The sequence below is a fragment of the Hoplias malabaricus genome, chromosome 2 (genome assembly GCF_029633855.1).
Source record: "Hoplias malabaricus isolate fHopMal1 chromosome 2, fHopMal1.hap1, whole genome shotgun sequence".
NCBI lineage: Eukaryota > Metazoa > Chordata > Actinopteri > Characiformes > Erythrinidae > Hoplias > Hoplias malabaricus.
In genome coordinates, this window is record NC_089801.1 from 5,950,252 (window position 1) to 6,094,430 (window position 144,179).

A 144,179-nucleotide genomic window follows, 5' to 3' on the forward strand; every position below is an offset into this window, starting at 1 on the left:
CATATAAAGTTGCATATCGTGTTGCAAAAGAAAAAGTGCCCCATTCAGCCGCAGAAAAATTAATACTACCTGCTGCACTTGACATATATGATGCAGGTGACTACCCACTGCTCAGCAGAACAAGTGTTTTATTACTACTGCCTTTCACAACAACATATTTGTGCGAAGTGGGATTCTCCGTTCTAACTCAGATGAAGACAAAGCTGAGAAACCGACTGAAAGCTAGTGTTGATATGCGCGTTGCCCTCTCCTCTTGTCAACCACAATGGGACCAGATCATACATAGCAAACAGGCCCATCCTTCTCATTAAGAAAGTTAATTTTGTTTTGTGTTTTAGTAAACATTTAAATAAATAAATATATATATATATATATATATATATATATATATATATATATATATATATATATATATATATATATATATATATATATATGTTGCCTGGGTGGGTCACCAGGAAAGAAGTTTGAAAAACACTGATGTAGTGAATAGTGAATATGGGGTATTTCGGACGCAGCAAGAAAATGATAAGGACGTACACCTAATTATTTAATTCACTTTCTATTCAATTTCTCTCAAAGTTGTTGGCAGTGATGGTATTTCGAAACTTTTCAAAGCATTAGCTAAAAGCATTGAACCAAATGTTTTGGAAAATGGTTCTGTTTTGAAATATTTTAAAGGTGACTCTGTGCTGCTCTCTAGTGTTCTGTTTAATTTCCTACAACGACTGCTTTTCTGATTGTCTTTGCCTGTTAAATGTTGGAAGGAAAATTCATTATGGTTTGTGGGACATACTATTTTTATTAATTTATTTGGTTCTCTACAAGAAAGCTCCCATACGAGACCTGGTTTTAATTCTGTCTTTGAGGATTCAATGATAAACGTTTTTTAATGAAACGATCACTGGAATGTTTTCTGTCCAACACACACCCTTCGCTCTCGAGGAAACCCTAGATTTGGAGGTTGAGAAAGAGAGAGAGAGAAAGAGAGAGAGAGACCGTGTTTTAAATAAGAACATCACATCGAACAGTTGCATTAATGTGCCACAGGAGGGCAGTGTTTGTTCGTAGAGAAAATGACAGTGTCCCGAATGGCTCCGTATTCATTTTTGACTACAATTCACTATTTAGCGAAGAAACTGAGTCAAGTTTACGAGTTCATATGAACGTACATTTGCTCCGGCGTCAAGCAAATGTATCAGTTTTCTTCGGAGGGTTAGCCTAGCATGGATTAGCATTTGTGCTAAGTTTGTGTTTGTGTTTAAGTGGTGCTACCTTTTCTAAAATTGATCGACAGGTATTTTCTAAGTAGTCAGTTAGTACATCTAGGTCCATTGGGTCTGATGGAGTTGGAACTGGGGTTGATATTTCTGGGAGGTTTTCTATAAATTGTAGGGCGGTAGATTTTATTAGGTTTTATTATACGCCTTGTAGAATAGCGAGGGTTCTTACATATATTATGGCTAAGACATAGCTCATTCGAAATTAGGTAATGGTTGGAGATTGCTGAGGATTGCGGTAAGATATTAATTTTGTCAATGTTAGGAAATAGTGTCAGAACTAAGTCTAAAGTGTGACTGCAGTAGTGTGTAGGCCCTATTACATTTTGAGTAATACCAATAGAGTCTAAGATTGAGGTAAATGCCTTTTTTAGTGGGTCACTTTCCTTCTCAAAATGGATATTGAAATCTCCTACAATTATAACTTTATGACTGCAAACCGCTAGGTTTGTAGCAAAATCACTGAATTCTTTCAGAAATTCTAAGTAAGGCCCTGGTGGTCTGTTAATGTTGCATAATAAAAATGCATCCTTTTTTGTGACCGGATTTGTAATAATGGTGGAGAGAACCTCGAAAGAAGTGAAGGTGTCACATTGTTTAAGACTAATTTCTAGGGTATTTTGGTAAATTACACATACTCCACCTCCTTTGCCTGATATTCTTGGGCTATGTGCATAATTATAGCCTAGGGGGGTGGCTTCATTTAGTGCTGAATATTCATTTGGTCTAACCCATGTTTCCGTGAGACAGAAAACATTGAATTTATGATCACTTATGATATCATTTTGGATGAATGCTTTTGAGTTTAGTGACCTTATGTTGAGTAACCCAAATTTTAGTTCTTAGGTGTTGCTGCTAGGTGTTGTGTATGATTTAATATTGATTAGGTTGCTGAAACAGGCTGATTTTGTTTTTCTACTTTTACATTTAGTTCGGGGGAAAAACACAGTCTCAATACAGTTGAACCTAGGTGACGCCTCAAGGCAGTTCACAGACGGTCGGTTTAGCCCGTCTGTCTGCGGCCTGGTCCCGGCTCTGGATTGTCAGCAGCTGTCTACACTACTCTGCTGACTAACTAAACGACTATGTGCTATGCTGCAAGAAAGTAAGGCAGCACCCTCCCGCGTGGGGTGGATACCATCCCTACCTATAAGACCAGGCTTGCCCTCGAAATGTAACCAATTGTCTATAAAGCCCACTTGGACATCCAGCAGTTTAACGCCGAAAGTCTGCTGTAGGCTTCAGTGCCACGCCCGCGTTGGTATGGGACCAGAGCAGATTACGGCATCGGACATCGTCTGGGCCAGTTTAATCAGCTCTCTAATATTACCCTTAGTTACCTCAGACTGCCGCAGACGAATATCATTGGCCCCTACATGAATGACTACCCTCGAATATCTCCTATTAGCTAACAGTCTAAGGTTGCCACTAATATCCGGCGCTCTAAAGGAGTAACAGCTAACTGTTACTGCCGGCGCCCCTAAAGGAGTAGCTAATTTCACGTGTCGAACAATAGAGTCTCCTATAACCAGAGCACTCTTAACAGGCTCCTCAGCGGGTGCTTCGCTGAGTGGGGCAAACCTGTTTGACACGCGAATCGGAGGAGTGTGTTGTCCCGGTGGGCTAGCTTTGGCCTCAGCGTTAGCATCAGCCTTAGCTTTCTGGCTATGACGCCGAGACATCACCCATTCACCCCGCTGTGAGGGCTCTAACACCGGAGTCGAGGGGGTGCTAACTCTCCCTAAGGCACCCGGAGTTGCTAGCACTGAATCTTGCTGTTTATCCCTTAACAATAATAAGCTCCGGATGCGCACTTCTACCTGGTCCACTTTATCCACCAGAGAGCTAACTAGCTGACACTTAGCACAAACACCACCACTGTCATTGTCGCTAGAGTTGGGAAAGGGGGTTAAACTAAACATGCCACACTCTGAGCAGGCAAAACAGCCAGTAGTAGCCATGGAATTGCAGGTACTTACCGCTTTTAGTTGATTTTAGTAACTTACACCAAAAACGTTACTCCAGGGTCTGGTGGCAATTTTAGTGCCTCTGTAATAAATATTCCTGTGGAGACAATCTATAAGATAGATCTATGGATGGTTATTAGGTTATAAAAACAGAAATAAGTACATAAATAACAGTAGAAACGAGTAACAGGAAAACCAGAGCTATCAAAACAGCTTCTTTTAAACGGGTACAGGAACAGCCAAACTGTTTGCCAGATCCCAGAAGGCCCACAAGATCGGGATTTCTAAGATTGATATGGCCGTAAGCTCCTGACAATGTCTCTGACGGTTCACAAAGCTTGCCAATTCAACAATATGCTATTGAGCTGGGAGTGTGAGACAATATTGAAATGAGCACAACACCCATGTAGATGAGAGTGCAAACAGCGGAGAACTGTTTTGCCAGAAATGACTTCTTTAGATAAGTAAATGGATACAACGAAAAAATCTTACTTCACTGACTCTTCAGCTTGAAACGCTGTGTGTTCAGTGCTGAGATCTGAGGAGGTGTGTGTTTCTTCCTGTCTGCAGACCAGCACACACAGCAGTGGGTCTATGACCACTCTCAAACTCAGCAGACATTCACTCATTGTTAACGGGGTCTGACTCTGTATAAAGATGTACAAAGAGAGAGAAATAAAATATAGGATCATTATAATTGTCGTAAATATGAACAGTGTCCAGTCTTGTTTCTTGGTTTTACATGCCACTATCCATGAGGTGATGGTTAAAGTTAACATAGGAAACAGACTGAAGAGGAGAAGCTTATACACCATAAAAAATTCACACAGGAAAAAATAAATGAATGCAATGATGGAGAGTAAAATGGAGCAGAGAAGATTGAAAACATGAGCAGAGCAGTGTAGATGTCTCACAGTCAGAACGCTGTCCAACACCAGCAACTGCAACTGTTAAGTACAATGTTTTGGTGTAATGTAATGGTACTTTGCTAGTTATAATTAGGATAACATTTTTGAAAATGTGTTGCATATCAAATACTTTATATATGAAGCTATATGATTTTCAAATAGCGAAGACATTGAAAGGGGATCATTTGTTAATGTGTTTTTATAAAATTATAAATTATGAAATTGTAACTGAAAACTGTATAAATAAAATGTTGAATGAAACTGAAGGCATACTTTTGTTTCTCAATTCCTGCAAAGCACCATAAGCTAGAAAACAACATAACCACTGGCCCTAGACTGCCCCCCTACCCGCCCCCTCCACCCCCAGTTGAAATGGACTAGGACCGTCACTGGGGGGCAGAGAGAGTGTCTTCCTGTGTGCTCTGTCAGTACAACATCCTGCTCTTTCAGAATAACAGACAGCGGCTGAGGAGCAGGTAAGAGCCCAGATTCAGGTTTGTTCTCTGTGGAGGATGTGCACATTTGTTTTCACAAAGGAACTGTGACTTGAATAAGAGCGTTTACAAGCATCTGTTGTTGTTTCACTGTTTACAGGAAGAGTTATAGCTGAACCTTTTCACAAACATAAGGAAATAAAGTATTACCAATAATCATTTTTATTTAGAATGTATATTAACCTGCAGTGATGACATAATAGATCAGTGGTGGCTCCTGTGGTTCTCCAGATTTGAAAACTGAAGTGTGTGAGCGATTGATGGACAGAAATAATTTCTGTGGCTGGATGGTTTAACTGTTGTGGGGTTTGTTGTTGTCTTCGTCTGGTTGCTCATCTCTGAAGCTGTGTACATCTCTGAAGCTGGTGTTAAAATGTGATAAGTAATTAAGTTCTAACACATGGGCAAGTGGTCCCTGGTCTCAGCGTTGGGGGTATCAGTGCGTCAGACAACATTTGTCTTTTATTGTATAACTTCAATGGTTTAAATGCCTTTTATGTTTTAACTAACACACTGACATTTAAAAGTATGAATTCTTTACATTAAATGGTGCCTATTTTGTTTTTCCTCGAGGAGAGATCCCAAACAAAGCACAGCAGAGTGATCACACCATGCTCAATTTCTTCTCTGATCCTATTCCCTTTGGTCACCCTGATACTGAGCATGAAGACTTCACCAGGTGGTCCATCTTCCTCATCGTTGCTGAGTGTGTGGGTTTACCGGCTCTGGTTTGGGCTCTTACTGTTCTACACCATCATCATAAACACAAGGGCAGAGTTTCAGGCTTCATCGTTCTCCTCCTCCTCTGTGATCTGATGGAGCTAATTTTAAATGCATACATAGCAACAAAACTCATCAAAAAGGATTTCTGTTGGTTCCAAAACATGACCTGCCATACACTGTTATCATTAAGATCCTATTTAAGACACTTTGGTGTTTGCCTGCAGCAGCTGATGGTATTAGAGAATGTTTGGACTCTGGTCCCTCCAAACTCTTTTGCTCGTGTTCTCTATCCTCCCTTTTCCATTATATTCTCCACCACTGCGTTCATTTGTTTCATCCTATTTGATTTTTTTCATACATATATGTTTCTCCTGGGTCTGTTTCCTCTTTGTGTTGTGACAGTCATCTTATGGACACTTACCTGTAGAACTCCACCCTTGAAAAATCCCAGCTCTAACGAACCCAAGAAGCAAGACTGGACAGTGTTAGTTTACGCCACAATCACAGTAACCCTGTATTTAATGTCTCTCACTCTGTACTCTATGGTACATATTTGGACCCTGTTTATAATGAATGAATGTCTGCTGAGTTTGAGAGTGGCCATAGACCCACTGCTGTGTGTGCTGGTCTGCAGACAGGAACAAACACACACCTTCTCAGATCTCAGTACTGAACACACAGCGGTTCAAGCTGAAGAATGTGTAACCAGTGTTTATTCCTAATTTCATTCAATCTATATCACAAACAAAACTGAAAATATATTTATAATCTGTCCTCGAAGATAAATTCTGTATACATGAGGTTTATTTACTGCTGTTTTTATGCTGTCTTCTCATTGTTTATCTTAATACAGAAGGTAAATACATGTAAATTAATAAAGTCTTGTATTTTTGATTTACCGTCCATTTAATAAAAGCTTTGAGCTCTAGGGGCAGTTTCCTCTGTGGTCTGCTACTTCTGTAAAACACAGATGATCGTGAAGATAAACCAAAGTCAAATTGAGATATGGGCTCAGTGTGGTGTGTATTTTCAGCTCTCAGCGGTCTGCTGCTACAGTAAATATAATACACATAGATGTCCAACACTTTGTCACATACACCATCTATACACACTGCTGAGAAAAATAAAGGGAACACTGAATCATCACAGTAAACAAGTCAGTTCAGCGTCAGCAGAACATTTCCCCTTTCTCATGAATGTTCATTTCCCTTTATGTCCAAAGGGAGGGGACAGAAACACATTTCTCCAGCAATTAATAGTTACTGTAGTGAATACAAAATTATTTAGGATAAATTATTACTTTCTACAGAACATTTACAGAGACTAGGATGGTTCTTGGTGTTGTTAAATAACACATGGAAAGCACTGATACAAATATGTGTCTATATTGTGCACTATTTTGGGGTTCTGCCATTTTCTAGTGGTGTCAGAACATAGCGGACAATTTTCAGTGCATTAAAAAAATCCCACAATGCACTGCAACAAGTAGGAGCCATGTACACGAGTGGATAGGGATTTTCAGAAACCATTCACTAGCCTCTTTAATTCAGTTCCCTGTGTGAGTAATGTAGTGAATAGTGAATAGGGGGTATTTCAGACACAGCAAGAAAATGTTAAGGACATACACCTAGTTCTCCCCATAATTATTTAATTCACTTTCTATTCAGTCTCTCTCAAAGTTGTTGGCAGTGATGGCATTTCGAAACTTTTCAGAGCATTAGCTAAAAGCGTTGAACCAAATGTTTTGGAAAATGGTTTTGTTTTGAAATATTTTAAAGGTGACTCTGTGCTGCCCTCTAGTGTTCTGTTTCATTTCCTACAACGACTGTTTTTCTGATTGTCTTTGCCTGTTAAATGTTCCCTTCCTGGATCAGGGCCTTGTCGTGGCGGAAGGGCTTGTGTGGTCTCATGACCTCCAGGGCTATGTCGTCGGGAGCTGTTAGCTCCCAGTAGGGTCTCCCATGGCAAACAGGTCTGGAGTGAAGATCCAGACAAACATGATCCAAAAGCATTCCTTTGAGTTCACTCATTAAAATTCAGTGTACCCTGCCCAGGAAAGGGTTACCGGGACCTACCCCTGGAGCCAAGCCTGGGGGTAGTGTCCGACGGCGAGCGCCTGGTGGCCAGGCAACCCACATAACTCGGCTGGGCTCAGCCCGAAATGGCAACGTGGGAAGATCAAGTGGGCTCACCACCCGCAAGATCCAGAGTAGGGGTGCGGTGCAATGCCCATCGGGCACAGAGCGGGGGCGAAGGGGCCCCTGGCGTCGTGGAACTTGTCAGCGGAAACTGGTTCTTGGTACGTGGAACATAACCTCACTGGGGGGGAAAGAGCCAGAGCTGGTGCGTGAGGTTGAGAGATACCAGCTAGATATAGTTGGGCTCACCTCTACATACAGTGTAGGCTCTGGAACCAAACTCCTCGATAGGGGTTGGTCTCTCTCCTACTCAGGAGTTGCACAGAGTGAGAGGCGCCGGGCGGGTGTGGGGATACTCACAAGTCCCCGGCTGGCGCCTGTACAGCTGGAATTTGTCCCAGTAAACGAGAGGGTCGCCTCAATGCGGCTCCGGCTTGCAGAGAGGAAAACTTTGTCTGTTGTGTGTGCATATGTACCGAACAGCAGCTCAGAGTATTCGGCCTTCTTGGAGGCAGTGACTGGAGTTCTAGAGGGGATTCCATGCACTGACTCTATTGTTTTACTGGGGGACTTCAATGCTCACGTTGGCAATGACTGGGAAACCTGGAGAGGAGTGATTGGGAGGAACGGACTGCCTGATCTAAACCCGAGTGGTGTGATGTTGTTGGACTTCTGTGCTAGCCATGGTTTGTCCATAACGAACACCATGTTCGAACATAAGATTGCTCATAAGTGTACTTGGTACCAGAGCACTCTGGGCCAAAGGTCAATGATCGACTTTGTGGTTGTGTCGTCTGACCTGAAGCCGTATGTTTTGGACACTCAGGTAAAGAGAGGGGCTGAGCTGTCAACCAATCACCGATTCATATTATCACTGTTCTGTATTAACCCTGTCATATCACCATAGCTACAGCATTTTTAGTTAGCTTTCTAGTAACCGCCAACACGCTGTCTGTCGCTGGGTTCTCTTGCCTGACCCGTGGAAGCTTTTTTCGCTGGACAAATTTGCCCGTTCTTTACCATGACCCTATTAACCTCTGTATTTTTATTTGTTCCCTTTGTCTGGTTTTCTTTCTCCCGTCTCTCTCATGCTTTGAGATGTCCTCCTGCTCTCCAGGTGTTGCCCTGATCCAGCCCCTGGGTATCCTGTACAAGATCCTGGCCTTGTCTCATCTATAATATCATGCTTGGCCATGCTGTTTTATCTCAGATTAACTCTGCACCTAATTTTAACTCACACAGAATCACTGACCACCTCCTCCTTCATCAGACTCATACATCACTAATATCATCATCATCATCATTTTCTTTTCCGCTTCTCCATCATGACTAATATACTACATTTATATTACTATAACCCCTTCATCTGTCATCATTTCACTTTTACTTCTGTTCTCTGTTGTGCCTCCAGTGTCGACCTGAGGAGGATGGGTTCCCCGTATGAGTCTTGGTTCCTTCCAAGGTTTCTTCCTCGTGTGCTGAGGGAGTTTTTCCTTGCCAATGTTGCCCCTGGCTTGCTCATAGGAGGCTTGGACCCGGATCTCTGTAAAGCTCCTTTGTGATGACTTTTTGTTGTGAAAAGCGCTATATAAATAAAATTTGATTGATTGATTGATTGATACTGTGGGGCTGTCTTGGATGACACGCCTATACAATATCGCATGGACCTCGGGAACGGTGCCTTTGGATTGGCAAACCGGGGTGGTGGTTCCTATTTTCAAAAAAGGGGACCGGAGAAAGTTTGCCAATTATCGTGGCATTACACTTCTCAGCCTCCCGGGGAAAGTCTATGCCAAGGTGCTGGAAAAGAAAATCCGTCCGATAGTCGAACCTAGGATTTTGGAGGAAATATGCAGATTTCGTCCTGGCCGTGAAACTATGGACCAACTCTTTACTTTTGCACAGATGATTGAGGGGGCGTGGGAATTTGCTTCTCCACTCTACACATGCTTTGTGGATTTGGAGAAGGCATATGACCATGTTCCCCGAGAGATTCTGTGGGAGGTGCTCTGGGAGTATGGGGTGCCAGGGTCACTCCGGCGAGCCGTACGGTCCTTGTACTCTCAGAGTTTCAGTTGTGTTCGCATCCTTGGTAGTAAGTCAGGCTTGTTCAGTGTGGGCATTGGACTCCATCAGGGCTATGCCTTATCTTCACTCCTATTCCTGATATTCATGGACAGGGTGGCGCGGCGTAGCCTGGGGCAGGAGGGCTTCCGTCGAGGAGCTCAGGAGGTGGCATCTCTGCTTTTTGCGGACGATGTTGTTCTTCTGGCTTCTTCGCACGGAGGCCTCCAGTGTTCACTTGAGCAGTTTGCAGCCGAGTGTGAAGCGGTCAGTATGCGGATCAGCACCTCCAAGTCTGAGGCCATGGTTATCTCCCAGAAACAGATGGCATGCTCCCTTCAGGTAAGGGGTGAGAACCTTCCCCAAGTGAAGGAGTTCAAGTATCTCGGGTTCTTGTTCACGAGTGATGGGAAGAGGGATGGTGAGATTGACCGTAGGATAGGTGCAGCGTCTGCAGTAATGCGGTCACTGTATCGCACCGTTGTGGTGAAGAGAGAGCTGAGCCATAAAGCAAAGCTCTCAATTTATCGGTCAGTCTACGTTCCCACCCTCACCTATGGTCATGAGCTCTGTGTAATGACCGAAAGAACAAGATCGCGGATACAAGCAGCCGAAATGAGCTTTCTCCGACTGGTCGCTGGGCGTACTCTCCGTGATCGGGTGAGGAGCTCAGTGACTAGGGAGGAGCTCGGAGTAGAGTCACTGCTCCTTCGCATTGAGAGAAGTCAGTTGAGGTGGTTTGGGCATTTGATCAGGATGCCTTCTGGACGGCTCCCACTGGAGGTATACCAGGCACGTCCAACTGGAAAGAGGCCCCGGGCTAGACCCAGGACACGCTGGAGGGATTATATCTCCCGGCTGTCCTGGGAACGCCTTGGGATCCCCCAGGAGGAATTGGAGGGTGTTGCAAGGGACAGAGACGTCTGGGCTTCTTTGCTCGCCCTGTTGCCACCGCGACCCTGAAATGGAGAAGCGGAAAAGCAAATGAATGAATGAATGAATGAATGTTAAATGTTGGAAGGAAAATTCATAATGGTTTGTGGGACATACTATTTATATTAATTTATTTGGCTCTCTACAAGAAAGCTCCCATACGAGACCTGGTTTTAATTCTGTCTTTGAGGATTCAATGATAAACGTTTATTTAATGAAACAATCACTGGAATGTTTTCTGTCCAACACACACCCTTCGCTCTCGAGGAAACGATTTGGAGGTTGAGAGAGAGAGAGCGGGAGAGAGAGAGAGAGAGAGAGAGAGAGAGAGAGAGAGCGGGAGAGAGAGAGAGAGAGAGAGAGAGCGTTTTAAATAAGAACATCACATCGAACTGTTGCGTTAATGTGCCACAGGAGGGCAGTGTGTGTTCGTAGAGAAAATGACAGTGTCCCGAATGGCTCCGTATTCATTTTTGACTACAATTCACTATTTTAGGGAAGTGAACTCAGGAGGGTAGGGAATTATTTCGGACACAGCCTCATACGGTTTTTATTAAATAATGTCACTTTCAACGAATGTACATTTTTAGCAGTGCTAAACATATTCGGACACAGTGGTAGTGTAGGAAATCATTACTCTCCTGAATAAAGTTCCCTCAAATGCATTTTATAGTGAGTAATAAAGGGGAAATGAATAGGGAGCCATTTGGAACACTGTCATTTTCTCTGCGCGCACACTGCCCTCCTGTGGAACATCAACGCGGCTGTTCGAAATGGTGTTCTTATTTGAAACACAGGCTATCTCTCTAAATACGTTTGCTAGTACATAAGATAATTAAGAAAACTGTATAAGTCAAAACAGCTTTTGAGTTTTCAATTTTACAATTTTACGAGTTCATATGAACGTACATTTGCTCCGGCGTCAAGCAAATGTATCAGTTTTCTTCGGAGGGTTAGCGTAGCATGGATTAGCATTTGTGCTAACACTAGCTGCAAAGATTTGTTAAAACACAACACAGGTGCTGTATTCGCTTTAACATAATTTTGTTTTTTATATCAATTTTATCATATCTATTATTTAGCAAGGTGTGCACCTGTCATTATTCTGAAAAATCAAATTAAAATCTACATATAAAGCATAAAATAACATTAAAAAATTTTTATTGCTAGGCAGAATTCATAAATTGCTATTATAAATTAGCAATAATCCTAAATTTAACGTAAGGGACATTTATAGGCCTAAAATAATTTTCCAAGTAGTTTTGGGGCATTTCTATTGGTCCGTTCAACATAAATTTTCACAGTGTGAAGGACAGCTGTAAATAGCTGTAAAATTAATATATTTATGATTTTCTTGTGCTTCTCAGGACAGTGATATGGAGTTTAACAACTGGGTGGCACTGTGGTGCTGCAGCTGGTGTCGGTGCCAGCTTCAGGGTCTCAGTCCTGGATGAGATCTCCTCACCATCTGTGAAGAGTGTGGTGTGTTCTCCCCGTGTCGGTGTGGGTTTCCTCAGGGTCACACGGTTTCCTCACACAATTCACACAGTTGAGAAATATTTCCAAATCCTCTCTGCCAATGCCAAGTCATTTCATACAGTCCACAGGAGAACAGTGACAACAGCATTTTCAAAAATAACAACTTTGGTGAGCGTTTTCAAAAACCTTAGTTTTCAGTGACCCACAATACAGCTTTTATTTGGACTTGTAGGAAAAAACACAGACAGAAACCTCAGTTTTTAAAAATAAATGAATCTGTGAGGACAAGTGTGTCCACCTGAGTGTCTCTGACAATGTCTCTGACGGTTCACAAAGCTTGCAAATTCAACAATATGCTATTGAGCTGGGAGTGTGAGACAATATTGAAATGAACACAACACCCGTGTAGAGCAGAGTGCAAACTGCGGAGAACTGTTTTGCCAGAAATTACTTCTTTAGATAAGTAAATGGATACAACGACAAAATCATACTACACTGACTCTTCAGCTTGAACCGCTGTGTGTTCAGTACTAAGATCTGAGGAGGTGTGTGTTTGTTCCTGTCTGCAGACCAGCACACACAGCAGTGGGTCTATGACCACTCTCAAACTCAACAGACATTCACTCATTGTTAACAGGGTCTGACTCTGTATAAAGGTGTACAGATAGAGAGAAATAAAATATAGGATCATTATAATTGTCGTAAATATGAACAGTGTCCAGTCTTGTTTCTTGGTTTTACATGCCACTGTCCATGAGGTGATGTTTGAAGTTAACATAGGAAACGGACTGAAGAGGAGAAGGTTATACGTCATAAAAAATTCACACAGGAAAAAATAAATGAATGCAAGGATGGAGAGTAAAATGGAGCAGGGAAGATTGAAAACATGAGCAGAGCAGTGTGGATGCCTCACAGTCAGAACGCTGTCCAACACCAGCAACTGCTGCAGGAAAACTGCACAGCGTCTCGACCCAAACCATAAAGAAAATGATGCCCTACACGCCTTGGTGTCCCAACAGAAGTCATTTTCCAGCAGCTTAGTTGCTATGTACAGATTTAAAAGCACCTCTAGTAGATCACAGGTGAAGAGGAGAAAGATGAAGGCTGAAACCCTGCCCTTGCGTTTACGATGACGGTGTACATCATTAAGAGCCCAAACCAGAGCCGGTACAACCACACACTCAGCCAAGACGAGGAAAAACGACAGTCTGGTGAAGTCTCCATTCTCAATATGAAGACGACTAAATAGAAACTCTTGAGAGAGGAAATAGGACATGGTGTGACCACTCCGTTGTGCTTTGTTTGGGATTTTTCCTAAAGGAAAAAACAAAATTAGACTGCATTTAATTTGTAAGAATAATACTTTTTTTTTAGAAAAATACTAATACTGTAATTATTTTTACCTTAAAATGACAGTTTAAAAATAACTGTGAAGCTTCTCTGAGCTGAAACATGGAGAATAGAGCCTCTGTCATTGCCATTCTGGGCTCAGCACTGGAGAAACTGCAATATGTATGTTTTGGGGGAGGGCAGGAAACCACCTCCTCCCCCTCCACCTCTCCGTTGATTTCAGTACAGTGCAGTAAAGAAGAATTACACTAGGGGGAGCCCCAGGAGCAAAAAACCCAAATCTTATCTAGTGTTCCTTTAATTTTCTCCCCAGTTCCACAGGCTAAGACCCTCCAACCACACAATACCATCAACCCGGGATGGTGAGGGCAAGCTTACTCTGAGATGTTTGAATCCAAATGGACATCCACAGACATGGAGATACGTGTTTTTAACTGGACAGCGACGACACTGAGCTGTTACTGTCCCTCATATCTCTACTAGGGAAAACCAAAGGTTGTATGTAATAGCGCCTTAGATCCTCACACCAGCAGGGGGCAGTGTGTCGCTCCACAGCAAAGGCAGCATTAAAGCGCTCCCAGGACCCCAAAAAGACCTAGATTCATCAGCGGATGCAGCATTAGACGCTAACATTTTTAAGTGTTTCAGCGTTGATTAACAGCTACAATCACTGCATTAGGACAATTTGAAATTCATTCCACACCCGTCATTGTTTTTCCAAAATAACACGAAGAATACGTGCTACAATTACAAACCGGATTCCAAAAAAGTTGGGACACTAAACAAATTGTGAATAAAAACTGAATGCAATGATGTGGAGATGGCAAATGTCAATATTTTATTCGTAATAGAACATAGATGACAGATCAAAAATTTAATCTGAGTAAATGTAACCTTTTAAAGGAAAAATATGTTGATTCAAAATTTCACAGTGTCAACAAATCCCAAAAAAGTTGGGACAATAGCAATAAGTGGCTGGAAAAAGGAAACTGAGCATATAACGAACAGCTGGAAGACCAATTAACACTAATTAGGTAAATTGACAACATGATTGTGTATAAAAAGAGCTTCTCAGAGTGTCAGTGTCTCTCTGAAGCCAAGATGGTAAGAGGATCACCAATTCCACCATTGTTGCGCAGAAAGATAGTGCAGCGATACCAGAATGGTGTTACCCAGCGTAAAATAGCAAAGACCTTTAAATTATCATCATCAACCGTGCATAACATCATCAAAAGATTCAGAGAATCTGGAACAATTGCTGTGCGTAAGGGTCAAGGCCGTAAAACTCTACTGGATGCTCGTGATCTCCGGGACCTTAAACGTCACTGCGCCTCAAACAGGAATGCCACTGTCGAGGAAATAACAGAATGGGCTCAGGAATACTTCCAGAAATCATTGTCAGTGAACACAATCCACTGTGCCGTTGCCAGCTGAAAGTCTACAGTGCAAAGAGGAAGCCATTTCTAAGCAAGCTCCACAAGCTCAGATGTTTGCACTGGTCCAGGGGTCTTTTAAAATGGAGTGTGGCAAAATGGAAGACTGTTCTGTGGTCAGATGAGTCACGATTTGAAGTTCTTTATGGAACACTGGGACGCCATGTCATCCGGACCAGAGAGGACAAGGATAACCCAAGTTGTTATCAACGCTCCGTTCAGAAGCCTGCATCACTGATGGTATGGGGCTGCATGAGTGCTTGTGGCATGGGCAGCTTGCATGTCTGGAAAGGCACCATTAATGCAGAGAACTATGTTCAGGCTCTAGAACAACATATCTAGACATCATCTCTTTCAGGGAAGACCCTGCATTTTTCAACAAGATAATGCCAGACCACATTCTGCAGCAATCACAACATCATGGCTACGTAGGAGAAGGATCCGGGGACTGAAATGGCAGCCTGCAGTCCAGATCTTTCACCTGTAGAGAACATTTGGTGCATCATAAAGAGGAAGGTGCGACAAAGAAGCCCAAGACGATTGAACAGTTAGAGGCCTGTATTAGACATGAATGGGAGAGCATTCCTATTTCTAAACTTGAGAAACTGGTCTCCTCTGTTCCCAGACGTCTGTTGAGTGTTGTAAGAAGAAGGGGGGATGCCATACAGTGGTAAAAAAAGGCCTTGTCCCAACTTTTTTGGGATTTGTTGATGCCATGAAATTTTGAAACAACATATTTTTCCCTTAATGATACATTCTCTCAGTTTAAACTTTTGATGTGTGATTTGTGTTCTATTCTGAATAAATTATTAGATGTTGGCACCTCCACATCATTGCATTCAGTTTTTATTCACAATTTGTTTAGTGTCCCAACTTTTTTGGAATCTGGTTTGTAAAAGCAAAACAGCTATTTACAGAAAAACATTACACGAGGATTTGCTTTTTGAAAATTACATGCTGAATTAGTGTCTAAATTGAATACAGTCACCTCCAAATGTAAGCAGTTCACAACTGTATTGCTTTAAACTGTGAGGCACTTCAAAAATAAACGTCTTACTGTAATGGAATACACGTGAAAACGTGACATAATGAAAAACAAATATTCATTACATTGATTAACGTCTCTTTGTCTCTCACCAGAAAAACACAACCCGTGTCCGTTTCCATTTAAAGAATACAATGCTGAATTTGTGTCAGAATTAAAAACACCAGGAAACCATGGGAAGGGGGTTGGGATGTGGAAATACAATTGGGCTCTACACTGAAATCCCATCACTACATCCTTCAGCCTTCGTTTAGGCACCTGTTCAAATATAAATCTGCTCTAATCATCAGCTTCACCTCCGCTTCACTGTCAGGGTCTGGTTTATAAAGTTAGTGTCGTCGGTGACAAGAGCAAAACAGAGAACAGACGGATAATTACAGTTATAAAAGAGGCTTGTATTTAACTGTCAGTGTAACACCGGAGGATCTGAGAGTTAGTGAATGATAATAATAGCTGTGTTCAGGTCGTGAGAAAGCGCTCCTAACATGCAACATGTTAACGTTCCTCCATCTACTGAAGAGGACAAACACTTTGCCTTTGTGGACTTTCACTTTCTCCAATTCCAGTTGTGTAACATGCCCTATCATTAGGCTGCGATGGAGTCCAGCCAAAGACTCCCGCAACTGACATTAGGACCATGTGATATGTTGTTATTACTATGTTTGTTTTTGGTAAATTGACATTTACGTAAACACACCTATAGATGTAAGTTGTCTATAATGACTTCTTTTTTTGTAATTCCACAAATGCGGTTCCACATCGTTATAGATGCAGAATTTTACTGCCTTATCTACATAGGGATCCGCTTATAGCTATTACTTGGGTATGGGGTGTGACTGACTCAGCAAATATGACCCCACCCGAATATTAAACTCACCCCTACGTTCTTGTGTTTAATGCTCTTATCAAATCATGTTTCCTTAATTTGTGAAAATAAAAAAGCATATCCTCCACAGAGAACAAACCTGATTCTGGGCTCTTACCTGCTCCTCAGCCGCCGTCTGTTATTCTGAAAGAGCAGGATGTTGTACTGAGAGACCACAGACGAAAACCACCTCTCTGCTCAGAAGTGAGAACAGTTTCATGACACAAACACCACTGAAATGTCAGGCTCAGTTAATGAGCTCATATTTTCTCACTGATGATTATCGCAGGATAATATCGTAATACACAGTGACACATGGCCACGCTTTTCCTTTTACAGTTTGCTTATAAAATTAAAGACAGATTTTCTGACATGGGAATAATTGGATTATCTTTGTAATGTGACACACTGGCCCTCTCCAACTTTGTAAGTTTATGGGAGACATCACAATGTGACGAAGTATTGCACACATTTGTGAACTCTTCTATATTCTGCTTAATGCAGCAGCGGACGACTGAGGGCTAAAAATAACCACCACATCACACTTTAACCGTAGATGTTTTTCTGCATGATCTTCTCTGTTTATTTCCAGAAGTCGCTGACTACTGAGAAAAACATCCTCCAAAATGAGATCAAAAACTGATAAATGGACGGCAGATTCAAAATGTTACTTTTATTTACTTTTATTTTCCTTCGGTCTTAAAATAAACTAGAAGTAGACAGAATAAATACAGCAGTGAGCGCTTCATAATTTAAAGTGCATAGCTTTAAATGTGTGTGAGTGGTTGGGTGAGTGTGTGTGTGTGTGTGTAGCTGAACGTGATGGAGTGGTTACAGAAAACTTATAAATGAATGAATGCTTGAAAATGTCCTTGAAACACTGTTTTAAAAATCAGAATGTGGTTTTATTTACAGCATTTCAGTTTGAAGAAAACATGTCAAGGCCCAGATGCTGTGATGTTGTGTTCTGATAAACCAGCCTTTCACCTGCCATTAGGTTTCGGTTTAAATTTATCAAGCAGTTGTCTCTATCGAGGGTGAAAGTGGTGGCACATCATACGTCTCGTTCTATTCTGGATTTCTACTTGAAATCTCCCATGTTAAAGAAATGGGTTTTATTCCCTGATAAATGTTTTATGAAAATGAACGCTGTATTGTTTTCAGTCTTTGCCCTGTGTGTTATTGAAGAAACTTTCAATTTTGGGGTTGTTACACACTTTTGAACTAATGAAATGGGCGTAAATGTATTTAGAAAACTAGATACATGTGTGTTATTATTTCATTATAAAAATATCCCATACCAACCCATTAGAGCTCCACATAAGGTCCACCCCACTCTCTTCCAACCTGCAGCCACAACATCACCATCGTTTAAATCCTACACCTAACCACTAAAGGTGCTGTGGCCGTTTATGGTCCAATCAGGAACCAGCGACTCTCAATTATTATTCTTTTTTAAAGCTATAACAAAGCATGATGGGAGAAATGTGTTTTCCTCATATTTTCCTTTGGACCTAATGGAAATGAACGTCCATTAGACAGGTCAGAGAGCTGCTAGCGTTAGCTAGAGTAAGAAACAATGAGAATAGCAGACCACCGTGGGCTGAAAATACAAACCACACTGAGCTCAACTTTGACTGTGTGGTTTGTCCTCAAGCTCTTCTCTGTGTTATTTACAGAAGCAGCAGCAGACCACAGAGGAACACAGCCCCACAGTGAGCCCAAGCCCTGATAAATAGATGGCAAATTGGAAATACAACACAACATTGGTATCTACATTTATTTACGTTCTGACTTAAGATAAATAAGAACAAAGTAGAAGAAGATCAAACTACAGGACACAAGACATTTTGTCTTTAGTGAGACTTTCAGATTTTTGAGACACTTTGAAAATAAACAGAGAAAATAAAGAGTTTAGCTTCAGCGGAAAGAAGCTAAACGTGTCGTTTTTCCACAGTGTAGAAGTTGTGTTCGTATTTCGCCATCAGCCATTCAGTGCTACAAATTCAAAGGTGGTGATATTTCAAAGTCTGATGAGACAGATTTGCTTCCATAGAGAAACAAATGAAAAAGAATATATTTGAATATTTCATCATTTCAGTTATATTCCCTCTGACAAACATTTTAAATTGAGAAGTAGTAAACACAGCCCCTGAAACTAACCTTATATGAAACTGAATGTGAAAATCCTAATGCAGTTACTGTTTTATATCATTAAAAGCTAAATCAGTTCATTAATGGATGCAGAATCATCAGATTCTGCAAAGGCATTTTTGTAGCAAGCTGCATTTCAGAGTGGGTTTCCTCCGGGTGACTGTCTGTATGGAGTGTGGTGTGTTCTCCCTGTGTCTGCATGGGTTTCCTCCGGGTGATTGTCTGTGAGGAGTGTGGTGTGTTCTCTCTGTGTCTGTGTGGGTTTCCTGCGGGTGACTGTCTGTGAGGAGTGTGGTGTGTTCTCCGTGTCTGCGTGGGTTTCCTCCGGGTGATTGTCTGTGAGGAGTGTGCTGTATTCTCCCTGTGTCTGTGTGGGTTTCCTGCGGGTGACTGTCTGTGAGGAGTGTGGTGTGTTCTCCCTGTGTCTGCGTGGGTTTCCTCCGGGTGACTGTCTGTGACGAGTGTGGTGTGTTCTCCCTGTGTCTGCGTGGGTTTCCTCCGGGTGACTTTCTGTGAGGAGTGTGGTGTGTTCTCCCTGTGTCTGTGTGGGTTTCCTCCGGGTGATTGTCTGTGAGGAGTGTGGTGTGTTCTCCCTGTGTCTGCGTGGGTTTCCTCCGGGTGACTGTCTGTGAGGAGTGTGGTGTGTTCTCCCTGTGTCTGCGTGGGTTTCCTCCGGGTGACTGTCTGTGAGGAGTGTGGTATGTTCTCTGTGTCTGCGTGGGTTTCCTCTGGGTGCTCAGGTTTCTTCCCACAGTCCAAAAACATACGTTGGTAGGTGGATTGGAGACTCAAAAGTGTCCGTAGGTGTGAGTGTGTGTTGCCCTGTGAAGGACTGGTGTCCCCTCCAGGTTGTGTTCCCGCCTTGTGCTAAGTGATTCTGGGTAGGTTCCTAACCCACCGCCTGGAATTGGATAAAGGTTACTGACAATGAATGAATGAATGAATGAAAGAATTAATAAAATGATTAAAAATTAACTTGTTGAGAGTGATGACTTGGAGACACAAAAAACGAGTCAGAACATCTGATGTGAATACAGTAACAGGAAGACATGATCTTTAAAAAGCTCTCTCTCATTTAATGAATTAAAACACTCTTAAAACACTCTTTCCCTCTTCACTCTAATAAAAGGACAGTCTCAGTTTTCAGATCACACTGAGTGTTCAGCTTGAACCGCTGTGTGTTCAGTACTGAGATCTGAGGAGGTGTATGTTTGTTCCTGTCTGCAGACCAGCACACACAGCAGAGGGTCTATAGCCACTCTCAAACTCAGCAGACATTCACTCATTATAAACAAGTTACAAATATTTATCACAGAGTACAGAGAGAGAGACATTAAATACAGCATCACCGTGATTGTGGCGTAAACTAACAGTGTCCAGTCTTGCTTGGTGGTTTGGTTAGGCCTGTGTTCTTTCATGGATGTGGTTCTACAGGGAACTAACCATGACGCGACTGTCACAGAAAGAAGAAAAGACAGACTAAAAAGGAGAAACACATATGATTTAAAAAATTCACACAAGAAAAAATAAATTAATGCAGTGGTAGAGAGTGTAATGGAACAGGGCAGAAATAAAACATGAGCAGAGCAGCGCGGACGTCTCAGAGTCAGAACACTCTCCAACACCATCATCTGCTGCAGGTAAACCCCACAGTGTCGGAACCCGTACCATAACGATAACACTGTCCAACATGCCCTGTTTGTGTTCCAGTCGCAGTCTCCGTGGATCAGATTTGTTGCTATGAATGGATTTAAAAGTAGCTCCATTATACCACAGAGGAGGAGGAGAATGACGGAGACTGAAACTCTGCCATTGTGTTTATGATGATGGTCTAGAACAGTAAGAGCCCAGACCAGAACCGGTAAACCCATACACTCAGCAACGATGAGGAAGATGGCCAGTCTGTGGAGGTAGTTTTTACTGTCACCAAACTCAGTATCAGGGGAATAAGATGTAAGATGGGGAGACAGGTCAAAGGGCATGGTGTGATGACTCTGTTGAGCTTTGTTTGTGATGATCTAGAGGGGACACAAAATTAAACTCTGTTTAATCAAAAGGAAAAATACATATGAAGGTATATTTGGTGCAAAAAATAATAATAAATTGGCTGCATTGTGGAGTAGAGCCTGTGGACTCCTGGCCTCTGACTGCCACCAGCGACCGAAACAGTGACGTCCTGGTGACAGAGCCAACACTTAGACCACTGACCACTAAACCATGAGGTTGAATTACTTACCAAAATATCGCACCAGCCGCAGAGATGCAAACTGCCTCAGCATGGAGTGTACCAGCTGAAAAGACACGCAGGTTAATACAGATTCTAAATGAGTACTGTTACTTAGTTCTTATTATTAATAGAGTTCTTATTACTCTATTATCATTATTAATACTTACTTCTTCATTAAAAATGTGATAAATGTTAGCTTCCAGCAAATGTGTATTCACATCAAAAATATATCAATAATCTTTCTAGCTGTAAACAGATAAATAAAAGCAGCAGCTCTTTTTCAAATCAGAATTCCTCCGTTTGTGAAAATAAATCAGCACGTCCTCCACAGAAAACACACCTGATTATGGGCTCTTACCTTTACATTTACATTTATGCATTTGGCAGATGCTTTTATCTAAAGTGACTTACAAAAGAGGAACATTCAAACTACAGCACAATTTATACAATACACCTTACACTGAGTGCAATATGCAGGAGGTAATAAGTGCATTAAAGAAAGACTTTCTCTCTTACCTGCTCCTCAGCCGCTGTCTTTTATTGTGAAAGAGCAGGGTGTTGTACTGAGACCATACAGGAAGTCCACCTCTCCACCACAGTCTATGGAGAGAGATTTGTCTCAAAATACTTTACAAATGCGTAAATGTTAATCCATAAATTAAACACAGTTTAAGTCACAGTTAAGTCACAAATATATTTCACTGTTCACAAATGAACACATCCCACTCTGTGTCTCACCGTCTGCAGTTTGTACAAATACAGTTACATACATAAACACGTTTGTTTTTCAGAGATATATCACAATTTTATGCGAAAATAAATACATTTGTTTAAATTTAAATTGGAAATATTTGTAAAGTCAAATTTGCAAATTTTGAGACTTTCCTCTCGCATTTCACCCGCTCCAAATACAAATGCAGCCTGATCCACAAATGTGGCCCGCAGGCGAACAAGGCACCGCTAGGGGGCACTGTTGTTTTAGGACGTGGGGGACAACTTTAAACGGAGACGCATTTGCGCAACATTTAATGTGGAAGTTCGGACAAAATGCCGCCCAAGCCGCTGAATTCAGCTTCATATCACAGACCGTTAGGAGGGGGATCACTGGGGAACTCTTTTGGAAGTGCCCTAAACTTAACGACGTTAAAGTCCAGCGGAACCTCCCTAATTTCGCTGCAGACTAGGGTTATCAAATATAATACGTTAAAATCATCCCGTATTTGGACTAAAACTGTGTTGATTATTGGACTGATATGGGACTGATGTGTTTCGTATTTTTGAGATTGGACTGTTAAAACGGGTGGTTTGTTACAGACAAATGCTCTTCCTCAGACAGAGGGAGGGGCAGAGACCCCACGGCTCCAGAACAGAATATGCGATTCTCATTGGTCATCACTTTTATTTAGCCAATTAACAGCCAGAGTTAGCGGTCTATATTTACTGCGGCAGCCAATGGAGTCATAGTCCCGCCTACAGGTTTTTTTTTTCTGCGGCCCTGAACAGGTCAGTCCTGAGACACCGGGGGAAACAACAGTGCCCCCTAGCGGTGGCTTGTTCTCCTGTTGGCCACATTTGTGGATCAGCCTGCATTTGTATTTGGAGCGGGTGAAATGCGAAAGGAAAGTCTCAAAATCCAAAAATTCGCGAGAGGAAATGAACAAATGCACGTCACGAAAAACGTGAGTGACTCGCAGATTCACAAACGAGACTTCGACTTTACAAATATTTACAATGTAAATTTAAACAAATGTATTTATTTTCGCATAAAATTGTGATATATCAATGAAAACCAAAATAACGTGTTTATGTAACTATTTGTGCAAATTACAGACTGAGACAAATTGGGATATGTTTTTGAGAACAGTGAAGGATAAGTGACTTGTGTTTAATTTGTGGATTAACATTTACGCATTTGTAAAGTATTTTGAGACTGATCTCTCTCCATACTATACCGCGACGCAGCCCGAGCCTCTGGAGAGTTTATTTGAAGAGGACGGTTTACAAATGTAAAGCGGATAAACAGGACAGAGTTTCTCAGTTATTTGTCATTTTAACGCATAAAAGGAGTCTTTTGATATAAACTATAAGAATTGTAAACGAGTTATATTCGTGAAAAAAACTTAAAATGGCGCTTACCATTGACGTCCCATAAAACGCAACTTAGCCGCCATTTTGGTGCGTAACCAAGAAACCTCAATACTAGGATATAAAAACAGTTTGGCTTCATTCAGAACCGAGTTTATCATTTAGACTTCGGTGTTGAGGAAATAAAACTAGAAAAAAACCGTTTAAATAGGGCCCATAACTCAGAGGAACGGAGCTCTGATCTCTTCCAAGTAGCACCCAGTTCCAGAACTTAAACACTATTTATATTGTACAAGTAAAATGTTACCGGGAGTTAGACTTTATTAACACTACTTTGAGTGGAGAAGTTTTAATAACCTACGTTTTACTTTATAAGCAACATTCGAGAGTGAGCCAGTTTGTGGACCACACTTCAGACAGTTGTTTTTTTAATGTCAAAGTCATGCTAAAAGATGTTTAATAACCTAACCTGAGGGTCAGCATAATGAAACTTATCCTTTTAAAAGTGTGAAGAGAACCAGACTGTTACTTAAAGCCTGCATGAAGTAATGAACTAGGCACTCCGTTAGATGAACCATGCATTTGGCTATTTTTAAGTGCTGTGACGCAAAGCCAATATACATTTAAAAAACCCACAACTCCTATTTGAAAGGCCAGGTGTAGATTGAAGCTTTTGCTCAAATATGTATCCCCCCCACTTTTGGCAACACCAAATGTTTACAGGATACATGAAAGAAATGCATAGCCAAGTTCATTTTCCACATATGAATTTATTACATGCACATTTCCAACAATGTAACAAACACCTGGAAGACTCCATCCACACACTAACACCAGCTACGATTTGTTTATTGGCAGACATTTCAGCGTTGTCAGTCTCATTGTGTGCTGCCAGGGGATGTCATACACCACAAAGATACAGTGCAGAGTCTAGAAAAGCAAACAAAAAAGACATGAGAACTGGATCCAAGTGATGGAACAGAGTCTGAAGCAGGCTTCTACAGGAGGAAGGGCAAAAAAAAAAACATCCTACATCTCACTCTACACTAGGCAAGTGATAAATGAATGCCAAATGAATTCAAGAAGTTACCTTCTGACTGCCATCTAGTGGACAGGACTGGAGAAGCCACCCAGGGACAGTTTTCCTGCACCGTGTCCTCACAAGTTCCACATCAAGATAATAGTTGATACCTGCCACCACCTGTAGGTAGCAATGTGGCCACATTAATTCAATTTAGCAAAGTGCTTTGTATAAGTAGTGTTTCTCAACTCTGGTCCTGACGCACCCTGCCCATATGTTCCAATTAACTCAGTACTGGTGGCTTTGGTTTGTTAAAGCAGGGAAATCATTAAAATGCCAGGCCAATACTGTTCTATATATTTAGCTGCTTTAACAAGTGAACAAAAGGCTATTATTTTTGACTAAAGCCAAGAGGTAGCACGTTAGAAATGGGTTTAGAATGTGAAACCCTGCTCCCCACCCCAGTCTTCATCACTGACATTTAACTAAGGATTCTAATGTACCAAAGTAAACACTAATTTCATAAAATTGCTCAATGAATTTGACGTGCCACCATTTTTTTTTAAATATACTTCAGTACTTTGTTTTCCTCACTGTCTGCTGTCCAAAACATAACTAAACCTCAGTTTGTTAAAGAGTGCAGCATCACACTGCATCATTAAGATAATATCCACCCTGCAGCTCAGCCATAGCCCTAAAAAAAAAAACAACTACCTGCTCCTGAAGTTAAAGATAGATCTTTGTGGAAAGGCATTTTGAGAGCTGTGAAATTGTTAGGTCTAACAAGGGCCTAAATGCTATAGGTTATTTAATAATAATAAATACATGTTCTAGTAAATAGCTATAACCAACTAAACAGTTTGTTTATTAAAATCACACATTCAACACCAAATATTAAAAAGAAAAACACCAATGTGGAGTTGCCAGTTATTAACTTTAAGCTTCTTTAGGGTTGTACCTGAGTTTGTGCAGAGAGGATTTTGAGGATTTTGTAGGCATTGGCTTCTCTGGAGATATAACCATTGAAGACTTGTGTTGCAAAAAAGGCAGGTTGAACTACTTGAAAGGAGTTAGTTGGAGCTTTAGTCAGACCTCCAGGCAAAGAACTGCTCATAACACTGAAAGAAATAAACTTGTTTATAGCACAAATAACAAGGACCTGTGCGAGGAATGCTCTTCCAAAAGCCATTTTTGCACAATGTGGATTCAACAAAAGCTGCAGATCAACAACCTTCACCCTAGTGCCGACTTTTAAGGCTGCGACAACAGCTGTTTTGAGTTGTGCAGTAATTAGCTCAGTATCCATTATCCCTTAATTAACCTCGCTTTATCACCTGTGTCTTTACTCACGGGAAATATGGCTAATGCAGATAAGCAGCAGACAATGTTGTAATATTATGAACATCTCCACTGACCACACAGATCACTTTATAGTTCCACACTTACAGACTGTAGCCAATCTGTTGCTCTGCATACGTTGTCAGCCCCCTTTTGCCCTATTCTTCAATCATCAGGACCCTCACGGAGCAGGTACGATTTCAGTGGTGGGTTATTCTCAGCACTGCAGTGACTCTGATGTTGCGCTTGTGTGAGTGGATCAGACACACTAGTGTCACTGCTGGACCAAAAACATCCAGCCGACAGTGTCCTGTGTCACTGATGAAGGACTAGAGGACGAGCGACACACACTGTGCAGCGACAGATGAGCTACTGTCTCTGACTTTACATCTACAAGGTGGGCCAACGAGGGAGGAGTGTCTCACAGAGTGGACAGAGAGTGGACACAGGGTTTAAAAACTCCAGCAGCACTGCTGTGTCTGATCCACTCTACACCAGCACAACACACACTAACACCACCTCCACCACGTCAGTGTCACTGCAGCGCTGAGAATGATCCACCACCACATCACACCTGCTCTGTGGGGGTCCTGAGCGCTGAGGAACCGTTTAAAAATGTTTGCAGAGAAATAGAAGAGTTTGTCACTAATTGTAAAACTAATAAAGCTGTGGAGTTGATAAAAATGGAAAGTGAGTAGATACAGTAGAAATTCCTACTCAAGTTATCATTCAGTTGTTCCACTTTGTAATGTGCTGTTAGTCCTCATTTCACCTTGTTCTTTAATGACTGATGTACTAGATGTGCCATAATTATTGGCACCCCTGGTTAAGAAGTGTTCTTTGGCTTCTTATAAATAATTAAAAAATAATAATAATATTTGACAACAATGCAAAAAAGAGAGAGAGAAATCCAAGCTTTAATTCAAGTGTCTTTATTTGGTGGGAAAAAATCACATTAAAAATCTTTTGAATATAATCATGTGTGCCACATTTATCGGCGCCCCCTGGCGTTAGTACGTTGTACAACCTCCTTTTGCCAACAAGACAGCACTTAATCTTCTACTATAAATCTTCACAAGGCTGATTACGATGGATCTTCGACCATTCCTCTTTACACAACCTCTCTAAATCGACCAGAGTCCTGGGTCTTCTGCTGTGCACTCTCCTCTTCAGCTCACCACAGGTTTCTATTGGGTTGAGGTCTGGGGACTGAGATGGCCATGAGAGGAGCTTGATTCTGTGCCTTGTGAATCATTTTTGTGTAGATTTGGTCACACGTTTAGGGTCATTATCTTGCTGAAAGACCCAGTGACGACTCATCTTCAGCTTTCGGGCCGAGGCCACCAGATTCTGATTCAAAATGTCCTGATATTTCAAAAGGTTTCATTATCCCATCCTTACAAGGTTCCCAGGTCCTCTGGAGGAGAAACAGGCCCACAGTATCACCGATCGTCCCCCATATTTAACAGTGGGCATGAGGTGTTTGTTGCTTTGGAGAACTTTTTACTTCTCTTTCCATCCTTCTCACTGTGTGTGGTGCAGGATACACTTGCGTCCTCTTCCAGGTTTTGTCACAGTTTGTCACAGTTCCAGATGTTTTGAACTTTTTGATGATTGCTCTGACTGTAGATGAGGGCAGGTGAGTGGCTATTTTCTTGTAGCCATTGCCTGATTTATGAAGGTCGACACACATCTGCTTTACTTTAACATTGTGTTCTCTTGTCTTTCCCTTTGTAACATCATATTTATACCCCAGGGAAACAGGAAGTGATGAATTACTAATTAAAGGTTCCTATTTACTTTGATCCACTTTATACACTGCAGTAGAAATGACAAACGGTTCAAATACATTTATTTCCAAGAAATTAAGGGTTAGGATTTTTTCTTTATTTTATTTTTTAACTTGAGCTGAAGGTTGCTTTTTTCAATTTTTTTTTCAGAGTGAGATTATGCTTCTGAAATAAAAAAAAGCATTTATTTTAAGGCTTTTAACACATTTTAACTCGGGGTGCCAATAATTATGGAGGGTGCTGTATATATAAAGAGAGAGAGAGTGTACAAAGTGGATCAGACACAGCAGTGTTGCTGCACTTTTGGCTTACACATTTCCCTCTGAAGAACAATTTCACCATGGAACATATAAAATTCAAAACAATCACCAAATCCTTCGATGACCACTGAGTCTACATTTATTAAAAACAGCAAAATATAAACAACACAGCACTTTTTTTTACATAGTCTCCTGTACACAAACAATTCATTGGTGTTAGTGTTTAGATGAAAATGATGTTTAATAAAAAAATAACTAATGACAAACCCGCTAAGTGAATGGTAGAGATGGAATGTAGTGCTGCGTCTTCTGTGAACGTCCGGGATGCATTTTACAAAATTCCTCTGAGCTTAACTTCTGTTGTGATTTAGCTTTTGTTTTTCCTCTTCATTTTGTCTCTACTCCTCCTCAGATATCCATTCTTCATCTCAGCGGCTCAACAAAATGGCACAAAAAAACTAAATCTAAAAGAAATGTACACTGTAGCAAGGAATAATAAAAAAATTATCCACTATTAGGAGCATATGCTGTTTGTTTCAGACTGGGCCACTTGTAATACCACGTTAGTCTTCACTGATACTGAAGTTAGTCTTCATTACGTCAGTCGTCATGATCAGTGGTGAACAGATTGGCCAAACCAACATCCTCGTTGACAACGTCTTTCCAAGGCTTCACCTTCTTAAAGAGGGAAGGAAGGTTCCGGATGTGGACTTCTTTCTTAAACTGCTGCCCCAGGGGTTTCTATCGAGACAAAAACATTGCAGTGTCACAGAGTAGAAAAACATGAATGAACACACAGGGCCAAGACAATTATAAAGCAATGCTGATAAAGAGAGACATACACCCCCTCTCCTCCACAGTGGAACACAGTTCTGTTTCTTAATGAACCGTCTGTGACCTGCTTTGGTCCAAACCCTACGAGCCCCACAGCAGTGTTCTCCCCCTGTGTAAACAGCCCTGTTCAGAACGCCCGCTTTCAGCACCTGTTCCTTTAAATGATAAATTAAATGATAATGAGCCGCTCGCTGTTCACCCCGACCCCGAGCGCACAGCAGTGAGGAGCGAGGAGATGCTATTTTTTTTTTTTAAGTCTTAGCAGCGGTTCTTTAATTCTTTACTCGGTTCTCTGAATAATTTCTTTGAATAATTTCCCAGGACGCTGAGGAAAAGGTGAAACAGAACCTGAAGGCCCTCGACTGCTGCTTCTGCTCTGTTTGCTGTTTACATCAGGTCCAAAACACAGCCTCCACATGTCCAGCCCAGTTTCACAGTTCTGTTCTGAGATACCAGTGCTAGAACAGGGTGTGGATAAATCTGAGAACAGATTACAAACAGAAATGTGCCACACTACACTGACCATTAGTGTCCATTTCTGTCAGAGAAGAGTTAAAAAACCTGAAAGGAAGAGGGTCAAAAAGCGCTTGAAACAACACAAATGGACACTTCAACATTAGTGAATGGTGTTATTTATTAAAAAGAGCTTTCCTTACCCCCACAGCGCCTGCGATGAGCTTCTTAAACTGGTCTTTCCTCTTCTTCTCCCCTACTTTCTGCAGTCCTGGGTTTACCGTCCTTTGATCAAACTGTTCCAGCTGCTCCAGGTTAATGTTGGGGATTTGGTCCATGATGGCGCGCAGCTCAGTGTATCGGGGCCGCTGCGGAGAGCACAGAGGACATTCAGGTATGTCACGTTTCAGAGTTCGATGGGTTGAACAACGATTTGAGCGACGAGATGCAAAAACTCCCTGCTGGTGTGAATGCACAGTAAAAAAAGGACCAGCGCTGTAGTCCCACGGTCCATTAGAGGCTTACCAGGGCGTCGTAGATGAGCAAGGCGAGCTGGGTGAGGGCCGCGTTACAGCCGTCATGCTGACCGTGCATCTGTAGAGCCTTCAGCACGCTGGTGTAGATCCAGGTTACGGCTTCTGGAAGCAAGTTTCCCCCAACAACCTGCAAACACCAATGGAGCAATGAGCTACACCACAACAGAGCAGTACATTTACACAGTGAAGAAGGGCATTGATGAAAGCTATTTTCCATTAGTTACCTGTCTCAGCAGAGCCCAGCACACCTGTGTAACACGCTGACAGTTGTTAGTGTCCCTCCAGGACAGGGAGTTATAAGAGAGGGCCAGTAGATTCATATAAGTGTCCTAAATGCAAACAGATCAAATGTGCTCAGAACTCATTCAGAGAATGCAAATGGTCAAAGCAACATCCTGGCCATTAACCATAGGCTTATCGCTACCTCTTTTTTGAGAAGCCGTTTGCCCAGTTCAGTGAGCTCTTCTGCATTTTGTGAGGAGCTTAACTGGGTGGAATCCGTCGCCATCATCTCCTCGTCTCCTAAACAAAGAGAAAACATCAACACGGCTACAAATGCGTTCTTTATATTTACATTTATGCATTTTACATTTATGCATTTGGCAGATGCTTTTATCCAAAGCGACTTATATTTATGACTATTCTTTGTGATATCACAGGGAATATTTTGTAACAAAAAAAGCAGAAGGCAAAGATATGAAGCTTTAAAAATGCAAAAAAAGCTTAGTTTTCTTTGTATTATTTTGTATTAATATTAAAACTGAAATATTTATTAATGATCATCTCAATTTGAAAGTGTTGTGTCACTTCACAGCAGTACAATGAAATTGCACATTTAACCTATCCATGGCAGTGAACAGACACACACACACACACTTTATGGAATATTGGAAATACAGGGGGTCCTCAACTTACGATGTTGATCCATTCCTACGTCGCATCGTAAACCGATTTTCGGTGTAAGTCGGAACATACGTATATACCAGAGGCGATTGCTCTAAGACTGCAAGGGAAGCTAAGCTTCCCCTAAAATGTAAAAAAAATAAGTGATCAAATATATACTGTTGTGTGTACATGTCATTGAATAAATATGCACTACAACGCGCTCAACTTTTGTTCAGAATCAGCTTCTTATCACTGGTAAAGACGCGGCTTTCCTCTCAATCATTCCCACAGCTTCACAGTGCTTTAAATAGCGAGGACGCTGAGCGTCCACAGAGTTCAATAGCGAAGTGCAGCGAAACGAGACGAGTCATTGGATAAATGCTGGGCTTTGTCCCGCCCATAGGACGCTGAGCGTCTCTGGGGGTCTATGGGGCAGTGGGCTGGCCTCGGCTGGCCCGGACGCTCAGCTTCTGCATGATGATTGGATGATCTGTCTGAGGCTGAATCCCTTTTTGAGTGACAGCGAAATGAGCGAATCAGCGATCCTTTGGTGTAAAGATCCGTGGGAGCATTACATTTTCATTCTGTTCTGAGTTGAACCGGAGACTTTCTTAATCCTCTTACGGCATTTTCTTTGTTAAAGACGACTACCGACATCTATCTCTCTTTCTGACTTCTATCGCAGTTTCTGTCCAACGGGTGCTGCTGAGCCCCTCCACCATCACAAAGCACTCACAGGCGGACACACTTCACATGGGCCAAGGCCGTTTAAGCAGCCTAGCTCTGCTGGCCATTGAGAGGACACTAGTCAAGTCCCTGGAAAAGACGCCTTGTTGGTACGACAGGGTCACAGATCATTTTCTTAAAAAGGAACGGAGGGTAGAATTTACGTATAAATAAACCGACACATTTTATGATGTAGGCCGAAATTGAGCTTCCCCTCCTTGAAAGACCAGCATCCGCCACTGGTACATACTGTGCGTAAATATCATGCTTTAAGCACTTATCCTATCCTAACACCTATCCTCCTCGGTCCTGAGCCGCGTAACCGTGTATTCTTCCGCCGAGCCCACCAAACACGAATTTCGCGTTATGACGTTTACGACGCAAAACCACTTAAGTCAAAACAAGGCTTTATACAGTAAATGAGAGATGTGTCGTAACCACGAAACATCGTAACTGATGTAACCCGAGGACCTCCTGTATTTGTTGAAACCCCACACATTAGTGTATGGCTTTGCTCTGAAACATAAATCATTTTCTTCCATTTCCTCCTCAACCTCAAGCTCTAAAACAAGGCTGCAACCGAAGGATGGAACGTCACGTTCCATTAACAATGATCCTGTCCGTCTCTGTTACTTAATGATGTCATGAACTCACCATCTGCATCCTCCTTGTTTCCCGCTGGTTCCGGCATCTTTCTGGACATACAGGACAAAGCTGCACGAAGAGCAGTCATCAAATCAGGAATTAGGAACAGTCAAATGACCCAGAGGACTCAGAACTAAAAGATAGGAAACTCACAGAGCAGATCCATGACCTCGCGTGTGAGTAGTCGCACCAGCCTGTCCTCCAGCATCTCTTGGGTCATCTGGTTCTCCTCACATCCCTCGTCATCATCGGGATCACTGACATAGAAGAAACCGCTTTATGCTCCAACATTCTTAGAAACCCCTCCAGAAAAAAACAATCACCAAGGAATCCTCTCAGTTTACACAGGGGAATAGTTCACTCACCACACATTGGTTCTTTGGTTGATGACCTGCCATCGAAGACTGAGTCTCTGTGGAAGAGTAGAAATCAATATTAGACGTCTGAGGTGGAGTTTCTGAAAGATTTATGTCGTCTTCAGGCATGCAACATCATTTAATTGTGGTGAGACGAGGGAGTCAGGTGCTGGAAGAACATCACTGCCAATGCAGAGCTTAATTTGTATTAGATGAACATCCTACTGTCAAAGAAACGTACATTCAGTGGAGTCCAACAATCTGAGCACTAGTGCAGTAACAGATTCAGACAGCCAGGGTTTCATACATCACACACCTAAAGAGCCAATCCCGTCACAAGGGAGGGGCTTTCCAGGTGTAGAGCTACAACGTTTTTCCCCAGTTTATTTACATTTTACCCTGTATTCAGTTTTTTCTTCCTGTGCCTGTGTGGTCAGTGTGACACATGGTGTGTTGTAAATCATGAGCTTTACCTGCAGTAGGTGAGTAAACAGAAGGCCCAACAGGGGGCAGAGTAGGCTGTCATAGTAATCCGGTGGACAGGACATGACCAGAGATCTCATGAAGAGCCGTGAAAAAACTCTGTTAAGGTGAACACCACTGCCATGAAAACTGAACTACAGTATTGTTTTTCTTTTTTTCTGTTTGCAGGATGATATTTATAAAAGGATATTGAGTATGGGGCGGAGCCTATGGTCAGGAATATGTTCCAAGTGGATAAAGGCAGAGCCTACCAGCTGCTCAGCTAGTCCATCTATCCTATAGAAGTCCTGCTGCAGGGCTGGCCCGGCGTGCCCGATAACGTGGTAACTACACAAGGTGGAGAAAGCACACGTTTGAGGCAAAACCTGTGGCATATTAAGTACCACCTCCCCATAACAAAAACCAAGCCTTACCAGTTGTCGTACAGTGTACAGAAGAAGCCTTGCATGCGTTCTAGTGAGCTTTTGTACACAGGAGAGTCATAAACGTCCATGGTTGGCTGGGCAATAGCTGTGGAGATCATTCACACAGAACTGATGTCATTGTAATAGAGGAGACTCAGTACTTCTTTTCCAAGAAAGGATACTCAAACCCTACAATTAGCTAATAGCCTGGTACCAACACAGATCTAAACAGGTGCACCATCTCTGCCTAGAAATATGAAACTCATCATTTACCTAAAATAAGATTCTTCTCCACATCCATTACGTCATACGCTCGGCTAAACGTCTCGCTGAGTCGAGCCAGATTCTCCGGTAGGAATAAACTGTTGTGGGTCCTGAAGTAAGAACGAATAAAGTCAAACAAAAGCTTATAAATTTCTCTAATCACATTTAAAAAAAAAAACCCACCAAATTCTGGCACAACAATATCCTGAAAGTTCTTCAAATTCCAGGCTTTGGATCCGTGCTCTTGGCCAGGATTTTAAAATGACACTGTATCTGTATCAGTCAAGTACATTAGCAGTTGCAGGTATAGTGCAATTCTGACCGGACAGTTTAAAATCCAGGCCTGGAATCTGGATCCAAGGTTCAGATTTGAAGACCTCTAGGGCCTGGAAAGATGCTGGTTTGATTCTCAGAAAGCCTCTGCTGCTTTTACTCAGATCAAATCAATAATCTGGATTATATAAAACCTAAGAAACTCACATTTCTTCTCAGATAAATCAAACCATGTACGTGTAGTCTAATGATCTAGTTTCATCTTCTTGATTTGAACTGTTACTGATAACTAAAACGCTCTAGATTAGTTGGTTAGTTCTTATCAGCTCTAACCAGGACCAGCGCCGTACCTGATAAAGTTGAGCAGGTTTGGCAGCAGGGCGAGCACTGGCTCTGCACAGGGATTCCTGTAGATTGGGGTTCCAACTGGAGTGTATCCCACCAAGAAGCCTCCGGCCTTGGCTTCCTCTAAGTCAGCAGGCCAGCGGGCTCGCTTCACCACTCCGAGGATGGTGTACACGCAAAAACTAATCTGCCAGTAAAAGATAAAAGGATTAGAGCTTCATTCTGATGCAAGAGCAATCACTATCATGTGCGCGGATAAAAGCCTAGTAGCTCTAAGAAGTTTGTAAATATTTTTTTAAGTATTTAAAAATGATTATATCCTTTAATTCTGTGACAGAAAAAAGACAAGTGGATGTTAGAATAGCACCAAAATTCACCCTCGACTTGTTTATTCCGAACTGGTCCTCAGCAGCAGCCTCGCTGACAACCTGATCAGCACCGATGAAGGTCAGGAAATTGGCCGGATCCCAGAGCACGCTGCAACAAATACATCACACAGAATAGTCAACTTCTCTCTGGTTGGACTAATGTCCTGGGTCTGTGTACAGGCCAGGGCTCTAAAACAGATCTGTACTGACCACAGTTGAACTAAACGCTGAGTTTATGCCTGAACAGAGCTTCAAAATGTGAAGTACAGTTATCACTTTCCCCATCGCAGATCGGCGTAAGAAATTGAGAGTTTTGGGGAAGCCTTTGACGACACAGATACCTCCAATTGACCTCCGTCCAAATACGTAACCACGGAGGGACACTTGTATATCATATTCACCTCTCTACTCTGGCCTCTGTTCCTGCAGCCAGGCTGATGTTGAGCTGATGTCTGCAGAATGCTGAAATATACGTCTCACAACATGACGCTAAGCAGACACACTGAAACGCGTGAGTCGCTGAAAAGGCCTGGATTTTTGTTGCCGTCATTTACGGGTTTATGAATAAAACGAGCTGTGTCACAGCGTACACTCCATCTCTGGTGAACTCCTTAAGCAAGGCATGAACAATGGCTTCTTCAGTGGTGTTCCAGAGGGCGCTGTAAGGTCATTCTGCTATTGGAACGCCTGAGTACTTAATGATTTACCGTCTAAGTTGAGAAAAAGCTCAGGTCTCCTGCTCATGCTGTCTATTGATGTACTCTCGATTAAGCCTCTCAGCCACTGTCAGGTCCAGTCTGAGTGTTACCTGCGCATTTCCTCCGAGAACCAGCGCTCTGTCACAGGGGCCATGAGCTCCTCCAAAAAGGCCTTCTGCTTGTTGTAGTCTTTGAACTGGTTACTGAGCAGCACTAGCGCCTCCATGAGGGCACACTTCTCCATCTGGGTCAGCTGCAGCTCATTGGCAAACAGCTCCTTCACTTGGGTGTAGAGCATGTCAAAGCAGGGCTAAAACAGACGAGAAAAAATAAATCAATTAACTGTTTTCCCATTCACTTTTATTGATTATAAATCAATTTCTGCTCTGTCTTCTTTCAGAACGGTATCGCCGCTTATCTTTCTTTCATGGACACCAGGCATAAGAGGACATCCTATCAGAGTAAAGTGGACATAAATAGAGAGGTTCAGGAGCCTCACAGAGCAGGTAAAAACTCCAGCAGCACTGCTGTGTCTGATCCACTCTACACCAGCACAACACACACTAACACACCACCACCACGTCAGTGTCACTGCAGCCCTGAGAATAATCCACCACCACATCACACCTGCTCTGTGGGGGTCCTGAGCCCTGAAGAACAGGGGGAAGGAGGGGCTACAGAGTACAGTTTTGGGGTGTATTCTTTTAGCTCTGTGTGGTGTTTGACTTCAATACGTACTAGTATAAAATCAGGGTAATCTCGACACATCTTGATGATGGAGGAGCAGGCGTGTCTTCGGACGTTCTTTACCGCTCGGGTTCGAGGAGCCTGAAAACATTTATAACATCAGCCTTCACCTGCAAATCAGAACCATCAGCTTTCCACTTACGTCTACAACACGCAAGAAGCTTTTAGATCTTCACACGATCCCTTACCTTGCTTTCTTCAACCACTTCAAAAGTGATGGCTGGAAATAACTAAACAAAACAAAACATGTGTGTTTAAAATTAGAGCACATTCTTACGGTCAAAGCATGAAATCAGCAAGATTTTCATTTTTCCAATTCGCCTTCCGCAGGGTTATTAACACAACTCCAGATACCAGCAAAACATAGAAGATCAAATATCTTACTTTAGAAAAAACTTGAGGCAGAAACTGGGGCTGGTGTAAGACAAAGGGGAAGAAGCAGGACAATGTGCTGAGGATGCAGGAGAGGATGAGGGGATCCCGCGTCACATAGTTCACTACAGCCTGCAGCAGCTCCATGCCTTGTTCCACGGGCAGTTTCTACACATTACAATCAAGAAAATAAACAAATAAGCTCCAATAGAAAACTGAATAAACAAATAATAAACAAGCAGACCAAAGAAATCTATATCAGCAGGTCTTTGGTGAGTAAAATGAGCTCCACCTCCTTTTCCACGTGTCTGAAAACCTGTCCCATCACACCCTCCGTGAAGAAGGTCACGGCGTCCCACTGCACGGCTGACGGCGAGAGCGCAGAGCACAGCCCCTCTCCTGTTTTGGCTGCAAGAGACCAGACCAGGTTCATCTGTAACTTACTACACTCTGAGTGAACTTCCAGCAGTCAACTCAACCCACAACTCAGATCTAAGACCTGTCTTCACTGGAGTTTTTGTAAAAGAATGGTGAACGCACAGTGGTGTAACTCCAGAGAAGAACAGCCTGCTGCCTGTGGTTCCCTGACACCACCAGACACTGTAAAAAAAAAAAAAAAAAAAAAAAAAAAAATACCCTGCGCCACAGCAACTGGATTCTCAGAATCATACCAAAGTTACATCTCGGAAACCTGGTTTCCGAATTAGTATTAGCATATTACATAAGGCAACCTGGCAAGGCGTCGAGTCGATCATGCCGAAAAGCTGCTTTGCTTCAGTGGGTTTCAATGGCCCCCACTTCCCCAAGAGTGATTGATTCACACTGTGACCAAAACCAAAACTACTGAGACAGCACACTCTTTTGTGGAGGAGTTACTTTCCAAGAAACAGCTGTCAGCCTCTTCAAGACCTGATTTAAAGGCTCCACAGTGGAACACAGTTCTGTTTCTTAATGAAACGTCTGTGACCTGCTTTGGTCCAAACCCCACGAGCCCCACAGCAGTGTTCTCCCCCTGTGTAAACAGCCCTGTTCAGAACGCCCGCTTTCAGCACCTGTTCCTTTAAATGATAATGAGCCGCTCGCTGTTCACCCCGACCCCGAGCGCACAGCAGTGAGGAGCGAGGAGCAGAAGGTTTTTAGCTGTTTTCACTCGGTTCACTTTCTTCTCCGTTTTTACTCAGTGCTCTTATTTCTCTGCGCTCGTTGTGTCCGTTTTGCTCCATCTAACCTTGTATTCGCGCTCTCACATAAATGTGGGTTCAGCGCTGTAATTGGACAGACTCAGACGAGGGGGCGGGGACATTCTAAAGTCTCTGCACTTGACGTCAGAAGCGGATCAGAATCAGAACGGCTCGTTTTGTCCCGTGTTTTCTGACTCAGGCAGTGCACAGGAAACTGACTGGGGTCTTGTTTCACAGTGTGTGGGTTGGTGGGCTCCAGATTCACACATTAAAGTGAACATGCACTGAATGAGGGACAGGAACACAACTCATAAGAACATTTAGAAGTTGCTCCCTGTTTAAAGATCAAAACCTTAACTCACATGTAGCATTTCCAGTGTCGAGGGGAGTGTTGATCTGATACTGTAACCATTCCCTAGCGATCTGGAAGGCTTCAAGTGGGACAATCTTAGAGGCTTGACGTACAACCTCTCCCTGCTGAGCCCGAAAAGCTGTAAAGAATAAAATGCATTTAGTAAAGTTCTTTAATTTATGTATTTTTCCTCAACGAAGAGGTCAGTCTCTACATCAGACAGAGCTTACAGTTATAGAAGACGTTGAAGTCCTCATCACAGTCAAAGTCTGCACGGGCGTATTCACAACCCGGACTGTCGTTCTGAGAAGGGAATCCCGTCTGAAAGGAGGGAACATTATTGTAGTGTGCAACATTTTGCAGAATGAAAGCACAAATCCTCTTTTTAACCACTTACTTTTACGAGATTGGTCATAGCTGTCTTTAAATACTTGACGGCTGTCTGCACAACAGTAGGATCCTTTGTTAAAGCGTCGTGTCTGAAGATGGTTCCCCAGGTGCACTGCGTGGAAGACCTAAGAAACTGTTTATGGAGAAAGTAATGTAACCAGAAATTAGAACAGCATTGGCACCAAGCCTCCATTTTGAATCCATAAATCCGTCGACCTGAGTACTGCATGCTTCTTTACCTGGCTGGGGTGAGTAGTGAAGGCTAGGAAAGCTTCCATGTATTTATTCAAGTTGCGAGGAACCTCCACTTCAGCAACTGAACCCTACAGCAACACATTAGCATTAGCTCTCATTAATGCTAATACATTAGTAACGATATGTGAGATAGAAAGAACAGGTCAAGAGACTCACCACCAGCGCACAGAGCTGACCACCGAGAGCACAGAGCACCTGACACAGCCTCTTCAAGAAGGTGTATCGTGTCTCCACAAGTCCTGAACCTGACGATCTGCATGGGGATGAGAGGTGTTAGCAGTGTTCACTGTTTAATCCTTTCTGCTCATTTGGAACAAGAACCTGCTGCTACAAGTGTTTCTGGACCCACGAGACAATGAAGATTTTTCTGCATCAAATTCACAACCTGGATGCAATGTAATTTTATTGGAATTTCACTGATGTTGGACAAAACATCTTCACCTATCCACTGCGCGTACACTGATATTGGCTACATCCAACTGTTGAGAACAGAGAAAAGCCCTGCCTCATACGAGAGCTGATGATTGGAGAGCGGTTGCTTTGCAGACGCCACAGAGGACAGATGATTGCTCGGTGAGAGTTTGCGGAGAGGAAAGTTTGCAGAAATCAAACGGAGCGTAAATACATTGATGTCACATTTTCACTTTTGGAAACATAACTCATTTACTGCCATCGTAATAAACCGTGTCTATTGTGGAAAGACCTGAAGAATGAAGACACTACACTGACGGCAGCAGTGCGGGATACTCACTGGTCACTGCTGTTGGTGTCAGCAGACCTGGATTAAAACAACAATGAAAGAGGGTAAGAGTCAAACTCACCAAAGTCACCAAACAGCTATAAACGCGTTCAACAAAGTGGTGAGCACTTACTGAGCGGCCGAGAGAATGTAGTGCATGGCCACGTCATCAAACAGAACCATGAGGGGCTTCCTCTCCTCCAGTTTCCCCTGAACACAAACAGAAACACTTACGTAACACTGGAGGTAAACCTTTTAACCATTTAATTTTACATCGATCAGAACACTCGTCCTTGTTTCTCCACTCACTGTCCGTTCTCGGGACGCTACTGGACGGTTATTTTTAATTATTGCAATATTCTCAGGCCAGCAGTGACACTGAGGGTATGTAAAGCTCTTCTGCTTTGGGCTGCGGACTGGAGCTGTGTCTCTGGACTGATGCAGATCCTTTGGGGTGAGATGGGGGTGTCATATGTTATCATACATTATCAGCAGTTGATCTCACTAACGGCTAATTTGAGGCTGAATGCATTCAACACCTCACAGGAAAGTTTCCCAACGCCTGGTGTAAACCCTTTCCAGGATAGAAGAGAACCAACCCTTTATTCAAATCTTTAATTTCAGAAGAAATGAAGGACAGAGTGTGAGCTCACTGTTGCTCCAGTGTAAAAATGCGATAGAGGTCCATGGGCTTTAATAACATCCCAGCAGTTAGGAGACAAGGACAGGGTACAGCTTTAAATAACCACTGATGGATGTGCACTTCTACCATTGTGGTCAGTCCTGACCTCTTTATCGTCATCATATTCTAATAAACTGCTCTGTCACTCCCTCTTGTATCTTCTCTACCTAAATAGCCAGAGCATTGTCCAGGTGAAGGCTGCACGCTCAGAGTAGGAGGTGACTCCCTCATGTCCCAGAGACTGTAAAGGGCTTTGACGGGGCCAATAAAACAGTGTTAGAACCAGCTCTCACACTCCAACATAAAATGTATTTGAAAATTACAAGCACAGGACGTGATAAATAGCTCCGCTCCTTTCTCCCCTTGGTTTGTGGTCACTGTTTAAAACCTGGCGATAAAAAAACCAGCAATAAAGGCACCACTTACTTTCCTGCTAATAGCGATGAGAAGACACTCTGCGGCCTCCAGCTGAAGCTCAGGCTCGCTCAGCAGCAGACACAGGATCTCCAGTAAATGGCAGTTCTCGTTGGTGATGTGGATTAGTGCTACCCAGTCGATGTAGCCAGCCAGAGTGTTTAAGGTGGCTATACCGACTCGACAGTGGGCTTTGGCCTGCAAGACAATGGAGGAGCTGCTTAGAGTTGTAGAGTAGTATTAATACGAGTGTTTACAAACAAAGCAGCCAGTTTACTGCCGTTTCAGAATACTATATATTTACAATTAATGACTGGCACTCACATGATGATTCACAATTTACCAACCCTCTGTTGTGACCAATATAAGATGAAGACTAAATAACACAGACTGTCAACTCAGTGAGGAGTGTTGGGATGGAATGAAGTTGTCTTCAAACTGCATTCTTCAACTCACCTTTAACTCCTGTCCTGGAACAACTTTCTGTGGAACAACATAAAACAAACAAGATAAATGTCAAAGTACTGCTCCTGCTTTCTTCAGTGAAGGATGTGATGCTGGTTTCTCTTCCAAAAAACACTTTATTAAATCCACAAAGACATGTTCGGTTATTCTCTGGGAGCGGTGGCGGATGTGATGTTGTTAATCCCACTCGCACATGATTAATGCAGACCCACTGAACAATTATAATTCCTCACTAAACCCACTGTCTCCACCTGTTTTTCTAGTTGCGAGAGACATAACTCAAAGAAGAACTAAACAGCAGGGGGGTGTCAATCTGGATTTTAGAATCTAGAGTCATTTTACAAACTGCTTTAAATCATCAGGACAGAATGTCCCGGAGTAACACTATCCATACAGTCGCCAGGAGTTGGAAACATCTTGACGGCACGTTTGATAATAATAAAAGTCATCAGCAGTACATTATAGAGAACCCCCTTCTCTAAAAGAAGAAGCTTACCAGTCTCCTGTACTCGTCTACATGAAGCTGCAGGATGCTCAGAAGGAAGTTGAAGATGTCATCCATGTTCTGCGTCAGAGTTTGCTGGATGTCTCGCCGCCGCTGTGTGGGAAGGGTCTGAAAGGTGATCACGTCCTCAGCCAGCCGCAAAAGAATGAGCATCACCAGCTCTGTCTGGGTTTCCTGGCAGACAGAAAGAGGAGTAATAGACCTTGAGTTAACCTCAGCATTGTGGGGTACACCAGGAAAATGTGATTTATTTATTCAATAGAACATTGACAATAACCCAAATTAAGCAAATAAACAATATTAAACCATGTGAAGTAAAACTGATGAATACTACATTCATGCAGAAAGGAGTGTGTGCATCAATCTGTATCGGTTGCATTTTAGAAACTGTTTAAACATCTCATCACAACAGTGTAAACAAATCACAAATACATTCACTGATAACTTTATAGTTATGTTTGTTGCTATCAGTAGATTGATGTCACTGACAAAATAAAAGGGAGTCTAGCCTTATTCCTATAATCATGTTTCAAGTCTTAATAAAAATTGAAGTAAGCATCATACAGTTCAGTACCTGTATCAATAATTTACACAAGTGATCCATTGGTCAAAGATTTCTCTCACTTCAGGAGATCTCTGGTTCGATGCCTCAGTCATATCTCTGCTCATGGTGCTTGCTATCACAGATCTAGGCAGTATGTGGTTGGGGGCACTGTGTGTGATCAGGGGGGGGAGACTCACTGATGGACTGGAGACTAATAAAAACAAAATTCACACACCCCAAATGAAGTGAGGGTCTCCATCTCTTTCAGCATGTCTGGCCAGTGCTGCGGCCACTCTCTCTTGATCATCTCCACCACAATCCTGGAGAGGGCGTCTTTGATATGACTCTCTTCCTCCAGGATGGGATATGTGCCCTAAAAAAGAAAGACATGCATAAAATTGAGTGCTGTCAAGTAAATGACCACCTGCTTAAATACCAACTAGCGACTCCACTCACACTGGTCAGCAGCTCCATCGTGCAGTTTTTCAAATTCACCTTCTCCTGCTGAGGCATGTTGTTCCACTGGAACCTGTTTGAATCAAAGTGACACGATGTAAGGGAGAACAGGGGAACGCTGGTCCAACCGAGTTTAGAGATGTTCCTGATGCTCAGTTTATTAGTTCATTAGTACTTCAGGGACCTTAATCTCGCTGAATTTTAAGGCAGCATCGAACCGTCCCTCAGCTGTGAGGGCAATCCCATGATGCAATGCAAGCACACCTCTCTATTTCACTCTTCCACCAGAGCAAACATAATTAAAATTGCGATAAAAACGGGAAGAGGAGATTCCATAGTGCTGACACACCGAGGTGACGCTTGCTGCTAAAGAAAGTAAACACCGGTCGTGTTCAGTGGGCGGGAAACCACAGGATCTCAATAATCTGCCTCATGAGGACAGATGTCTGTTAGAACGATGCCGACTTAAAAAGCTGCCAATAGAGTCAGTGCCTAGTTTAGGCAGCTCACTAGGTTTTGGGACAGACATATGGTGACCATGTGACCATTCTCCCCCCTTCTCCACAGTGGAACACAGTTCTGGCTCTAAATGAAACATCTATGATATGCTTTAATCAAATACCTACAGCAGTGTTCTCCCCCTGTGTAAACAGCCCTGTTCCTTTAAATGATAATGAGCCGCTCGCTGTTCACCCCGACCCCACAGCAGTGAGGAGCGAGGAACAGAAGCTCTGGTTTTTAGCCATTTTCACTCTGTTCTCTTTCTTCTCCGTTTTTACTCAGTGCTCTTATTTCTCCGCGCTCATTGTGTCTGTTTTGCTGCGTTTGACCTCATCTTTGCGCTCTCACATAAACACAGGTCCAGCGCTGTGATTGGACAGACTCAGACGAGGGGGCGGGGCCAATTCTAAAGTCTCTGTACTTGATGTCAGAAGCGGAGCAGAATCAGAATGACTCCTTTTATCCTGTGTTTTCTGACTCAGGCAGTGTCAGTGTGTGGGCTCCAGATTCTCACATTAATGTGAACATGCACCAAACAAGTAATTTCTTCATTATATGACCCCTTTAAAATATGCTGACAATATTGAAGTATTTGGGTTTTCTGCCAGAACTTTATCCATAGCTTTTGCTCAGATTTTTATCCAGCATTTCTCAAAGGATATAAAAGCCCTGATGCAACGGAGATGCGGGGTGTAGAAGATATTTGTGTGTGTGTGTGTGTTGTTCTGATAAAGGAGACCTGAGTGAGAGAGCTTTAGCATGTGCTGTTTAGAGGAGAACTCACTTGATGACGTGCTCCAGGATCTGGAGTCCAAAATGCCTCACAACCGCGGGCTGGGACTTGTCTGATAACTGCAGACCACAGGGCACACAGAACGGACACTTCTCCTTAAACTCTTCACAGAACTGGAAGAGATGAAGGGATGTTACTCACAGAGACTCCAGGTCAGACACAAATACACAGAGGATTTAAAATATTCCCTCAATTTAATAAATGATTCCATTATTAATTACTGGTTCACTTATAATAACAGGTCCCTTGCTTTAATCATTCTCTCTTTAGACCAAATTAATCCAGGACTTCATTTTTACAACAGATTCCCTTCTTTGGATCAGTTATTAAACACAGACAAATTAATTATTAAATTGAGGGCACTAGTTTTTAAAGTGTGGAGACCTTTTATTAAACTGAGGGATTTAATAAAGTGAATGAAACGGTTATTAAACTGAGGGGACATTAAACGATGTACTAAGTTGAGGGAATGGTTTGGTAAATGATGGGAAGAAGATATTAAATTGATTGGACACAAAATAATGTATTAATTAAAATGAGGGAACAACTTATTTATGACAGAATAAGTTAAGAATAAGCAGAGGGACTGAGTTGTTAAACTCATGGAAGTTGTTATTAAACTGCGTAAGAAATAATTACCTAATAAACTGTGGAAACGAGATATTTAAATATTAAATACTTGCACTTTAAAAAGTATTATCTCGTTTACACGTTATTAAGTAATATCTCGTTCCCTCCCTTTAAGTGTGATCTTGCACGGAAGCGTGGGCACGACTTAAAGGCAGTTTAATGCAGTTGTACTTTATTTAGCAATTATCTGCAGTTCCCATGCTTTATGAAGTCGTTCGGACGCTTTAATGTATTGTGAAGGCATGTCCCCAACAGGGCTCCGTAGCTAGCCGCTAGATCGCGTGTATTTAGCGTGTCTTTACGAGTTAAAGGGCGAGTAAACAAAGCCCCGTGACTCTAACGACCCCAGCTCATTCCCACAGCCCGGGGCCGATCCTGCAGCGGGAGCAGCCTCGCCCGAAGCCGCCCGCGGTGCGCTAAAGCCGGTCACCGCTACCTTTAAGGCCTCGAGTCTGTAGCGCTGGTTCGTCTCCGCGTCCATCATCACCGTCACGGCTTTAACGAGCTGCTCACACATCGCGGCCACCGGCTCCGCCATGCTCAGCCACAAAGCGGCGCTGTCCTTTATTAACAATAAAAATAATCTTTATGTTTATATTAATACTGAGGGCTTTATTCCGGAGGAATCAGCAGACCGGAGCACCGACCCTCGCTCCTCCAGACGAGCTCAGTAGCGTGCGTACACACAAGCGCCGCGCAAGGCATCATGGGAAATGTAGTTTTCTACCACGCCGCGGAAAAACGTGGTGAAATCCTTAACACCACCAACAGGGGGCAGTTAAGTTCTGAATGTTTGGACGCGCTCAATGGTTTTATCTATCTTATATATATAAAATAGTGCCATAAATAATAATAATAAAGTAATTTGCCATTAATAAAAAATAAAGTGATACATTTTAAAAGTAAGTTGATTTTGAAAGGAAAATAAAAACATTTATTCTTATTATGAAGTGTATCCGTGGTTAATGTTGTAACATTGTGTATTTATGACAATTTTAATGTAAAAAATCTGTTTCAATTATTAATAAATACATTTAAAAAGGACAAAAAATATATATTTAATTTTCTGTTACACTGTGTGTAACACTCATTCATTCAGTCACCCCAGATTACTCCAGATCACTCCAGATCCCACTTCGATCAAGAGTCGATCAGTTTTTCTAAATCATTTTCAGACTGGATCAAGTTGAGGATTTCTCAGGATATGGATTTCTCCGTCTAGAGTTCTGTGTGACCCCCTGCTGGACACAGATGGTATTACAGCATGGTTTAGATACAGTGCTGAGCTGATTTGTTTATATAACACAGACAAATACATTATGAGAAACACTTTCTTATTAAAAGCAGTCAACTCTTTTGCTACATTAATAATAATAATTAAACAAACGTTTTAAATTAATTTACAGGGCAAGTTTTTGTAATGTTTTTATTAGTGTGAGTGTTTTAAATCTCTTACAGAACACAGGTTTATTTTGAAGTAATTTTTCTACTTGAAATCTTCAGGATTTTTTCAGTTCAGCTTTATTCCACCTCTCGAGAATAATCCTGTTATTTGGTGTTAAATGTATACAAGATTTCGACATAAAGTTTTGAAATACCCAGTTGTATGATTTAATCCTGTACGAAGACTAAAGTTGGATTAGAGTCCAGATTCTCAGGATTAGTTTTTTATTTAAAGGCTAAGCACCACTTAATGGACCTCCATGAATATTTCACATTATTTTAGTTACTGACAGATATAAGTATGAATTAAAATGAAAATAACGTGCTTAATTTGCTTTAAAACTGACAATTTTATTAAACTGATGGAAAAACCCGAGGTCGCTACGGAAGTAAGTGTCCTTACCCTGTTTACCTCCATGTTACAGAGGCTCTTGAACACCTTTCGTTGGTGTCCTTACATGCCCATATTGTTGGAAAAGCGCCAGTGAAATGAGCTACAGATAACGGAGTGAGCGGATGGTCCTTTCCAAAGTGTCCGTTTAAAGTGGACAAATTTAGTCCATTTTCTGGATATTTTGGGATCTTTGGGTCATTTGTGCACAGATGTCCCACTGTACATTGAATGATTGCAGCCAAAAACAACACACCTTTTCATCATTTTGCATTAAATTAAGTGCAGCTTCTAGAGTTGTTGTCCACCATCTACGTCACAGGCAAGACGCCTTTTAGAGTTTCCGAACACCGTTGGGGGGCAACGGTCTTTTAAACCTTATTCCTTCAATTAGTAAGAAATAACATGTTTTCTGACTCTCAATAAACACAAGTTAGGAACTCAACCACTGTATTTATTTGTTTGACACTTTCATAGAGCTGCTGCTTAGCCTTTAAAAGTTCAACTGCTTCAGTAACTCTTCCATTTTTTTATTATTATTATTATTTTTTTTAGAAGATCAACCCCAGATTATTCACAGGATTTGCTGAAAGTTATTACATAAGCTGCTGAAGAATCTACTGCCTGAGGAAAGGGAAATACATGTGGAGTGAGTGGGCTACGTTTAAATTCACCAGATTTGGACCAGGGTCACAACACCATTTAATGTTTATACTGCTTCAACACGCCAGGTTCAACTCATCATCAGTTGTGACCCAGTAAACAAGGAACGTCCATGGACGTTCAAAATAGGTCTAAAAGTAGTCTGTCCGTCAAGGACATATTTTAAACGTCAATGGACGTCCAAAATCCATCTTAATAAGTTAGTTAAGTGGTGACCAATCGATAACGTCAGTGGACGTCCAAATTGCGTTTTATACAAGTATTTTATTTCGGGACCAATTAATAACGTCAGTGGACGTCCAAAATACATCTAATAGTCGTCTTTTCAATGTCTGTGTTTGGACGTCTTTTCAACTTTCATTTTCAACCTTAAGAGAACGTTGATTAGACGGCAGTCATTACCTACAGCAGTGGGGCACTGTATTGGAGAAGTTTTGTAAGTTTGTATTTTGGAGGTTTTTCCTCTCCTTTCAGTAATTACTAAACAAACATCACACACAGCAGATTTGTAATGACCCAGATACACGTTTAAAAAATGCTTGTTTGTTTTTAAAACGCACCCAAACACCCTGTCTTTACAGCCACACCCAGGGGCTAACACATTTAAACTTGAAATGCCCTCAAAAGTTATGTACGCAAACCACAGTCTTTTTTTAATGAGTTAATCGTGTGTTATTCTTTAAACCGGCTTTCACTTTATCTCCAGAGTGAGAGCTCTTCTCCGAGCGCTTGTTGCTGTGTTGGTTTGTTGTGCCCCGGGGCGGAGCTGACATTCCTGCTCCGGCTCCCTCCCGCTGACGTCACCCGCGGTCGGGCTGGTGGGGGGAGGAGGAGAGTTCGATTCCGTTTTTCCGAACCGATTAACTCCGAGTGTGAGATTCATTGAACCGATTCAATGATTCCTTTAGTGAAGTCAGAGCAGCATGCTCTTCCACAAAGAGGGATTTATGAGTTAGCTGGATAACTTAAGCCCAATATGTTGAGGAGAGTGTTATGGGAATGTCCCTCAACTCTTTCCCTGTTGGATATGTATTTTCCTGAGGCTTAAATTATCTAGCTAATTTGAGAAATCCTAAATTGTGGAATAAACTAATGTTCAAAACTGCACAGAGAGGAGTGATACGTCATCGACCCACAGCGTTATTCCTTTGTAGCTTTAGTGATAGTTGCATCAAAAATAGATAATGATCATTGTATCAATGCTGTAAATGTCATTAAGGCAAGGCAAGTTTATTTATAGAGCACCTTTCATACAAAAGCAATTCAAATCGCTTTACAGAAGTCCAATAAGGCGGCACGGTGGCACAGCAGGTTAGTGTCGCAGTCACACAACTCCAGGGGCCTGGAGGTTGTGGGTTCGATTCCCGCTCCTGTGACTGTCTGTGAGGAGTGTGGTGTGTTCTCCCTGTGTCTGCGTGGGTTTCCTCCGGGTGACTGTCTGTGAGGAGTGTGGTATGTTCTGCGTGGGTTTCCTCTGGGTGACTGTCTGTGAGAAGTGTGGTGTGTTCTCCCTGTGTCTGCGTGGGTTTCCTCCGGGTGACTGTCTGTGAGGAGTGTGCTGTGTTCTCTCTGTGTCTGCGTGGGTTTTCTGAATGAATAAATGTCCAATAAACAATTAAAATATTCCTGTAAAAGGAAATACATAAAAAGAGTAAAATGATTAAAAATTATTAAAACAATTTAAAATTACACAATAAAAGAAAATAACTAAAGTGCAGGGTGTTTTAAAGCGAGCTGTAGCTGCTCAAACAGGAATGTTTCAGTCTTGATTTAAAAGAGTCTAAAGTCAGGGCTGTTCTAATGTTCTCAGTCTGGTTCTGTTTAAGAGCGGCGCCGGAGCTAAACGCTGCCTCTCTTTAGTTTTGACCTGAGTCAGGACTAACTCTAGTTCCTAAAGATCTGAGAGCTCTGCTCGGCTCTGATCTCTGTATCACATCTGATAAATACACTGGTCCTACCCCATTTAGACATTTATAACCAGTAATAACCCCTTAAAGTCTATTCTGTAACAGACTGGTCTCCAGTGTAAGGATTTGAGGATGAAGGGGGTGATGTGTCTCTTCTTTTGCTCCGAGTGAGACTCTGGAGCTGTGTTCTGAATCAGCTGAAGCTGTTTAATGCTCTTTTGTGGAAGTCCAGCTCAGAGACCATTACAGTAATCAATGCTAGAAATAAAGGCATGGATAAGTCTCTCCAGCTCTGGTTCAGTCTGAAAATCTCTGATCTACTGATGTTCTTAAGATGGAAAAATACTGATCTAGTAACTGCTTTAACATGAGACTAAAACTGATCTGAGTCCATTAATACACCAAGGGTCAGAGTCAGTTCTTTAGATTTGAGGGCCCTCGAGTCCAAATACGCAGCCAATCTGTGTCTCACTGCTGTTCCCAAAGAGTATAATTTCAGTTTTATCTTTATTCAGCTGCAGAAAGCTGTGTCCCATTCAGTTAGTGATGTGTTCAAGGCACTTCCTTTTAATGAGTCACTGGACCAGAGTCGTTTGGGGACAGGGCCGTGTAAATCTGAGTATCATCTGCACAGCTGTGATAGGAACAGCCCATAATCCTGTAGAATCTGGCCAAGAATAACATTTTAATCTAATTGATAAATGCCACACAGCTCCAGGGCCATGGTAGCCTGGGTTCTAACCTTGTCCAGTGTCTCTCTCTGAGTGTGGTGTGTTCTCCCCCCATCTGTTCCGCAGTCACTGAGGCTTCACTGTGTTTCTGGACCCACGCCTGGAATGGCAGAAATGGATCAGAAAAGACGTCCTGTATATTTGTTTTGCGGATTGTTGGCTGGACTGGTGGGTGGTCTACTGAGACGCCCCCTTGTGGAACAACAACAATAACCTGAGAACCTGAGGGATCTATGCAAAAATCCACAGAATTAAATGATTGAGACATGATCTGAAATGACCAGTGAATTATTCTGAGTGTTCAGCAGCGTTGATAACTGTAAAATAAATTATTGTCTCAGGACACACTACATGTACCTCTTTGCATTAATGGGTCAATTAAATTAAACTCTACATTACTGTTATGAAGATTAAATGTGCTGACTGTGGACACTGAAGTTATTCACACGACCTTATGGTGTCTCCATAAAAAGGAATCTAATAGATGCGTCTGCAAATGAGCTCATGGTCACCATGCCCAATGGCCCAGAGAAATCCAGGTTATGGGGTGACGGAGCTTCATCCAATACTATCTGGATGTGATGATGTGGTGTGTGTGATCCAGAACTAAACATCCAACACCAGTAGCTGACCACACTAAATCTTTAATGACTGATTTGTTTTCAAATACTCAAAAGCTGCTGCAGTAAAAGGGGGGGGGGTAACACTCATTTCAGAAGCAAAGGCAGACGAGTTTTTGTCCATAAATGCTGTACATGTCCTGTATTACTAGTCAGGCGTGTGAGGTAAACAAACAAACAAACACAAACAAAAGACAACCCATTCAAACACTGCTTTGTAAAGAGTCGGTTCTTAGGAGTGAATCATGGAGGAGTCGGCTCGATAGAATTGGGGAGGACTCACCCAGATAGGACTCGGAAAGACTCTGAGAGACTCGCAGGTTTCGAAGCCGTCGCTCAGTCGTCGGGAAAAATGTCCTGAAAACAGGCTTTAAACCCGCTATAAACTTAAAAGTTGAGTCTGAACGCTGCGGATTTGACTCGCTCGGAGGTGGACGGAGGTTGTTGTGCCTAGTGAGGGCGGTTTTTGAAGATATTCCCGGAGTTTTCCAAGTGCTCGACTGGAAAGTTTGGAGCTGGCCGTTAGCCTTTAGCTGAGATCAGGTTAATGTTCGGTGGAAGTTTCTCTTCGGGAAAAGACGAGGGCTTCGAGCGAATAACGTACAGCAACAGGTTCGTTTGGACGCAGAGAAATTCTTATAGGACTAACGGAGGCGATTAATAGCGTCTTAACACCTGAGAGGAGAAGAGAACGGACGATTTGTGAACGGACCGTTGAGTTGCCATTATCGCTACTGAACCAGGGTCTGTAGTGGCCGCTCGGGCTGAACCATAACTACACTACACTGGTTTAAATGCGATACCAAGCCAAGATGATGCCGGTAAGTTCACAATTTCGGGGGTTTATCTGATTAAATATGGACTTGTTTTATAGCCAACTCAGTTTTGTTTCTGTCTAAATAATATAAACCCATATCCCACCCGTTTTATCTGTCTTTAAAGGGCCCACACTTCTCTTTTACCTATTATTTCCATTTACTGTCCACCACAGAGCATCTCTGTCCGAATTACTTTGTCTGACCTCTCCCTATTCAAGATAAAGATAAGCGCCCTCCTACCATCCATTAACTCCCTAAACTCCTCTCTGTTCAGAGTTTTAGATTATAGCATTTTATTCCTGACTAAAAGCTCCCTCAACGCCTTAAAGTCTCTGAGCTGCAATTCTACACCTTCATTCAATATTCACAGATCTATGAATATTTAGTCCCTAGGTCTATCTCCACCCACCTCTCCAACACACACCTGCAGCTGGAAAGAGCCCTGTCCCCAAATGAACAGGATGTGCTCCTTCTGTCTCCCACCCCCTTCTCAGAATTTGTGTTTTCAAGACTCTTTGGGACAATGTGGTTTAAAAGCAGAAGTGTCTTCTAGACATCCTACATCTTCAAGAATTAACAGCACCACACACACACACACACACACACTCTGTAATAAAACCTAACTCTGGATTTACTTTGGAGGGTCGTTATTGAGGCCGAAAGGCTCTGAACTAAAGGATGTGTGTAAATCTGTGGGTGGATGTGATGTCACAAAGGTGTTTTAATATAAAAAAATATTTATATGTCAATGACTTATTTTCCATAAACGATGGAGCTCAGACTGAACTGAGAAGGATTTGAGACTCTATAAATGAGGAGTTTTACGTGATATGGGCCCTTTAACATCTCTCATAGCTAGGCCTGTGATTGATATATTATCAAAAGTACTAATTATGATAAATAAGTATGCGATTTTGTGGCACTGATATAGTTATGATGTAATAACACTGGGTCTGGAACATAAACAATGTGTAAATGTCGTAAATAGAATCGTTAAACAAAATTAAACCGCTCTTTTTAAACAAAAACACACAATGGTTTGTGTGAAAATGAGAGATCAAGGCTGAAATATCGCTGACGTTCGTTCTTACGTAAACAAACACACCACTAACTCAAAGGCCAATATTGAGGTCAGCAACATTGATGTAATGTTTATATATTGTGCAGTAAGTCAATAGCTGTATTACTGTGACGAGCGTACTCGTAGCCAGCAGGCACAATCTGGATGTGTTTGACATCGACGTCCATTTGAAGCCGATGGGGCTTTATCTCTCCACCTTTGTGTTCTCTCAGTCAGCACAGCACCGAAACTGAACTCGTCGGCCGAGAAATTCCTCTCATGACTCAACTCCCGACGTCTCCATTAACCTGTCGAGCACATCTGTGAAAACGAAATGAAATGAGGGCGCAGAACTAGTGCTGTGTTTTCTGTGTGTGTGAGTTTATTCTTCTTTTACAGAGCCAGGGTGAGGCGTGTCCTGCGGTAGACGTGAGAGCAGAATTACTGAGTTTAGGGAGGTGGAGAAGGTGAGGTAAAAGGGGGAGAAGTGCCAGAGCTGTTCCTGACAGATGCCTGTCTTCTGCAGCAGTGTAACTTTAGACTAGGATCAGAGCTCTTATTGAGAATATAAAGTCTGTACTTTATTGTCACAACCCAGATTTGTTTCTCTGACAATTTTTGAGCTTGTTTAGAGCTTGTTCTCCAAGACACAAAGCACAAGATCTAGTTTATTTGGTTTGTGTCTGTTTTAGTGATGAATTTTCATATTTAAGTTGTCATAGTCCATGCAAAACGTTTCTCACAACGCTTAAAGGAGATACATTATGATGAAATCTCTTGTTCAGTATTGCAGAATCAAGTCGTTCTGATTCTGCTCCGCTTCTGACGTCAAGTGCAGAGACTTTAGAATGGCCCCACCCCCTCATCTGAGTCTGTCCAATCACAGCGCTGGACCCATGTTTATCTGAGAGCACAAAGACGAGGGTAAACTCAACAAAACAGACACAACGAGCGCGGAGAAATAAGAGCACTGAGTAAAAACGGAGAAGAAAGAGAACAGAGTGAAAATGGCTAAAAACCAGAGCTTCTGCTCCTCGCTCCTCACTGCTGTGCGCTCGGGGTCGGGGTGAACAGCGAGTGGCTCATTATCATTTAAACGAACAGGTGCTGAAAGCGGGCGTTCTGAACAGGGCTGTTTACACAGGAAGAGAACACTGCTGTGGGGCTCGTGGGGTTTGGACCAAAGCAGGTCACAGACGCTTCATTAAGAACCAGAACTGTGTAAATCCTAAATGGTGTGTCAGGTAAACACTTTGACACTCTTAATTCTCAGAGAAGTGTTGGAGAATTTGCTTTACAGCTTTAAGATGAGTCATGTAATTGCAGATGATTCTTTTCTCATCAAGAATTATCTCCGCTTTGGATGCTTAATGGACCACTTCCAGTTGTAGGAGTAGATTTGTGGTGTAATCTGGAAACTCATGACATGGAAGATGATCATCTTTCTGGATTACACCAGGTATCCTGCCTCTCTTCGGACAGATCATTGACCTGGATGGTTCAGAAGCTTCACAGACCTGTTACTTCTGCTACTTCACGTTTTTGTTATCAGCTCAGCCAGCCACCATCAGCCTGTTTTACTGGGTGATGGCTTTCACTGTAGGCCTGCAAGGGTGGTGTAAATACACTCTTGTTCTTGGCTAAACACAGTGGAACAAAGAAGCTTTTACTGTGTTGTGTGGGGAGAGTGTATTGTGTATAGACTGCTGCTAAACTCTGATAAGAGCTGCTCTTCTTTTCCGAGACGTATTCCACTGAAACGGCTGACAAAGCTTGTTTGTAATCCTTCACTCTCCGTAGCTCATAAGTCTCTGCTTTTCTAATGATCCTGGCTAAGCAGTGTGCTGTTATCAGAGGAGATGGCTGTGGCTATAAGAAGATCCTGTGGGTGTTTGCCAGCTCACTCATGCAGAAATGTCCCAGCCTTTGTTTTTCTGACTACATTTCACCAGAATTGAGTTCAGTCCACTTCTTCAGAACTGAGATTAACATGTTTTCACACTTGATGCTTTTCCACTGCATGGCCTCTAGTGTACTCGATTCTATTCGTGTTTCTGTCAGGTCAATCTGGTTCTGGAAGCGGGTTCTTGTTTAGTGGCTGTACTCTCGTGGTTCAGAGCGAGTCGAGTAGGGACTAAACCGTGGCGTGTAAACCTTGCAGAGCGCTGATCGTCCAGAGAGAGTCCAACTCTCTATCTGTAAAATCTCCAGCTGCAGCAGAGATCATGTTTGTTTTTATCCGACTCACGACGGCAGCTCGTAAAATTACGCCATGCTCTTTTGAAGAGGTTCAAACGCTCCTTGGATCACTGCAACAATAAGGAGCAAACTCTACTGATCTTTCTAAATCGATGACGGAGCTGTGAGATGTTCAGTCCCAAATAACAACACCACTACCACTTAACATTACTGCTGCCATTGTGCTGGTTTCCAAAGTCTAACAGGGTTTTGAGACGACACACGATATGTTTCTGGGAGGAGCTGCGGGATTGGAAACAAACCAGAGATGAAACGGATAGTAGAGTCCAGTAGAGTAGTGGTAATGCACCAGAAAACCTCAGGCTTTCACCTTTACGATGCAGGGAAGATGTGACATCCAGGGTGAATTTGTTTCGTGAGTGAATCTTAGTATTGTTGCGTCATCCGTGTGGAGGCTGCACTTGGTGTGTGTTGAGGTGATTGTCTAGTGTTGCAAAGAATATAAAGTGCTATAAAATATAAAGTGGAATTACTCTGTCTTTGTTTGTGCTGATTTAAATATAATGAAGTTATGTGAAGTCCACTGTGATTGGCGCGTTCTCTCTCCGTGTCCTCTTGCTGCTGTTTTTGCCGGTTGGGCGTGGTCAAGGACACTGTGCCTGCTGTTTTTGCTGTTTTTGCTTTGGATGACCTCTGCTTTTCTGGCTGTGCTGCTGGTCCCCAGGGCTCCGGACTCTGCTGGGTTTGGGTTTGTACATGGGCCGCTGCCTTCACACTGTCTCCTGCTCTAACACAACAGCGGTTTGACTCTGTGCCACAGGTACGATGAACGTTAGCTGAGTTTTTGAGAGGATGTTTGTTTTAGTAGTTGTTTACTATGATGCCAGTCCTAAATGTGAGATGTGATAGGTTTTGTATTGTCGCGCTGATTTCTAATGCACAGAAACGGCGTTCTGTGAAGTTTCAGAGGGGCACTGTGCTCTTAGAAAACTTGGAGATACCTGTATGTGGTAAAATGTACAGACTGATTTATTCCTGTGTAGCAGTGTCCATGTGTAACCTGAGGTTAATGCACTTGGATTCCCTTTGTGATACTGCAGTTTCTCTCTCTCTCTCTCTCTCTCTCTCTCTCTCTCTCTCTCTCTCTCTCTCTCTCTCTCTCTCGTTTTTCTGCTCTGTCAGCCTTCCTCTTTGACTTGATCAAAAGAAAATTGAGTTTATACAAGAGCAGTAAATTGAGATTGACTGTGACAGACCACACCATCGGACTGAGTCACGCTCGTCCAATGTCTTTACTATTGATTTAATGATGGATTAATTTTTATTTGTTACTTTCTCACAAGGTAGGAGTTAACGTTAGCCTCAGCGTATTTGCTGCTGATGGGCTTGACTGGAGCCCTTCCTAAGACGAGTTCTTGATGAATCTCATAAATAATGCTTTTGTGGTGTTGACTCGAAGGTAAAATACAAACGTGCAACAAGGAAAACTGATCTGTGAGAACTGGGGGATGGAGCCGAGTTGAGTCCAAAAAAAACCACAACAACACGGCGATACACAACAAGCAAACAGCATCAGACTTTACCGCTCGTGTGGTTTTCTAAGCCCTGTTTCCATTAGATATAGGGTTTTGCGATGTCACAGATTCCATTTCACAGCTGTGCTAGTGGAAAAACGACCAGCTAAAAGTGAGTCGAGTCAATCCATTACAAACCTAACCCAGCTTGGGGCCACAGAACCGCTCGGTGGAAGTGCTGAATGATGTAGGAATCCGCTGATTGGCTCAACATCTTTTCATCATAAGTATTTATTTTCTGTTTGGTTAGCGTGCATATTTTCTACCTCTGTGAAATCAGGGAGGGAACGTGCGACTGGACACATCCTACGATAAGAACTGTTGCTTAATTCGTACTAGACGCACTTCCTGGTCCCGATTTGGCAACACAGCAAATTGATTGGCAGCGGAGCAGAACGGTACAGCACTGCCTTCATAACCGTTTGGCCCTTTGGTGGAACAGAGGCTGTTAATCAACTTTCCTGTCATTCTATGAGTGAATAAACCGTGTGGATATTTGTATAAAGCATTTTTAAAGAAGAGAAGATGAGAAGAGCTTGTTTCCCAGTGCAGTATATGCCCACTTCTTTATTTCAGTGTAAAAGTGGTTGGGACAGAACATGTCCAGAGTTTCTCTCTGGTCAGAGAACGTTAAGATTTCTTTGTTTTTGAATGCGGTTCAGTTTAGGATTTAGGTCAAATTTAAAAAGACAATGTGAACATGTCAGATTTGGACCGTTTCTCTTGTGTTGTGAATGGAGCTTTAACAATTCTCTCCAAAGCAGAAACCTCTACTTCCCATTATAATAATATTCATAAAATATTGTTACATTTATATAGAACATTTTGCTCACCCAAGGACCCCAAGGGGAAAAGAGTGTGGTCCATATACATTCCTCAGCAAGTGGCTGCTTTATAAGTTGTTTTTTTTTTGTTGTAATTATCGGTAAGAGTTTAATAAGCGCTTCCTCGAGAGCTGTCTTGCCGAGGGCAGCTCCCCTGTGCCTTCACATCCGTTTCCCAGTATCTCTGTCTTCTGTTTAATCTGTGGGAGTGACTCTTCCTGCTGTCGGCTCTTTGTGTTTATGCGTCTCCAAACCCAGCTGAGCTCCACGTGCCTGATGGACCCTGCAAGGCCAGATAAGCCTGTTCCCAGGAGTTCAGGCACAGCCTGTGACTTCAGAGCTGCTTGTAGTTTACATGGGACATGGGAGTCTGAGTGAGTGAGAAATTATCCACCATCGTGAGTAACTAGGTGAGCGTGTGACATTGTCCACAGGTGTGTGAGAGTGACAGGGTGTCCTCGGCTGCCACGTCGTCCAGGTGGATGCTGAGGACACCAAGGATTGTACAGCGTAGCATCATGTATGAAATTTTGTGATGCCCTTGTATTACGTGAATATGTTTTAAAGTGTATTTTGTGATGTACAAATTGTAATTTAAGTTTCAATCATACTCCACTCTTTTGTCCTTTTACGGTGACTGTGTTATATTAAAAATTACAGTTGTTATCTTATTCAACAAAAAAAGAACCTACAAATGAAGCCGTGTGAAAAGTGAAGAGTTTATTGGGCGCTGCATTGGTTCTGAGCTCCATCAGGAAAAAGCTGCAGAAGACTGTGATGGGTTTGTTCTGTTCTTGGGGACAATACTGTGTCCAAAAGCCAGGGTGTGCACTGTGGTGTAAGCCGTGTTTAACTTTTGTGACCTGTTATGGTCCAAACTCCACGAGCCCCACAGCAGTGTTATCCCCCTGTGTAAACAGCCCTGTTCAGAACGCCCGCTTTCAGCACCTCTTCCTTTAAATGATAATGAGCCGCTCGCTGTTCTTTTGTCCTTTTACGGTGACTGTGTTATATTAAAAATTACAGTTGTTATCTTATTCAACAAAAAAAGAACCTACAAATGAAGCCGTGTGAAAAGTGAAGAGTTTATTGGGCGCTGCGTTGGTTCTGAGCTCCATCAGGAAAAAGCTGCAGAAGACTGTGATGGGTTTGTTCTGTTCTTGGGGACAATACTGTGTCCAAAAGTCCGTGTGAGTGTGGGTTTAGACGAGATAAAGAGGTTCGTTTTTTTAATAAAATGAGAATTGTGAATATTAATACTACACAACAGTACAAATTAAAAAAAAATACAATTATACACTAATAAAAACACTCTAAAACGTACTTGTACACCTGATGTAAAGCTGTATGCAGCGTATGATGCTGTTGTGAGCCGGAGGTGCCCTACAGTCGCTGTGTGGCCCCAGCTGTGGCCTTTGAACTGCCCCGAAGTGGATCTCGGCTGCAGCTTTCATCAGTGAAGCCTAGTCTAGACACCACAAGTAATAGTACACACCTGCGGAAATTGCTTTGTACCTGCAACAGAGTGGAGTGTGTTTATGTGCCCTGTAAGATTGTCATTTTCAGTTGTAGGGGAGTGGCTTGTTGAAGAGCCAGTGCTGTCGGTTCCCTTTGGAAGCAGCTGTGCTCATGAATATTTAATTACAAATAAGTTGTAATTTGTCGCTGTGCCGTGTTTTTGTTGGATGCAGTGTGTTTTCAGTTTTTCTCAGAGTGAGTTTTGTGTTGAGAGTTCTGTGTACACACACTCTGTGTGTTTTAGTAAAGAAAATGGTGCAGTATGAAACCTTGAATATGCAAACTTTGCATGATTTAATAGTTCTTTTCATCATGAAGGGGTTCTTCAGACTGATGGAGAATGTGCTATAAAGGGTTCTCTACAGCACCTTTTAGAGGAGGGTTCTATGTGGACCAAAAATCAGTTCCTCTATTGTAACAAACATGATATTGTAACATAGAGGAACTGTTTTTGGTACCGTACAGAACCCTTTTCTGAAAGGTGCTATATAGGACCCATTCTCCATCAATCTGAGGAACCCCTTCATGATGAAAAAGAACCATTTAATCATGCAAATGGTTCAGGGTTCTATTCAGAAACATTTTTCATTACAGGTGAACCCTTGGAAGAACCATCATGTTGAAGTGTGTAATTCTATTTTTTTTAATAGATCCAACTAAGGCCAGGGTGTGCACTGTGGTGTAAGCCGTGTTTAACTTTTGTGACCTGTTATGGTCCAAACCCCACGAGCCCCACAGCAGTGTTCTCCCCCTGTGTAAACAGCCCTGTTCAGAACGCCCGCTTTCAGCACCTCTTCCTTTAAATGATAATGAGCCGCTCGCTGTTCACCCCGACCCCGAGCGCACAGCAGTGAGGAGCGAGGAGCAGAAGCTCTGGTTTTTAGCCGTTTTCACTCTGTTCTCTTTCTTCTCCGTTTTTACTCAGTGCTCTTATTTCCCCGCGCTCGTTGTGTCTGTTTTGCGGCGTTTAACCTCGTCTTTGTGCTCTCATGTAAACACGGGTCCAGCGCTGTGATAGGACAGACTCAGATGAGGGGGCGGGGCAATACTATAGTCTCTGCACTTGACGTCAGAAGGAGCTGAATCAGAACGGCTCGTTTTGTGTTTTCAGACTTGGGTAGCACAGAGGAAACTGAAGGTCTTGTTTCACAGTGTTTGGGTTGGTGGGCTCCAGATGTCAACATTAATGTGAACATGCACCGAACATGGGAGTTTTTCATAATGTGTCATTCAGAGAAGATGGCCCAAATCTTTCCTTCCACTTTCATGTCTCTCGCTCTCTCTCTCTCATGTCTCTGTCTCTCTCTCTCGTTGCCCCAGTGCTCTCTTTGGTTGTGGGGTGTATGGGCGATATTTCATGCTGTTGGATCAAGATGAAGGTCACATGCATCTACCACAAACTGCCAACTCATCCAGTGCAGTCCTGCATGGGCAGTTCGTGGATCATTAAATTTAGTGCTGAGTGAATGGAGCTGGCCTCAATCTACTGTAATTAGGTTCGCACTCCCTCTCTTCTCTTTTAAAGGCTGATCCAGTTCTTCAGAGGCATTGCCGTCTTTGACATCGTTGACCTACTCCTCCTGTACACTGTCCTAGGGATTTTATACATTTTTACAGCAGATAAACCCATGCTGTAGCTCTTTACTTTGTTGTCGTGTGTGGTCGCGTCTGTTGAAAGACTGACGGTCCTTTTCCATCAACAAGGAAATGGTTAATTTCCTGTTCATAATTTGGAAACATTCAGTGCATTTCCACCAACACAAATAGGTTGCTGAATCGCAGAAGTTCATTCCAATCTGGAACCAAGGAAAAATCTCTCATTCAGCAAGAACCGTGATGGCATCCATAGGCGAGTTGAGATAAAGAAGCTCCAGAAAGAGATCAGAGCCTTAAATAATGTCTTATGGTGCAATGGAGCTGGACGGGTCATTTACAGTGTGTCATATCATTCTCCATGGGGTTCTGGGTAAAGACCAGAGAACCAGACGCATCTGTGGAGGTTCTCCTTCTGTAACGGGAAAATGGGAAATGAGTTATGAGTCCTGATTTGGAAAGAAATCACAAGGAAATAGAATGCTGTGTGTGTTTCTGGGCTGTGTTCAATGCGACTCGAGGCGACTGTTCTCCACTGTTCTCAACAGACAGCTCTGCAACTTTAACAGAACTCTGCATCATTTCCACATGTGTATCATATCTAACTGTGATCTGACCACGCTGTAAACAGTTGATAAACCATGGCTCTGTCCTGTCTCTATCCCTTGATCTCTGGCTCTGGAGCTGAATTCAGACACAGCGCTAGAACGCAGCCCCACAGCGCCCACCCACTGGTGATGTGTCCTTGGTTCCCATCAAAACTGGTGGAAAGATGTGGGGGCCAGTTCACCGGAGAACACCAGAGTGTATCATTTGCCGGAGCAGCGGGCCACAGTAGTGGCTGATGGTTTTTGTAATACCGTGTGGCCCCTCGGTTGATCAGCCAGGTCGGGGATGAGGTGCAATGAGGCATCTCCTGAGCTCCGAGGCACCGATGGATAACTTCAGGCAGTACCTCTGTGATAGCTGTGCCCTTGTTAATGCGAGCTCAGATTATTAGATGATCTGATCTGGATCATGTCCCTCTAAATCCTCTTATGTTGTTCCTGAGCTGTTTCGTGGACGGATATGTGGCATTAAGTGACACAGTGACCGCTTTATGACGGTAGAGTGACCATATGTTGAGAGGGGCTTACGATAATGTGATCCTTTGGCAGTTTTTGTGGAGCATCTCACTCTTTCCTTTTCATTTTCCAGGTCCTTTTTCCTATTCTTATGCCACTTGTTGTTATTGGTATTGGATTAAAGCACATAGAACCAACCTATTTTTCTTTCTTTTTTAATTATCTGTGTTTAATTTCCTGTAGAGTTTGAGTTTTTTTTATATACCACCATACCTTAACATCACTGAAACCACAGCTGTAACACCACAGGAAGGCCTTAACCAGACCTGGCTTTGTTCTGGTCTCTCAGCTGCGGTGAATGGCATTTGATGTTTGAGGACTCTCTTATTATACGGCAGTGTTGCCTGGTATTTTAACCTTCAAAGTACTCCACAGATGCTCTACTGAGCTGTAATAGGGAGAATTGAGCTTCTATCATTGCTACTCTGGGCTCAGCACTGCAGAAACTGCACTATGTAACTGGTGGTAGGGGGTGCTCTCATTCCAGTTTCACACACCACAAACAGAAAGGTGTTCTCAAATATTCTTCAGCACTTTTCCAAAATCTGCTGCATCTGTCCGAAGGATATGGATTTTAACATGTAGTGGGCATTTTTTTTATTACTGTATTACTTGTACCCTGAACGTGGACCCTGGTATCTGATCCTGAGAGGGTCAGTAAACTCGTTCAGGGCTGGGACATCTGTGTGGACAAAACACAAGCTATGGAAACAGATATTGGATGCACAGGCACCTGCCTTTCTTCTCAGATGTTTATTCAGCACCTTCTAATGTTGTCTTTGTGTTTTGCAGATGTTCTTGACTGTGTACCTCAGTAACAATGACCAGCATTTTACGGAGGTGCCCGTCACTCCAGAAACTGTGTGCCGTGATGTGGTGGAGCTCTGCAAGGAACCTGGAGAGTCCGACTGTCACCTCGCCGAGATGTGGAGAGGCTCAGGTGAGAGGAAAGACCAGTGATGAGTCTAGAACTACATTCAGACAGAGTGTAAAAGTGTCCCAAATGTGTCTCTTTATGTGTGTTTCTGTGGTGGTGTGAACAGCTAAAACACACACACTCTGAGGTTTTCCATGCCAGTTTTGAAATTAAATCTCAATCTGAACCGACAGGATACATTTGAAAAGCATTTTCATTTTCTGAACCTGTTTAGAAATAAATAACATGCCATTCATGAAAACTTGTGTAAATTAGTGCTTCGTATTTGCACTTACGCCCTGCTCAACCCTCTACCTTCTTCTTGGGTATGAACGCCTGACTATGTGTGACACATATGCTGTGTTTATCACTGTATATTTCCTTCTAGGTGTCAGCCCTGGCCTGTTCTGGCAGTGTCTGAGCTCAAGGGTATTTTTGACTCTAAACTATTTGTCCTTGTTCGGATACAAACTCTGACTGAACTCAAAAACTACATGTAACTCACCCTGGAAAAGAGCATCTGCGAAATACTGTAAATGAGTTACTTTTTATAACAAGTCTTTATCAGTTTGATTTCACTTGTGTATAAACGAAGCTGCTTCAGTGCAGATCACCTGCAGTCTTCAACTTACTCCAGCTGCATTTGCATATTTCTAATTGGAGAGCCCATGTTTATAAGGGATTATGACTCGGAGGAAGGGGTCTATATGCAGCCTTTGTATAATCATTGGCATTTTGGAATCAGTTCATTTTTAAAAATACTTTCCTAAGTCTTTATTTTGTGTTTTGGTTTGTAGATGTGATTGTAAAATCAAATTGGAAATGAAAACAGGGCAGTGCACAGTGAAACCCCACTCCGTTTCCCTTCCGTCACTTCAACAACGCTTTAACTTCAGACCTACACACCTTTACCTGTGGAGGTTTAGCATCATAATAACGCATCATACGCCTTTACCACAGCAGTGATGAGAGTATTCAGACATAAGAGTACAATATATGTTTAAACATCCTAAAGTAAAACTGAAATAAAATAAAACTACAGTTTTAACCCAAATGAAATAATGGTGTGTATGAGAACATGAACAGCACAACTGACTAAAATATCTGGGATTATTAGATTGATCTAAACCAGGGGTCGGCAACCTTTACCACTCGGAGCCATTTGGACCTGTTTCACACAGTAAAGAAAACACTGGGAGCCACAAAACCGGTGGCTAAATGAAGTAACACTGCGCATAACAGGGTTTTTTGCCTTTGTGCTCTGTATAAACAAACTACGCTGTGTTACAATTAATGAACGACTGCAGAGAAAATGAAATAACATTTCTGCATTCAACAAAACATTTTTAACTCGTTGTGTTGACGGTTAAGTAAAATACTCAATGTCTATTTGTAGTCCTTGTAGTAATGGGGAAAACAAATGCGAACTTAAATTATCCACTGGCATCAAACAACAACGCTGTCCTCTCTCAGCGTGCCGTCATTATTTTACTGGCACCGTGCAGTCAGCGGTCAGAAAGTTCAAGAAACCGCACACTGGCGGGTGTCGCACGTTGGAAGTTGTGAGGTGTGTTAAGAGCGACAAAATATTTTAAATATTAAAATATTTTAGATGTTACAAGATCGCCATAATCTTCATAGAATTACATTTTGAAAATGAATGAACCAAAATAAAATACATTTTAATTAAATACTAATTAATTATTTTTAAAAGCTGAGCCGCATCAGAGGGATCAAAGAGGGTTTCCGACCCCTGATCTAGTATCGAGGTCAGTAAAAACTCGAGTTATGGTTCATATGTATCACAATAAGTCGATAATGTAAATATTGTTACAGCTCTAGCCGATGTTCTCTATGACCATATTGTGGGATGATATGATCATTTCCTGATCCCTGTCTTTGTTGTGATGAGATGGACTCCGGCGATCTCCGTGTTCGTCTAAAGCTGAGATTGTAGCTGCTGGTGCTTTTGCAGAGTCCTGGATTAAGGACCGTGAGGCGACCCAAGGGTCCGTGCTTTGTGTTCCTCAGACTTTAAGCACTCTCAACGCTGAAGTGCCTGAGATTTCGCTGTGGCTGGTTTCCATGGCTACTGTCTTTTCAGCGAGCAGAGAGGCCGCGAGCCCTCGGTTCGAGTGCTTGGAAGGGCCTTGAAGTCCCACAGTGTTTATCGATGTGGCTGACATCACAGACGGGAAGCCTTTCTCTGGGTGTGACCGCGTGAACGTGAACGCGGCGTGGCTGTGACTCGAGAGCAAGGTTGTGTTTCCTGAACAATAACAACCTCCTAAATGCTGGCGTGGTTCATGACAAGGGGGATGAGCTAAAATGCAAGTCAGCTCTGAGAGGCGGCCGTGTAGAACGGCGATCAGTCGAGCTGAAGCAGTTCTGCAGCATTCACAGGAATCCTCCCGAGAAAGTGTGTCTCCTGAGCGAGTGAGCGCTCACAGCACAGTTTGGTGAAACCGGAGAAAGCTTAGTCTCACTGTAAACCTAATCCAGCAGTGGCTGCTTTGTGGTGCTAACACAGCACCAGCTCACTCACTGACACCAAATCCTGAGCTGAACTAGGTCGGGCTTTGTCTTTAAGGGCAGAATGGCCATTAACACGCTACACTCTTTTGTCCCGGCTCATGGAATGAAAATACTCTTTACATGTGTACACATTCTTCAGAGTTATTTATTAACATGTAACCTACGAGGTTTACTAGCCTCGGGAAACTAGAGCCAGTACAATTTCACACAGCAGCCCGCACTGAATGGAACAAACACTCAGTTAAAAAATAAATAAATAAATATTGGAAACATATAAATAAATGTGCAGCATTTAAACCATAAGTAAATAAACATACAATAGCAAACAGCACACATTGTTTTATTAAAAGTGAATAATAATAAATGCACGTACATATTTCCTAATGTAGGCCTTTTTACATTATTATATCACATCTTATCCTTCTCCAAAACTTACATAGAAGCACGATATGGGATTTCTGATGCTGATATACACAGTTATTAAATACAGAAAGGTAAGATCACACCTTATAGACAGATTGTAACTTTTATTTGCAGAATATTTTTGCTTTTCTCCAACTGCGCACACACAATAAAATGAAAGGTGTCTTGAGAAAATAGTTATCCACCGTTATTAACTAAAGTGGACGTTATAGAGACTGTTCAGAGCTTTAAACTGTTATTTATATTAACAAACTACATAAAATAGTACAAATATTCAAACTAGTAGAGTGCAGTAATAAGTCACAGAGTCAGGGGGGGAACAATCAGAGACAGTGTATTTCTACACGTTTATCAGTCTGTGAAGAACATGTAGAAATCAGTCGGCAGCCTCATAAATGATTCGTTTATAATCTGAGCATAAGCCAGATGCCGATAATCTTTAAAAAAGCTAATTTCTGCCGTTTCTGATATCACTGTGCATCACTTCTATCATCACCATTTTTAGAATTATTAAAGTGTTGTAAGGATTTAGTTCATGACCTGACCTCCTTTCACTGACCTTCTCCTTCATAGCCCTGCTCCACAAAGTCATTGGTGTTTTATAATTTGTTAAACTTAATGAACACCGTTCTCTTTAAAATCCCACATGACGCCCTTCAAATCATCTCCTCTCTGTCAGCACTTCTGCCCACGCCTTCCACCTGCAGCGTGTGTCAGCAGTCTTTCACCTCCATCCTGCTCCGAGAAGCCGGTGGCGTGAGCTGACCTGTCTGTGTCTTTGTGTCTCTGTGCAGAGCGAGCCGTGGGAGAGGGCGAGAGGATGCTGGAGCTGTTGCAGCGCTGGGGGTCGCACAGGGCCGAGGTTCGCTTTTTCCTGCGGCACAACCGAGTGCCAGGCCGCGAGGCAGGTGAGTGAACACGCCCCGGAGGAATCTTCAATCACAACACAAAGGAAAAGAGGGTCTGGATGACCTTGGCGGATAGCGCTTAATAATTTTCCCTGCCTGGGAGAGGGAGACTGAAGTTTACATGGAGTTTAAGATGATGACTTCAGGGCTGTAGAGTTAGGTTAACACTTTGAAGTTGGAGACAATATTGCTTTAATTTTCCAGATCCCCTTGTGAGATTTATGACTCATCTCCATGTTGGGAGTTGTTCTAGATTGGGTACTTTCTTCTGTGATTGCCTTGCTCCTTGCTTTAAATGGCACATATTTCTGGTTCTTAAAGAAACTTCTGTAACCTGCTTTGGTCAAAACATCACAACAAAAAACAGCAGCGTTCTCCCCCTCTCTAAACAGCCCTAAATGATAATGAGCCGCTCACTGTTCACCCCGACCCTGAGTGCACAGCAGTGAGGAGCAGAATATCTTTTTTAAATCTTTATTTTATCTTTTTTTTCCATTTAAATAGCTGTTTTTACTCTGTTCTCATTTTCTCAGTTTTTACTCATAAACCAGTTCTCACAAACGCTTATTCAGCGCTGTGATTGGACAGACTCAGATGAAGGGGCGGGCCAACAGAAGTGCCTGTTGTCTACGTAAGATGCAGCACAAAGACCTGACTGGGTGTTTTCACTTTCACAGTGTGTGGGTGAGCTCCAGATCCATGCATTAATGAGCTATTGCCCTCAAAACAGATATTTTTTCCTAGTATGTCCCTATTAACCTTGATCTGAAGCAATCCGTGAAAGTAGCTTATGCACGTTATGTAAATGCTGGAGTTAATCGTTGGCCACAGGTTGTGATTGGGCTACTGGCCTCAGTGAACGCTATTGTCCACTAGGTCAGAGAACCGTGGTAAATCTGAGGGTCACAGCCAGTTAAAGGTCTACACTGTCCTCTTTGTTCTGGTGTGCCCTGTCGAGTTGCTAATTTTAAGCAGCTTGTGTTTTGCTAACCTGCTTCTGACCCCTCTCCTCTTTGTGCTGTGAGCCCCACGTCTTTTCAAACCAGAGAAGGCATTGTTTTTCCCCTCATTAGCTGCATTTTACATTCAACGTATATGTGATAACACACTTCATTAAAATACTTTAAAGACATTCTCAAACAACTAGAACGTTCCCCTCTTTAACAAAAACACAGACGTCGTTCTACTGTACTGTCCTCATCAGTTCAAATACATGAATAAGGCTTGATAAGGAACATCAGCAGGTTCCACCGGGTCTGGGTGATGGTGAGAAGCAGCCGGTAGCTGAAGCTCTATTAAGTTCTCAAGATTTCCATCCATCCATCCATTCATTATCTGTAACCCTTATCCAGTTCAGGGTCACGGTGGGTCCAGAGCCCACCTGGAATCATCAGGTGAAGGTAAAGGTGGAACTGGATAAGGGTTACAGATAATGAATGAATGAATAAATTATTATAAAATTTGTTGTTTTAAAATTTCAAAACATTTTACAGATCAAAGCTAATTACAGGAAGTCAGGTCGTATGGTGCGTGCTAAGAAAACGAGCTGCTTGTTTCTCCAGGCAACGCCAGGGGTGTGGAGCAGAAGAGGAACGGAGTAAAAGGACCGTCCGATAGAAGAATGGAGAATGGGGTGAGCTGACATCTTCAAAGATAGTTTTCCTTCAGAAGTTTTCCATGGAGAATATGCTCTGACTTTCTTGAGGTGTTTTTCGTGGATGTTGGTGTTTCACTCACTTCTGTTCTGCAATAAAACTAAATATTTATGGAAGGAAACGCACTGAGGGCAAGAGTGTTTACGGAAGACAACTGAAACTCCACAAAGCTTTAACTCTCATGTGAACTCTTCTGCTGAAACCTGAGCTTTGTGAGAGACTTTTATGATGTGGGTGTGTGTGTGTGTGTTTACCAGAGTTTAGTTGTTCACACACTCACATTGTGGGGACTTGTGGGGTCCCCACAATGTAGTCATAACATTGTGAGCTGAAGGTGTGTTTTAAGGATGGGTTAGGTTTTAGGGGTTGGGTTTAGGGGTTTAGCTTAAGGTTAGTGTTAGGGTTAGGATTTAGGGCTAGTAGTACATAAGGAAGAGACTCCACAAAACGTATAGGAGTGTATGTAATGTCCCCACAATTCACACACACACACAATGCTGTGTTTTTTCACCTCACTGATGTTGAGGTATTTTTGGAATTTGCAGGTAGCAGCTCCTCGGATGGACATGACTCTGGCAGAGCTGCAGGAGATGGCAGCTCGACAGCAGCAGCAGATCGATGCCCAGCAGCAGCTCCTGGCCTCGAAGGTAAAGAAACAGGAGATGTAGAAGTATCAAAGCTACTTCTGTGTAAGTTTGCAGTGGAGCGATGTGTGAAGGAAGATCTGAACAAACAGGAGTCGGAAGTGACTATTTGCTTGGGTGAAAACCAAACATCCGTTCAGAATTTGAATGCTGGCCTTGGATTTAAATGGCTGTGGTTTCACATGTAGAGCCTGAAAATTGACACCAATGCCATGTGGATTCTCAGCTCTCTCTCGCTGCAGTGTCATGTTTCTGTTCATGAAGTCTGTGAAACACTCATTTGTCTCGATTATTATCAGCTGGTACAATTTTGGACAATGTAGGCTTTGTTAAACAGGGCCAAAATTCAGACTTAATACAGAAAATAAATAAATAAATTAACAATACTTCTAAATCCCATACAGTCACAATATGAGCACGTGAGCACCCCCTGCAGGATCTGATACTGTGAAGCTGATTCTGATATTAAATATAGTGTATATGACACTGCACTCAAAGAGTGTTTTGGAAATTATTCTCCACATTTCATTGGACATGTTCACTCTGATTGGGTCTGAAGGGGATAAGATCTGCCGAGTGTGTGTGTGTGTGAGAGAGATTTAGAGTTAGAGGTTGAGTTGGCTTGTGTCCAACAGCAGCTAAAAAACATAAAGCTGACGCTAGTGGCGCCTCTTGTCTGGGTGAGACGCTTCAGTGGATTTAAAGATGAACTGTGAGCAGAGAGGATATTTATATCAGCAGCAAAGCATTTTCAAATATCTCCCTTATCCATGATTTATAAATGATATAAAGGTACTTAGATACACAGCACATGCCCATTCTCTTGCACTAAAATTTGAATGCTTTACCATGTTTTTCAAGCACACACTGACTTCTAAAACCTGTTGACTGTGTAACACAGGAGCAGCGTCTGCGCTACCTGAAGCAGCAAGAGCAGAGGCAGCAGCAGCAGGCCTCTGAGCAGGAAAAGCTGCAGCGCCTGAGGGACAACGTGGAGAAGCAGGAGTCTCGGCTGAAGAAAGTGCGAGCCCTGAAGGGCCAGGTGGAGCAGAAGCGAATCAGCAATGGAAAACTGGGTAAGCAGAAGAGGTGGAACTAGTTTCCTGACAGCCTTTGCTTCTGAAACAACACTCAGTGCAGAAAAGCAACACAGATCCAACAGAGTAAAGGCTGAGTTAGATTTTTACACAGAGCCTGAAACTGACTGTGGTGTTGGATCAGATTCTGAATTAGAACCTGTTCTATTTTCTGCGTTTTTTTACGGATGTGTTAAAATGAGACAGACCAGTCAGAGCGCTGTTGTCATGGTTGTAGCCCAAACAAATGACCAGGAAGATGCCGTTGGAACAGTTTGACATGTTCATAGCAGCTTTTCCCAACACAAAAGTTCCATCCATCCATTATCTGTAACCGCTTATCCAATTTAGGGTCGCGGGGGGTCCAGAGCCTACCTGGAATCATTGGGCGCAAGGCCGGAACACACCCTGGAGGGGACGCCAGTCCTTCACAGGGCAACACAGACACACACACATTCACTCACACACTCACACCTACGGACACTTTTGAGTCGCCAATTCACCTGCAACGTGTGTTTTTGGACTGTGGGAGGAAACCGGAGCACCCGGAGGAAACCCACACGGACACGGGGAGAATACACCAACTCCTCACAGACAGTCACCAACACAAAAGTTAACAAAGACAATCTGAGTACTAAACTACGGCGCTTAAAAAATATAATCCCTTTCACTGAGAGGAGGAACACACAGAAGCAGAGCCTCACACGCCCCCAGTGAGATTCAAAAACACTTCTGAACCCCGCGCTGTTCTGGAGACTCAGGTGGCTTCATTGTGTGTTTAGTTGCAGTGTTTAAATTAAAATGATAAATTCAGAATCGCTCCAACTCCACGAATCCATTGCTTTTTCTTCTTCCAGTGTTCTCCCGCGATTTCAGAGACAAAGAAACACATCACACTTGGTTTGAAGGTTTTACTACGTTACAAATCTGTTTTTTAGTGCGAAAAAATCATACTCTGTGTGAATAGGCCTTAACTACTGGCTTTAACGCTGTAGTTCAATCCTCTTTCATCTTCCAGCCGTGGACTGAAAATGTTGTATGTCCAGAAAGTAGCTGCTAAGGTTCTCACATAGACTCTGACACACATACACTTTACTTCAGTGTACAGTACAACATCCTCTCACTGACTTAATTTTTGATGAATTCATATATTTGTAGCTTCCCTCTTATTGTTTTCTTTATATTTTTTGTCCTTGTTTTCTTTTCCTTTAACATTATTTCAAATTTTTAACTAGATTTAATGTTTATTTTATCTTTGATATTGTCCACGTTTGGGATTAGATTTGTACTGAGGTTGTAACTCATCAGCTGTTCTACTGGGCAGTGTTCCCGTGGACCTTGAAAATCATTTTTTCAATATGATTCTGTTATTATTATCTAATTAATAAAATTATCTCTGAGCACAGTTCACCCTGAGTGTGTAGGCAGGCTTCCTGAGGGAGGACATGTGAACTTCAGTTAGGCATTCTAGAACACAGAATTGGAGAAATGAAATACATGCAGCCACTTTTCAGAGACTGCTACTTCAGACTAATCAAGCCTCTGTGTCCTCTCTATTTCTGTTTTCCAGTGGAGGAGATAGAGCAGATGAACAACCTGTTCCAGCAGAAACAGCGAGAGCTTGTTGTGGCCGTGTCCAAAGTAGAGGAGCTCAGCCGGCAGCTGGAGATGCTGAAGAACGGGAAGCTGGACGCTGTTCACGACAACCAGAGCTCCGTGGCTGAGCTGGACCGACTCTACAGAGAGCTGCAGGTGAGGGGCCTGGGATTCCTTCAGTTCTGTTTAAGGCATTTGTCCTTGAAGGTTTAAAGGGAGCATAGTGTACCTCATTTGTGCACTAAAACATGTTTGTCCTTTATTACCTAACTTGGCTCGCTTTAGACAAAGAACATTTCTCTGTTAATCTGGAGCCCACCAACCCATACACTGAGTCTGTCCAATCACAGCGCTGGATCCGTGTTTATGAGATAACAAAAACAAGGTTAAACTCAGGAGAATAGACACAACGAGAGCGGAGAAATAAGAGCACTGAGTAAAAACAGAGAAAGCAAGAATTAAGAAAGAGAACTGAGTGAAAACGCTAAAAACCAGAGCTTCTGCTCCTCGCTCCTCACTGCTGTGCGCTCGGGGTCGGGGTGAACAGCGAGCGGCTCATTATCATTTAAAGGAACAGGTGCTGAAAGCGGGCGTTCTGAACAGGGCTGTTTACACAGGGGGAGAACACTGCTGTGGGGCTCGTGGGGTTTGGACTAAAGCAGGTCACAGACGTTTCATTAAGAAACTGGAGAGTCCTCTTTAAAGATGCATTATGACGGTTGAATGTAAAAGCATTTATTTTATAATATAGATGACTTATTACAGGTGAAATTATTACAGTAAAGATGTGAATCAAGTGTAGAAATTCGTAAGGAACTAACAGATTATGATGAGCAGACTATAACTGTAGAAGTACATAGTTCCCCAGTGTGGTCCGTGTAGCTGAGAGAATGGAGAGGAAGGCATTTTAATGTTTTGGCTGATCCGTTTATATACATTTACCACTTGTGTGTCACACAGACTCACTTCCTGTGTGTTCTCTGTGTTTAAAGTCAATTTATGGCTGATCTGGGTTCATATTTTCTGTACACAACTTTGTGTAAACATTTCTCAGAAGAGAAGAAAGACCGTGTTAATGGTTTCCTCTGACTCAGGAATGTTTTGAAATACACCTCTGTGTCGAAGGAGTGATGTAATTTAGATGCTGTGATTTGAACCTAAAATATAATACGATATCCTCTTGCACGCAGCTGAGGAACAACATGAACCAAGAGCAGAACACCAAGCTGCAGCACCAGAGGGAGAACCTGAACAAGAAGAACCAGGAGGTGGCCGCCATGGACAAGCGCGTCAGCGAGCTCCGCGATCGCCTCTGGAAGAAGAAGGCAGCCCTGCAGCAGAAGGAGAACCTTCCTGTGAGTAAATGCAGTGTGGCCGCCTTTCACACCTGGCTCGTTTAGAGCTGAGAACTCAAACTCTGTTTCCAGAAGGCGCTAGCCAAATCACAGTGGTGCAGCACAGCAGATCTGAGACACTTTGTGATCAGAAAACACCGTAAATTAGATTTATTAATTATCCTAATGTAATCTGAAATAATGAAAATCACATGAAATCAAATGAAAATAATGAATGCCCTTATTCTAATTGATTTCTTTTCCAAAATTAAACAGTGGGTCAGTTTTTTGGACAAGACTTAAAGTCGACACGGGACGTGACGTTGGGGCGCGGAGTAAATGTGGGAGAGGCATGATTTTAAACGTTGAGATTTGATTGGAAGGTGGAAAGCTGGCGTTCCAAAAGTGTTCAACCCCTTTTTTTCTGAAATGACACTTTTTACGAACTGTTGTTTAAATGATTCAGGATTCAGAACAAAATCAGTTTCATCTCATTCCAAGTGTCAGCATCATTCCTCTGTGCCCTTCAGCCTAGATCTGGGTCCAACCGTGTGTCCCCTGAAGGATGTAATGTCTCTTATCCCACCCTCATCAGAATCGATGGACCCAGTCGGACCCCAGGCCTCATAGCCCAGGTGCTTAATGCCGGGACCTGGTTACATGAATTTAGCCGTCAAAAACAAATATGAACGTAGGGGATGAGAGGTGCTCGTGTGGTGTGACATAACCAAAGAGCAGCGATGAGTGTCTGCCCTGCCCCGTGTAACACATTACCTCAGGTTCTCTTTGTAGGAGATAGTCCATACTGTCCTCTCTGTAACACCCAGGCACCCTCCACTTTCAGAACAAAACACAGCAGTTCTGATCAGCCGTGTTATTAGACCCACCTCCCGACGACAACCTAACTCACGTAATGATGTGAATTAAGAGTGGTCCGAGTCAAACGTGTAGTGTCACGACTGTCCCGAACAGAACATGGCACAAATGTTTAACTCTAATCTGACTGAGTGAACGTCGTGAAAGAGAAAAATGTCTTGTAGTCTAATCTCAACATAAGGTAGAGGGTCATGGTAATTGGTAGCAAGCGAAACGCACATCTCCTGCTCTTGTTCCTGACCGTGTGGTGAGGAGTAGACTCTGGAGTCATTCACCACGGTACTGACCGTGAGCTAATGCAGAGTTTTGATTGATCAGAGTGAACATGTGCAGTGATAGGACTGATTTATAAAAGTTGCCCGTCCTGCACACTCTCTGTGACGTCGCCATGTGGTTGAAGAGCTCACTGCACTGAGGAGGTGTGTTTTCAGTGATATGAACCAGGACCGCGCTCTGCTCTCATTTCAGCTCGACTTTAAGCCTAATCCTGAACTGCACCGTGTCCTGAAACATGTTCTTAGTTAATCATTACTGTCTTGCTCAGTTAATTATTACGCTTAGCATTACGTGGATGCTAAGTCAAACCCATGTTTGTTTCTTATAAAAGCCTCAGATCCCCAGCATCTTAGAATCTGCACAAATCAAAGTAAGACTTCTTTATCTTCTGAACATTTCAGTTGTCTCTGGGTCACTCACAAACGCGTTTCCTCCTCTCACTGACGGTGTGAGTCTAGGCACATGGTGAACGGACCAGTTCAGTTTCTACTAACACAGCCTTTCCGCTGTCTCTGAAAACCACGTTATACAATGATTACATCGGTCAGAGTTTGGAAAGAGATCTGAGTGTGCAGATATCAGAGACCACGTTTCACTATTTAATTTCTTGTTAAAATGGTCTTTTTAATGAGTTGCTTTTTAGGAAATATTATTGATATTATACAGCATTGTGTAGGATCCTGAGGCTGAAAACAAGAAATCAAGCTGCATTCCTTTGTCTTAACATCTTTCCACTACAGGAAGGAGCCGGAGAGAGACTGAAACTGAGAAAGGAATAAAAAATCTAATCCAAATGAGCTGCTAGTGCTCACTGTCCGTATCCTAAAGTTACATAATGGAGTTTCTCCAGTGCTGAGCCCAGAGTAGCAGTAACAGGGGCTCTATTCTCCTGTTACGGCTCAGTGGAGCGTCACAATGATTTTGAAACGGTAAAAAGTCACAAATACGAAGTAGAGTTGCTTTAATGGCCGTTTTGAGTGTTGTTAAAGAAATGAACAGTGGTCTCTGACTTTTGCACATAATTGTTTTTTATGGTGCAAGCTTGAAATCGGAGGATTATGTCGCTGTCTTTATTCTATTTAAAACTTTGATCATCAGAGCACTCAGGTTTCTTTTAATAGAACGTCTATCAAAATTAGTTCAATTTAAAGCTGCTCAAAGTAAAAAGCAGTTAAGTTCCCTGTAGTGACGGATGAATCAAACGCTGTGGTGTTAAGTAAACATGGCATCGGATGGCCTTTATGTCTGTCCGCCTACCATTAAATACATGTGCACTCCTCAGTCTCCAGGTGTACTTGTGTATACCTTCACATGGCTCTACACACAATGCTGAAAGTTAGAGAGCAGAGAACGTCCCACCGCTTCCTACAAGAGCTCTCCCTGCTGAACACTGAGAAAGACAGAAGCAGAAAACACATTGCTATCCTCTCTCCAGTGCTCCCTCTGTCTCTATCGCATCCTCAGGGACTCCTCCAGCTGTAGCCCGGCAGTGCATGTCTTCAGCTGGATAGCGAAAGTGGTTTTGGAAGGAGGGCTGTGGAGGGAGAGTGGGGGATTTTTAGCTTCCTAAAAAAAATGACCTACTCCAGCTTTAACTGCATGTTTTCATTGACAAATCATTTTATTTATGTCTCAAGTCTAAAACCCAAAGATGATAAAGCATCTGTTGATTGAACCTTCCTTTTTCAACAAATTGTTTGTCGTCCTACTCTTCGTTTTGTTTCTAGGTCGTCAGTGATCCACATCCTTTCTGAGGTCTCGCGTGATGCTTGTGAATTTGAAATATATTAGATTTCACCCAGTGATCTCTGAATTTATCAAAGCGGATCAGTCACTTTCTCAACGTAATGAAGCTGCTGTGATGAAGCAAAATCTCCTTCTCGCAAAATCTCTCTTGTTTTTTAATCAACTGTCACTCTTCCCTCTCTCTTTCGGGTGGAGAATAAGAATTTTAACCTCTGTCCTTTTTTGAAGCCTTCTTTCTCCTCCAGATCCTAAACCCAGATGGTGGAGGTGGGTTTGTTGTGGCACCGAGCGTGCTTTCTGAGAGTTGGTGTTCGTCACGGCTCTGTGTGGAATCTTAATGAATTGCCTTTTTCAAACTAACACAAAGAGGTTGCGTTTCCTTCTTTCATCGCTGCCAGGAAAACCGCTCGACGCCACCGAGCAAGCATGCGGGTCCAAACCCGAGTGGGTTCTATGATTTTATTTATTCCGGCTTGCACCAAACTAACATGATTCTCGCTCTTTCCCCGCCCTGGTGCCTCGGGACCGTCTCTTTTTAACAGAAGACAAGGCTGTTGTTGTCCTGTTGTGAATGTGCTGAAGTTTCTTTCTTCTTGTTTCTCTCAAGAATGGCTTCCCCGTTAAGGAGAAGGCTTCAAAAGACCCTCATCCTAAGGTAAAACCGCTGCACTGGATGGTGTTAATCGGCTCATCTGTGCAGTTCATTTTGTTTTGCGGAGGAGGGTGAAGAATAGTGTTCTCAGTCATGGATTTCTGTCTTTTAAGTTTGCATTTTGAGTTGTTTTAAGTTTTTTGTTCACACTGTGGCACAAACAGAGCTTCAGATTTATTCATTTTTTGTCGACCAGTGCTTTCAGGTTTAAACATGTTGTTACAGTTGTTGTTTTTTTTACTTTGATAGTTTGTATCAGGGCTGAAAGATTTGGGGAAATATCTAACAGCGATATTTCTGACAAATGTACCGTAATTGTTTTGTATTAACTCTGGTCCGGTGGGCTGTTCCACCAAAAAGAATTAAGATTAGAGAACCTAAACCCAGAGCTGAGTACTGTCCAGTTGGAACTGATAAACCTGGCTTTGTGGTATACCCCAGACCTGTTTTTTAAGCTCTGAATGCCCGACTGTTATTTATCTGTGGTTGTGGTCAGCTACAGCCCTAACCCTAGTGTCCAGCTGACTTTGACTGATCCAACTCTAATGTACAGAAGCTAAATGCTACCATATAAAACTCAAGTGATGATGTAGGGTAGAATTAAATATAGCATCTGTTTTGAGGGGAAAATGACACTCTTTCTTTCAACAGCAAAAATAATGAATCTTTCAGCCCTAGTCTAAAGCTTCTTGTATTTTTTGTTTGTTAATCTCTGCCTCTGAGAACAATTGGCACCATTAATTATGGCTTCATCCATTAAATATACCTGTGCTAATTCTTTCCATCTGCCTCAGTGCCCAAGGCTCTGTCCAAGCGAGAAATCTGGGCAACAAGGGTTTATTCAGAATGTAGTAAATTCACAAGCTGATGTCTGTGTTTTCAGAAGTGCGTTGATCATCGATACACTTTTGTTAATTTCTTTTTTTTTTGTTTTTATCTTTCTTTCTACCTTTCCTCTTTTTCCTCCATTTTCCTCTGTGCTTGTGTCTTCCATATTCCACATTCCTATTTCCAACTGTCTTTCTTCCTTTCTTCTTTCTACCTCTGATCCTTTCTGTTACTGTCTCTTTCTGTCCCCTCTCTCTCTCTATCCCCCTCTCACCAGGTGCCTTCTGATGGTCAGGCCCCCCAGCCGGTTGGTCCCTCTCGGGTGGCTGCAGTCGGGCCGTACATTCAGTCGTCCACCATGCCTCGAGGCTCAGTGAGACACGAGCCGTTGGTGAAGCCCACCTACCCGGACGGCACGGCCACGCTGCCGCCTCAGGACAGGAGCGCAGCTTTATCCCAAGGCCCACCTGGCCAAGGTAAGGCTCCCACGTCTCAGTTCAGCCGAGGTTGGAACCGGCTTGTAGTGTGGGAAACGCTCGAAAGCTCTTTGGAAAGATTTGGTAGGAATGAGTTCTGGAAATGAAGTACCTCTTCTGGTTAATGTTGGGGTGGATGCAGTAATGACTCCACAGGAAGTTTACATGGACTTGGTTGTGCGTTCACAGCTGGGGAGGAGCATCATGCCACATCTCTTTTAGAAAGGCTGGAGCATGGCTTCGATGTCCTGCTCAGCTCAGAAGGTAGATGACCGTGGATTTGTGGTTTGCTGTGGTGCAGTGTCCTATTTCTCTCTCTGTCTCAGGTTGATAGTTATTTTGCGGATTGTTGGTTGTGTAGCAGATGTGCGCTCCTACTCGGTCAGAATGTAAATTTCAAAGCCGACCTGTAGGTCTTTTCAAACCCCTGCCTCCAAAGAATCCCTTAAAGCATTTTCTTTATATTTTGTTTTGTAATTTCCCCAGTTTTTGTCAGATTTTCTCTCAATTATCAGCCGTCTCCATTTTCTCCAGCCTCAGGAGGATGTGTGTTCTCATAAAAGATTTTTGAACTGCTGCTAAAGGAGCTGAACACTGAACATCTTAACACACCAGAGCACGCAAACTGCCCAGCTCTGTCAGACACACCCAGCCGCGTCCCGATCGGGAGGCTGAGGACACCACACGGACACGGACCACTCCTAAATTACGTTGTTGTGTGAGTTCAGATGTCGTCGGGAGGCGGGTCTAGAAACTGTCGATCATGGCTAAAGAAGTGTTGTGTGTGTGATGCTGGCGGTGTTCTGAAAGAAGAAGTAAAAGCGATAGTGGATGGTTCCTGGGTATTACGGAGAGGACGGTGTGGACTGTCTCCTACAAAGAGAACCTGAGAGAATGTGTTACACGTCCAGAGCGTTTCCTCAGTTCGGTTGTTCCACTGACAGTTGCAGCAGAGCCTCCCTCTCTCTCTCCTCCGTGTTTACAGATGTGCGCCGGATGTGTTTCCTATTGGTCATCGTTAGGAACACATCGCAGGAAACGTCAGACCGGGCCCAAAGATGCAAACAACTCTTAACACACTCCACTTTTCCTCTGGGAGTCGTGAGTCTGTTGAAGGGAACAGATGAATAAGTCGTGAGACATAGGCACATGGTGCAACGGCACCCTTGCAGATTAATCAGCAAACTGCAAGCTTCTGGCAACGTTGAAAGAGCCCAAAACAGCAGCCTCTTCCAAAGCCTAGCCCCCTGTCATTCTCTTTTCTCCCTCTTTTTGTTCTCTCTCATCTTCAATAATCCTCCCTGTGGAGTTCATTTGTAGTCATTAAAATTGCATGAGGTCTCCACCAAAACAGCTATTAATAAAGAAGTGCCTCAGAAGCGAGCTCCCAACCTCATCCTTTTTCTCATTCTTCTCTTTTACTTGTCCACTTTTTCTCCTGGGGATATGCAGGAGTTAAACGTAACAGGTTTTCTCAAGTCTGCCGAGATGTTGCACTCAATCAGTTCCGCGTGATGACCCAATATTCAGTGAGAAAGAAGGAGAGGATGTTGGAGGCTAGAAAAGGCAAGATACAGCAGATTGTGTTGAAATCTCGTCCAGAGAGCTGCCGCCTCTTATCCGGACTGAGTGGAGGGATGACGCCAGCCCTGTTTAGAGGCTCTCACCGGGTGTTTTCACTCTCTGAATGCTTGATTTCTTCCTCCGTTTTGTTTGAAGAGATATTTAGTGCTTTGTTGTTTTTATTTCTACTTGTTGTTTTCCTTCCAGATTCAGTTTTGTCTGTGCTTTGTTTTTTTTTTAGAAGCAATGTTCTTGCTTAAGCCGCTGAAAGAGCTACGGGCCAAGAGAAAAGGTACACAGATATTTGGCTGTGTTTGGTGTGTGTGGTGTGTGTGTGTGTGTGTGTGTGTGTGTGTGTGTGTGTGTGTGTGTGTGTTAGAGAGAGCAAGCTTTAAACTGCAGTGGACTGGAGTTTTGGCACGTTCAAACAGATCAAGTCTGTTTTTCTATATTTCGCTTAGGGGGGAAAAAATTATCTTTGTTCAGTGCATGTTCACATTAAAGTGTGAATCTGGAGTCCACCACACCACACACTGTGACACAAGACCCCAGTCAGTTTACTGTGCGCTGCCCAAGTCAGAAATCACCGGATAAAATGAGCCGTTCTGATTCTGCTCCACTTCTGACGTCAAGTGCAGAGACTTTAAAAGGGTTCCGCCCCCTCGACTGAGTCTGTCCAATCACAGCGCTGGACCCATGTTTATGTGAGAGCACAAAGATGAGGTTAAACTCAGCAAAACAGACACAACGAGCGCGGAGAAATAAGAGCACTGAGTAAAAACGGAGAAGAAAGAGAACAGAGTGAAAACGGCTAAAAACCAGAGCTTCTGCTCCTCGCTCCTCACTGCTGTGCGCTCGGGGTCGGGGTGAACAGCTAGCGGCTCATTATCATTTAAAGGAACAGGTGCTGAAAGCGGGCGTTCTGAACAGGGGCTGTTTACACAGGGGGAGAACACTGCTGTGGGGCTCGTGGGGTTTGGACTAAAGCAGGTCACAGATGTTTCAGTAAGAAACAGAACTGTGTTCCACTGTGGAGAATCCAGTGGTGGTTTTTAAAGTTATGTGCGAGCAGAGCAAGTCTAAACATTGGATGGTTTGCTGTGTGATAATGAAGTGGGTCAGCTGGAAACAGAAAGCTTCTCCCAATGCTGGGCAAAATGTTCTGTTTTCTCTGACCAGCCTCGTTCTGTTATTGCTTTCTGTCTCTTTTGGAGTGCAGTGTCTGCTCAAGTGAAAGGCCTTGATCTTACAGAATATTCCATTATCACTTGTTCTTTATTAAATTGCTTTAGTATCTTTTCCCTAAACACCTCCTCTTCCTCCAGGGCTGCAGTCAGCGAAGGTGTCGGACTGGAGCACCCCTGCTGCCATGGAGTCCATCGCTGTCCACGGCTCCTCTACCCTTCCCCGCGTGCCAAGCCAGGCCCCGGCAGAGCAAGGTGACCCCACACACTGCACCTAGACCTCGATTTGATTACACCTATTAAAACAGCTGCGACCTTGCCCTCGCGTCGCAGCTGTGCTGCACCGGGTTGTGCTGTGAATGCTAATTTGTGTCCTCATGTCACTCCTCTCCAACCCCACGACTCCAGATGAGACGGAGGTGCTGAAACGTGGCCAGCAGGACCGCAAAGTACGTCCCGTCTCCATGTTCGAACCCTCAGAGACGCCTGCGGCATCCTTACGCAAGAACCAAAGCAGCGAGGACCTCGTGAGAGACGCCCAGGTAGTAGATTTAGTGGGGACATGTGGCTTGGGGTCAAATACACTGCTGCGATTCAGAGTACACACACACCCATATGAAGCCAAAAAAGATTAATTTGATTATTTTATTTAATGGAGAACATAAGGGGAAATATCTTTATCTGAAAAAACACAGTGCTCGGCTTTTGTTCTTTAGGCCTGAGTTACTATTTGACTTTAAACTCTTTCTGCCTGGTAATTAACTTAAACTTAATTACAAAGCCTTTTCTAATAATAATAATTATAATAAACATATTATTAAACATTTACCAACTGCCCTGTGTGTGTTCATGTTTGGGAGATGAGAGAGAGATGGGGCTCCACCCATCTCATGACTGTGACTGTGTCCAACAGCAGATAAAAAACAAAAACCGAGGTTGGTGAGAAAGTGGTGCCCGTGTTCTGGACGTGATGCTGCAGTGGAGCGTCTCTCCGTCCACACATACAAATAGCTACAGAACACTCAGATACCCAGCAGGGGGCGCCAATAATGTCAGACAACCCCTCTCTCTTTATAGCTTTCTTTAGGTTTTATGTTTGTGTTAGTGTTTTATCCTGTGTGGACGATTAAAGTTTTAATGTTGGATAAAGGGAAATCAGATTCACATACACCTCTAGTGCAGAGTGGCAAAGCAACAGGAGTAAAATAAAAAAAGCTACAAATGAGCCGAGAAATCTACAATTAATGAGATATTCAATTAAAGATCTCTTTTCTAATGTTTCTTAAATGCTGGTACCACAAGTTCCTGTCTAGTTTGAGGAAGAAGGACGGTCCTGAATATTAAAATATTCTGCCAAAAGTTAAGAATCTGAATTTAAAAAAGGTCCATGAATGGCCTACATGCTTAAAAGCCTTTAAATCTATAACATCCTCATGTTTTCTGTCTTTTGTTCCCCCTCCTGCAGAGTGCTGTCAAACACATCGTCAAGGTCCCCCCTCCAGTGCCAAGCAAACCCAGTAAGGTCAACTTACCCTCTGGTGGTCAGATTGGGTACGGCAAGCCTCCGCTCAATACAGGAACCTTCCCTGGCAAGAGCAAACCAGCCAGCCAGCAACAGCTCACCGGCGCCCACTCCCGCGGACCCCCATCCCAGAGCAACACTTTACCACTGCCCTCCAAGCAGGAGGCACCTCCGGCTGCCACTGTGCGACCGTTCACACCGGAGCCCCCAGGGACAAAGGACACTGGTGGGCAGCTCTTCCACAAGCCCCAGACTCTGGCCGCCAGCTCCATCTACTCCATGTACACAAAACAGACCACGCTGGGTAAGGGACTCCAGGCGGGGGTGCAGGGGGCGCTGAGCCGAGCCCAGACCCGCAACACCTTTGTCAGCAGTAAGTAAGACTTCAGCATTTTGAGTTCTTTAGTGCAGAGGAACACAGTGAAGCTTAAGTCCAACTGGTCAAAGCCTACAGTGTAGTCTGACACACACCTCTCACACAGACTGCCCTGTGATTGGGCAAGAGATACAGGAACATGAACTGCTCTCCTCCACACACAGCAGCACGTTCACAGCAAGAGATTTCCTCAGACAAGGTGTGGAGGCCAGGGACGAATTAAAATGTTGAACAAAGGAAAAATACAGACGTCTCAAACTGAAGAAGAAAAAAAACACAGTATCGTCTACATTTTTAGCAGTTTTTTTCCACAGGTTTAATGTGGACATTACTCTCTGTCTGTTCACAGCAGCTAATATCAAACTGACCAATGAAAAGCTGAAAAATTACAGTTTCTTTAACAAATATTTGTTATATATATATTGTAATATATCCGTCAAAACCAAGTATACCTACCTATTCCCCCCCCCCCCAGTTCTCCCAGCACTTTCTGAGTGTCCGCGCTAAAGTTAACAACTGATCTCGTGTTTACTCATGAGAAATATTAGAGCAGCGTGACTATAAATAATCACCATAAAGATTAAAGTTTAGTGATGATACACTCTGCTTTTGCTGGAACATGGATTCACAGCGGCAGTGATGGAGGAGAATACACTGCAGACTGTGGTCACGGAGGTGGACGTGGCTGCTTGGAATCCACTAAAATAAATCTGTTTGTCAATATTTGCTGTCTACAATAGACACAAGTTCGTTTTACACATGAAACCTTTGGACATGCTCCAGATAAAGATATTCTTTCATTTCTGAGTTCTACTGGGTATAAATGGTGTTATCTGTGGTTTGTTTTTACTGTTTCCCTCAGAGAAATAGTCTTTTCCTGTTCCTGAAAAGTTAGCTTTTTGGAGATACGCGTTTTTAAATCGACATTGACCATATATTGAACGATAAGTCTGTAATTTAATTATAGTGACAGACATGCTTTTGTAAGTATTACAGCGTGTAAAATATATTCCAGTGTCTTTTGGAAGCAAAGTCGTATATTTGTAGCCTTGTGGAAGTAGTCGTTTCTGCCAGTTTATGCATAGATCTGAATGTGCATGTCCTGAAGATCATGCTTGTCTTGTCTTCTCCACAGTGTATGGAAAACCCGTGATCCCGACGGGCCAGCAGTCCCAGCTCCAGCATTTAGAGAACCCCTACCTGGAGAGGCCTAGCGGCTCTGAGATGGAGACGGACCACGCCACAAACGGTGCCCCCCCTCCAGAAAACCAGGAGACGGAGCGCATCCCAAGACCGCTGAGCCCCACCAAACTGCTGCCCTTCATCTCCAACCCCTACCGCAACCAGAGCGACGTGGACCTAGAGGCTCTGCGGAAGAAGCTCTACAACGCTCCCAGACCCCTCAAGAAGCGCAGCTCCATCACCGAACCCGAAGGACCTGCCGGCCCCAACATCCAGAAGCTCCTCTACCAGAAGACCACCCTGGCTGCTATGGAGACCACCGTGATCTCCCCAAGTCCTGCAGAGGAGGAGAACGCACCAGCATCTGACTCCCCCGCGTCTGAAACAGCCTCGTCTGAGCCGCCTGAACCACCACGTTCTGACCCACCAGCTCCCACCATGGTGCTGAAGATCGAAGGTGAAGATTTTATCCCACCTCCTCCGCCTTCGCACCCGGCGCCACGTCCTGATGACGCTCTGTTACCCCCACCGCCACCCCCTCTGGTGGAAGAGTTGATGCCATCGCTTTCACCGTCTGCTGACAACTACGTGGAAGAGTTCCCTCCATACCCTCCGCCCCCGTACCCCAGTGGTGCTGAGCAGGACATTCTGGGAGAAGACACCTTCAACATGAAGCCACCTGAGATCACGGGACAGGTTCCTCTCCCTCCTGTGAGTATCTGAGTGTTTGCTTCCACACGGAATCATAAAATAGAGGTCTGAACTAGGGCTGGGCAATTAATAGAAAATGTATCTAAATCGACTTTCACAACTTTGAATCCATGTAAACTTGCGTAGTTCTGTTTCTTATTTTTTTGAACACTGTGCTTTCATGTACTGTCCCTTTAAAACCACGACTCTGCTCCGTCCAATCAGCCACACGGAGGAGAACCTAAACACGGAGGCGGACCGAGCGACTGGAGCGACTCGTACCAAACAGAAACGCTGCTTCTGTGGTTTAGACGTGTTTTGACTTTAGTGAAGACGACACCAAACATAAAATTTAAACACTGAGAAAAACAGTTTCAAACCAAAGTTAATCTCCCTGAACACGGTCACGCGCTGAACACGGTCACGCGCTGAACACGGTCACGCGCTGAACACTGCCACGCGCTGAACACTGCCACGCGCTGAATATGAACAGGGCATGGCTCAAACCTTTTTTGGAGTGTATTTACACACAACCCTCGTCTGTGAACTTTCAGTTAAAACACAATAATCCTTCATTAACAGTAATAGAGGTGAAATATGGTGATAATATGAATATAATCATGAAATTGATGTGTGGTCGTATCGACCAGCGCTAGTTTGGTGTTAAACGGGCTGTTTTCCAAGTATCCATCTAATGCCTGGCTCACAGCACCAGAGTCTAATAGACCTCACCTACGTCAGAATCCTGAGACACAACACAGAACTAGGCTTGTCACAGTAGAGATTTTTTTTGTGATTGATTGTCATAGAAAAAATTGCAGTAAGTGACATTAATGTACCACTGATTTACAAATAATATAATACCGTAATAAAGTTATTGCACGCCTTTAAAACAATGCTAGGTTTTAGCTTAAAATGACATCACCGTTGTGGTGCTCCGCTGAGCTCTAACAGAGGGAACAGAGCCCCTGACATTGCTACCTCAGGCTCAGCACTGCAGAAACTGCACTATGTGACTTTCAGAGGAGGGTGGGAGTGTGTTCTGAGCAGAAAAGAGGGGACACTCCTGTTGTTGTGCAGATTTTATTTTAGCTGATGTCATAGCCAGTTAATACACAATAGAAGTCCTGGTCTAATGAGATTATTTTTAAAATACAGAGGTAAACTAAGGCACTGTAGCGTGTGGTTGCCCTGGATGTTCCCACTGTTACTGTGCTGATTCCTGTCTGAAACTGCGCTGGGCTACTTTTCAGTAGTTATGTAATTAATCCTAATACACAGTGTGTTTTGTTTTGTTAGACAGTAGATGAGCCTTTATTTATTGCCCTCTAATCTCCTACACTTGTGGCCTGAGCTGGCCCTCGTTGACCCGACTGGACCATCGGTGTTTATCCACTCGCCTCTGTAAAAACGCAAAGACCCCCTGCTCCTTTAATTCTCTTAAACCGTTCTTTCTACATAAAGCTCCTGCGACTGAAATAAATAATGCCCCACATCTCAGTGCCCTTGTATTTACTCTTAATGAGCTGTGTCCCATTTTAAACCCTGAAAGAGCTCTTTATTCCAGGAGGAAAATGGCTATAATCGGCTTACGCAATCGCAATAAGTGAAACCAGACCCTTTTTTGCTGTGGTTCAGTCTTTGACTCCCCCCTCGAGACGCAGGACGTACGGCTGTTTATTCGCGGTCAGAGATGAGCTCAGATTCTTGACGCTGGTTTTGAAAGAGACACACACTCTCGATGTGTGTGTGGTTCTACGTCATTTCAGCGAAGCCCTGGTTCTCAGTTTAACGAACCGTCTGCTTTTCTCAGGGGAAGAGGACCAACTTGCGGAAGGTCGGATCCGAGCGCATTGATCACAACATGAGAGTGAAGTTCAACCCCCTGGCTCTTCTGCTCGACTCGTCTCTGGAGGGAGAGTTCGACCTGGTGCAGAGGATCATCTACGAGGTGGGTGTTTCATTTCGGAGAAGACATGACGGCACAGTTTTATTGATAACGTGGATATCTTCAGTAACACACTGAACGACTGAGTTATTGAGAGAATCATTTTTAACATGGATTCAGGGCAGTGCTGGATGAGATGTATGTTAAAAAATGTATTATTCTATTTTTTTAAGTGGTGTTTATTGTCCACTTTCACCACAGTACGGGGATGAGTCCCGATCCTGACCTCCAGTCAAACAGGAGTTGTAATTGAAGCAGGTAGTTTTTGGCAGGAAGTGGTTAAAATGATGTAGTGTGGAAATAATTATGAGTCTGTCACACTTCCAGGACCTTGAGTCCCGTTCAACAACTTTTATGCCTCGGGACGGCTTTTCCCACAATTCAGCTGTCCGTATTAGCCCTGAATCAACAAATCAGCTTCAAGTTCATCGTTCTGAGCCTCCAGAGCACTGCAGAGTTACAGCTGTGTTTGTGTGTAACAGCCTCTGTGTGTGTGAGGGTTTCTCCTGTATGACCCTGTTTTCCTTGCTTCCTGTTTCTGATTTTTAGCTTTTTTCCCTGGGCTTGACATTTCTGGTATTTTTAGATTTCTGTTTTTCTGATCTCTGCGTCTTCCTTTTACAGTTAATAAAGTCTTGAGTGTTTCATTTGCAGTGTTCAGAGTGGTATTGTGGTTAAATTACTCACTTGGACTTTTACAAAAGCTATTAATAAAGACACCTTTGATTTACTTAGATATTTTATAAAAATTAAAAACCTTTGGATGCAGGGAAATGATTTTCTAAATGCATAGCAGAGCCTTTGAGTTGTTAGGTGAATAAACTGGATGGATTTCAGTAAATGGAATGTACTCTGAATGTGCCCTGACTCATCCACTCAAACTCAAAGCCTGTTCCCTTCTAAGCCTCCACTGCTGACGCTCTGGTTAATGTCCACAGGTGGAAGACCCGAGTCAGCCCAACGATGAAGGAATCACAGCTCTGCACAATGCTGTCTGCGCCGGACACACAGAGATCGTTAAATTCCTGGTGCAGTTTGGTGTCAATGTTAACGCTGCGGACAGCGATGGCTGGTGAGTTATTAATGTTACAGGAGGAGAGCTCTGCTTTTAATGGTTTAAGCCGGAAACCCCATGCCACATTAATGTAGAGGAGAACATCTCACTGAAATGTAGTTGTGTGTGATTTTCTTTCACACTATAAACGAGTAAAGCTGATTTGTTCAGTGCATGGCGTGTTCCTGCCTTGTGCCCAGTGATTCCGGGTCAACTCTGGACCCACTGTGACCCTGAAGAGAATGAAGCATTTACAGAAAATGAATGAATGAATAATAACTGTAAAATCCACTCATTATTCACTGCAGAGCAAAGAAACGAATGTCTCCCTGTGAAACGTATTACTGAAGGTACTTGTGTGTCCCGTTCTGTTAGGACCCCGCTACACTGCGCTGCCTCCTGCAATAACGTGCAGGTGTGTAAGTTCCTGGTGGAGTCGGGCGCCGCCGTGTTCGCCACCACCTACAGCGACATGCAGACGGCCGCAGACAAGTGTGAGGAGATGGAGGAGGGTTACACACAGTGTTCACAGTTCCTCTACGGTGGGTATGACCTCAGCATGGCTCTCAGGAACAGTGTTAATACTGTTAACAAAAAACAATGAGGAAAAATATTCATCGGTGACCTTTTTCTCAACAAGGAGATAAAAATAATCATTTAATGATGAGAACTATGACAGTGTTTTGCACTTTTTATCAATGAATGAAAACTAAACGAAAGTGTGAACGACTGATAAATTGTTTTTGCAGAAAATCTCAAGAGAAATATAAACAGGAAAATGCTCCATCTATTTGCTGTTGTCATGGCGACTGCGCTCAAAGTTATTATTCTGTAGGCGTCGGCTCCTCTTCGTTATTGATGTTTGCTTTGACTCAGACACTGCCATGTGCTGTTTATGCCGTGTGTAAAGTGTGTGATTCAGAGTCGTTTGAACAGAGAGCTGTGATTCACTCACTATTTAAATGTTAATGTTAAATAAATGTATTTGAATTTATCTGAAAATAAGGGGAGTTCCTTCATCATTTAAGATGTTAGAGTTTTTAAATGTAATGTAACTTTTAAGCGGTTGTTTATGAAAACCTCAGAATAGTAAAACCTTTAAAAAATACATGACTCACATAAGGCTTTTATTATGTATTTAATGATGGAGTAAAACTAGAAAAAAGAAGACAACAGAGTAAAATCAGCTAAAACTAACACCTTTCAGCGATCACTCGTTTCACTTTCTTTTCCCTCTTGAGGACGCATCAACCTTTCAGGACCGGGCGGCTGATTGCTGGGGGAGATGATGTATTTCCCTGACCCTGTTTTTATTTCTCTGCCCCTCCAGGAGTCCAGGAGAAGATGGGCATCATGAACAGAGGCGTGGTGTACGCACTGTGGGACTACGACAGCAAGGAGGACGATGAGCTGCAGTTCAGAGAGGGAGACTGCATGACAGTGGTGCGGAGAGAAGACGAAGACGAGGTGGAGTGGTGGTGGGCGCGCATGGGCGACAAAGAGGGCTACATTCCCAGGAACCTCCTCGGGGTGAGTACGAGGGGCGTTAGAGACGTGTGCTGACTGAACTAAAGCATGCTGTATACACACATGAATACAACGGATCAAATAAGTTCAGACCGAGGGACACAGGACGAGTCGTAGTTGTGAGATTTTCCTCAGGGGGTTCTTTAGTGTTCACAGGTGACTGGGTATAAACAGAGCCTCCAGGTGTTTTTCAGGAGTGAAGAAGGGGAGGGGTTCACCACCCTGTGAAGATCTGCAGGGGCAAATAATGCAGTAGTTCAAGAATGTTTCTCTGGGCCCATGCTAATTTAAGACTGAGGCAAAGTGTCCTGAGGTCCAAAGAACCCAAATCCAGAACTCTTTTTTGGAAATGAGATGAGACGACTGTAATGATTCTCTTAAATTGAGTGGTGTGTGTGTAAAATAAACGTAAGCCTTTGACCGAGCAGTGACACAGAGGTGAAGCTCCGCCTGCGTCAAACTTGAAGCTGGCATTTTCTTCCGTATTTCACCTGAAATGGTGCAGTGCTTCTGTTCTAAAAACCTCACTCTTTCTGTGTCACTAATGCATTTTCTCCCTCTCTCTTCTTCTCCACAGTTGTATCCAAGAATAAAACCACGACAGAGAAGTTTAGCTTAAAGTCCACCGCGCCTGGACCTCCCTGTCCCCGGAGATGGACCGGGTCACTATCAGTATCTTCTCTTGTGAAAGACTAAAGTGTGAGGACTTGGAAACGGATGAAGCGACCAAACATGAAGGATTTTATATAAATTTTTTTTTTTCAAAGAAAAGCAAACAGAACTGAGTTCCGCTCTCAGGAGCGTTGACTGTCGGCTCGTCCGAGGCTGTCATTTTACACACGTTTTACTCCTGACTGTCTTTCTGAACTAAGGCCAGTGTCTCACTGTTGTCTGATTTCTTTAGTGACACAACAGGGTCAACACTAGAGGGCGCAAAAAGATGAAAAAGTGTAACGCTGTAAGTTTGAACCTGTGGCCACTCGTAAGTGCAGTTTATCGTTATCTCCCCCAGGGTTTACACCTCACATTTAGTGCCTACTCGGCACGGTTGGAACCGCAAAAAAACAGCGACTAAAAAAGAACCCTCTTCCAGGAGCAGGACCAGATTCGGCCGGTGGAAAAGCAGAAGAGTCGAGTCGCGTCGGTTCGATGCAGTGGAAAAGCGCCACAGGTGCGTTAAGGGTGATCTTCTGGCAGAATTCTATCAGTTGTGTTCTGATGGGGGCTCTGCTTTCTCACGTAATGCCAGAATGACAGACTTGTGATTGGTTCTTTTGCGTATCAGTCAAATTTCTTAGTGAAAGGTACCTGACAGTGGGAGACTACAGTCTGGGGACTGCAGCTGGATCTGAGTTTTGTGGCTGACCACACACTTATTATTTATATTTTAAGTTAGAAAAACCCACCAGCTGCTTTTACAGCTTACTCCTCCCCTCTCACAAACAGAGCAGAGGACAGCTATCAAATGGAGGAGGAATCCATCACTTCTTTCACATCTGCAATCAATTCCACAAGTTCAAACTTTATAGCTGTGTTTTGGCGCCCTCTAGTGTGCACCCTGCTCTGTTGCCATTGATATGTGTATAGATCTTTTATGTAATGAATTGTGGAAGGGGGTGTTACCTGCGTTTTCTATTGACGGAGTCTCCTTTTTTATTCAGTGCTTTATGGCATCAGTTATCAGTTCTTATTACACTGTCGAGTCCAGGTGATCGCAGCCTGTTCTTAAGGGGGGTCATGTTTGGATGTAAACAATGGGCCAGTTCCTTCAGCAGCTCAGAGCAGGTCAGTCTTGTAGAAGCTGGAATGGTGTATCTGCCACAATATTGAGAATGTTTTTATCACTGATTGATGATGGTGAGGATAGGATTTGATGAATTTGAAAACTTCACGTAGACCATTGTGTTTTTGTTCTCTGTGTTTTTTTTTTTCTGTCAAGGGACTTACTTCAAAGCCAGTGATGTATTTACGCTGTGGACATTTGTTTAGGGATTTTAAGACCACTCCTGTTTCATTGGTCAGTATTCTCTGCCTCGGATCTCTCTCCGACTCATTTTCACATTACACTAAACATGCCTTGAATGCTGTGGATCAAAGTCAAACTTTCCCTGAGGTGATCTCAGGCGATAGAGCCTCGTTTCTCCAGTGTCACCTTCAGAGTAAAGCTTCCTGGAGGTGAGTGTTATCAGTCGTTTGATCAGATTTCTGATGGTGTGAGGGAAGTGATGGAGTAGGGTTAACCCTTTCCTTTCCCTCTTTTTAGGCATTCCGTATTTTCACGTTGTTTTTGAGTAATATTCCGAGCGTATGCCTCTGTCAGAGCAGATGTATTTATTCATTTACAGTGATTTCTCAGTCTTGTGATTTATGTAACCCCACTCAAACATAAACCGTTTTACACACTATGCTCGTGTCCTCTGGGTCTGTTTCATCTTGTTTTACATCACGTTACGTTCCTCACATTAACAGCATGGAAATCAATTAAAGGGAGACTCCAATGAATTTTTCTAAACTCCTGCTGTTGTGTTGATGGAAACAAGGCGTCCTGCAACTCTGAGTTACACTGTTTTATCTACAGTTCGCCATAGTGTGAAAACACACACACACACACAATGTCAAAAAAGGTAAATTACAATAAATAAATATAAAATCAAGGGCGGCACGGTGGTGCAGCAGGTAGGTGTCGCAGTCACACAGCTCCAGGGGCCTGGAGGTTGTGGGTTCGATTCCCGCTCCGGATCACTGTCTGTGAGGAGTGTGGTGTGTTCTCCCTGTGTCTGTGTGGGTTTCCTCCGTGTGACTGTCTGTGAGGAGTGTGGTGTGTTCTCCCTGTGTCTGCGTGGGTTTCCTCCGGGTGACTGTCTGTGAGGAGTGTAGTGTGTTCTCTCTGTGTCTGCGTGGGTTTCCTCCGGGTGACTGTCTGTGAGGAGTGTGGTGTGTTCTCCCTGTGTCTGCGTGGGTTTCCTCCGGGTGCTCCGGTTTCCTCCCACAGTCCAAAAACACACATTGGTAGGTGGATTGGCAACTTAAAAAGTGTCCATAGGTGTGAGTGTGTGAGTGAATGTGTGTGTGTGTGTTGCTCTGTGAAGGACTGGCGCCCCCTCCAGGGTGTATTCCCGCCTTGCGCCCAATGATTCCAGGTAGACTGGACCCACTGCGACCCTGAACTGGATAAGGGTTACAGATAATGAATGAAATATAAAATCAAACTCCAATTTAATATAATTTGTATAATATCTGTGTGAAAACTCAAGTGTAATTTCTTAAGAACATCTGATTGAGGCCCATTTTATTTCTATTTTTGTAAGACATTCAGCCTGCGTTCTGCTGCAGTTCCGTGTTCCACCTGCAGATGCCAGTGTTACACAATACTTCCCTCATTGTGAGGAAACCCCTTAATGTACGGGTAATTGATTAACCCTCTAATTGCTGAAGGGTTGGATCAGGCGTGCTAGGAGAAGTGGGGCTCTAGAACCAGGGTTCTGGACAGGTTCTGGAGTAGTGCAGAGCTGCTTCAGTGAACACTGGCTTGGTTAGGCGTTAATTCCTGGAAATGAATGAATCCTACTGTTTGAAGGGAAGTGTTTAAACGGCTGAGGTCCAGCTACAAAACAGAAGCAGCAGCACACGGTGAGTAGACACTGATTAAATGAGAGCACGGGGTCTGCAGGTCTGTAAACAACACAAATAAAACCCAAATCAAAGGTTATTTACTGGAATCATGCAAGTGCTTTGATGCTTGTTCAGGAGGAGGCGGAACAACTTTTATTTAGGTTTAAATAATAAAGAGTTTGACTGTAAAACTGTTGTGGACCACTAGAGGGCAGTCATTAGTTTATGGTGTAAAGCAATTTATCGATTCGTCAGCTTCTATAACCACTTTGTCTGGAGTTTACTGGGGTGTGTGTGTGTGAGAGAGGGTTGTTTTGACAAGTTGTGCTGTCTATCGATGGCTCTGCACTCAGCCCTAAAGTTTCTCCATTATAAATCAACTAAAGTCAAATGGTGATAAATCTTCTATTGTCTTTATTTATCAATCACCACATAGAAATATATATAAATTAACGGCTCTTTTGGGGACAGAATTAAGCCTCAACCCAGAAAAATTAGATCATGCAATACCTGACATCGTCCACAAGAGGGCACCCTAAGATTTAATTTGACACCACTCAAGATGTATCAAGTGTTGTGTGATAATATTTGAGACTGAGGATTTGTGACCCCAATATTTGCAAAAAAAAAAGAGCACATAGTTACACACCTATTAAGTCCATTATTGCTGGTCAGAACCTCGAAGCATTAATCCTTCGGGTCGAGGCCGAGGAGGGAGTGAATCTGACGGGACGTTTGTCGCGGTGAATTCAGCTGGAGGTGGGACAGCGGGCTCCTGTGGTGTTCAGCACAAAGCCGCGGCCAGAATCACATCTTATTCTCAAGCAATTTATTCAATAAAATTCAGACCTGCTATTGTCTTTATTCATCAATTACCACATGAAATTAAAATAAAACTTAACGGGGATTTTGTGGACAGAGCCTCAACCCAGAAAAAGCACAAGATCATGCAACGCCTGATATTGTCCACAAGAGGGCACCCTAAGATTTAGTTTGACGCTTGATTCAAGGGTAAACCGTGTGAATAAGTTTTTATAAGAAAACAGATATGATTCTTATGTGTTTACCTCAGTCAAACAGGTTTAATATATGACACTAAAAACACATATCCCCTCAATATTTAATTATGTATTATCAGACATGTCATACATGAACAATCTGAGGTTAAAGAAGATCGTCTGTATGTGTTAGTGATGTAAATAGTGCATCAGTGACGTCTCAGAGTGAAGAAGGTCAGGTTTTAAAAATATAACTGAACTGGAGTGTGCTCAGTTTTCAAAGACGTTTTATTGCAGTAAGATAAAATAAATTTAATGTGTGAGGGTGACTGGGTGAGGGTGTGTGTGTGTGTGTGTGTGTGACTGAGTGAGGGTCACTGTGTGTGTGTGTGTGTGTGTGTGTGACTGAGTGAGGGTGACTCTGTGTGTGTGTGTGAGACTGTGTGACTCTGTGTGTCTGTGTGTGTGAGGGTGACTCTGTGTGTGTGTGTGTGGGTGAGAGAGAGAGACTGGGTGAGGGTGTATGAGGGTGACTGGGTGTGTGTGTCCGTGTGTGACTGAGTGAGGGTGACTGGGTGTGTGTGAGTGACTGGGTGAGGTTGTGAGAATGACTGGGTGTGTGTGTGAGGGTGACTGTGTGTGTGAGGGTGACTGTGTGTGTGTGTGTGTGAGAGACTGGGTGAGGGTGTATGATGGTGACTGAATGAGGGTGTGAGTGTGACTGGGTGAGGGAGACTGGGTGTGTGTGTGAGCGTGACTGGGTGTGTGTGTGTGTGTGTGTGTGTGTGAGACTGGGTGAGGGTGTGAGTGACTGGGTGAGGTTGTGAGAATGACTGGGTGAGGGAGATTGGGTGTGTGTGTGAGGGTGACTGTGTGTGTGTGTGAGAGAGAAACTGGGTGAGGGTGTATGAGGGTGACTGGGTGTGTGTGTCTGTGTGTGACTGAGTGAGGGTGACTGGGTGAGGGTGTGAGTGACTGGGTGTGGGTGTGTGTGAGTGACTGGGTGAGGTTGAGAGAATGACTGGGTGTGTGTGTGAGGGTGACTGTGTGTGTGAGGGTGACTGTGTGTGTGTGTGTGTGTGAGAGACTGGGTGAGGGTGTATGATGGTGACTGAATGAGGGTGTGAGTGTGACTGGGTGAGGGAGACTGGGTGTGTGTGTGAGCGTGACTGGGTGTGTGTGTGTGTGTGTGTGTGTGAGAGACTGGGTGAGGGTGTGAGTGACTGGGTGAGGTTGTGAGAATGACTGGGTGAGGGAGATTGGGTGTGTGTGTGAGGGTGACTGTGTGTGTGTGTGAGAGAGAAACTGGGTGAGGGTGTATGAGGGTGACTGGGTGTGTGTGTCTGTGTGTGACTGAGTGAGGGTGACTGGGTGAGGGTGTGAGTGACTGGGTGTGGGTGTGTGTGAGTGACTGGGTGAGGTTGAGAGAATGACTGGGTGTGTGTGTGAGGGTGACTGTGTGTGTGAGGGTGACTGTGTGTGTGTGTGTGTGTGAGAGACTGGGTGAGGGTGTATGATGGTGACTGAATGAGGGTGTGAGTGTGACTGGGTGAGGGAGACTGGGTGTGTGTGTGAGCGTGACTGGGTGTGTGTGTGTGTGTGTGTGTGTGAGAGACTGGGTGAGGGTGTGAGTGACTGGGTGAGGTTGTGAGAATGACTGGGTGAGGGAGATTGGGTGTGTGTGTGAGGGTGACTGTGTGTGTGTGTGAGAGAGAAACTGGGTGAGGGTGTATGAGGGTGACTGGGTGTGTGTGTCTGTGTGTGACTGAGTGAGGGTGACTGGGTGAGGGTGTGAGTGACTGGGTGTGGGTGTGTGTGAGTGACTGGGTGAGGTTGAGAGAATGACTGGGTGTGTGTGTGAGGGTGACTGTGTGTGTGTGTGAGAGAGAGACTGGGTGAGGGTGTATGATTGTGACTGGGTGAGGGAGACTGGGTGTTTGTGTGAGTGTGACTGTGTGTGTGTGTGACACTGGGTGAGGGTGTGAGTGACTGTGTGACTCTGTGTGTCTGTAAGTGACTGGGTGAGTGTGGTGTTCTATGTCCAGGGTGTGTTCCCGTCCAGCGCACAGTGATCCCAGGGAGGCTGTGGACCCACAGTGACCCTGATCAGGAAGAAGAGGTTACAGAACATGAATGAATGAATGAAACTCCCATGGTGGAATGAGTGACCTTATGGCAGTAAGAATACTTCACTCAGCCCAGTTTTACTGTGTTTATGAGGCAGAAACATCAACAGTGTTTAATCTTTATGTTCAGCTCTTTGCTAACTGTCACCATCAGTGTTTTCCGGGCTTTCGTTGGCTGTTAATGTTTCTCTCCACAACTCAGAGCTCAGTGATGTCTTTCTGTTGCACATCTGAAATGAGTTTTCACTTCACACGATTAACTGACTTCATTGCCCTCGGCGCTGGGTTGATGTGTTGCTGCTGTTTTAGCAGCTGTTTATTTTATTTATTATTAATAGAAGTGCTGCAATACCAGAGGGGTCCGCAGGGGGGCAGTGTGGTCACATGCCTGACATGTTCAGAGGGAAAGTCAAGCCAAACTCGATGATGAGTTTACACTCCGGGCACTGTGTAGTTCTACGCTTACAGACTGTAGTTAATTTGTGGCTCTGCATACTTTATCACTCCATTCCCCCCTGTTCCTCAGTGCTCAGGACCCCCACAGAGCAGGTGTGATGTGGTGGTGGATCATTCTCAGCGCTGCAGTGACACTGACGTGGTGGTGGTGTGTTAGTGTGTGTTGTGCTGGTGTAGAGTGGATCAGACACAGCAGTGCTGCTGGAGTTTTTAAACCCCTCAGTGTCTGGACTGAGAACAGTCAGCTGATCATAGCTGCTCTGTGGGGGAGTCCTGATAATATTTTGATTCTAATAATTATACTTGCTGTCTTTATCTTTGAAGTGAATCTGTGTGTGTTGTATGTCTGTGGACATGGGCTCATTATTAATCCCCGTGGCTGTATCAGCTTCAGAGACTCATTCAGGTTCTTTTCCTCAGAGAAAATCTCATTTTGAATTCTTTAATAATTAAAATGACTGAATAACTTAGTACTGTTAAAAGACTTAATTAAAACGTTACTTTATTCAAATGTTTATATTGATTTTGTCATGAATAATATATTACCTCAGTGCTGTTGTCAGTAATTGTGCTGCTGTTATATATTTTATTCATGAGGAAATGAGGTACACAAGAGAATGAAGTAAATGATGTGCAAATTAAGTCTTTGATACAGGCTTTTTATTCATTATTAAAATACAATATAAACTCCCTTGTTCCGCACATGTTCACGTTAAAGTGTGTACAGGGGGTCCTCGACTTACGACGTTGGTCCGTTCCTACGTCGCATCGTAAACTGATTTTTGGTGTAAGTCAGAACATACTGTACGTAAATAACATACTGTAAGCACTTATCCTATCCGAGAGAACGACGTAGCAGCAAGCTAAAATGGCGTACAATGCGACTGGGGTGACGCTGTCCTCCTCGGTCCTGAGCCGCGTAACCGTGTATTCTTCCACCACGCCCCGCACACCAAACACGAAGTTCACGTTACGACGTTTACGACGCAAAACCACTTAATTGGAAAGAAGGCTTTATACAGTAAATGGGAGATGTGTCATAATTACGAAACAACGTAACTGACGTAACACGAGGAACTCCTGTATCTGGAGGCAACCAACCCACACACTGTGAAACAAGACCCCAGTCAGTTTTCTGTGCGCTGACTGAGTCAGAAAACACAGGAAAAAACGAGTCGCTCTGATTCTGCTCCGCTTCCGACGTGAAGTGCAGAGACTTTAGAATGGCCCCGCCCCCTCGTCTGAATCTGTCCAATCACAGCGCTGGACCCTTGTTTATGTGAGAGCGCAAAGACGAGGTTAAACTCAGCAAAACAGACACAACGAGCGCGGAGAAATAAGAGCACTGAGTAAAAACGGAGAAGAAAGAGAACAGAGTGAAAACGGCTAAAAACCAGAGCTTCTGCTCCTCGCTCCGTATTTCACCTTTAAATGTTCGGGCCTCTTCTTAGTCTCTGCTCTGATACGGTGCCCTGATTCTGGATGCATCTGCAGCTGAGAAACTATGAATTGTGTGTAAATCTCCCCCTGTTCCTTGGGTACGCCACACTCTCACACAGCGCTCCGACACACGACGGCTCAGGATCTGATCAAAGAGGGGTGCGTCAATAACAGCACAGTCTTGGTTCTTTAATCCTTTGTTTCTCCGTGGCCCAGTTTCTGGTTCCGGTGTGAAGCTGTCAACTAAGATCTCAACACTGTTCTCCTACAGCAAGCTTAATTTATCCCCTGCCATGTTAACTGAGGAGAGAGAGAAAACCAGTTGGTTCCGCAGAACTGAGCTGTGGAGCAGGGGAACCATGTTCTCTGGAGTAACAGAGCACCAGCCAGTACCTCCGGGACAAAATGGAGTGGTGTTTGTGATCCAGAGCTCTTCATACAACATCAGTACGTGACCTCACTGAGGCACTTGTGGCTGAATGCAACCAATTCTCATAGAACTATGCTCCAGCATCAACAATACAGCCGTGTGTGAAGAGCAGAGACCGTTACTGCAGCAACTCCTGACTGACGCCCTGGACTTCAGGAGAAACATAGGCTTCAGAACATAGTGTCTGTTTACACTGAGACTAAAAATGATCCTTCAAACACCCTCCTGCTCCTACAACCATTATACAGCACACAACTGCAGTCTCGGACAGTGAGAATCCCCAGAGCCGGCAGGTCAGGACTCAAGTGCTCTGGATCAAGGCGCCGAAGCTAGGGCTGCCCTCTGCTCTGGGAGTGTGTGCTCACTGCCCCCTAGTGTTCACTAGAGTGTGTGTAAATGTGTTTCACTGCAAGGATTGTGTTAAATGTGGAGAACAAATTAATTAACCAATAAAGTGATTCTGATTCTAATTTAAAGAAAATATCAGCTTGTTTTCACTATTAGTTTTGTTGCAGTCGCTAGAAAAACTAGTTTTTACTGTTTACTTGTTTTAACTTTTAATACACTTTATTTCTCATCTTCACAGGGTGACACACACACTCACACATTCACTCACACCTACGGACACTTTTGAGTCTCCAATCCACCTACCAACGTGTGTTTTTGGAGCGTGGGGGGAAACCGGAGCATCCGGAGGAAACCCACACAGACACAGGGAGAACACACCACACTCCTCACAAACAGTCACCCGGAGGAAACCCACGCAGACACAGGGAGAACACACCACACTCCTCACAGACAGTCACCCGGAGGAAACCCACGCAGACACAGGGAGAACACACCACACTCCTCACAGACAGTCACCCGGAGGAAACCCACGCAGACACAGGGAGAACACACCACACTCCTCACAGACAGTCATCCGGAGGAAACACACGCAGACACAGAGAGAACACACCACACTCCTCACAGACAGTCACCCGAAGGAAACCCACGCAGACACAGGGAGAACACACCACACTCCTCACAGACAGTCACCCGGAGGAAACCCACGCAGACACAGGGAGAACACACCACACTCCTCACAGACAGTCATCCGGAGGAAACCCACGCAGACACAGAGAGAACACACCACACTCCTCACAGGCAGTCACCCGGAGGAAACCCACGCAGACACAGGGAGAACACACCACACTCCTCACAGACAGTCACCCGGAGGAAACCCACGCAGACACAGGGAGAACACACCACACTCCTCACAGACAGTCACCCGGAGGAAACCCACGCAGACACAGAGAGAACACACCACACTCCTCACAGACAGTCACCCGGAGGAAACCCACGCAGACACAGGGAGAACATACCACACTCCTCACAGACAGTCATCCGGAGGAAACCCACGCAGACACAGAGAGAACACACCACACTCCTCACAGACAGTCACCCGGAGGAAACCCACGCAGACACAGGGAGAACATACCACACTCCTCACAGACAGTCATCCGGAGGAAACCCACGCAGACACAGGGAGAACACACCACACTCCTCACAGACAGTCACCCGGAGGAAACCCACGCAGACACAGGGAGAACATACCACACTCCTCACAGACAGTCACCCGGAGGAAACCCACGCAGACACAGGGAGAACATACCACACTCCTCACAGACAGTCATCCGGAGGAAACCCACGCAGACACAGAGAGAACACACCACACTCCTCACAGGCAGTCACCCGGAGGAAACCCACGCAGACATAGGGAGAACACACTACACTCCTCACAGACAGTCACCCGGAGGAAACCCACGCAGACACAGAGAGAACACACCACACTCCTCACAGACAGTCACCCGGAGGAAACCCACGTAGACACAGAGAGAACACACCACACTCCTCACAAACAGTCACCCGGAGGAAACCCACGCAGACACAGGGAGAACACACCACACTCCTCACAGACAGTCACCCGGAGGAAACCCACGCAGACACAGGGAGAACACACCACACTCCTCACAGACAGTCACCCGGAGGAAACCCACGCAGACACAAAGAGAACACACCACACTCCTCACAGACAGTCACCCGGAGGAAACCCACGCAGACACAGAGAGAACACACCACACTCCTCACAGACAGTCACCCGGAGGAAACCCACGCAGACACAGAGAGAACACACCACACTCCTCACAGACAGTCACCCGGAGGAAACCCACGCAGACACAGAGAGAACACACCACACTCCTCACAGACAGTCACCCGGAGGAAACCCACGCAGACACAGAGAGAACACACCACACTCCTCACAGACAGTCACCCGGAGAGGGGCTCTGGAGCTGTGTGACAGTGTTATAAACATAGGACAGAAAAGCAATAATACACAGGAAATCCACAGTTTTCTATTAAGAACAGTTTTCTCATTCAGAGGGAAAAATGCGCTTGTGTTTTCACTTTAGGAATTTAGAGTCTGGCTTTTCAAAATATTATGACTTTAATCTAGACATTACCTATTTATTCTCAGAAGCTTGTAGTTCTTTTTTTTTTTTTTAACAATGGCCCTATAAAAATATAAACGTGCGTTGGTTCAAAATTTGATTATTCCTTTACAGTTGAGTTATTTTGTATTCCTTCATACATCATTTATACATTTCCAAATCATCGAGTTGTATGTGACACATGCTGCTGAACATGTCATCAACCCCCCCCCCCTCCCCACTTCCAGAACACTGTCCTTTTTGGGGTCATGGAAGAAGCCACACTTGTGTTACTCAGAATCTTTGTAGAAGCACAAAACTAATGAGAGAAATGAGCTGATGTGTCCCCTCCTAGAGCTGTTATAAAATTACCTTCAGCAGCAGTGGATTAAAGCCACACCCACAGCGTTCATCGTATAATAAATCAGTGTGGCGTGTGGTGTTCAGATCTGACGAGGGCTGCTCTGCTGAAGCTGGAGTAATGCATTTTCAGTGCATTTCTTCCTTAAAACCTGGGTCTGCTTTTTTGAAAAATGGCATTTCTAAAGCTGTTTCCACATCAGGGCGGAGTGCCGTCGCTGTCAGCTCTGCACCGTGGAGTGTGTGAGCCATGGCAAGAAATACAGCGAGGCCCTGTGTCTCAGCTCTGTACAAATCACATCAGGAGGTGAGGTCATCCTCGAGGGGGACGTCATTCAAGACGACAGACATTCTTCAACTGATGATATTTTGTTAAACAGGACGTGAATATTTAATGCCGTGTATCTGGAGAAATCCTGCCTCACACACGGCAGACGAATGCTTTTCCAAAATAAAAAATAAATCAAATTAAATAATGAAATGCAGCTGAATACAATGAGTGCAATCAAACATTAACCTTCCACTTGAAACAATGTTTCCCCCTCAGACAAATCACTCCTCAGGACCACCCTTGGAATCATTACTGGAATAAGGCAGTTGCGGTGCAGATAAGCGGCAGGGTATTTGTTCCCCTCGAAAGGTGATAAGCTTTCAGCTTCCTTTCGTCTGCAACGTCATTAGAGCCGACTTTGTTTCTCTAAAAATAACCCAGGGACCTTAAAACAGTCTGAAAATCAGAGGAAAGCAAAGAAGCATGAAATATTCATGAAAAATCAAGCATGCTTAGTTCTCTGGAAAGATGTGTCTCCTCAGTGTTCTTGCACGTCCAGACGGTGTCCCCCTGAGTCTGGAACTCCATCCAGTGTCTTTAGGATGTGGCGAGGTGGCAGAGCTGGGACTATTGACCCCTCAGGACTCCCACAGAGCAGGTGTGATGTGGTGGTGGATCATTCTCAGCGCTGCAGTGACACTGATGTGGTGGTGGTGTGTTAGTGTGTGTTGTGCTGGTGTAGAGTGGATCAGACACAGCAGTGCTGCTGGAGTTTTTAAACCCTGTGTCCACTCTCTGTCCACTCTGTGAGACACTCCTCCCTCGTTGGTCCACCTTGTAGATGTAGAGTCAGAGACAGTAGCTCATCTGTCGCTGCACATTGTGTGTCGCTCGTCCTCTAGTCCTTCATCAGTGACACAGGACGCTGTCGGCTGGATGTTTTTGGTCGGTGGACTGTTCTCAGTCCAGACACTGAGGGGTTTAAAAACTCCAGCAGCACTGCTGTGTCTGATCCACTCTACACCACCACCACGTCAGTGTCACTGCAGCGCTGAGAATGATCCACCACCCAAAGACAATCACACCTGTGGACAGGTTAATACATTCACACACACTGTTGAGCCCTTGGTGTTATTGAGAGGACACACACCACCTGAAGTGACCAGACTTCAACAGTGAAAATCAAGATGGATCTGTTGGGAATGAAGATGATTAACGGATCTCAGCACAAGCCCATTACGCTCCGGCATCATTTTTCCTGGGAATCTCTGCGTCTGAATATTCAGCGAGGCTCTTCCTCTCGGCCGAGTAGCATCTGCTTCCACAGCTTTGTTCTTAATCAGCTGTCACTGCTCCTCCACCCAGCAGAAAAACATGAGGCTGTTAGCAGCTGCACGCAGAAAACAAACCCGAGACCCATTCATTCATCCACAGAGTCCTCATTAACGGCAGCTTTCGGACTCAGGTAGAGCTCCTCCGGGCGGATGGGGGTCTCGCTCAGCGCCACCAGCTTCTGAGGCTCTGCTTAACACTAGAATGACTAAAGCTGCGATTTCTTGCGTCAGGGAAACTATGCTCTCAATCCCCCCCTCCCCCGGGTGACTGTCTGTGAGGAGTGTGGTGTGTTCTCTCTGTGTCTGCGTGGGTTTCCTCCGGGTGACTGTCTGTGAGGAGTGTGGTGTGTTCTCTCTGTGTCTGCGTGGGTTTCCTCCGAGTGACTATCTTTGAGGAGTGTGGTGTGTTCTCCCTGTGTCTGCGTGGGTTTCCTCCGGGTGACTGTCTGTGAGGAGTGTGGTGTGTTCTCCCTGTGTCTGCGTGGGTTTCCTCCGGGTGACTGTCTGTGAGGAGTATGGTGTGTTCTCCCTGTGTCTGTGTGGGTTTCCTCCGGGTGACTGTCTGTGAGGAGTGTGGTGTGTTCTCCCTGTGTCTGTGTGGGTTTCCTCCCATGCTCCAAAAACACACGTTGGTAGGTGGATCTGAGACTCAAAAGTGTCCATAGATGTGAGTGAATGTGTGAGTGAATGTGTGAGTGTGTGTTGCCCTGTGAACGACTGGCTCCCCCTCCAGGGTGTGTTCCTGCCTTGCTCCCAGTGATTCCGGGTGGACTCCAGTCCCACCGCCGCCCTGAACTGGATAAAGGTTACAGACAATGAACGAATGTAATTTGCTATTCAGTGTCTTTTATTTCTTTTTTTTCTTTTTGTGTTCTGTTCCTTACCTGGGTTGAGACTTTGCTGTTATTCTCATTTGAATAAATTTGCATTTTGCATCTACATCCAATTCCTAATGTCTTCTCCTTTTTAAACTCTAATTGTTTTGTCTGGAAGTTAAGGGTAGTTACATAAACCAAAGACACACTGAGCATGCTCTATATCCCCCTCCTCAGGACACAGCAGGTTAGCATGGCTGTAGATGCTGAAGTCATTCAAATGGTTCTACGGTATTTTATCCTTCTCAGCCAACCAGAAGAGTGGTCAATTGCATATGTTATTCTGAAATGGTGTGGCGTAATGTTTGATATATTATTCTAACACCTGAAATAATGATATTGGAGGCCCTCAGGGCCTGTAATAGTAAAAAATGAAGGATATGTGCCCTTTAACACTGAAAGCCATTACCCGGTGTATAATGGAAAGGTCTGTCACTAACATGAACTGCCAGCTCGCCTGTGGGCATGCTCTTTTCTTCCTTTCTTTCTCTTTCATTTTCTGTCCATTTCTTGTCATTGTTTTCTCCGTCTTCTGTGGAGAGAAGGGTCTGACTGCAGAGACACAGTTTTGCTGCAGCAGGTTCAGGCCAGTGGCGCTGGGCACGTGCACAGACGGACAGTGACCGTGACTGTTTTTACTGGTTTTATTTCTTCTTGTGGAAAAATCCCACTAATATATGAGTGATTTCACACAGGCCACAGCTAGAGTGTGTAGTATTTACCCTGTGGATGTCTGTAGGAGTTCATATGAACGTTTGTTTTAGGGTAGAGCTATACTTGCTGTTTGTGTTCGCGCAGCCTTTCTTCAAAACTTTCCAACATTGTGATGTAGTTGATCACCTACTGTTTACACATGTATTGCGTATCCAAAGCGTTCAATTTCCCAGGACGAGCACCACCTATGCACCAAATGGATGCAGGAGACACGAGGCAGCTATTATGCATATGCCATCGTGTAGTTAACTGTTTGTAATGTCTGTGCCAGGTCTGATCTCACTGCTCTGGACTGGAGCCTGCTATCTCCAATGATAACTTCCGATGTGGGCCTGCTGACCAGAGGAGCCCATCTCCATCACTACTGTTTGGCAGCCACTTGCCTGTCTTCACTGCTCTGTCCACTAGGACCGTAGACCAAGAAGCCTGCTGCTGCCATCTTTGGTTGGTCTCCTGCCGTGGCTAATGCTGGCAGTCCCTGATGTTGACCGAGGGAGTGTGCTAACTAGCACTAGCTGCTGCTGATTTGGCAGAGGAGTGCTTCCCCGTGCCGGTCTAATTATGTTCCACCTCGTGTAAATCTTTTGCAGAAAAGTCATATCCCAAACAGTATTGCTAGCTCCTTACTTGATTTTACCACAAGAGGGTGCTGTCGTTTGAGTGGGTTTTAACCAACTGTTGTTGAAGAAGAAGTGAAGTAGAAAAATAAAAACCCCTCAGACTATGGATGAGCCGTGCTGGCAGAGAAGGTTCAGTAAGGTTTCCTAACATCCTTTACCTGCGCGATTCTTTTAACAAAGAGCTCAGAAACTATTGAATGGCACTCTGTCACTCCAGAGCCGTTCTGCTGCTCCACAGAGCAGTTGCTGACACTTGGCACTGAACTCGAGGTGTCCCATTTTGCTGTCTGCTTTCGTCTCTTATTATATGAGCTTCATAAAGCTGAACATGTCCACACTGTGTGCACCTCGCAGTATCTGGAACCCTGTATTTTACATGTGACCATGTCTTGTTTACTCTCAGTTCCACAGGCTGTTTCTTGCTCTCAGATCAAAAAAGGCATTTCTGAAAGCCCTGCTCCTGGAACACGGGATTTAAAGCCAGTGTGTGGTTGTGTTTGTAGCGAATCGGACACGGACCGGACCAGAGGAGAGGAATACAAACTGGATAAAGGGCAGGATTACTTCTCCACAGAGGAGCGCCTCTTTCTAATTGGATTGTGTGGAGGAAGACCCTGGGGACGTGTGGCGAGGGAACTCTTCTCAATTGGCTGGGATTTCTTCATCGCCACGTTATAATTTCCCGCAGGATTCAGGGGAGTTTGAGCACACTGCCGTTGTGCAGCTTGTTGCTTAATGTCGTATTTAAAAAATATATATATTTGCGGTGTGTTTAGGGCTAGGGAGGATCCTCTGGGACCAATTTAACCACTTGGAGTGAAAGAGGACATTGGGGCATAGCACTTACCTACGTCCGGTCACTTTCAGAGATGCCCTTGGGTTCCATTATCTCCTCAAACTGCTTATGAAGCAGACACAGACAACAGAAGAAGTGGGCGGTGTCCTGTGTCACTGATGAAGGACTAGAGGACGAGCGACACACTGTGACAGAGAGTGGACACAGGGTTTAAAAACTCCAGCAGCACTGCTGTGTCTGATCCACTCTACACCAGCACAACACACACTAACACACCACCACCATGTCAGTGTCACTGCAGCGCTGAGAATGATCCACCACCACATCACACCTGCTCTGTGGGGGCCCTGAGCACTGAGGAACAGGGGGGAGGGGAGTGACAAAGTATGCAGAGTCACACATAGACTACATTCTGTTACAGTATATAACTACAGAGTGACTGGAGTGAACAGAGGGGCCGTGAGAGACGGTACAGACACGTCCAGCCTTGGTGATAATACTTTAGCTCATTTCTAGTTGACCTACATTAACTGCTGAGCCCAGCTCACATTCTTTGATGCTGCCTGTCCACGCTGATGGACTGGGGCTGCGTCCAGGTGCCAGGTGCTTTATTAACAATTTGTCCCACGCTCCATACGTCTGAGCTGGAGCTCAGAGCTGAAGCCTCCACAGGTCGACAGCCTCAGGGCAAGTCATTCACCTGCTAAGAGCTCGAGAACCACCAGGCTTTGGGGCGCTGCAAAAGCTTCACCGCTGGTCATCTTTCCATCTTCTCAGTGGACCTTCTCCTAAGGCAGTGCTTTCCTCCCATGATGTGGATGGGAGTTATAGAGGTATATTTGGAGTAAAAGGTCTGAACTTCTTTGACAGTGGATTGTGTAGTTGTAGGAAATAATCACACGTGCATCGGGACTTTTTAAGTCACAGATGATCACTTCAGGAGCTGCAAACTAATGAAATTAATTATTTTCCCTTCCAACAAATGCAACATAACTTTTATATCTTCACAAACCCTCCACTGCAGGTTCATTCCAATTCTACCCACAAATTAAAAAGTAAGTCAGTAGGCATCAGCCAATAGCATTCAGCACGTGCCCAGGTAGTGCTCTGATTGGTCAGAAGGGTTCGCTGATCTCTGAACAGGGCCTGCCCCTAACTCTACTGATGCACACGTCTGTTCTGCACCACAGAATGGTATCTGAGCGCGTGCGGAATCTGTTGAGGCCGCAGGTTTGAACAGATGTAGTTATAGGTTTTTTTGACTGTGCAAGGCATATATCCAAACTAAAGGCAACTTTTGGTTCACTTCTAAATATGCAAATCTTGTCCATGGCTTCACATTTTTTCCACATTTTTGGAATCATATTCACAACTGACGTCAAGTGCAGAGACTTTAGAATGGCCCCGCCCCCTCGTCTGAGTCTGTCCAATCACAGCGCTGGACCCGTGTTTATGTGAGAGCGCAAAGACGAGGTTAAACGCAGCAAAACAGACACAACGAGCGCGGAGAAATAAGAGCACTGAGTAAAAACGGAGAAGAAAGAGAACAGAGTGAAAACGGCTAAAAACCAGAGCTTCTGCTCCTCGCTCCTCACTGCTGTGCGCTCGGGGTCGGGGTGAACAGCGAGCGGCCCGTTATCATTTAAAGGAACAGGTGCTGAAAGCGGGCGTTCTGAACAGGGCTGTTTACACAGGGGGAGAACACTGCTGTGGGGCTCGTGGGGTTTGGACCAAAGCAGGTCACAGACGTTTCATTAAGAAACAGAACTATGTTCTACTGTGGAGACGAGGGTGAGTATTTCACCTTTAAAATGATGTATTTTTGGTAGTGAGGGGCGTTCTGAACATTTTAGATTTTTAAGGTGCCTTTTCCAAAGACCCCTTGATGGACCCTCTTTTTTTAACAAAATAAAAGCATTTTAAATTGGCTTCGTTTTTTAAGGAACCATTTGTGGAACCTTTTTAATGGTCGCCACTTTCTCCATCCAAACACTTTGTCTTCCTTTCATCATTTCTTTCCCCTTTTCTCTGTCTCATTATTTTGTCTTCATCACGTCCCCCACGCGATCGATTCCCTTAGCCTCCATAAAAATGATGAACGGATGGAAAACAAAGCTCCTTGGTTCCCATCATGCCCCTGTTACTGTTTACTGGCCCCTCCCTCCTGTCCACGCCAGAGAAATGTTGTTTTTTGCTTTATTTTTCTTTCTTGCTCACAGCCCTAGGGAGAAAAAAACATTTTATACACTGCCCCCCCACATCCCAGATACCCCTTATCACCTCCACTGACTTCAAATGTACAGAGCTTCCCTGCTGAAATTATACAGTGAACCACAGGACGCTGTCGGCTGGATGTTTTTGGTCGGTGGACTGTTCTCAGTCCAGACACTGAGGGGTTTAAAAACTCCAGCAGCACTGCTGTGTCTGATCCACTCTACACCAGCACAACACACACTAACACACCACCACCACGTCAGTGTCACTGCAGCGCTGAGAATGATCCACCACCACATCACACCTGCTCGGTGGGGGTCCTGAGCGCTGAGGAACTGGGGGAAAGAGGGCTGATGCAGAGCAGTAAATGGACTACAGTCTGTAATTGTGGGACTACAGAGTGACCAGAGTGAGGAAGTGGAGTGTAGATCAGGACCCACACTACATAATTACGCTGGAGGATTGAAGGATGTGGATTACGCTGTTTTAATCTCAATCAGCAGAATTATTATATGTGTGTGTGTGTGTGTGTGTGTGTGTGTGTGTGTGTGTGTGTGCGCGCGCACGCTTAATGGGCTGTATACAGAGAGTCATTAGGTGTGTGATGTTTCTCAACAGCTAATGCTTTTCTACTCAGAGAATGTGTGTGTGTGTGTGTGAGCAGTCAGACTGCAACCCAGTGTGTGAGAGCAGTCAGCCTGTAACTTAGTGTGTGTGTGTGTTTGTGTGTGTGTGTGTGTGAGCAGTCAGCCTGTAACTCAGTGTGTGTGTGTGTGTCAGCAGTCAGACTGTAACTCAGTGTGTGTGTGTGAGCAGTCAGACTGTAACTCAGTGTGTGTGTGTGTGTGTGTGTGTGTGTGTGTGTGTGCGCAGTCAGACTGTAACTCAGTGTGTGTGTGTGTGTGTGTGTGTGTGTGTGTGTGTGTGTGTGCGCAGTCAGCCTGTAACTCAGTGTGAGTGTGTGTGTGTGTGTGTGTGTGTGTGTAAGCGGTCAGACTGTAACTCACTGTGGGCTGTGGTGATGCTGTCTGCTCTCTCACTCGCGCTGCCTGAATTTTTTTTTCAGATTTGACAAAAGCCTCTGGCATGGGCGGGTTTTATCAGGAGCGAGTCCCTATTGGATAATGGGGTTTTCATTGACAGCTCAGTGCCTCAGATGAGAGATACACACTTACTGCAGCAGAGAACATCTGGCGCTCCGAGCTGTCGCTTAAATTCATCCACAATCCATTTTAAAATTAGTTTTCACTCTTTCATTTGACTTTTGTGCACCCCTGATCTTTTTAGAGCTCCACCAACAGCAGTTGAGCAAAGAGCAGGAAAATCCGGACACGAAAAAAGAGAGAAAGGCTTTTCATGAGCCATAAATCCATCCAATTATATCTCTCACTGCCCACTTGCACTGCCCCGTCCTCTGCTGGACACTCTTCGGTTCAGTGTTAGCAGTGGAACACCCCCCACCCGCCTTAAGTTGGAGTTAGTGTCATCTGAGGACAAACAGCACTGCTTGATGTGGCCTAATGAGGACTGAACTGGAGTGATGTTCTCTTGTGTGGCAGTGTCTCCTTCTCTCCCTCACTCTCCCTCTTCTGTTGTTCCACAGTTTGACCTTAAACCCACACCAGCGAACCATGGGAGGTCCCGGATCGATAATGCATCCAGAAAACAGCCCACAGCAACAGAACCCAGCACAATGTGGTGCCTCCCACTCCAACAAAGCCTGGTCTTTAAGGGTAAGCGAGATCATAGTTCACACTGAGGGAAGGGAGGGAGTGTTGGGGTGAGGTACGACACGTAACAGATATTTAAAACCTAAAGTCACTAAAACTGTTCCCATCAAATCTGCTTTCATGTCTGTGACACGAGAAGGTCATGATCCGGTCTTGCATCAAACCTGAACACAAACAAATCTGGTCCATCCCTCCACTGAGAGAAGAACAACTCAACAATGTGGATCTGAAAGGATGTGTACCACAAGGCGAGAACACACCCTGGAGGGGGCGCCAGTCCTTCACAGGGCAACACACACATTCACTCCTACTGACATTTTTGAGTCACCAATCCACCTACCAACTTGTGTTTTTGGAGCGTGGGAGGAAACCGGCGCACCCGGAGGAAACCCACGCAGACACAGAGAGAACACACCACACTCCTCACAGACAGTCACCCGGAGGAAACCCACGCAGACACAGAGAGAACACACCACACTCCTCACAAACAGTCACCCGGAGGAAACCCACACAGACACAAGGAGAACACACCACACTCCTCACAAACAGTCACCCAGAGGAAACCCACACATACACAGGGAGAACACACCACACACCTCACAGACAGTCACCCGGAGGAAACCCACGCAGACACAGGGAGAACACACCACACTCCTCACAGACAGTCACCCGGAGGAAACCCACGCAGACACAGGGAGAACACACCACACTCCTCACAGTCAATCACCCGGAGGAAACCCACGCAGACACAGGGAGAACACACCACACACCTCACAGACAGTCACCTGGAGGAAACCCACGCAGACACAGGGAGAACTCACCACACTCCTCACAGACAGTCACCCGGAGGAAACCCACGCAGACACAAGGAGAACACACCACACTCCTCACAGACAGTCACCCGGAGGAAACCCACGCAGACACAGGGAGAACACACCACACTCCTCACAGACAGTCACCCGGAGCAGGACTCAAACCCACAACCTCCCATTCCCTAAAGAGGGGCATCACGGTGGAGCAGCAGGTAGTGCCTCTGTCACAGCTCTAGATTTTTCAGACCGGTTTTCAGAGGCTTAAAGTGCACTTGTGCTTATGTTATTGCTAATAAAACTAATGAAATAATGGCCTACTACATTTAGAGCAACACTAGGTAGTCTTTTTACTTTAAAATTACAACTTTAAACTCATTGTGATGCTCCACTGAGCTGTAATATGGAGAACAGACCCTCTGTCATTGCTACTCTGGGCTCAGCACAGCAGAAACTACGCTATGTAACCACTTTCCTCCTCCTCCCTCTGCCCCTTGAATTCAAAAGTGAATTACACACTTCAACAGTAGGGGGAGCCCAGGAGCAGAAATATTAAATCGTAACTGCACAGTGTTGGCGTATACAGTCTTAGGGAGGTTGGTTTTAATGTTGTGGTTGATCAGTGTGCAGTTCTATATTAGGTTGAGCCCCCTAGAGGCCTTTTACTGTTGGTACGTTCCTAATTATGTGCTGCACTTCGTCCCTGTGTTCCTCCTCAGCTCTGTCAGCGTTCCTGGTCGATGAGGCTGATTTACTGTGTTTTCTGCTCCTCTCCTCCTCTTCCTCGCTTATTGGCCTCTCTGGGATCGGAGATTTTACCCCAGCGCTGTTCACTGTTTCAGCCCCCTCCATAAGCTCCGTCGTCCTGCTGCTTGCGATTAGGAGGCTTCTCCTGAGGCTCCTCTGTGGACACGCCGTCAAACGTCATAACCTAATATTAATGTGAAGACAGTGGCCTGGCTTTCTCAGACTGTAATGAACCTCCACATGTCTGGGTTCCCTGGGCACCTCCTGGATATTATTTGAGCTCAGGCAGCTGTAAATGCTTCTCCTAGAGCAGTCTATAGGTGGGGTTTAATGAGGAATCTGTCAGAGAACTCTGTAGCTCAGGTAATACATCTTATTGATGTCGTTATTTCAGTCTTCCAGTGGTGGAACAACAAATTAAAGGGCAGGCAATTGCTTCCCAATCAATGGATTAACTTTAACAACCGCTGAAAACTTTGTAGACATCTCTTCTACTCAGTGGTCACCACTTTTAAGGTGCACCCATTGACACAGGCCTTCAGCTGGGAACCCACAGCTCGTAGGATCAGTACAATAGAACGCACATGGAGGCGTACAGCCAGAAGAGCAGTGGGAGTGTGTTTTCTCGTGTGATGGAGCCCCCTCCAGCTTCCAGACCTCACCCAATGCTCTTGTGGCTTCAATAAAACCTTCACCAATATGTTTCCAAGTTTAAGAGCCGGAGAAGCTAAGTAGTTCCAGCAGCTGCAGACCCACTGGAGCTCAGTAGATCTGGGTCAGGACTGGGATGGGTGGTGCTGGAAGTCGTGTTGGTGGGGCCAACAGGGGGCACTGTGTGGATCCCAGTGCCTGGGAGCAGTGATGGAGGCTACACTTTGGTGGAGGTTGAGGTGACATTTTAATGCTGGGGTCCTCAGACTTTTTAATCGAAAGGTCAGCTCATGGTTTTTTCAGTCTTTCGGGGGTCGGACTGCAGCAGAAGAGAAGATTGAAGTCATAGTTTTCTGAAAATGTAAGTCACTGTGGAGTACGGGACGGCGGCTTGTTCCTCTTGAGCATCTGTGTTTTACGGCACACGTGTGAAAGCGCAGAGGGAAAAGAGCAGATACTGAATCTCCAAAAGAGCTGGAGACTGACGTGGCTCTAAAACACCATCGCAGCCGGGGACACTGTCCCTCAATCAACACGAGGCGCTGTTCACAGCGCTTTGTCTCCTTACAGCCACAGCCTCTCACACGTCAGGGAGCCAATCCTGTTAGTGGGGAGGGTTTGGGAGGCGGGACTCGGAGTAGAGAACCAGATCTTAACTGTTTGAAGCACAGAGTAGACGCTGACAGAGCGCTGTATTGAAATTATCATCTAAAATGTCTGATAGTTGCTGGTCCATACCGCCTCGACCCAACTCTACACCCTCGGACAGACCCCATGCGTTGCTGCTGGAGGCTGTCAAATGAAAGCAGCGGGCAGTGTATGATCTGTGGGCCGTAGTTTGAAGACCTCTGTTTCAAGGAATACAAAGTGGAACTGTCTTTTATAACCCTTTTTTACAGGTGATCCCTGGCCAAGTGAGTGTCTACAACCTCTTACAATGTACAGCACAGGTTTAGTATGCTATAAGTTAGTTAATACACTCACTCACACACACACACACACTCAGCAGTAGTTGAGAACACTGTTCTTGCGTGCCTAAGCATTGCTGTGTTTGTGAACACTAATTAGTGGGTTTGGCTCGTTGTAAACACGTGTATAATATCAGACATGCAGTCATGCACTCTCCAGACAGACCCTGGAGCAGCCTGATCCTCGGGAAGCGGAGTCAGCACCAGAACTACTGGGTTGGGTTTCCATGGAGACCACAGTGGCTCAGTTGAGGAGCTGAGGATTAACAAGCATTTCCCCACCACCTCGGTCAGCAGTGTTGTTAGCTGTTCGTCTGGAGCTGCACTGGATGAGCTGCTGCTCCGTGTACAATGCCAAGCATCAGCCGGAGTGGTGTAACATGTGCCAGGGTCTGACTCTGGACAGCAGTTCTGTGGAGAGATAAATAATGCAGACAGATCTGATTAGGACAGTGCAGGAGAACACCATAGATTTTGAGCAGATTTGTTAGTGGCTGGGCTGCTAACTTAAGGATATTTGGACATTCTCTGTTGCAGTGCAGAGTCGCTGTAGAGCAGTGGTTGCCCACCAATCGGTCGCGATGGACAGGTCGATCTCCAAGACCACGTGGATAAATCATGGCTACTTCAGTTACTACAGCTGTGACATTCTGTATCTGCAGTGGTTTGCTGGATAGTTAAGAAAGGACTTATAAAGTGACCTCACTGGGTTTTTTTTGTCTTTGAATTCTGTCACTCATCCCTGACCTGCGCTGCTGCTCTATCTCAGTGTGTACAGCTGTGAAACGCTGAAGGAAATAACAGTGAGCTCAGATTGTACAATGCACCGGAGGAGATTTACCTGAAAAACACATGAACACATTCAGAATTGTTGGTCTGAGCCAGTGCTGAGCTGCTGTGGGACGGGTATCGACAGGTAACTCCTCGTCAGAGGTAATGAAGTAAACAGTGTGGTGGATGTTGTGGGAGGTGAAGGGGACACACACAGGTGTGTTATTGTAAGTCGCCGGAGCCTGGGGTTTACGCTGGTAGATCTTTCTGTGTTCGATTTAAAAAGCACTCAGAAAATAATTTTGGAAACGGGGTCATCTCCTATTTCCCCCATTTCGAAACGTCCTCCATGTTTGTTTTTCATTAGAAGGCTCCTCCCAGTGGGCAGGGCTTATGCAGTGTATGAGGTGGACAGTCAGAACCAGGAGACATCCGCCATGACCCTGCCCCCAATCTGTCAAACCCCTCCCATTTCCTCTTAAGGGCAGACAGAGGCTGAGGGACCGTAGCTCGGAGAGTGAGGAAATTGTACATTTGAGAGGGCAAACAGCATACAATAAGGAAATAAAAAGACAGTAAAGGGTATGATCTGTGCACCCACAATTCCTCTTTCTGTGCTCGTACACATTTAATGTGCAAACACCATCAGCTACAGCTACTTACCGTTGTCCGAATATACCGTGGTCAGTGTGGAGAGCCGTTTAAACTCAGGATATCTGATCTGTATCAGGGAAAATACATGGCATCATGCCATCAACCCACTTCCTGCGTTTACTCACAGTGTCGTGGTGGCTCTGAGTTCCTGTGTTTGCTGAAGGAGCCTGTTCTGCGTTTCTGCAGGTGTAATTACACCTGTCTTAGCTCTGCCCACCAGCGCTGGGACCCCTGCTATGTTTTCTGCTGCTGATTCTTGGAGTAGACCAGAAAAAGCTAATGCATTCTCCCTCCTACACCTTCCGCCAGTAACACCTTAAAAAGCTGAACATCAGACGCCACGGCGGCCAATCAGAGCCCGGCTCTATTTACAGAAACCCAGTTCATTAATGTTGCTGATCGCTGCAGATATGAATGGTGTGTGTGTGTGTGTGTGTGTGTGTGTGTGTGAAAGCACAGTGCAGCACCAGGATCAGAGACAGAGCCAGCTAATGACACAGCTGTAAACACTCTTCTGCCTCACATCTGTTCCAGATGTTCATGGATTACAATGCTTTGCTTTGTAGTAGTAAATAATATACAATAATGTGTCATAACATTTAAAGCCATCTCCTTGTTTCTACACTCACTGTCTATTGTCACAGCTCCACTGACCAATCACAGACTGTAGTCCATCTGTTGCTCTGCATACTTTGTTACCCCCTTCCCCTCTGTTCCCCGCTCAGGACCCCCACAGAGCAGATGTGATGTGGTGGTGGATCATTCTCAGCGCTGCAGTGACACTGACGTGGTGGTGGTATGTTAGTGTGTGTTGTGCTGGTGTAGAGTGGATCAGACACAGCAGTGCTGCTGGAGTTTTTAACCCCTCAGTGTCCACCAACTCATTATTAATGATATGCACAGTTAGGTTTGATGTGCTTCTAAATGGTAGGCATTAACCAACATAAAATGAGGAAAGAGGCTGGGATTGAGCTGTCACACCCCACAGTGAAGGTCCCGCTTCGGTGCGGATGAATATTCAGCTGAAAGGTTAAAGAGGAGGTGGCTCCCAGTCGCATCCGAGAGCTTCCAAAGGGTTTTAAATTATTCACATTTCCATTATTCTTTGAAATATGTCTGGGATTGTGCTGCACAAGCAAGGTGTCTGGGATCTGAGTGAGAGCTCGGCCCTCTCTGAGAATGACAGACAGTGGGGTGGGGGGATGACTATGGAGCTCTCCCATTGGTATTTAAACCACTGTGCACTGAGGGATATACCCCTCTGGGGGGTATATATATATATATATATATATATATATATATATATATATATATATATATATATATATATATATATATATATTTATATAATATAAAGATGGGCGGACAGTGGAGCAGCAGATGGTATCTCTGTCACAGCTCCAGGGTCCTGGAGGGTGTGGGTTCGAGTTCTGCTCCGGGAGTGTTTGTGAGGAGTGTGGTGTGTTCTCCCTGTGTCTGCGTGGGTTTCCTTCGGGTGACTGTCTGTGAGGAGTGTGGTGTGTTCTCTCTGTGTCTGTGTGGGTTTCCTCTGGGTGACTTTCTGTGAGGAGTGTGGTGTGTTCTCCCTGTGTCTGAGTGGGTTTCCTCCGGGTGACTGTCTGTGAGGAGTGTGGTGTGTTCTCTCTGTGTCTGCGTGGGTTTCCTCTGGGTGACTTTCTGTGAGGAGTGTGATGTGTGTTATCTCTGTGTCTGCGTGGGTTTCCTCCGGGTGACTGTCTGTGAGGAGTGTGGTGTGTTCTCTCTGTGTCTGCGTGGGTTTCCTCTGGGTGACTGTCTGTGAGGAGTGTGGTGTGTTCTCCCTGTGTCTGCGTGGGTTTCCTCTGAGTGACTGTCTGTGAGGAGTGTGGTGTGTTCTCTCTGTGTCTGTGTGGGTTTCCTCTGGGTGACTGTCTGTGAGGAGTGTGGTGTGTTCTCCCTGTGTCTGCGTGGGTTTCCTCTGAGTGACTGTCTGTGAGGAGTGTGGTGTGTTCTCTCTGTGTCTGCGTGGGTTTCCTCCGGGTGACTGTCTGTGAGGAGTGTGGTGTGTTCTCTCTGTGTCTGCGTGGGTTTCCTCTGAGTGACTGTCTGTGAGGAGTGTGGTGTGTTCTCCCTGTGTCTGAGTGGGTTTCCTCCGGGTGACTGTCTGTGAGGAGTGTGGTGTGTTCTCTCTGTGTCTGCGTGGGTTTCCTCTGGGTGACTGTCTGTGAGGAGTGTGGTGTGTTCTCCCTGTGTCTGCGTGGGTTTCCTCTGAGTGACTGTCTGTGAGGAGTGTGGTGTGTTCTCTCTGTGTCTGTGTGGGTTTCCTCTGGGTGACTGTCTGTGAGGAGTGTGGTGTGTTCTCCCTGTGTCTGCGTGGGTTTCCTCTGAGTGACTGTCTGTGAGGAGTGTGGTGTGTTCTCTCTGTGTCTGCGTGGGTTTCCTCCGGGTGACTGTCTGTGAGGAGTGTGGTGTGTTCTCTCTGTGTCTGCGTGGGTTTCCTCCGGGTGACTGTCTGTGAGGAGTGTGGTGTGTTCTCCCTGTGTCTGCGTGGGTTTCCTCCGGGTGACTGTCTGTGAGGAGTGTGGTGTGTTCTCCCTGTGTCTGTGTGGGGTTTCCTCCGGGTGACTGGCCCCGGACCCACCACCACCCTGTACTGGAGAAGGGTTACAGACAATGAATGAATGAATATAAAGATCTCATACTTCACTCGACAGTTTCTATAATATTCATACAGGGTTCCCAAAGATCCCTTCCATTTCCCCTTTGACTACATATTTCCAGACTTATACTTTCTGAAGTTTGCCTTATCCATTGTTGTTTAGACAGGGCCTCCATATCCCTCCGGCTCAGTGCAGTGGCTTTCCTTGCTTGAAGCAGTCTAAAAATCTATTAATTTAGTCTGTTTTGTTTGTTTGTTTGTTTATTATTTGTTTTTGTGGTTGAGTAAAATCTTCTGGGTGTTTTCCCAAAAGAACCCACGGTTCAACATTTAAAGGGATATAAATATTAAACAGCTTTGAGAAGCATGCAATGACATTCATCCAAAATCTCTGAATTTTTGGACATTCCCTCAAACAATGAAGAAGGGTCCCTTTACCATTTAAACGTTTAGTTCACGTGTTTTCATTTTCTTAACTCAGAATCCAAAATAGTTTATTGATCCCTGATGGAAATTGCGGTTATTTTATTTGCATCCATTTATTTAAAGAATAAAAATTCTAATTAAAAACAAAGATAAATTTGCAACATGTTCAAGTTGTTACAAATACAGTGACGTGGTTGTGATAATAAACATGGAATATACTGTACAAAGCAGTTCAAATTAGTGCACCTCTGAATTATTGCACACATAATTAAGAAAAATTAAGTAGTCTTGCATTAACACAGCTCCATGGACCTGGAGGTTGGGGGTTCAAGTCCTGCTCAGCGGGTCCAGAGCCTACCTGGGGTCACTGGGCGCAAGGCAGGAACACACCCTGGAGGGGGCGACACACACTCACGCATTCACTCACACAGGGTAGGCTCTGGACCCACTGTGACCCTGAATTCGATAAGCGGTTTCAGACAATGAATGAATGAATAATTAATTGATTATTATTATTATTATTGCACATATGAAAAGTATAAGTTGGTATTGAGTATTGCACGGAGAAACCATAGTGTCACACATTGAGGGAGGAGTGTTGTATTTTAGTAGAATGAAGGAGATGGAGGCTCACAGGAGTCACGTGTCCTCATTAGGCACTAATACTGTCATTAATGTAAATGTAGTGTTGGATGATGGACCACAAACGCTGCTCCAACCATCATTCGATGATGCTCCATTGCTCCTCAGACCACAGGAGCCAAATCTTGGCATTGGAATGGGCATAAAGTGGAGAGAACTGAAGGTGAATGTGTAGTCATCATCAGAGTACATCCAGCATCCATTAGCTTCCCATTGGGAGAATACTGCGTCTGGACTCAGCTGCGGCTGCTTTCAGGTCATTTAGGAACGACCTGCTGAACCCTTTAGTGTTTTTTTAGGGCTTCTCTAAAGGAAGGAAAGAAACCGTATTCACCCAAGCTCTCAGCATCTCGCTTTCTTCCTTCTTTTCTTCTCGTCTGGCCGTCTGGTCTGCAGCCCTTCGCTCTGCACCCGGCTACACACAGAAGCTTTTAAAACCTCTGGCATAGTTGGGGTTCATACATTATTCTGCATCCATTTTCCGCCTGTGCTCTCTGGACTTGAAGAAAGTAGGTACTCAAGGTAGACCTGTGTCGTGCTTGCAGTGATATCCAGACTTCCTGTTTTTGTTTTTTAGACTGAGTGCCATCAAATCCCCACCAGAAAACACACAAAACACAGCAGTGCAGTGAAATTTAGGCTCTGATTTTGGCAGTGAACACACACACACACAGACACACACACAGACACACACACACACACAGACACACACAGACACACACAGTGAACTAGCAGTGAACGTTAGGGTGGACACTTCCATGAGCACGAAAAAGGATACATCACACCCCAAAAAGCAGGACATTATCCTGTGTGTGTGTGTGTGTGTGTGTGTGTGTGTGTGTGTGTATCTGTGTGTGTGTGTGTGTGTATGTGTGTATCTCTGTGTGTGTGTGTGTGTGTGTGTGTGTTCACTGCCACAAATATAGATTCTTTAACAAATAAACATTCCTTTTCCAAATGTTGCATAGTGCAGTTTCTGCCGTAGTGCGCGTGGACCGAGGCTCAGTGGAGCATCACAGTGAACTGTTTGAAACTGTAATTTTAAGGTAAATATATGACCTAGTGTTGCTTTAAAAGTTACGTTCAAGATTTTAATTAAAAAGACAAACAAAAAAAACCCCTGTGTATAAAGCTCTGAGTGTGTGTCCTCTCCGTGTGCTGCTCTGGAAACCGCTCTAATGTGTTTACGAAGCCCCAGTGTCTGTAAATGGGTAAAAAAACAAACTGTCTGGGTCCGGTGCTAGTCTTTCTCTCTCTCTGCTCACGGCAGAGAAACACCATCTGGAGGTTTTTAGACAACGGAGAGACTCCAAACGCTGAAAAGCACCAACCGAGATGAGGATGTTGCTCTATTCCTGCTCCATAGGGGGGTAACACTGACTTATTTTTGCTGTTACAGTTACATTACTTAAGGTGGAACTGACTCTAAATTCAGGAGAGCGCTAACTGCATGAAAGTAAACACAGAGCGAAAGTGCTACAAAACTGAATCTCTCCTGAATTGCTAACATTTGTTGGTTTTACTTCCTCGTAATTTGTAGTTATTTTACAGACACTCAACTCCACCACCGACACTGTTTCACTAAATCCACTGCAACACTTTTTTCATAATAATTACTAATGATAGCGTTATTTGATCAAAACACACTGTTGTTTCTAATTTTTTGGAGCTTACCATTGTGTTTGTTTAGGTTTAGGGTTAGTGTTTTTAACCCTTTTTAGAGTTTCAAGTTACGTTTTATATTTAAGTGCATAGTTAAATTCACGGTTAATTTTAGGCTTATGTTTATCGTTGCTTTGGTTTAAGATTAGTTTGAGGGGAAGTTTCAAAGCTGATTTTTCACACTAAGACTGAAAGTGAAGACTAAGCGTCCCATTTCATAATTGTTTGCCCTCCCCCTTGTTTCTGAGTGTCCTCTTGTCCCTTGGAGCTGAGTTACAGGGCGCAGTGGTTAAAATCTCCCCCTACGACACAGGACAACCCTTCAAGACCCTGATACATCATCAGAACACAAATAAAACAGAGCAGCGCTTCATTCCCAGGCAACTAGCGCCGCTCTGTAGCAGCTCTGCACCAGTCTGCAGTGATATCAGAGGAGCTGCTGGACTTTAGTTACATTTAGGGCCTCATTCTCCTTCAGAAGAGTTCCACACTCAGAGATTACCCCCCTCTCCTCACTCTTCTGTGACATGGAGCTCAGCTCAGATTCTCATTCTGCAGAGTTCTGTTCACACTCACAGTTCCACCTTAAATGCTGCAGTAGAATGTAACTGCTTCACTATTTAAGGTGGAACTGTAAATTTACAGCTAACTCCTGAGACCTCAGCTGCTCCTCGTGCTGTTTTCTGCTCGTTCTGAAGTAAAGGCCATAACCCACTGAGACTACATTAAACCCAGAGAATACACTGGGGATCTTAGAGTTTAAATGAGATCCACCTTAAGAGGGAAGCCTGAGAACGAAGACAGAAGGTGAAGACGGAGGGTGAAGACTGAGAGTTTGCTGTAAGTTAATGGAGAACGTGACCGTAAGTGAACTGCTTGGTCATTTAAGGGCCCAGCACTAACAGTTTATAAAATATTGACTTCACCACACATTACAGTGAGCTTCACAGACCACACAGCCGCACTTTGAAGTCCCGGCCCCTACTGCATAGATAATGAAGTTGCTCCACTTTGTGCTGGTTGGAGGATATAATTTTTAGCAGAACCCACTGTGCCTGGTGCTTTAATGCGTCCTAGCACCTCCTCAGTCTCACAGCCTGATGTTTGTTTTTCTGGAAGACGCTTGTTCTGTGAAGTACTAATATTAGCATAAATGCTAAAGAGCTTCCAGCCAGTTTCTTACCGAACAGAGACACAGAGGAAGACCTCATTACTAGACAAGCACACTCATAATTTTGGGGTTACATTCATGCTTTAAAGTGTCATATTCTACCTAGTGGACAACTGTATATAGGGGACAAATTTGGTCCAAACCCCACAAGCCCCACAGTAGTGTTCTCCCCCTGTGTAAACAGCCCTGTTCAGAACGCCCGCTTTCAGCACCTGTTCCTTTAAATGATAATGAGCCGCTCGCTGTTCACCCCGACCCCGAGCGCAGAGCAGTGAGGAGCGAGGAGCAGAAGCTCTGGTTTTTAGCTGTTTTCACTCTGTTCTCTTTCTTCTCTGTTTTCGTTTTCTCGGTTTTTATTTCTCCGAGCTTGTTGTCTCTGTTTTGCTGCATTTAACAAAAACACAGGTCCAGCGCTGTGATTGGACAGACTCAGACGAGGGGGCGGGGCCATTCTAAAGTCTCTGCACTTGACGTCAGAGGCAGAGCAGAATCAAAACGAAAATGGACTGGGGTCTTGTTTCACAGTGTGTGGGTTGGTGGACACAGCTCATTGATATAGAGTTGTGTTCTTGCGTGAGCTGGGAATCAAACCCCAGTCCGAGGGTATTGGTGTTATCCACTCTACAATGTTGGTACTGCCCAGAAACAATGTCCAGGACACAAGTACAGAGCCCAGATCTCAGTGAGAGAACTGTTATAGTTCTCAAGAGCCTGGTGTGTGTTGTTCTATGGCCTATTCCGAGCTCTGAGGTTCCTGACCGGAGTTTTAATCGGGAAAGATACATGGATTATTGCTTCCAGCTCTTTCCCTGGACTCGGCTGCTTTCCTAAGCCCTTCTTTAAGGCAGTCCTCTGAGAAATGGTGGGTGGACTAAAAGCCTTCGGTCGTCTCGCCCACGCTCAGCTGAAGAAATAGCTGCTGCTTACCATTCACCACTGCGGTCAGGGAGGTGTCATTTAAAGTCCAGTTTTAGACACAGCCTAGGATCCTATACTGTATGTGTTTCCTGAGGGGGAGTTAAGAGCGTTAAAGTCGTTCTTCACTGATTTGCGTGTGCACACTGCTGTCTGCCTCGCTGGAAAACTGGTCTTGAGACTCTGAGTCTCCAGCCTAAACCTAGGAATCATTTGGAATATGACATGATGCCAGAAAGAGGCTTGACTCACAAGTCTGATACTCGAGTCATTGATTTACTGACTCTCTGATTCCAGAAATTATGATTCCTGATTTGACTCAGCAGTCTTATGATAGCAGCTGACCTCAAACATCAGAAATCAGCGTATAACACTTTCCTGCAGAGACGAGAAACTGGGCTGGTAACTGATTCAGACTTCAGAGATTAATAGACTTTGACTCATTCTGTAGATCATTTGATACATGTTTCAGCTCACTCTTTAAATGATATGACACATGATTTGATTCACTCTTTAGATGATATGACACATGATTTGATTCACTCTTTAGATGATATGACACATGATTTGATTCACTCTTTAGATGATATGACACGTGATTTGATTCACTCTTTAGATGATATGACATGTGATTTGATTCACTCTTTAGACGATATGACAAATGATTTGATTCACTCTTTAAATGATATGACACATGATTTGATTCACTCTTTAGATGATATGACATGTGGTTTGACTCACTCTTTAGATGATATGACACATGATTTGATTCACTCTTTAGATGATATGACACATGATTTGATTCACTCTTTAGATCATATGACACATGATTTGATTCACTCTTTAGATGATATGACACATGATTTGATTCACTCTTTAGATCATATGACACATGATTTGATTCACTCTTTAGATCATATGACACATGATTTGATTCACTCTTTAGATGATATGACATGTGGTTTGACTCACTCTTCTTGATTCATGATTCAACTCACTCTCATATGTCTCGTGATTTGACGGCTGTTAGGGGACGAGGAGGAGGGGGAGCAGATAGTGGACTGTGACTTTAAAACGCTAATTGGACAAGGTCTGATTTTGATGCTGATGTTAAGAACACTTGATTGATTGAGTGAAGCTGCCTTTTTGAGGAGAGGAGTTTTTGTTGTCTGATTATTGATCGGTGATCTTTAGATGAATGTTTGTGGTGTTGGACATTGATTAGTTTATAGACCAGAGAGAGAGAGAGAGAGAGAGAGAGAGAGAGAGAGAGAGAGAGAGAGAGCACTGGGCTGGAACAGAACTCACCTTTTGATTAATGTATCTCTATTGATCCCAGCAGTGGACTAATGTGTTGATCCCTCGTTCTCGGAACTGGACAATCGCTTTTACTCGGACGTGTTTGTTTTCTCTCTTGACTGAGAGCGCTGTCTACTGAGCACTGATGAAAATCCCTCCACACCATTCATCCTGAAGCTCAGTGCTGTCTCTGAAAACATTCAGAGGGCATTAGACTGAAACTTTCAGACCTCTTAAGACATAAATATGAGCAGAAATGACTGGAATGATTTTTTTTATTGTTTCTTTGTGTCTGGAGGGCTATTCTGGGCCTGAAAATGGACGTGTCAACCACCGGAGGATGTGAGGGGATTAATAGGGAATGTTATCAAGTGTCCATCTGTCCAGTTAATCCCCATCAGAGCTAGAACTGGAGTGTTCAGACTCTCCTCCTATTGAGCGAAATCTCCCATCCTGTCATAATCCTCTGGGAATGCTTGTTGGGAATTGCTGTGAGGATTTGAAAGCATTCGGTCACAGCTGAGTTTCTGATATTCTGGATCTCAAACACCGCTCCAAGTCCAACTACAATCCCAATGCCACTTTTTCACTGCAGGGTCCCTACTCTATTCGACTCGTCTGTTCCCCTCCTCCACCAGGTGAATCAGGTCCTGGTTCTGGAAGCGGGTTCTTGTTTAGTGGCTGTTCTCTCGTGGTTCAGAGCGAGTCGAGTAGGGACTAAACCGTGGCGTGTAAACCTTGCAGAGCGCTGATCGTCCAGAGAGAGTCGTCACTCTACGCCACGCAACGCAGACGACCAGCACCAACTCTCCATCTGTAAAATCTCCAGCTGCAGCAGAGATCACGTTTGTTTTTATCCGACTCACGACGGCAGCTCGTAAAATTACACCGTGGTCTTTTGAAGAGGTTCTTGGATCGGTGGCCGACGAAAGAATCCAGCGAGAGCTGGACACTGCAACAAGGAAGGAACAGACTCTACTGATCTGTCTGAACTGATGACGGAGCTGTGTTCAGTCCCAAACAACAACAACACGCCAATACACCATGAGTAAACACAGCTTAACGTTACCATTGTTGTGGTTTCCAAAGCACACGGTTCCTGTTAGAGACGGGGGTTTGAGACGACACCAGATGGAAGTGGAAATCCAGCCAGGGACCAAACAGAGTCCTGTAGAGTCCATGCAGTGGAAATACACAGAGAGAGGCATCTAAAATCACAGTGTATATTGTCTCCCAGTGCTCTGTATGACAGGCTCTTGTCAGCATCTGTAAACGGCATCGGTCAGACTCTTGGGAGCCAATTTATCAGAGCCCGAAGCCGCAAGAATCACCTTACTCTGCTGTTTTACACTCTGTACGCCCACATGGGGCTTAGTTTGCATTTAACTCCACAAGATCGTGCCTCAATTTAACACAAACATTTCAGGAAAGAGCAGAGACAGCAGGCCACTCTGACCATGTCCAGGCATCGGTCAAACTCTCAGCTTCCTCTGACCAGCGTGGGTTTATTTCCCAACTACTCTTTATACCTCTTAGATTTAATCTGATACAGTCTCTCACACACTCACCTAGTCTCTCACACGCTCACCCAGTCTCTCACACGCTCACCCAGTCACTCACACACTCACCCAGTCTCTCACATGCACACCCAGTCACTCACACACTCACCCTCACCCAGTCTCTCACACGCTCACCCAGTCTCTCACACACTCACCCAGTCTCTCACACGCTCACCCAGTCACTCACACACTCACCCAGTCTCTCACATGCACACCCAGTCATTCACACACTCACCCTCACCCAGTCTCTCACACGCTCACCCAGTCTCTCACACACTCACCCTCACCCAGTCTCTCACACGCTCACCCAGTCTCTCACACACTCAACCTCACCCAGTCTCTCACACACTCACCCAGTCTCTCACACGCTCACCCAGTCACTCACACGCTCACCCAGTCTCTCACATGCACACCCAGTCTCTCACACGCTCACTCAGTCTCTCACACGCTCACCCTCACCCAGTCCCTCACACGCTCACCCAGTCTCTCACACGCTCACCCAGTCTCTCACACACTCACCCTCACCCAGTCCCTCACACGCTCACCCAGTCTCTCACACACTCACCCTCACCCAGTCTCTCACACGCTCACCCAGTCTCTCACACACTCAACCTCACCCAGTCTCTCACACACTCACCCAGTCTCTCACACAGTCACACAGTCACTCACACGCTCACCCAATCACTCACACACTCACCCAGTCTCTCACACGCTCACTCAGTCTCTCACACGCTCACCCAGTCTCTCACACGCTCACCCAGTCACTCACACGCTCACCCAGTCTCTCACACGCACACCCAGTCACTCACACGCTCACTCAGTCTCTTACACGCTCACCCAGTCTCTCACACGCTCACTCAGTTTCTCACACGCTCACCCAGTCTCTCACACGCTCACCCAGTCTCTCACACGCTCACCCAGTCTCTCACACGCTCACTCAGTCACTCACACTCTCACCCAGTCTCTCACACGCTCACCCATTCTCTCACACGCTCACCCAGTCTCTCACACGCTCACTCAGTCACTCACACTCTCACCCAGTCTCTCACACGCTCACCCATTCTCTCACACGCTCACCCAGTCTCTCACACGCTCACTCAGTCACTCACACGCTCACCCAGTCTCTCACACACTCACCCAGTCTCTCACACACTCACCCAGTCACTTACACACACACACACGCTCACATACACACACACACACACGCTCACACACACACACACACGCTCACACACACTCACCCAGTCAATCACTCACACACACACGCACGCACGCACGCTCACTCAGTCACTCACACACACACACACACACCCAGTGGCTGTGTGACCTCACAGAAAGAGCTGGAAACCGAGCGTATCTTTGTTGACGCCTATGTGTTGTTGTGTGCACTTTATTTCTGTCAGTGATTTTAATGCGCATCCATTAGTGTTTAATTGCCCAATTAGCTGTTTATTAGCGGTTTTAATATTGATGAATATGCCAGAGAGATCCTCTTGATGGTGTAATTAACAGAAGGCATAACGTCTCACGTTGAAATTACAGAGGAGAGGAAATCGAGGCATGTGAAGAGGATGTATTTATGGATTTAAGGGGTCTCCTCTCGTGCGAGGAGCTGTGTACAGAGGGAGGTGCATGTCTTAATTAAATCAGCGGCCAAGAAAAATATAGAGCAGAGCTTTTTATTGTCCATGTGCAAAAACAACACAATTAGCTTTTACCATCATATTCAATCATACTTTAAATCATATTCAATCATACTTTAAATCATATTCAATCGTATAGAGCAGCCACTCACTCTTCAACATGTTAATTAGCATTTTAAATTCCTAGTAATGGCACAGGGTTTCATCCGGGTGGTGTGTTCTCCCTGTGTCTGTGTGGGTTTCCTCCGGGTGACTGTCTGTGAGGAGTGTGGTGTGTTCTCCCTGTGTCTGTGTGGGTTTCCTCCGGGTGACTGTCTGTGAGGAGTGTGGTGTGTTCTCCCTGTGTCTGCGTGGGTTTCCTCCGGGTGACTGTCTGTGAGGAGTGTGGTGTGTTCTCTCTGTGTCTGCGTGGGTTTCCTCCGTGTGATTGTCTGTAAGGAGTGAGGTGTGTTCTCTCTGTGTCTGTGTGGGTTTTCTCCGGGTGACTGTCTGTGAGGAGTGTGGTGTGTTCTCTCTGTGTCTGCGTGGGTTTCCTCCAGGTGACTGTCTGTGAGGAGTGTGGTGTGTTCTCCCTGTGTCTGCATGGGTTTCCTCCGTGTGATTGTCTGTAAGGAGTGAGGTGTGTTCTCTCTGTGTCTGTGTGGGTTTTCTCCGGGTGACTGTCTGTGAGGAGTGTGGTGTGTTCTCTCTGTGTCTGCGTGGGTTTCCTCCAGGTGACTGACTGTGAGGAGTGTGGTGTGTTCTCTCTGTGTCTGCGTGGGTTTCCTCCAGGTGAGTGTCTGTGAGGAGTGTGGTGTGTTCTCTCTGTGTCTGCGTGGGTTTCCTCCGGGTGACTGTCTGTGAGGAGTGTGGTGTGTTCTCTCTGTGTCTGCGTGGGTTTCCTCCGGGTGGCTGTCTGTGAGGAGTGTGGTGTGTTCTCCCTGTGTCTGCGTGGTTTTCCTCCGGGTGACTGACTGTGAGGAGTGTGGTGTGTTCTCTCTGTGTCTGCGTGGGTTTCCTCCGGGTGGCTGTCTGTGAGGAGTGTGGTGTGTTCTCCCTGTGTCTGCGTGGTTTTCCTCCGGGTGACTGACTGTGAGGAGTGTGGTGTGTTCTCTCTGTATCTGCGTGGGTTTCCTCTAGGTGACTGTCTGTGAGGAGTGTGGTGTGTTCTCCCTGTGTCTGCGTGGGTTTCCTCCGGGTGACTGTCTGTGAGGAGTGTGGTGTGTTCTCCCTGTGTCTGAGTGGGTTTCCTCCGGGTGACTGTCTGTGAGGAGTGTGGTGTGTTCTCTCTGTGTCTGCGTGGGTTTCCTCCGGGTGACTGTCTGTGAGGAGTGTGGTGTGTTCTCTCTGTGTCTGCGTGGGTTTCCTCTGGGTGACTGTCTGTGAGGAGTGTGGTGTGTTCTCTCTGGGGGCTTTATATAATACCAGCACAACCAATATATTATACACAGCACCTCTAGTTCTGGACTGGCACAGCTCTTTCTGAACTGATGGACCTCCGTCACTGTCGTTGGGAGGATCCAGAGTGGCGTTTGTGGTCCAGAAATAATCCTTCAGCACCAGAACCCAACCTTGCCTCTTATTTTATGGTTGAAAACTATCAACCCTCACAGCAGTGGACTCTAGCATCTGGTGTAAAACCTTCCCTGGTGTAAACCTTCCCTGGTGTACACCTTCCCTGGTGTATATTTTGACTGGTCAGAAGGCCTTTTAAGTTTTCTCAGATTTGTTTATCGACCGTCTATTTATCAACACATTCCTCTTTGACTTTTAAACAATCTCTGGTTCTTGATCTGGTTCCGTTCAGGGTTTTTGAGCTTTGGTTCTCTCCAGAGCGGGCCACATTTACACTGGTTCTGATGGGAACCAAGGCTACGTTAACCACAGTTTACAGCAGGTTCAGATCAGAGTGAGACGAAACACATGTGAACGAAGTATTTTGGAAGCCATCAGCTGAGCTGGAGAACAAGAGCAGCAGAGAAAAGTAAAAGACGTGCCTCAGCTCGAGTTGATCACAGAAACCCCACAGACAGAGCATTTTCCTGTGTTTATTTCCTAGTGATTTTTCTTTGTTTACCATTCAGAAAGCGGATAACGACGCCTCTGCACTATAACTCTTTACACTGTTCAAAGAAACCTGCGCAAACAGAAACCAAACTCATTATTTAAGACATCTACAATTAAATATTCACTTGTGAAACTTTAGATTAGTTTCCGATAACTAATTAAAATATATTAGATCTAAATTTAAAAGGGAATAAGGATATCTTTAGCTGGAATTATGACTAGTGTGAAATAAATGCCAGATAATTGTAGTTTAACTGGAATGTCTGGGAGGTAAATTTCAGATAGTAATTAACTGCAGGTGTGACGTCTTGGAGCCTCCACAAACTTAATGAAAAGTGTGAGGTGGTTCTGACTAATCAAACTGTAATTGTAGATATCTGAAACTTAAGTGTGCTTCAATGATCCAACATCTTCCCAGAAGAGCTGCCAATGCAGCAGGGTTCTGACTTTCTGTTGGCTCTGAACGATACTGGCTCCGGTTCTCCTTGTGGTGTCAGCGCCTTCAGGTTCTCGTCTCCACGAGGAGGTTTTCCTAATTGCTTAAAGTGTAAAAGTTGCCATGGCTACACACCTACAGCGAGTCTTTATTCTCGGCGCCATCTGTAGGTGGAGACGCCCGTCTCGAGAGCTGGGGTTTAGTTTTTAAAGCCTGGCAGAGAGCGATTATTATTTAAGGCCGTCTCAGTGACTCCTCGAGTCTGTAACGATGGTGGGGGGCTCGGCTATTATACCTCCTTTCATCGTGTGGCTGAATGTAAAGGTGCCTCGTGGCTGTGGGGATTAGTCTGTGTGTGTGTGTGTGTGGGGGGGTGGAAAAGTTAGAAAGAAAGCGGTGAGTGGGCGAAGGTTCATGTTCGTTCATGTGGTTTATGCGCAGTTCTTGCCTGGGTTCTCTTCTCTGTCCTCAGGGACCCCACAGTCTGGACCCCACAGTCTGGACCCCGCAGTTTGGACCCCGCAGTCAAGGCTGGATCTCGAACCCCTGGGTTCTTCTCCACATGTGATTTAAAGCAACACTAGGTGATAGTTTACCTTAAAAGTACAGCTGCAAAATCACTGCGATGCTCCACTGAGTTGTAACAGGGAGAATAGAGACTCTATTGTCGCTACTCCAGAATCAGCACTGCAGAAACTGCACCATGGCAGCCTCCCCTCCTTTTCCCTCCCCATTGATTTCAGTACAGTGCAGTAAAAATGAGTTACACTAGGGGGAGCTCCAGCAGCCAGAACCCTAAATCTGAATTTACCTGAAGGAGTCTTCCCAGGGGATTAATAAAGTTCTATCTGATCTAATCTAATCTAATCTTACCTCTTGTACTTTAAATTGTCTACGATAAAGGATATGTGTGTGTGTGTGTGTGTGTGTGTGTGTGTGTGTGTGTGTGTGTGTGATATATCACATAGGTCCATGGTCCCCACAATGTAAATCATTACATATGGACAGCACATGGAGAGGAGACACACTCAGAGCTTTATACACAGGGTTCATTGATTAATATTGTGAATGTCTCCTTTAAAGGAAAGTCTCCACACAGTGAATGGAAATATATGTAATGTGTGCGTGTGTGTGTGTGTGTGTTCTCAAAAGCCCTGTGTGTGACAGCTTTGCTGTACTGTGTTATCACAGGCCTCATTACCCCGCGTGCCCTGCGTGTCACTGTTGGTTTCGCTCATCCTTTCCATCAGAGGAGAGTGAGGAGAAGAGGTGACACGTTTTCTCTGAGCGCTCATTTTCATCATCGAGGTGAGAGACATTCATCGGTTTTCTTTCCACCGATTTATTGTGAATGAAGAACATGCACTTAATAAAACGGAATGGAAAAGACCCAAAATTAGCAAAAACACTCATTCATGCATTCATTCATTGTCTGTAGCCCTTATCCAATTCAGAGTTGTTGTGGGTGCAGAGTCTACCTGGAATCATTGGGCGCAAGGTGGGAACACACCCTGGAGGGGGCGCCAGTCCTTCACAGGGCAACGCAGACACACGCAGCACATTCACCAGCATGAAATAAACATTATTAGTGTTAAATAAACAGTGTTAGATTTGAACACATAGATTTGAGTACATAGTGCAGTCTCTGCAGTGCTGAGCTCGGGGTAGAAACAACAGAGGCTCTACTCTCCTGAGTACAGCTCAGTGGAGAATCTCAATGATTTTGAAGCTTGTTGTTTTAAACACACATGGATTTTGAGGGTTCATGGTTCTATAGAGAACCATTATCTTGACTGAAGAACCCGTTCTTAAGAGTGGAGTAAAAACAGCTGACTGCTTTTGCACTTAGTTCGACCGAGGGGCTGTGTCCCGGCAGGAAACTGATGTCACTGCACGCTCTACATGCGCACAGCGCCCCCTGTGTTAGGGTGTAGAGCAGTGGAACTGCAGTGATACCTTCTTGACGAGTTGGAGCAGTGTTTCTGATCCAGAGTTAAATCTCCCAGCGTCAGCACCCGGCCTCGCTAACCTCGCTAACCTCGATAAAGCTTAGATCACTCAGGACCCACTCCCCAAACAAACTCCAGCACGAGCTTTTATTCTGAGGGCGAAATGCATTATTTACAGCACTCACAAAAACACGGGGCACATGCTGGACCTGCTCTGCCAAAGAGCTTTTTGGTTCCTGCAATCATGTGGCTTATTAACCCTTTCAGAAACTGGCTCTAAAATGCGAATCCTTCAAACTAACACCATAAAGTCTGTGGACATCCACTTACATGTAATTCTTAAACATTAGACGTACAAATAAGTGGTAATGCGCTTCGTTCCCGACTCTGACACTGGCCTCATCTGTAACTGCTCTAAACCCACACTCACACAGACTTTTGGACACAGTATTGTCCCCAAGAACAGAACAAACCCATCACAGTCTTCTGCAGCTTTTTCCTGATGGAGCTCAGAACCAAAGCAGCGCCCAATAAACTCTTCACTTTTCACATGGCTTCATTTTGAATGTGATTTTAATATGACACACAGTCACTCTAAAATAACAAAAGAGCGGAGAATGTTTAGATTATGAATTACAGTTATACGCTACATAAACCCTTTAAAAATAAACTGGAATACAGAAGAGGAAGTGTACGCCACACTGGGAGAGACTAATAAAGAAAACAGGAGACATACAGAAAGCTAAAATGACAGAGACATTAGTCGTGAAAGACCAGGAGACATCAGACCTCACAGGACAAACACAGAGACAAAGAACTGGGGCTTTAAATGTTAAGGGAACACAAAACACCTGGAGGACACTCACCTCACATGACGGAGTGTAACTGAGAGCACGAGGATGACAGGATGAAAGAAACACAAGAAAGGGAATGAATGCCAATCCTGCAGCACCCAACCTCTCATCTCTGGACTCATACACTCTCAGAAATAAAGGTACTCTACAGGAACATCACCGTCACTGAAGCTACAAACAGTGTAGTGTATCTTTAAAGGTACAGCAGTGGTGTTAGAGTCCAGTTGTGTTCCCTAAAGGTTCATTACATTCTCTTCTCCAGAAGGAGAGGGGGATCTCTGTAATCTTTCATTATACAACTGTGGAGAATAAAAGAAACGGGCGAATGAACTCAACACAACTTTAAAATCCACAGTTAATATAGAATAAGGTACAGTTATGTTCCTCATTAAAAGTACAGTGTATATTCCACTGAGGGTACCACCAGATGGACAGTTTTTCTGACAGTGTCGAGGCACAGAGGGGTCATTAAAAGTTGATGACAGTGATCTCTTTCTAACAGAGAGTGAAGATCAGGATCCAGAGGGACAGGACCTGTCCATCACCTCTGCTTTATAAAAGCTGTTCAGGATGTTAACACGAGGACGCACTAGGGGCTGGAAGACCACTCTCATCACAGCCTTTCATCAGCAATTACAGGAAGTGTTGACAACAGCCATTAGACAACAAAGGCTATGGCTAATAATGGCCACCGCTGGCCTTGAACTGACACACATCTGTGATACAATATTTACTCTGTGTCTACAAGCTGTCCACTTAACACTGCTTCTGAAAAGAAAAGGCTTTTAAAGCAACGTTAGGTAGTATTTTTAACTTAGTTACAGCTTCAAAATCATTGTGGTTCCCCCTCTGAGCGGTGACAGGGAGAACAGTGCCTCTGTCGTTACTCTGGGCTCAGCACTGTGGAAACTGCACTACGTATCTATAGGGGGAGGGTAGGACCTCTCCCCCATCCCCATTGCCATTGGTTTCAATACCGCAATGTAACAGTTAATTACACTAGGGGCAAAATAAATAAATAAATAAATAAATAAATAAATAAATAAATAAATAAAAATGTACCTAGTGTTCCTTTAAATGTTTCATCCAGGGTCCAGGACCAATGCCTTTTATTATTCCCTTCACTGCACACTTTATGGGCCAGGTTCCCAGCCCTGGATTAAGCTTAAGCCTTTCCAATGGTTAATCCCCACTGACCTTTCGATTTAGATTAAGACTAGGCTTAATGCATGTCTGGGAACTAAGAGCCCTAAAAGCTCCAGCTACTTTACAGCTCCTATTAATTACTGCCAAGTCAGAAACTCTCTCATCCATTCTGCACTGGACAGTTTCTGACCACAGCGTCACGGCTGAACAGGGGTGGACACACCAGCAGGGTGGAGTGTGTGTGTGTGTGTGTGTGTGTGTGTGTGTGTACTGTTGTTGGTGATGCTGTTGTAAGGCATTGTGATCATGGCTGGAAACACAGTTGTTATGCAGTGTGTATTGCTATAAATGGATCATAACCTTTAAGAAGAATTATAAGAACTGTATTAATTTTATATTTCACCTCTAATTCAGACTCCAGAGACTAAAATAATGTTAACTGAATCCATAATATTTCACACATTACGACTGAACCATCCATCAGACTGTGCTCATTTATATAAATATAACTTTTATCCTGAAGAATAATGAGGTGTAACACAAGCCTTTGTTTGGTTTTGTCTGTGACGCTGAAATGCTGCGTTACTTTGAGTTGTTTGTTTTCATAAAGACCCAGAATACAGTGGAAGTGGAAGTATATGCAGAAATTCTGAAATTTAATGAAGAAATCTACACAGAAAACTTAAACAACCAGAAAACACAACTATAGAGGGAACATACAGGGACCAACACCAGTCAAACACCATCCTCCAGATAGAGACATTAATAAAGAGAGTAAATCACATTAAAGAGAGAAAGAGGAAAACCAAAGAATTGAGGTTATATTTATATTTTATTTATATATTTTATACCCCTGTATCTTTTAAGGTGGAGCGGTGTGTGTGAGTAAGAAGCGACTGTATATTTTAAGGTGGAGCAGTGTGTGTTAGTAAGAAGTGACTGTATCTTTTAAGGTGGAGCGGTGTGTGTGAGTAAGAAGCGACTATATATTTTAAGGTAGAGCAGTGTGTGTTAGTAAGAAGTGACTGTATCTTTTAATGTGGAGCGGTGTGTGTGAGTAAGAAGCGACTGTATATTTTAAGGTGGAGCAGTGTGTGTTAGTAAGAAGTGACTGTATCTTTTAATGTGGAGCGGTGTGTGTGAGTAAGAAGCGACTGTATATTTTAAGGTGGAGCAGTGTGTGTGAGTAAGAAGCGACTGTAACTTTTAAGGTGGAGCGGTGCGTGTGAGTAAGAAGCAACTGTATCTTTTAAGGTGGAGCGGTGTGTGTGAGTAAGAAGCGACTGTATATTTTAAGGTGGAGCGGTGTGTGTGAGTAAGAAGCGACTGTATCTTTTAATGTGAAGCGTTGTATGTGAGTAAGAAGCGACTGTATCTTTTAAAGTGGAGCAGTGCGTGTGAGTAAGAAGCGACTGTATATTTTAAGGTGGAGTGGTGCATGTGAGTAAGAAGCGACTGTATATTTTAAGGTGGAGTGGTGCGTGTGAGTAAGAAGCGACTGTATATTTTAAGGTGGAGCGGTGCGTGTGAGTAAGAAGCGACTGTATATTTTAAGGTGGAGCAGTGTGTGTGAGTAAGAAGCGACTGTATCTTTTAAGGTGGAGCAGTGTGTGTGAGTAAGAAGCAACTGTATATTTTAAGGTGGAGCGGTGCGTGTGAGTAAGAAGCGACTGTATCTTTTAAGGTGGAGCGGTGTGTGTGAGTAAGAAGCGACTGTATATTTTAATGTGGAGCGGTGCGTGTGAGTAAGAAGCGACTGTATATTTTAAGGTGGAGCGGTGTGTGTGAGTAAGAAGCGACTGTATAGTTTAAGGTGGAGCAGTGTGTGTGAGTAAGAAGCGACTGTATCTTTTAAGGTGGAGCGGTGTGTGTGAGTAAGAAGTGACTGTATCTTTTAAGGTGGAGCAGTGCGTGTGAGTAAGAAGTGACTGTATATTTTAAGGTGGAGCAGTGTGTGTGAGTAAGAAGCAACAGTATCTTTTAAGGTGGAGCGGTGTGTGTGAGTAAGAAGCGACTGTATCTTTTAATGTGGAGCGGTGTGTGTGAGTAAGAAGCGACTGTATTTTTTAAAGTGGAGCGGTGTGTGTGAGTAAGAAGCGACTGTATCTTGTTGGTGTCTGAAGTGTAAATTGTCTGTAAGTGTTTATTCACTGTTTTGTAGCACTTACGCTCTGTGTTTACTTTCATGCAGTAAGTGCTCTCCTGTAATTACAAGACACAAGATAAGATGTTAAATATCGCTTCACATAGGGCCCACTACACTCTCTTCCTGTCGACAGCCACAGAAGTTCTGTTTTTGTTCCAATCCTACAGCTACACACTATTGTACACACGTTAATGATCCGATCAGCAACCAGTGACCCTTAACATCAAAGGTTCCTCACTGAGCCTAGCCCATTAGAACCCAAACCAACCACTGAATCACTAGCTCTTCACAGGAGTCATCAGGTAGACATCTTCCTTCAACAGTGTTTCACTGAATTAACCCACGAGACCTAAATAAACCTCAACAGTGAAGTCTGTCATTCCAGACCCACACTCCTCCAAGCTAGATTTACAGTCCTACCTTACCCTTAAGTATCAACAACTGTAAATCCACACTGGCCTCCCTGGTGACTAGGGCTGTACCTAGCCCCACTGGCACCGTTAAAGCATGCTCTGTGCCAGTTCCATGTGATATTTACGTGCTACATCACCAACAATCCCAACAGCACCTCTACAGTGCATTTCAACCAAGTAATCTGTGCTCTCCTTCTCCACAAGCACTGACTAGACCTTTCAGCTGTTTCTGATAACTCCTTCACAACTGCCCTTAGTTTCCGTCCCCTGATGCCGAACTGCACGAGCAGGGATGTGGCGGACAAATCCCCTAACACCTCTCTCCACTGGTCTTACATGTGCCTGCCACCCGCGTTCCCTCACCTCAGAATAGAGCAACATCCTCATCTCAGTTGGTTCTTTTCAGCATTTGGAGTCTCTCCGTTGTTTAAAAACCTCCAGATGGCGTTTCTCTGCCGTGAGCAGAGAGAGAGAAAGCCTAGCACCGGACCCAGACACTTTGTTTTTTTACCCATTTACAGACACTGGGGCTTCGTAAACACATTAGAGCGGTTTCCAGAGCAAACCGACTGCAGAGCAGCACATGGAGAGGACACACACTCAGTGCTTTATACACAGGGTTTTTAGATTAATATCATGATCGTCACAAGTCCCGATGTGTTCCCTAAAATTTCCTTTCATTCTCTTCTCCAGAAGGAGAGGGAGATATCTGTAATCACCACCACAGTGACCATTTTTTCTGAGAATGTAGAGACCCCTGCATGAGTCTGGAGCCCCTCCAGGAGCAGACTGAGGACGAGGTGCATTAATGAGCTTCTGTAAGTTCTTGTTGAAGAACATCTACAGCCTCAGAGCAGAGAGGACACAGACAGCTATAAATTAATTAAATTAATCACTTCTTTTGTGAAAGATGATGACAGGACTCGTCCACTCCAGCTAAAAAACAATGCCCACCCGTGTGGTGTGTATCCTGAGGGGAAACAGGGAAGGTGAGATGCCGTGGAGGCTTCAGACCCGAGGCGTAGAATGCGGACGATGGTCTTGGCGCTCGTTTATCAGGACGGACAGCTTCGCCAGAGGGTCGAGGCAGGCTCGGCACGTGCGCTGCTTTAATGGACTTTAAAGCAGGGACATTGTTTGATGAGATTCTTTGGATGGAGGTGGGATTGGGCTGGAAAAATGAACACTTCACGACCGGGACTGAAGAGCGCTGGAGAAAGCAATCAGAAACTTCAGAAGAAAACCTTAACCTCGATGAAAAAATACACTCTCAAAAATAAAAGGCTCCTTCAGTAAACAACCTCCATTTAATCAACAGTGTGCCCCTCATTCGCAGCGGAAACTGCTTCTACAATTTGGTAAAGGCTTTACACTAGATTCTAGGACATTTTCCATGAAGATTTGATTGCATTCAGTTGTTGGCCCCTCCCCCTCCTCCCATGACACTCACGCAGGTTGCCAGGTTGAAAAAACCTGTACCAATGAGTGCAAGATGAGTTGAACCTTTCATACCTGACAACCCCAGGTGTGGAAACTGTACTGTGAGTTCTGCTCCGGAACGACCTTGTCACAGAGAAAATACTGCTGCAGCACCGCTGTCAGAGACGCAAGGGCTTCACTTAACATCTCCTTAATCTCTGACCACACACCCTATTCATATTAGGATTCACTACACAAAATATATTACAGATTGCTCCTTTAATGTTATCTGACCGTGCACCTGGTCTTTTTATGATTTAGTTCATTAAATATATTTCAGAAGACTCCTTTAAGGAACAGATCTGAACTTGATCATATTCTACACTCAGTAAGCAATGAATTAAGAAAGTCTACCTTGTGTCTCGACTCACTATCCATGCTCAGTGGAGCAGAGTGTAGAAACAAGGTAGATGTTCCTAATCCAGTGGTCGTTTGGTGTAAATCCATAGAGGGAACAGTCTGCTTGGGAAATGCATCATCGGGAAACGTGTTTTAAAGCAGATGTAATTGGGGGAGTATGTAGTAACGTGAGCATTGCCTGGATCCAGTTTTTTCCCTGTTGTAGGATCCAGTCAGTGGTTTAGCTGTGACTAAGTGGAGTTGGCTGGAGTTCTCTGCTCAGTGGAGCGTGGAGCTGCTCAGGGAGCTGGACGCTCTATTAATAGCATCCGTGCCGTCCAGTCACTCATTATTACTGCCTTATTATGTTCCTGAGTTCATTGTAATAAGCCGGCGAGAGCATGCCACTGGCGCATTTTTAATTCCGTCATGATGCCACGCTGGAGTCACACTGCTGACACTTCTGCTTCCGAGCCATAATTACATCTCTCTCGACCTCTTCCTCTCTCTCACAAATGATCCTGCAGACACTGTCATTCGTAATGGCTCAGAGATCTGAGAAGATCATATTCCTATCCGTCGCTTAATGATGTGGAGTTTAGCGAAGGAGGCTTAAACGTTTCAGCCGAGAGAGGAAAACCGTTTCTAATGACTCCTTCCTGTTATCACTTTTTTAACCCCGTTAACCCTCTGGGTTTTGCTTGAGCACTCAGATATAACTCTGTAATTACAAAGTCAAAATGAAGGACTTGTAAAATCTGTTTCCTGTTGGTGTTTCAGTCATGGAACGGAAGCCATGGCCTTCAGCGCTGAGAAGCACACACAGGATAATTCTTAAAAACTAGTGAAGACCAGCGGTGGACGAGGTACAGAGGTCATGTCCTGAGTTAAATACAGATGGTAAAACATTACTGTAGTAAAAGAACAAGTACAGTACTGTGCTTATAGAGAAGGTAAATTATTCTAAATAATAAATATCTTAGGCGCCAAAGACCTGCGCAGAGCTCAGGGACAGTGTCAGAAACAGGACCCTGATGTAGTAGAAGCCACGTCTCCCTGAGCCGAGCTGGAAGGAGAAGAGCGGAGTCATTAACGAGATGAAGCGGGTTTTAAAGCTCTAACAGGTTTTGTTTATGCAGTGATTGCTTCTGAGTAATGGAATAAACGGCTCGATTGGATCTTATCGAATAAATTGCGAGAGCAGTGGAGTGTGGAGAAAGAATGGGCTTCCAGATTCAACGCTGGCTTGGAGCAGATTAAAGAAGCCCCACGTTAAGAAACAGAGACCCCCGAGATTTAATATCAACAGCAACAAGTCACTGTGTGAACGAGGTCAGACAGAGCCTCAGACACTGATTTACAATGACATTAACAGGTGATGAGGTTTTGGAGGAATGGCCATCTAATGGAACTGGTGTCAAAACAGTCAGTCAGTCAGTCAGTCACTCACTCACTCACTCACTCATACAATCACTCACTCACTCATACAATCACTCACTCACTCACTCACTCACTCATACAATCACTCACTCACTCACTCACTCATTCACTCACTTACTCACTCATACAATCACTCACTCACTCACTCACTCACTCATACAATCACTCACTCACTCATACAATCACTCACTCACTCACTCATACAATCACTCACTCACTCACTCATACAATCACTCACTCACTCACTCATTCACTCACTCACTCATACAATCACTCACTCATTCACTCACTCACGAATATTCATATATAATCAGTCACATGATCAATCACATTCACATACTCACTCATTTACTCCTGTACTCATTCCATATACTCAATAACCCACACACATATTCACATACTCACTCCCTCACACACTCACCCATTCACTCAAGTACTTCCTCACTTATTCTCATACATATTCATCAACATAGTCACTCACATATTATAAACCCACATTTACGCATTCATTCATATACTTGCATAACTACTCACACACTCATCCATTCACCCTCTCACTCACTCATTCATTCACTGTCTACATTCACATAATCCTCTCACATACTCTGTTTCCACCAGTCATATCTTGTGTGGGGTCATGGGCCAAAAGAGTGGTTTCAAAGATGTTGACCAATTAAATTCTTGCATTTAATTCTGCTCCTCATTTTCATTGGTTGAGCAGAACATGAGTACACTGTGAGACTATTTCCACCAACAAAATATGTTTCCTGAAACAGAAAAGCTGGAAACAAAGAACAGTGGGTTCTTCAGCAGGAACCGTGACGGTGTCTGTGGACGTGTTGAGATAAAGAAGCTCCAGAAAGAGCTCAGAGCCTTAAATAAAGTGTTATGGTGCAGTAGATTTGGAAGGGTCATTTATAGAGTGTTGTATTGTCCTCGATGGGGTTCTGGGTAAAGACCAGAGAACCAGACGCATCTGTGGAGGTTCTCCTTCTGTAACGGGAAAATGGGAAATGAGTTCTGATTTGGAAAGTAATAAGATAACAAAGAAAACAAGATAAAAACAGGATATTGCAGCATGTGTGCGCTGTAAACAGTGGATTAACCATGACTCTGTCCTGACTCTATCCCTTTATCTCTGGCTCTGGAGCTGAATTCAGGCACAGCCTCCAGCGCCCCCCACTGGTGACACATCATTGGTGCACAGGTCGCTGTAGAGCACCAAAGCTCACAGAATCCTGAACAGAATCAGTTGATGAGCCAGAGTTCAATGGGTGAAAAGTGCTGTGTGTCTTCATTCGCTGGGTCATTTACGTGCAGCTGAAACACACTGTAATGAGCACAAGTGGTTGTGGAGCTTTGTCTCTGGGCAACACTGTTCTCGTGGCACTTATTTGGGAGCAGATGCTAATAAAGACATTATAGAAATGTTGTTTCCAGTTACCGCTGTCAGAAAGATGCCTCCAGCATCTCGTCTACTGCGTGAGGAATTAATCTCCCTCAGAGTGAGAGCAGAGAAAGATCCTCTCCTCATTTATTAGCTGCTCTCAGTACCACTTTAAAATAAGGCTACACTTAAAAAGGTTTATAAATAGTTTAAAAGCCTGTTTATTACATGGTTATTTATTAAGCTGTAAACACATCAATGTCGACTGATAGAGGAGACACCGTGAGGTCAGTATTCGGTGAGATTTGAGATTTAACTGCAGATGGATGTGGGTTCACTATTTGGCAAACAGCAGGTCACTGTTAACCCTTTCTATCTGTGTGTTACAACTGATTATTAATGCCTATTCATGCATTAACAACACAATTAATAACTATTAATAAACGGATTTTAAACCATTTTTAAACCCTTTTAAGTGTAGTCTTACCCCGCTCCTGTCATGTCCAAATGTATCTTTTACTGTGTTCTCTCTTCTCTCCGCTGTGTTCTGATCTTTCCTTTCTCACTTCTTTACTAGCCACAGGCTTCTCTGTAGTTGTTTTCATTAGTCATGTGCTCTCCATTGTCACATGTACTTTTGATTATTGTCCATGTGCTCCATTTTTAGACAAAAATAAAGGAGCATAACAGAGTATACACAGGAAAACAAGAATATAAAATGAAAGACAGCCAAGGGACACAGAAAGAGGGCTTTTAAAGGGGGAATAACTCCCTTCTCTTCCAGTCCAGCCAGGAGATACGATTCCTTCAGAAAGGGTCTACCCCAGGGGGCTCCTCCCTGTAGGTCCTGCCTCGTGCACCTCCAGCGGAAGGCATCCAGGGTGCATGCTTATCAGATTCCCGACGCACGACTCCCAGCTGCTCCTGGATTAATCCTAATCCCATCACAGAGAGTGATAGACCACCTTCCTATTGGAAAAACCTGCCCTTGATCCAATATGGCGGCCATGTTCCTGAAACTGAGGGCAGACACCTCGATGCCTTGCTGCCTGTGCTGTCTCCTTTGTCAGTGCCTTAGAAGGCAGCATTTAGACGCGAAAGAAACGTAACTGAGTCATGTTTCAAATCCGATTCAAAGGGAAACACGTCATGATGTTGCTAGGATACCGAGAGTTGACTGTGGTCAGGAGTGATCCACAACACACACGTTACTGTTTATAAGTGAAATAAAACCTGATACGAATGTTAATAATAAAACAATGTGTACGAAGAGGAGGCAGCAGGGCAGAGGTCTGCTCACCCGAGGAAATGGCTGTGATTTGCAGCTATTAGTTCTTTAATTACTCATCCTAATGTAACTAGGCCTATTATTATTAAAAATGATAATAATAATGTATTTACAGAATAAAGCACAGGATTAAAGTACTTTAAACCCATAGTTTATTTTCCATTAAGGTAAATATAAGTTTGATGAACTTCTAAACCCACCATATTGTAATGAACGCTGATGTTGACCACGCTGACGCACAGGATTATGGGAATTCCGAGGATGCTGCTACGCTGCCTTTAAACATCGGCCAAGCAGAGGAAGCGTTTTCTGCAAACATTTGATTCAGACTTGCCTGGCTCCCTACATCCCTCTGAATAGTGCCTCCGTAGACAGCACTGCAGCCTGAAACACAGGCCCCTCACACATTACTTCCTGGGGTATTCAGATACGTCATATGCCATATAAAAGGGTGTCCTGCGACTTCTGACTCTCCCTGTAGATCCAGACCAACACAATCCAAAAAGCGAGATTATGAAGGAAACAAAAACATTGCTGTCACCTCGACTTATCCCTGGACAGCCCACCCACCTCAGCCACAAACCAACACGGGAGGATCACAAGGACCTTAGGGAGTCGTCCACTTCAAACTGGGCACAAGGTGGTGATGATGCTCCCACTGGTGAAATGGGCATTATCAGCAGGAATGGTCATTCTGGAAAGCAGACAGGGTGTATTCAGATCAGTGGAATACAGACCATAATCTTTATTCTTTAGCTAAAGAAGCTGAAGATGGCACCTTGAGGGGATGGGACCAGCGCAATGATGTGAGGGGTCCCAGTCATGTCACAATGTCCCTTTCAATCTCATCTTGTCAGTGGCACCCCAGGCGAGGCTTGCTGAGAGCTGGATTGATGGCTTGGGTTTCTGTGATACCACGAGATACAAGAGTGCATTCTGTAAACACAGCACCTTCCTGTATCAAGATTATAACTTTTTAGATGCTTTGTGGCTGTTGACATCATTGTGTTGAACTCTGATAGCAGGAGACCCTTTAAATTGGGTGTTCACTCTTCTTTGTTGGATGTGCAGATATTTTCAGAAGCTACGCAGTGTTTTCCAGACACAGTGTTGACTTGTAATGTCTGTGACTTCTAAGAGTCAAACCCAAGAGGCTTGTCAAGGTTCTCTAGAGTTTCTTAGTAATTACAACCTAAATCATAGTAATTAAGCCTTAAAACGATAGCTGAGTAGCACATCCAGGGTTTAAGGGGTGTTGAGAATGGAGCAGTGCCTCTCTGGTAAATATTTAGAGTCATTAGCAGGTGGTGCGGCCCACACGGTGCAGGTGTGTGGTTGGTTTTGGCGCTGTCCTCGGTCCACGGGTCTGTGATTTATAGCCATGCTGATGATTTGTGGCAGCGTTATTAACTCACGGCTCTCACGTCTCTAACTAACCAGCAGAGTCCTGATTGGGTCCCGACGAGGAGAGGGACTGGGCTCTACCTGCACCCCACTCCTCTGTCTCTGAAAGGCTCTGTCATTTGTTATGTTTCATTTGTAAGTACAGCTTTTCCATAAAAACCTACAGCATTCATTACATTACAGTGGTGGCAGTTGTGGTCTTATTGGTGTAGCACAGTTGCCAGAGCAGGGAACTGAAGAAACCAGCAGTGTTACCATTCCACTAGGACAGCGGGTCGGGTCATTAAGTCTAGGTCCGGTGGGTAAACGCATTATAACTGTGCTCCGTTCCCGACTCTGACCCTGCCTCCATCTGTAACTGGTCTAAACCCACACTCACACAGACTTTTGGACACACTATTGTCCCCAAGAACAGAACAAACCCATCACAGTCTTCTGCAGCTTTTTCCTGATGGAGCTCAGAACCAACGCAGCGCCCAATAAACTCTTCACTTTTGAGAATTGTGATTTTTATACGACACACAGTCACTGTAAAGTGACACAAGAGCAGGGAATGTTTAGATTATCAGTTACAGTTATGTGCTACACATGCACTTTAAAACTTAATTGTGTGTTACAGACGTAAAAGAAAAAAATAAGGACTAAACTAGGATACAGAAGAGGAAGAGTAAGCCACACTGGGAGAGACTAATAAAGAAAACAGGAGACAAAGTGAAAGCTAAAAGAACAGAGACACCAAGCATGAAAGACTAGAGCGGTGTGCGGCTGGGATTAGTTTTACTTGTGGATGTGAGGGTAAAGTGATTATTACCGGAGTATCTCAGTTGTCATAATCCCATCTGAAGAGGCCATTCAAGTCATTTTCCCAGAGTGCATGCTCCAGTTTCAGGAAAGATTCCTGAGCCTTTTACCTACAGTAAAATGAGCAGTAAAAACAACCCCAGGTTATTAATCCTGTGTGTCCTACACTCTAAGTTACCATTACACTGTTTATATCAGTTCTAATAACAGTGTGAAGAATCAGTAAAGGTTTGGTCGTCTTCTCGTCCGTTATCTGTTGTTAAAGACTAGAAGATAAGGTCGACAAGGGCTGGATATTTTTAGGCTGTTCTCAGAGCAGTAGTGACAGTCTAAAAACTCCAGTAGCTCTGCTGTGTCTGATCCACTGTGTGATGGCTGTGTGTGAATCGAGTAGCCGCTCCCATCTCTGTTATTTTTACAGGTTTCTTATTCAGTGCCAATCTACTGTAAACATTACTGACGTCTTGTGGAAAAATTACATTACCCCAGCTCCCCACATACAACTAATCCCTGTCCAAATAGGGCTTAGGAGAGAGAGAAAGCCCGGTATAAAAGATCTCTGAGAACACCAGGGACACACAAACTTCAGACCTCGAAAGTGTTAAAACAAAGAACAATGAACTGGGGATGTAAAGGTTAAGAGAACACAAACACACTTCAAAACATCTTCAAAAGTTCTGCTAATGATAATCATACTCCTCACACACTTTACGAGTCTTGGTCAGAGTATTTTAGTAAAATATGTTCAGCTGGTTGACACCAGACCAAAACACTCAACAGTAACAACAATAAACATCTCTCTTCACCTGAGTCTTACTCACTCACTATGAGGCCTCCCTTTGGCCTAGAGTCTGAATGGTAACTGAGTGCACATTTGTCTGGAAACATCGATTACTGCGTCAAACACGTTATGAAAACATTACGGACTTTCATAAAACGTACCCATTATTTCACCGTGTTATGACTGAACCGCCCAAAAGATCCAGGATTCATCCGTTTCTTCTGAAAACAAAGCAGGCGTGTGGAGCGCCTGTGGGTCGATACGTGAGAGATAAGGGGTTATTGATAGCGAGGAAATTGAAATTGATCGAGGCTCAGAGTCTTCATTAGCGGCCGAGAGGATGAGGCCCATTACTTCTTCGTTAATTACCTTTTTCCTGTGTCCCTGAGGTGCAGCGGTCAGGAATGACCAGAGGAGGATTCGCAGGCTCTGTTTATGTGCCGAAGTTACACAGTTGCACTTTATTCTGGGTTCAGCGCCACTTTCTGAAATGTCCCCTTCACTTACTGCAAGTGTACGCTACACTTCCTATAGCTGCTCATCACAGTTCATTAGAGTCTACTTTTCTACAGAGAGTCCACGGGTCCACAGAGAGTCCACGGGTCCGCAGAGGGTCCACTGGTCCACAGAGAATCCACGGGTCCACAGAGAGTCCACGGGTGAGCAGAGAGTCCACTGGTCCACAGAGAGTCCACTGGTCCACCAAGTGTTTGGCAGAGAGTCCACTGGTCCACAGAGAGTCCACTGGTCCACAGAGAGTCCACGGGTCCACAGAGAGTCTACTGGTCCATCAAGTGTTTGACAGAGAGTCCACTGGTCCACAGAGAGTGCACGGGTCCGCAGAGAGTCCACTGGTCCACAGAGAGTCCACTGGTCCACCAAGTGTTTGGCAGAGAGTCCACTGGTCCACAGAGAGTCCACAGGTCCACAGAGAGTCTACTGGTCCATCAAGTGTTTGACAGAGAGTCCACTGGTCCACAGAGAGTCTACTGGTCCATCAAGTGTTTGACAGAGAGTCCACTGGTCCACAGAGAGTCTACTGGTCCACCAAGTGGTCCACAGAGAGTCCACTGGTCCACAGAGAGTCCACGGGTCCACAGAGAGTCTACTGGTCCACCAAGTGTTTGACAGAGAGTCCACTGGTCCACAGAGAGTCTACTGGTCCACCAAGTGGTCCACAGAGAGTCCACTGGTCTACCAAGTGGTCCACAGAGAGTCCACTGATCCACCAAGTGGTCCACAGAGAGTCTACTGGTCCACCAAATGGTCCGCAGAGAGTCCACTGGTCCGCAGAGAGTCCACTGGTCTGCAGAGAGTCCACTGGTCCGCAGAGAGTCCACTGGTCCACAGAGAGTCTACTGGTCCACCAAGTGTTTGACAGAGAGTCCACTGGTCCACAGAGAGTCTACTGGTCCACCAAGTGGTCCACAGAGAGTCCACTGGTCCGCAGAGAGTCTACTGGTCCGCAGAGAGTCCACTGGTCCACCAAGTGGTCCACAGAGAGTCCACTGGTCCACCAAGTGGTCCACAGAGAGTCTACTGGTCCACAGAGAGTCCACTCGTCCACAAACTGGTCCGCAGAGAATCTAGTGGTCCGCAGAGAGTCTACTGGTCCACCAAGTGGTCCGCAGAGAGTCTACTGGTCCACAGAGAGTCCACTCGTCCACAAACTGGTCCGCAGAGAATCTAGTGGTCCGCAGAGAGTCTACTGGTCCACCAAGTGGTCCGCAGAGAGTCCACTGGTCCGCAGGGAGTCCACTGGCTCATTAAGAGTCCTTTGAGATTCCATCAAGAGTACTTCTCCAAAGACTCTGCTGAGTGTCCACCTAGAGTCCACTTAGTGTAAATTGACCGTTCACAGAGCCTCCTCCAAGCGTTCACCGAGAATCCACTCGGAGTCCTATTTACAGTCCACAGAGTGTCCACTGAACTCATCCACACTCTGCTCATGTCTGACCTCATGTGT

General features: G+C 44.3%; 3 protein-coding genes and 1 long non-coding RNA gene across 10 annotated transcripts; 1 reads left to right on the forward strand and 3 right to left on the reverse strand.

Moving 5' to 3' along the window:
• Positions 1-19,996: 19,996 nt before the first annotated feature.
• Positions 19,997-21,673, reverse strand: LOC136673360 (uncharacterized). The gene is made up of 3 exons (XR_010795930.1): positions 21,577-21,673; positions 21,070-21,124; positions 19,997-20,851 (listed from the first exon to the last, which is right to left on the reverse strand). It is a non-coding gene; the product is annotated as an uncharacterized lncRNA (long non-coding RNA).
• A 2,239-nt stretch (positions 21,674-23,912) lies between these two features.
• LOC136673663 (cystatin-like) lies at positions 23,913-25,403 on the reverse strand. Its single transcript, XM_066649273.1, has 3 exons — positions 25,125-25,403; positions 24,236-24,346; positions 23,913-24,075 (listed from the first exon to the last, which is right to left on the reverse strand). The coding sequence occupies exons 1-3, from the start codon at positions 25,353-25,355 to the stop codon at positions 23,983-23,985; spliced, it is 435 nt and encodes a 144-aa protein (XP_066505370.1). The 5' UTR covers positions 25,356-25,403; the 3' UTR covers positions 23,913-23,982.
• Positions 25,404-27,674: 2,271 nt separating this feature from the next.
• Positions 27,675-44,521, reverse strand: LOC136687752 (exportin-5). Its single transcript, XM_066662292.1, has 33 exons — positions 44,287-44,521; positions 43,212-43,333; positions 41,927-41,999; positions 41,706-41,843; positions 40,918-41,100; positions 40,413-40,439; positions 39,969-40,154; positions 38,994-39,070; positions 38,873-38,899; positions 38,278-38,374; positions 38,106-38,189; positions 37,874-37,999; positions 37,707-37,797; positions 37,487-37,615; positions 36,236-36,351; positions 35,956-36,111; positions 35,760-35,801; positions 35,563-35,652; positions 34,935-35,134; positions 34,136-34,235; positions 33,764-33,945; positions 33,150-33,250; positions 32,886-32,982; positions 32,663-32,799; positions 32,463-32,560; positions 31,999-32,045; positions 31,787-31,890; positions 31,643-31,702; positions 29,802-29,899; positions 29,602-29,706; positions 29,367-29,504; positions 29,045-29,209; positions 27,675-28,295 (listed from the first exon to the last, which is right to left on the reverse strand). Exons 1-33 carry the CDS (start codon positions 44,386-44,388, stop codon positions 28,155-28,157), a joined length of 3,639 nt encoding a protein of 1,212 aa, XP_066518389.1. The 5' UTR covers positions 44,389-44,521; the 3' UTR covers positions 27,675-28,154.
• Positions 44,522-49,916: 5,395 nt separating this feature from the next.
• tp53bp2a (tumor protein p53 binding protein, 2a) lies at positions 49,917-89,701 on the forward strand. 7 transcript variants are annotated; one of them, XM_066662293.1, is made up of 21 exons: positions 49,917-50,426; positions 61,108-61,255; positions 64,984-65,097; positions 66,660-66,730; positions 67,298-67,399; positions 68,298-68,472; positions 70,043-70,224; positions 71,259-71,423; positions 72,886-72,924; positions 74,908-74,955; positions 76,058-76,256; positions 78,061-78,111; positions 79,145-79,258; positions 79,412-79,545; positions 80,469-80,898; positions 82,037-82,794; positions 84,587-84,724; positions 85,660-85,793; positions 86,151-86,317; positions 87,106-87,305; positions 87,880-89,701. In XM_066662293.1, the coding sequence occupies exons 1-21, from the start codon at positions 50,400-50,402 to the stop codon at positions 87,919-87,921; spliced, it is 3,438 nt and encodes a 1,145-aa protein (XP_066518390.1). In that variant the 5' UTR covers positions 49,917-50,399; the 3' UTR covers positions 87,922-89,701. The 7 variants fall into 7 exon arrangements, with proteins under 7 accessions (XP_066518390.1, XP_066518395.1, XP_066518393.1 ...); XM_066662294.1 differs by lacking the exon at positions 49,917-50,426 and adding an exon at positions 54,077-54,097; XM_066662295.1 differs by lacking the exon at positions 49,917-50,426 and adding an exon at positions 54,482-54,502.
• Positions 89,702-144,179: the final 54,478 nt, after the last annotated feature.

Coding starts and splice junctions, on each gene's coding strand:
- tp53bp2a (XM_066662293.1), top strand. CDS start 50,400: ATGCGATACCAAGCCAAGATGATGCCG. Junction 84,725..85,659: donor TGCAGAGGATCATCTACGAG/GTGGGTGTTTCA, acceptor TAATGTCCACAG/GTGGAAGACCCGAGTCAGCC. Junction 87,306..87,879: donor TTCCCAGGAACCTCCTCGGG/GTGAGTACGAGG, acceptor TCTTCTCCACAG/TTGTATCCAAGAATAAAACC.
- LOC136687752 (XM_066662292.1), bottom strand. CDS start 44,388: ATGGCGGAGCCGGTGGCCGCGATGTGTGAGCAGCTCGTTAAAGCCGTG. Junction 36,352..37,486: donor CGACACTGGAAATGCTACAT/GTGAGTTAAGGT, acceptor GGTCTCTTGCAG/CCAAAACAGGAGAGGGGCTG. Junction 35,802..35,955: donor TGCCTCAAGTTTTTTCTAAA/GTAAGATATTTG, acceptor TGTTTTGTTTAG/TTATTTCCAGCCATCACTTT.
- LOC136673663 (XM_066649273.1), bottom strand. CDS start 25,355: ATGGCTTTTGGAAGAGCATTCCTCGCACAGGTCCTTGTTATTTGTGCT. Junction 24,347..25,124: donor TCCTCTCTGCACAAACTCAG/GTACAACCCTAA, acceptor TGCTACCTACAG/GTGGTGGCAGGTATCAACTA. Junction 24,076..24,235: donor CACTAGATGGCAGTCAGAAG/GTAACTTCTTGA, acceptor TTGCTTTTCTAG/ACTCTGCACTGTATCTTTGT.